This window comes from Chlamydotis macqueenii, chromosome 6 (assembly GCF_036417535.1).
Source record: "Chlamydotis macqueenii isolate bChlMac1 chromosome 6, bChlMac1.mat, whole genome shotgun sequence".
Lineage (NCBI taxonomy): Eukaryota > Metazoa > Chordata > Aves > Otidiformes > Otididae > Chlamydotis > Chlamydotis macqueenii.
In genome coordinates, this window is record NC_141561.1 from 20025543 (window position 1) to 20145343 (window position 119801).

At 36.1% G+C, this 119801-nt stretch overlaps 1 protein-coding gene across 17 annotated transcripts; it reads right to left on the reverse strand.

Moving 5' to 3' along the window:
* Nucleotides 1-41528: 41528 nt before the first annotated feature.
* On the reverse strand, nucleotides 41529-102643 carry LOC104485739 (sodium channel protein type 2 subunit alpha). 17 transcript variants are annotated; one of them, XM_086750284.1, is made up of 27 exons: nucleotides 102377-102643; nucleotides 98638-98756; nucleotides 97651-97740; nucleotides 96135-96263; nucleotides 95352-95443; nucleotides 94223-94495; nucleotides 93846-93909; nucleotides 92804-92945; nucleotides 92445-92651; nucleotides 89297-89596; nucleotides 86974-87172; nucleotides 86468-86469; nucleotides 85184-85316; nucleotides 82322-82560; nucleotides 79207-79380; nucleotides 77551-77907; nucleotides 75905-76390; nucleotides 65681-65801; nucleotides 64947-65101; nucleotides 63762-63935; nucleotides 54096-54218; nucleotides 51857-52138; nucleotides 48638-48695; nucleotides 47258-47391; nucleotides 45435-45539; nucleotides 44051-44321; nucleotides 41529-43143 (listed from the first exon to the last, which is right to left on the reverse strand). In XM_086750284.1, the coding sequence occupies exons 1-27, from the start codon at nucleotides 102641-102643 to the stop codon at nucleotides 41951-41953; spliced, it is 5889 nt and encodes a 1962-aa protein (XP_086606410.1). In that variant the 3' UTR covers nucleotides 41529-41950. The 17 variants fall into 17 exon arrangements, with proteins under 17 accessions (XP_086606410.1, XP_086606411.1, XP_086606409.1 ...); XM_086750285.1 differs by lacking the exon at nucleotides 95352-95443 and adding an exon at nucleotides 95540-95631; XM_086750283.1 differs by lacking the exon at nucleotides 86468-86469 and having other exon boundaries at nucleotides 47258-47395; nucleotides 48642-48695; nucleotides 86825-87172; nucleotides 92430-92651; nucleotides 94283-94495.
* Nucleotides 102644-119801: the final 17158 nt, after the last annotated feature.

Here is a 119801-nt window from a genome sequence, read left to right on the forward strand (position 1 = left end):
ACTTCAGGAGTTACTAGTAAAGTATGCCAACATCTGAAGATGCTTTAATTCAAGGTTTTATCCAACGTTTTAAATATTTCTGTGTCATCCAATGGTTTAGTTCATGATGAACAGTTAATGACACTATAAAATTGGCTAGTATGAAATTAGCTAGTCTCAGAGAGTTGCTGTGGGAAGGTCTGGTACAAACCAAAATTCAAAGCACAATTTGTAGCCAGTAGCTTCAAAAATTAAAGTTCTTATCTTCAAAAAGCATTTCTTCATCAGCATGCAGTAGTCCTCTCCTCAGATCACCACTCTGCTGTCAGAGAACATTTTAGAATAATTCATTAGAAGGCCACTATTTTAAATGAAGTCATGTAATTCAAATTCAAAAGAGGAACATGCATTTAATGAAGAAAATGCCTGCCTGTGTTCTACAAAACCAAAATATTATACTCATCATGAAAATAAAACCACTATTTCATGGATGCAGCAGCCTATTTAACATATACAACAGGTAGTACAAACTCAGATGCTTGTCACTAACTTCTGGAAAAAAAGTTAAATTATTGATAAATCTAAGTCATCTGTACATAGTGGTATAAGCTGACAAGCATAAGAGTGCCTCAAGGAGGGCCACATATTTAAGTGGAACTTTTAATTCTCACACAATACTAACGTAAGTACAGTAATACTGGCTCAGAGCAAAGACCAGTATAGCCTGCTATCCCAATTCTGAAAGTGGCCATGGAAGGCGCCTAGAGAAGAGTATACAAACATGAGAAATAGATAGCTAGCAAATACTTTCCTGTCCCAGCTTTCATGAGTTTACACATCCCAGACTTCCCAAAGCAGATACATTCTTGGTGCATCACATTCTTTAGTGTATACCTCCTTGAATTTGCCTTTTTCAAGCCATGCATATTTTTTTAGCATCTGCAACATCACGTGGCAATGAATACCATATTTAATTACACATCATATGAACATCCAGGTACTCTTCTTTTTTTCCAGCTCTACTATTAAATATTTCCCCTTAGTGTCCCAAAAGTTTTTGTTTCATCACAAACCAACCAACCTCTATCTCCTACTTATCTCCTCCAGGACACATGCAGTTTTATACGTAACATCTCACTCAGCTGTTGTTCCTCATCCAGATTTACAGGTCCTACATTTTATTTCACCACTGATTTCAGCAGCAGAAGCACCACGGTCATTCTCTTCTGAAATTTTAATGCTGTCTGCTACTTATAGCCCAGTATAGATGGAATTGCACTGAACTAGAATGGCCCAGTTCCCTCTTTTTAGTTGTTAGAAGAAAACTAACACAATGTGCATTGTACAGCTCAAGGACTCTGTCATGAACCCTGGTCCCTTCCCTGCTTGGAAGGGACACGTTTGAATTGGCTAAAAGGACAAGAAAGGGCACCAGAAATTGTGACACAGGTGAAATGGCTCCTGTGTGAAGACTCTTGAAGGTGCACTTGGACTGCAGACAAGGGATGAATACCTGTTGGGAGGTGTGCTAGCGAGCTATGCAACGTGGAAGGCTGCGGTAGAGGTGAACAGGATGCGTTTGCCTCTCATAGGGTCCTCTCTCAGGGACCGGCCGCAGGCCATGGGACAGCCAGGGCCACCCACCGTGGTACTGACAGCAGCGGGCCCGCCAGGAGATCCAGTGCTCAAGTTCTGGCTCTCAAGCGTGACTCAGTTTTAGCCGTGCCAAGCAGGTGCAGTTCCCCTACCTCACAAGAACAAGGCCCCTTAGATTGCAATTTTTTCCCTGAAGTGGTACCCAAAAGTCTTTCTTCCTCATACGAATGAGGGGGAAACTGAACAGAGAAGAAAAAGCCACGGCAGCCGTCAACTCGCCAGCACAGCCGGGGAGCTGGGCTGAAGCACCGACCCGCCGAGACACCTCACGCAGCTGGTCGCTATAAACCCCGCCAAAACCTCCCGCTCCCCTTCCAACATCCCGCGACGACGGGCCGAGGAAAGTAAAGAGAAGCCAGGCGAAGCCCGGTGGGCTTGCCGAGCCCCGGAGTGCCTCCCATCCCGGCCGCCGCTCGTCTCAGCCCCGGTACCTGCTGAACGGGGGGCGGCAGCGGCTCCGGGCCGCCGCGCTCCATCGCCGGCTGCCGCGGGTGAGGCGCGGCGCTGCCCTGGCAGCGCCGTTGAGTTGCTCCGGGCTGGCTCTGCTGCCCAGCCCCGCGGGCCCCGGGAGCGGCAGAGGAGGGAGCAGAGAGGCGCGGCGGGCAGGCTCTGCCGCTCCTCCCGGCCGGGCGGGGAGCGGGTGGCGGGCGGCCAGCAACGCGGACTCCGTCCAGGCGGGCTCGGAAGGGTCCTCGCGGCACCTCCACCGGGTTTTGGAAAGGCGTGAGCTTATGGGCCTCCCGCGCCCTGCCCCGCACCGCGTCTGCACAGAGACCGGCTGAACCGCGGTCAGGCGCCCGGAGGAGGGCCGCGGCTTCGCGCGGGCGGGCGGTGAGGCGGCGGCTCGGGGCGCCCCGCGTGAGGGGGCGGTGACCCCCTCGCCTCCCTGGTCGGCCTTGCCTTGAAAGTTTGGAGGAAGTAAGCACCTCTGCCTTGTATTTGTGAGACCTCGAGTTTACCAAATCCTTGTTTATCTTGAATGCACGAGGAAAGCTTTCTCTGTAGGCGGTGTAGTGAAAAGTGACTCCCGTGTCACCGTTCCGTATTTGCTGTTGCTTTTCAGTATCGATGTGATTTACCAGGCTCCGCTCCTTGCAGTCGTGGTTTTGTCCCCTCAGGGAGGGCCAGCCACTTGCAGGGAGTGCAAAGTCAGCAAAAGGAGGGTAAGTCAGATAAAGGACATACTGGGATTACAGTGAGAGCATCGGAAGAGGCCAAACTAATTAAAAGATGCAAAATTACAGTGCTGAACTTTTAGAGTCTGTCGATACTTCAGTCATCCTGAGCTGCGGGCAGGCAGCACAGGCCGTGTAAACATAGAACAAGCCACACAAAGAAATTTACAACTTAAACAAAAACATGCACAAAGTAGTAAGCAATAATTCAAAACTACAGACAGTCATTAATTTTGTGAAGTATTACTGGATGTAAAATTTGGGGCCTACGAGAGTCAAAAAACAACTTTGGGACCTTACTCTAGTTAATGATGGGCCCCATCAACAGAATGTGGACCCAAAATTTTTGATGAAATTAAATCATTACGTGAAAAAAAAATCTGAGATATAGCAACTAAATAGCAGAAGAAAATAGAGCATGCTAATTTCCTTTCTACAGTCTTAAGAACTCTTATATTTGATAATGCTTTGCTAGAGTAAACGGCAGTGGTTAAAGGAGTGCATATGCCGTGCATCAGTAACTTTGTCCCTAAAGATCTATGATGCATATGATTTAATATGTAGAACAAAGTGCACATAAAGAGCATATATGACATTTCTGTCAATAGTTTAAGCACATTAGCTTCAGCTCCTTCAGAAAAATCTCTGATCAACTCCATGACAAGCTACAAGCTGACATGTATTCTTGTGTGACCAGTCAGATGACGTGACTCAGCAGAGAAAATTTTAGAGGCCTAAGGTGCAGAGAAAGTTCTTATGATTTAGTAGCAATGTTTTTTTTTTTTTATACTGTACAAAGAGTTCTGTGTAAAAACAGGGAATTAAGCTGCTTTCAAGAAGAGTCTAATAAAGCATATAGTAGGTTTTCATGACAGCGTTCTACCGAACTCTCTTTAAGTACTGTAGCAACTTCCTCACAAAGCCCTTTTATCTAACACCCACATGCTCTACAATAGTCCCTCTGAGTTCTGCAATTTTGTTTTAATTCCAATTTGGAGTATGCATTTGTTACCTCAGAAAATAATTTCTGTTTTGTGCAAATGCTTTCTCCTGTATGTCCTTGTTATTAATCAGATACATTCTTCAGGCATTTATTTGACACAAATTAAGTCAAGCTCCCACTATGCAGCTCTTAATATGTGAGGGGGCTGGTGCCTGAATGTGGCACCCACTTATATAAGAGTTCTAGAATTTTAGTTGTATCAGTCATTCTGGCATGATTCCAAGCAGTGTTTGTAAACATAAAAGCTTTAATTCAGTATACTAGCAGTGAATTAGGGAAAGGAGTTGGCACTTCCCAAAATATTGCGTAGAGGGTCTTTTTCCTGTACTATGATAGTCGTCTTTTATCACTTGGATTGATCTGTGCTCCATGCTGTGCTTTGGGGTGTGGTGATTGTATTAAAAGCTTAATACTGGTTTTAATCCTAGCAATGAGACTAGTAGTACATTGTGAATGAAATTACAGGGTGCGCTGAAGGTCCACAATCTAGTGTTTGCATTATGTTCTTTGGAAGTTTGCTGCAGGACAGTTTGTACGAGTGTTTACTCCTGTGGTTGTGGTGGAGGGCCAAGTCCTGAAGGATGCCAACACACTTAAACCACCAGGGTAGGGCAATTATTAAAAAAAAAAAAAAAAAAAAAAGGCATGTTCCAAAAAGAAGGACACAATGAAGTTGTGTCCAAAAAAGGAAACAGAAAGGATCATAAATCTTCATGAAATGTGGAAACACATTAAGGCAGGCTAAAATAAGTTACAGCAACAATGAGCAAAAAGGAATCAGTATTAGTAATTTTAGTATTTATGAGCAGAAATCTTGCAAGAGAATCCTGAGGATCCACAGAAAATTAAGATTGGACAGGAAGAGCAATCATGATAAAACCAGAACAGGGAAAATAAGACAAATTTTTTGTTCACTGGCGAGTATCTTGGGAAGATTTCCCCAGCAGAACTCTTCCCATATGGAGGACCAGAGAGAGAATATGCCTAAAACTGAATTATCAATAGAGTAAATAGAAAATGTAAGGAATAATGATTTGGGATGACCAGATGTATTAATCTTGAAATCCTAAATCAATTTGTGGCTGGGGAAAGGGGAGTGCTGAGTTTTTGCATAGTATCAGTGGTACTTAGTGGTATCGGAAAGTGGCAAATGTAACATAAATATGACAGCCTAAAAGTCCTCCAGGACTGATCCAGGAAACTACATACCAATATGCCTGGCATCTCCACTGGGCAAGGGGGTAGAAACTGTAATAAATAATGGGATACGATGGCATCGAGCTGGGTTGGCAGAGCTTTGTGGATAAGACTGCACTGTTACAGCTTTTGCTTTGCTAGTGTTACTACTTGAGAACTACATTTCTAAAAGCCAATAAAACTACTGTAGTCTTTCACAAGCATTAAATATATTAAAGCAAACAAAGTATTAAAAAAACAGACAAAACTTGGTACTATAAGCTCTTTGTGTAGAAGGATGTGGTCTAGATAATCTGAAAACATATGAGAGAAGATGTAAGAAAGATTAGACACAAAGCAGGCCTAGAAAAAGAAAAGCCATATGATGTGAATTGCTAAACATAAAAGAGAGAATACAATTTTCTTTTGTATTTTTCTTTAAATGAATGAAAAATCAGGAAAAAAGAGCTTTTTTTTTTTTTTTTTTTGTAGCAGGTGATTGTTATAAGCACATGCACTTTAATGTCAGACTTGTTAGTCCTTCCTGAAAAGGTCAGTAACCTTTTACTTTTTAATAGTGTCTTTGTCTGTGAGGCAAACATATTAAAAAAGAACTACTGTTTTCAACAGTAAATTAATTTAGCTGTAAGATATCTAATAGTCTGCCATTAATAGTGATTGTGGACCACTTTTAAAAAGCTTTTGCTGAGAAATGAGCCTTTGTGACGGGTCTGAGCAAGATGGAATGAAAACTGTCCAGCCTAATCAGGCACACCTGCAAGGATGGTCAGGACTACAGGAGAATGCAACCTCCTCGTGTTGCAGCTGTAAGCAGTCTGCTTGTGTTGCTCAGTTGACGAGCTTGGTAAACACCAAGCATCTGATCTCCAGGAGGAGTATGCAGAGCATTACAGAAACTACTTAAAGAATTATGGTTTGAGGAAAATGTTTGTTTACACTCTAAAAGTTCTAAGCTGGCCTTCATAAGAACTTGTAGACTTTGTGAAATTTGTGGATAAATGCTAAACTGAGCTAGAAGGTATCAGTACAACTCTTCCCCTCCTATGAGCTACCATAATCTGTTTTGCAGAAGCATAGTCTTTAAACATAGAGGTGATAAATCTTGTGAAGGCATTGTTGGTAATCTTTTGTTGATGGTTCTCATTACGGCTCCTGGGTCTTCAGTCTTTTGTGATAATGACAATTTTCTGCTTCATATATAACATGTCCTGCACAGTTGTGGTCAAAATAAGCATCTGGAGGGGAAGGAAAAAAAAAAAATCTCAAAGTGCAACTGGATCTGTCCTGCTACTTGGTTGTGACAAATAATATACTATTTATTTAATTTAAATCTCAACCAAACCCATCTAAATAGGAGAATTTGAAGTTTACATATTAAATTTCAAACTTGCTGTAAGATAAAAGTAAACTCATCATTTCTCTCCAACTCATTAATTCATGGGATCTGAATCTATGAAAATCAAACCAAAGTTCTGGTTCAAAATAGCCCCAATGAAGCCCAGAGGGCAGACACGCTGGTGTGGGAGAGCTGTACTATGAACTTGTGACTGTGAACTGGGAATGGCCGTGCCATGTTACACTGTGTAACTTCTCAGCTAAACTGTATGAGCCCAAAAAGAACTAGTTATCTGCTTTCCTAGATGTTTCTTTCACATTTCTTGGAACTTGGATTACACTCCTTTGTGTACTTTTGACTCCCAGTAGCTCTACTGTTGGTTATTTACTATAATTGAGAATGTAAATAAGAGAATAAGTGGTTGCTTCATGTTCAGGTGACTGTAAGTGAACAGCATGTGAGTGCAACTAACTGTGCTTGTGCTTAGGTAAGGGCTTAGGATTGAAGTTAATATCACACATTTAGCTGCTGAGCCACCTACTTTGGAGAAAAAGAGAGAAGCTGAACACAAGTCAGTTATGTCTGCTTGATTGCTTACCTGGGTATGAGTTAGAATTTGAGTGACAAGGAAGTTAGGGAGATTGTGATTTGCATGAATTGTTGCTGAGCAAGTCTGGATATCTCCTTTTATGCTGCTTGACCAGATTTGAAAGCATAGGAGAAGGGATGCCAAGTGTGGCTCTTCACCATGTGAAAAAAATCTTTCATCCTCAGTCTGAACAGATCTGACTATCCTGTCTCCCAGAGTAAGTGTTCCAGCTTTCACTGAGCCTTGTGCCAGGAATGTGTAAGAATAAACTATATAGTTGGGTAGCAGTGAGCAAGGCATAAGAGAGAAACAGGGTCTGTCTGCATCCCTGAGGACTTGATAAATTGGGATGAAGTTGGGAAGCATTTGGAAGAGTGTTGGGATTGATGAATTACATTCTGCAAAGACAACTGATGAGGCAAAGAGTTGATCGGTTTGGAATTTTTTTCCCTCTCATTTTACTTTGTGATTTCACACCAAAATTACCAGTTTTATCTGAATCTGGAAGTAAATGGAGACAGGCATTGGTTTCCACAGACCAGCCAGGTTTGTAGAAAAAAAAAAATGTTCTTGAGAAGCTTTATACAGTTTCCTCTGCAATGGTTTTGATCTCTCAAAAGCCAAGGTAGGACTTTTTCAATGTTTTCAGCCAGATCTACCAACAAAAGTATAAACAAGCTATCTCAATATGACTCGTATTCAGTGGATAATTTTTTATTCTGGTAGCTGGTGGAGTTGACTGGTTGTCAGGAAAAAGTATTAAAGCCATTTTAATTCATGAAGACATGTAAGAACTGATTTAGGTAGCTGCCTGAAGCTGTCACCATAATAAAACCAGCTGAGTCAGTTATGTCACTCTGTGCCCCTTCAGTGTTGACTAAGTGGAGACAATGGTATTTGGCTACAGCCTTGGGGTTATTAAGTAGGCTGGCTTACCCGGCTTCTCCTTTAGACGCTTGGCCTTTTACTATCTACTATCTTTTTCCTCTTACCCTGGATCTTACAGTTTTATTTTGTAAGAATCTCTGTTCTTCTTATACGTGTTTATGTTACTGTAAGCCCTTAATGTCAGGTTATTTTTTTTTCCTAGGTGGTAGAGATTGCTGTCCTGGTAATACTTAAAGGAATTATAATGTACAGTGTAGATCACAGGTTGCTTACTGAATGTGCAATAGCAGATAAGTTGGTGTTGTCATGAGGAGTTGAACTGTGGGATCTTCAGGCTTTTTATTTAAATTTATCTTCTGAGTACAGAATTATAGACCTAAAACGTAATACTATAGAATTATTTTACATAAAAGAATACAGACATAATAAAGACAAGTAGGAGACCTGGAGGCAATGGAGTAAGGTGCAAGTGACTGATAACATGCTAGCTAGCAGCCAGCCTGAAGGCATTCAGTGTTCAGAGAGTGAAAGGTAAGGGCACAGAGACATGTTTGGCAGGCATATGTTTTTGTGAAGTTTGCTACATTTATTTGCTACATGCATAGTTTTGATTTATACTGAGTGTAATGGCATTGTGGTTACCAGTTGCTTAGCTTAATTGCTTCGATTCTCTTTCTGAACTGCAGCAGAAGCTGGTGATACTGCAAGTGCTGGTATGCTGCTGGATGTTTGTGATTCACTACTGACGTGAAGCCACGTGCAGTCCTAGAGCTTTTGCTGTAGTATTTCTCCAGTGCCTTAGCAGATCCTACACAGGTTCTCTGAAGTGGATGGTGAACTGAATGTCTGCTTGTAGTAGCTTAAAAAAAATGCTGCCTTTAATATGATAAACTACGGGCTCATTTGGAAAACTAAGGTCAATTTACTCAGTATTTTTCTTCTTGTTAAGAACACAATATACTTTGAGTATAAAAAGTCCCCTTTTCCTCATATTCTGATATGCATATGCCTTGTATCCCCAATAGACAGTATTAATTATTTCCTGAAGTTCTTTGCTAGTGCTTTTAATTCCTCTTTGCAGAACTGGGTCATTCATACTCAGGTATGTACTCATACAGCTCATTTCTGAGCTACATTGTGATGGGCTCACCCAGCAAGGCTTAAGGAGCACAGCTTTTTGCTGGGCCTTGGAATTATGCATTACCTCAATCCTCCATGCTTCCGCTGCAAATTCTCACGGAAAGACTCTGTATGGTTAAGATACGGTGTTATGAAAGTCAGTTGTTCGTAAGCAACGTGCTTTGTCCTTGCAGGCACTAGAGGGCAATATTTGCCTTCTTTTAGTTGTGTACGGCAAAGCAGTGAGGAACCCCGATAGGCTGTCATCTGTAGCTTAATGTAGGTGGTGTGTGATAGGCACTGAGATCAGTGTCAGGGTTCTCACTTATTTCAGTGACTGATTATCCAGGCCTTAGTGGAAAAGTTTTCTACAAACATAATGACAATTGAAAGCAAATAGTGAAAACAGCGCTTGAACTCAGAATCCACTGTGAACGTTTTGAGCTTCTCGCGAAGAATTGCCAGGGATGGAGAATCAAGTGATACTTTTCTAATTATTTTTCTTGAAAGAGAGTGTCATATTATAAAAACGTGACCAAAATTAAGTACAGTAAGTGATAATTGTGTTAGCAATTAGTCAAACTCCTTCTGTCTTTTGTTGGCTTGCTCATAACAATCTTAGTAACTTGGCATTCCTTAAAACTGTTTGTCCATTTCTGAGTCTTGATCATTCTTTGTTTCTATGCAGAAGGTGAGGCGATAAGATGCTGCAAGTCTGATGAAGAAAGCTGGCATTTGAATCAAGCTATGTAAGTATTTAAGATATGTAAAATGTTATAGGCAATAAACAGATTGTAGTTTATTTATGATGCACCAAGTTACTGAACATTTTTGCCATGCTTTTGGAAACTATGAACTCCTTAATTTTTTGCTTGGTTGTTATTTAAAAATCTGGTTTATGGATAGCATATTAATGATGAAAACTTGGACAAAGTTAAGTCAATGGTGTAACTCCTAAATGCTCTATGGTATTGTATGGATCCAGCATAAGAGCTAACCAGTTGCATACACTTGTAGGATGTAATGGATTATTTTGTATTGCTTCTTGTGTGGTTTTGTTACTTGTATATCTGATGATTGTTTGTATGTGCAAAGTTCTGGGGTAGGTTCTGCAGTAATGCAGGTGTGAAGTAGGTTAGTAAGTGGAAGACGTGTTTTGAGAAGAAGTAGAAGAACAAGTAGTTTTTGTTTTGACAAAAGTGCTAGCAAGAGGAAGGAGGAAAGAGGGAGAAAACTAGAAATGTAGGAAGGGATGATTTTAAAATGATAGGAAAAAAATAAGTAGGAGACAATTGGGCTTGTCAAATGCCATTTTGGTAATGACTTCCCTGTCATTTCGTTTCTCTTTTGATTGTGTTTGCAGCCTGTCAGATTTTTCTTTCAGCATTTTCTGATTTACTAGTCGTAACATTTTATCTTAGTTAGGTGATTAAGTGCTTCCCAATCACCATTCAATTTGTAATCTTATCTGATTGCTTATTTTAACCCTAAATGGATACATTTCATTGTGAAAGGCATTGTTTTTGGCAACAGTTCTTGATTTTATTTTAGAGTAATCTTGAAGAGCTACATGCAAATACGGTTCCCTTATTTTTTATTATTATAAATAGAGAAGTGAAGAAAGAGGAATAATCTCAAGAAGAAAGGAAAAAAAAAGTCTAGTAGATTTCCAATGTTGTGTTGTGCATATGTCCATTTCAAGTTCAGTGAAACAGTAAATCTGTTTTAAGGTATCTACTTGATACTATCCAAGTGATTTAGATATAGAGAGTAATGTTTAGTCAAGTGTCCCTCTACTGCTATGTAGGGGCTCCATAGACTTGAATACAGAGATTTTTCTATTAGCGGTAGAATGTGGATGTGCCTTACAAATCTCTCTTCTGTGTGAAAGCATAAATGACAGATGGTATCAGTGACACCTTAGTTCTGTCTCCTGCTTCAAAATAGGCTTGCTGTCAATTAATTCAGACTAGGAGATAACCAATTAAATTTGGTTATCTTTTTTTTGTTGTTGTTATTGTTAGCTAATACTTAGTAATAGCATTTCCAACTTCTTAGTTTGTTAAGATTTGGCAGAATTAATCCTGACCCATGACTGGGGCTCCTACCTGTTAAGGTGGTATGATGAATAAGATCAAGAAAAAAGTTGCATTCAGCATTCCATTTAATTAGCATCATGGAACAGGAGTACAAATATATAGAATGTTTTCCCAAACGCTGAAAGAACTAGGAATGAGAGAGATTGTATTTTCAGAAAGATACTCCTGATTTCAGCATAATCTTCTCTTATGTCGTTGAACATGCAGTACACTTTCTCTGTGTATGAGTTCCCTATTGCTAAAATGAGGATAATGATATTTTTCTATTTTACAGAACCATTGTGAAGAAAATTCTATTAATATTTTTCCTTAGTTATTAATGTGATAGATACTATAGAAAATGCTGCAAGAAAACAACCACCACAAAAAACTATTAGCTGTATTTGAATTTGAAAAAAAAAAAAAGTGTATTTTCAGGAAGAAGTTAAAGAATAAATTCCCTTATAGCAGTAAGCTGAATTTATTTCACTTTTGATCCATTTGGAGAGTGACTTATGTAGGAAGAAATCTGAGAGAAGTTAAAGTTGCTAATGTGGAGCCTGCATGAAGTTGCTAAAAAGGAAAGCTATGTAGGAAGAGCCTATAATTTTCATTCCTATCTTTGGACTTGGATTAATGCCCAGAATAGTGACAAATACAACGTCACTGGGGAAAGACTAAATCATCTCCATTGGCAATAACAGCTAACTAAAGGAATGGATAGCTGCATACAATTATAAAGTAAAGTATTTGCTAATAAAACCAATCTTTTTCTATTTTCAGTACCAATAACTGACAAGAGAGACTTTAACACTCAAAATAGCATTTTTAATGGGGGCAAGAAAAGGAAATGTTAGTAACTGTGTGGATATATGCACAGCATATATAGAACCATAGAATCATAGAATGGTTAGGGTTGGAAGGGACCTTCAAAGGTCATCTAGTCCAACCCCCCTGCAAGGAGCAGGGACATCTCCAACCAGATCTGGTTGCTGAGAGCCCCATCCAACCTGGCCTTGAACGTTTCCAGGGATGGGGCATTTTCAACAGACAAATTTAGCTGAAGTTATTACAAAATATCATCTCCTTCTCAAGGCCAAAAATGTACCTTCTCTAGGTAACGTTTTGAAGAGGCACCTTTTTGAAGATCTTGGCATACAAGGTGCATAATTTACCTGAGAACATCTCTTTGACAGAAGAAGGAGTAGCATGTAATATGATAGTTGCATTTGTTTAATTTGTCCCCTCTGTCATTTAATCTTTTTTTTGTTTACAAAAAAACCCAACAACATACAGACATACTCTGGTTTAAGTGTTAAGTACTTCCCTACACATTTTAGTCCCATATTGCTATTATTACTGTCCCTTCAGAAGCCTGACTTTACCCTCTGCTCCTCAAGAAACACTGCTTTAGTTGCTCACATATTTCTGCCTTCCTTCAGAAGACATACAAAAAACCTCTTTTTGCTCTTTTGAGTTGATAATATCCTTGGAGAAAATGGGTAATGGACTTTTCTGGCTGTCTTTGGAGCCTGAAGGAATAACAGTGGTCCCTGTAGTTCTCACCTCCCTTATTCACATTTCAAATCATTCTTTCTGTCTGGTTTAAGGGTAAAGTATTTGTGACTGTAAGATGCCATTGTTCTGACTGTCTTTTGGAAAGGTTTAGGAAAGTGTGGCTCTGGCAAAGGAATAACAAAAAGAGGGCCAAATGGAGTGAAATGATAGTATTTTGTAATAACTAACTGCATAAATGATTTTTAAAGTTTTGGGGATTTTTTTTTTTTTTTGTATATATGGGAAAGGGAAGCAGGTCTGCGTATGGAACAAGATGTTGCTATAGTACTGCATAAAGAAAAGTTCTCCTTGTGTACTGAGATGTTAGTTGTATTAGGTTTGGGGGTTTTGGCTTCCTTGTAGTGCTTTTGAAGCATGGTTGATCGAAAAGGAACGTAGAATTCTAAGAAGTCTGCTGCTAATATTGGCCAAAATCTTCCAGAAACAAGACATAGGATTTGAACAGTAGACATATTTTCCTTATCAAATGGAGGATTTACTTAGAGATTTCAGCTTTTAAGTATTTCTGCCGATGTAGCATTATCTGACCTTATGATTTTCCTAATTTCTGAACATTGTTACTGTCTTAGGAAAAGGATAAATTATAGATGACAGAGGGTCTATTCAGGCTGAGTTTATGTTGGAAGACCAGCTGACTTCACTGAATCTGCTTCATGCCTAGTATAACAAAAGGTAGTCTTCCAACACCCCTTTCTTCTTTTGTTGTGTGAAAGTATGCTAATACAAACACTTATCTCAAGTTAGATACATTATTTTTTTAAGTCCTTGCATACTTTGCACTTTTTTCCCAAAATAATATAAAATTTGATTGTTACTGTTGAAACAATTTAATTTTCTGTAAAGAATTTCAGTCTTACCTCTTCTATTTGGGGCACTTCCTACTGTGCACATGGAGTAAAACTGAGTAAAATATAGAAAATAATTTGAGTAAAACATAGTAAATATGGACTGTTGAAATGAAAAGCAGCATTTATGTTTATGAGAATAATTTTCACTATGTGATCAAATATTTTAGGCAATTTAAGATATCTGTCCTGCTTTTAAGTATAAAAAGGCAGTATCGTTTAAGGGAAAACCAGAGATATATTTGCATATGTATATTTTTATACTAGAACCAAGGGTTAATAGGTACCTGGCTTAGTATTAGCTGGCAGAGAGATCTGCTTTTGGGCTGAAAGACTGCAGTAAGTGAAACTAGTGACATTGCTGGAGAGGTAAAGACGTTTTAAATATTAACTAGTATGCAATATCTTGTTGAAGCTTGTTGACATACATTCTTCAATAACAAAAAGTCTGTTTGCAAGCAGAAATAGGAACATGTGACAGTGCAGCTGAGCAAAATACAGTTCTCCATATTATGTGCGGTTGCTAAGGATATAAAGCTATCAGTGACATCTCATTTTAGGAGTTCAGAGAATGAATAATAGCTCTATGACTAACTATTAATGATATGGAGTGAAAAAGGAGCACTGCTGGGTAACAGAAGGTAGAATCATTTTACTATATGCGGCGATGAACATTACCTTGCACAAACAGTACAGCCTTGAAGTAGGGTGGGTGGAGGTGCAGCTGGGTGGGAGGCAGAAAAGAGGATCGAGAGAATATGATTTATGGGTGAGAAATACAATCCTGTAAATAAATTTTAACATTAGAAATTTAACACTAGAAATGCTGCAGACTGGGCTTTTAGTTTCCAGATGCTCTCTGCTTTCAATTTAGGTTATTTCCACAGCAACCATTAGTGACATTGCAGAAAGGATTGCAGCTAGAGTTTGCATTGTTAGATATACTTGTGGATTACTGCTATTGTAGTTTTAACTATTTAAGATGATCCTCCATCAATTCTGTTCCTTTATTAACATAACATATGCAAATAATCATGTAATTTGTGTAACTGAAAATTAGCTGAACAGCCTTGCCCAGGCTTTCCAAATGTTGATTTCCTGGCATAGCAGTAGAGGTAGCATGTTATTGAAATGCTTTTAAAGATTATTTTAAGAATATTGGTGCTACTTTAAAAACATAAGCACCACTGACTTTAAAATTGGAAACATCTGTATGATCCAGGTAGTGGCCAGCAGGTTATTGATACAGTTCACTTCAGGTTCAGAAGTGCACTAATGTGGTCACAGTCATTACAGGCAGGATAAGCATAGATCTGCTTAAAGCCAAGAAATGCATAGCTATGGAGGTGCTGAGTATCTTGATTCCTGTTAGAGCCAAGAGATGGAATTGCATGATAAGTTACAGCAGATTGTTTCAACTTAAAATAAAAATACTTTTTTTCATAATTACTCTATGAATAATTATTGTTGAACCACAATATGATATTAAAAGCTTGTATGACTGCTTTATCTTCTGTCAGTTTTCTTTGCAAAGTAAATATTTAGGAGTCCTGATGTACAGTGCCAGTTCAGAAAATAATTCTTCCAGTGTGTTAAATCAGTTTTTCTTGCTGAATCCTCCAGCAGCAGCAAATTAAGGCCATACATACAACTGCTATGTCACGCCTTTCCCATTGTGCATCTCTGTATTGAAGAAACTGCATACTATTAGAACAATTCATCTTGAGCTGTTGCATTACCACACTAACTCACAAGAGTGCAGTGTAGGGGCAGGTTGAAAGGATGTCGCAGCCAAGAATTGAAACAACTGATATAGTAAGTCTAATTTTAGGTGTAAGAGCTTCAGCAGTTTCTTTACAAATAATGAGAAGCAGACTTAAAACTATCTCAGTAGGTATTATACATGAGCAATGTTCTTTTCAGTGTTTTTTTTAAATCTGTCTCTAATTTGTATTTTGTGTATGTATTTGTATACAATTTTTTTTTTTTTAAAAAGTTACTTAATTCTTTTTTTTCTTCTCAAATTGTAAGATATTCCAGTTACAATTTCCATAGATATTTTCCAGCTGTCTGGGTGTTTTAACACATTCCACTGCATTACAGTTTTTTAATTGATGTTTAAAATGTAGGCAAATATTTATTTTATGGAAGATGAACATAACCTACAAAGCAAATATCTAAAACGATACCTTTTAAAAACACTTTCTTGTGGGCTTTGTTTTGAATAGCTCTTTCTGAAAATTTTGTTTCCTTTAAAGTAACAGCAGCTTTTATATGTACAGCTTTTTAAGGTATCATTTTATGAAGTACTGCAACATGTCTAGTACATACATAGATAAAAATACTCTGAATGGGCAGAGAATAATACCCAGCTAGATATATGTGCAAAATGCATGCTACAGTATTGAACAAATCACTTCACATCTATAAATAGCAGGAAGGACCTCCTGAGTAGTACACCCTTGACAGCAGAACTCTGCTTAGTATTGTAGAAGCTGACCTAGCGTAATCCCGTTTGAGTTTGGTCCTTTCTGAGCTGCCTGCCAGCATTTAAGGCGTGGAGAATTTAAAAAAAAATATGTATTTTTACAAGGATATTTCTTGACTTGTTACTTCATTTCTCCCTCATATCCCCAACCTGAAGGACCAGTGAGTGGTGTTGGTGATTGCTTGTGTTTGGTTTTTTTTTTTTTTTTTAATGAGCTTACCTTTAGATCTGTTTGGTCTAAAGGGCACTCAATGGAGTTAAAACTCTACTGACAGAGACCTTGATGGTGTTGGTGCACCTGAACTTACCTACAGAAAATCCTGATACCAGGAATGTGATATCAATAACTTCAAGTATTCCTCTGGATAATGATCTTAAAAAAATACATCAGTGACTGTGCATGAGCTAAATGAACTAAAATGTGGGATTATGAATAGTAAGACTCTTTGGCCTCATGGCAGAGGTCCTGTAGCCTATAGAGTCAGAATTCAGGTGTGTTCCCCACATGCTTTACTAGCAGTTCTAAGTGGAAATAGTGGTTCATGGCAGAATTTAACGGGAGCTTTGCTTTCAGAAGAAGTGTCTTACAATTTTGGCTTCTTGTTGTGATACTAATATCAAAAAGAAAATCCAGTGTAAAATCCGTATATAATACAAGACCAATAATGGTAAAAACAGTGATAATGTTTTAGCTTTTGTATGCTGCCCAACATTTGAGATGTTTGTTTTCAAACATTTTTATTCTGCTTCCAGATCTGTATGTGTTTGTGGAGACCTAATTCTGTCAAAAGGGAAATGGTGATAAAATATGCATAGTATTGTTAATAGTACAAAGATAACACAGTATAAAAACATCTTTAGAAATTAGTGCCACAGATTGAGGACACAGTGGCTTAGACTTGCCTTTAGATAGTCTCTGTTTTAAAGCCATGTGCTCTTAGGCTTTGTAGTGCTCAGGTTTCATTTTGCTGCAGAAAGTTTTTTTTTGGCTGCAGATAGTCAAGTAGAAAAATTGTACTCACAAGTTATTTCAGTGGTAGTATTTGTATTAATATTTATTGAATTTGTGAACCAAGCAAAAATAGAAATAATTAATTTGAAGCAAACAAACCAAAGTTCTTATGTTAGTTGCTGAAAAATAACATTATAGCACAAAGTTCAGTTGGAGGCAAGTCACTAATTGATGTGTACCTCAAGGACTGATACTGAGGCCAGTACTGTCCAAGCTCTTTGTTAACAACCTGGTGATGGGACAGAGTGCACCCTCAGCAAACTTGCGGACAATACAGAATTGGTGATGAGTTACTGCACAATACTCTACACCAAGTGGTTGTGCTGCCGTTCAGATGGAACTGGACATGCTGGACAATTGAGCAGAGAGGCATCTCATGATGTTAAACAAAGGGCAGTACCAAGTCCTGCCAGTACATGCTGGGGGCCAAGTGGCTGGAAAGCAGCTCTGCAGAGTGGGATTTTGGGGTCTTGGTGGACAATAAATTGAACCTGAGCCAGCAATGCACGCTCACAGCAAAGAAGGCCAACAGCATCCAGGGCTGCATTGGGAAGAGCACTGCCAGCAGGTTGAGGCAGGTGATCCTTTTGCTCTGTATTCAGCATTGGTGAGGTCATATCTGGAGTACCATGTCCAATGCTGTGCTCCCCAGTATAAGAAATACGTAGACTTCCTGGAGTGAGTCCATAGAAGGACCACAAAGATCATCAAGGGATTGGAGTATCTGTCATATGAAGAGAGGCTGAGAAAACTGTGACTTCCAGTCTGGAGAAGAGAAGGCTCAGTGAGGATCTTGTTATGTGTCTAAGTTCCTGCTGGAAGAGAATGAAGAAGAAGGAGGTAGACTCTTGTCAGTAGTGCCTGCTGATAGGACAAGAGGCGATGGGCACAAATTAAAGCACTTGAAATTCTCTCTGAACAGAAGAAAAACCTTTTTTACTGTGAAGATGGTAAAATATTGGAACAGACTGCCGGGAGAGATTGTGGAGTCTCCATCTGTGGAGATATTCAGAAGTTGTCTAGACATAGTCCTGCACAATCTGGTCTGGGTGACTTTGCTTGTGCAAGGGGGTTGGACTTGATGATCTCAAGAGGTCCCTTCGAACATAAATGATTCTGTGATTTCTCTTCCCTTCAGATAAGATGGTGAAAAAAAATATCGCAATGGCTTTGTATGTACATAAATCTTGGGTGCTTGTGCTTAATGAGATTGAAATGTAGAAACTGTGATGGAATCCATTGTTGGAGCAGCAGTGCATCCTGTGCTTCCCCATAAGCTTACTGAATTGTGCTTAGACCAGTGGATTTTGGTGTCTTGCCCACCAGCACTTTACTGCTCTGTACAGATCCATGAAAGAAATTTTCCAGTTTCAGCTTTCATGGGACCAGTCTGTCAGCAGTTGATGTTCATCTGGCACTGAGGTATGACAGTAAAAAGAAAGAATGGTCAAATAAAATGTTTGCACCACACAATTTTCACTTAACAGAAACAGGTTTGATGGAAAAATTTACAGACAATCAGAGATTGGGGTATTGAGAAATTAAAAACCGAGAACTATGCTAGTCATAACAGCTAGGTGGCCACTGTAACATGATTTCTTTGGTTTCGAGCCTATAGATCTCAGGTTGTCACTTTTTCAGATTTTAAAGACCCATTCTTAGAGATAGGTAAAAACCTATGGTAAACATAATTTTGTTAAATGTTTTTGTTCATCAGCACCAACTCAGTGAGGTAAGATTTTTATGGTGTATGAATTTTTTTACCTAAAGTCTGATTTTTACCATTATATTTATTAAAAATGCTTTTATCCTTTTTGCTAGGCCTTTCTGCCTAGTTGTGAGCTTGTATAAAGTGTCAGTTTTCTGCTATAGTAGATAGAAATTTTCTGCACTTGTAAGCTACTGCCAGTGGTGCAGCTACTGGCAGTAGATAATGTTTTAAGCATTTGCATCAGTGAGCACATTTTACAGGCACTTTGAGCTATCCTACCCTGCATTTGAAGGAAACATTGTGTCTCTTTCGACCACACACTGAATTTACTTGCAGGTCTCCATTTTATGAAATATAAAAAGATGTTCAGTTTCTGCCAAATCCAGTTTTGTAGTTTAAAGTCTCTCAAGATAAACTGAAAGACATTTTGAATTGAGAAAATCCTTCTTGCTTTCCCTCCCCTTCTCCCCCTTTAAAAAAAAATTAAACTATTTAAAACAAGTCTTTTCTACTGTGCCATTAGGTGCTACCTCATGAATAATGAAGTTCTGGCAGGTCTAGTGCTGAGTGCCATTCATCTTCTCCCATTAAAACTGGTAAGGACCAAATATACTGAGAAAGGAGGAGTTTAAGGATATGCAGCTCATGATGTGCTTCAGCAGAGTAAGTTAATTTTCATTTATTTTCAGAGGCTACCACTAATAACTTATTTTAAACTTCTTTAACTGTGTGCAAGCAGCACTTTTTCGGGTCTCAGAAACAGAAAAAAGGGAATGTTAGCCTGGAGAGGAGGAGTTTGGCACGTTGGAATTCTCTAAATTCCTGGAATATCTTAAAATTTAGGCAGTTATTTTTGTCTTGTATTAGGATGCTGCAGAATGTTTGGAGCTTTTAATTATCCTTCTCAGACAAATCTGTATGCAAAATGGTGCTTTTTGTTTATGATGCTTTATTCTTTGGAAAAAACACAATGTATTGTTTTGAACATTGATTTGCTTTTCACTATAAAAAGACCTAACTTCCATTTCAATAAGTCAGCAGAGCATGCTTCCTGTGGGTACTGACATATATGTAAAATCCTTAAATTGTTGGCTATATATTCATGTAAACCAAATGGAGGGAAAAGGTGCTTACCCTGAAGGAGGTCAAGTATATGAGCAGTCACAAAATTTCATGAAGAAACTGTTCCCCTATTTAGTATTGAGTTCATTTAAATACATGAGGGAATACATCTTGTGAACCTGTTTACAGTGCGTAAGCATCCTTCTTTCAGGAAACAGAATTTAGATATAACAGGAGTGAAACACTGGTGTCAGTGTAGCTTTGTTCTATTTGTGGCACTAGAATAACTAACTAGAAACTTAAGGGCATACCAGGACAATACAAACTGTAAGGACTTTTCAACGTTAACTATATTCATTTCTTTCCTTGTTAGTTCAATTATTTTGCAGATAATGTCATATGAAAACATTTTGGATAGGTTGTTGTTTAATTCAGTCATTTAACTAAATGTTTTCTTGCTATAAATTACTAAATTTGCTGACCTTCTCAAAAGGTTTATCTGTTTCTTAAAGAGGAGTAGCATTTTTCTGATTCATGAATCATGAACATAAAAATGCAGAATAAGAATGTTACAGAATTTTTTATTTTTTATATGTCCCCACAGCAAACTATGATTTAAATATTTTTTGAAAGTACTAAAATTTATTCCCACAAAATTCTGAAAATGCATCCTAAATAGTGGCTCAATAATATAATGCTTTTATAAAATATAAGAAGTACTATAAAGTTGTATTTGATGATAATGTAAACATTGTATGTTACAAAAAGTGCATTGCTTGTGTGGAAGTTGAGAAGGAGACAATTAGATTTCAAATGTCTGTACAACTTCTGTGCTAACGTAATTCAAATTATTTTAAGGCTACAGAGTGTCAACAGAGATTTAGAATTGTGCTTTGTTTTTGGTTTTGTTTTTTTTTTTCCCCTCATCTTCCAATGAAGTAATTTAACCTAACTGTAAAATTGGTGTTTTGTTTTGTTTTTCTCTTGTGTGATTTAGGAATATTGGGAGCAAATATTTAACAGAACTATGAAAACTTTCTTCACTGGTTAATTAACTTCACTTGTATTTTGTCTTTATCATTCAGAGATGCAATAATAATAAGAAACATAGCTTTTTGAAGTCTTGTTGATTTAGAACTTTTTTTCCCCGATACGAAGGTATTCTATAATACTGAGTCAGTCAGACTTCTCACATATTTTCCCTGTAGTGCTAAACCATGGATGATTAGATGAAGAAATCCTTCAAATTTTCTTTGTAGTTCTCAGTTTCAAGATAGAATATTATTTACAGCAGGTCCTTCATGATAGCAAAGGAGAATATACTTCTAATAAGGTTATAATACTGTTACAGCTCACTTAGGGACTCTTACTCAGTTCTTGCAAAACTTGGTTCTTTTTGTAATTTTTTTTCCATGGGTCCATTTTTCCATACACCATATTTACAACAGTCTATGTCTAACTCAACTCAGGTTGAGTCACATATCAATGATGTGACTCAAGGACATACCTTGACAAATGTATTACATTGTGTGTATCTAAAGTGGTTTTCAAGGGAAACTTATGAAAAATACTATTTTCTGCTGAATGAAAATCAATAAGTGATAAGACCGAAAGCCCTGGACAGATAAATGAGTCTTCCTTTCAAGACTTCTCTCTTTTGGGAGCTGTAGAAGTAATTTTTAGCTAAATCCTCCATCTGTTTGTTTAGTTGATAGCTTTTCAGAAATGTTCTATAAATCATTAAAAGTAAGTATATACCTAATGTTTTACAGCTCTGATGCTGGTGTTATATATGTTGTGCACTCTGTTTTACTGTTATTTTTAAATACTTTTAGCAGTGTACCTTGCATGATGCTAATTTCTATGTTTATAAATCTGACACATCCTTCCTATTTTGAAAAATTCCTGTCCTACAGACTTCAGAAAGAAATGCTTAATCACTTTCCCTTTTAAATGTTCTGCATCTAGCGATTTCTACATTATTGTCCAGGAAACTGGGTGAAAGAGGGGCGAATTTTCAGCATTACTGTTATTATCACTGGAAACATGCTGATAAGAATTATTTCTATTCTCTGTTATTATTATGTGAAGATTTATTTTTCTTGTCTCTTAGAAGTTCCAGAAGCTAGTAGGTAATTTAATCATTAATAGTGAATAGGAGAAGGGTATTTGAAATGAGTCATAGTTGAATTGTTTCTTTTACAACTTCAAATTCTTGAATCAGGAAAAAAAGTTTATTTAAAGTATAATTTAAAGACACAAGAAATGTTTGGTCAATGTTGATGCTAAAGAATTATTTATATTGTCTAATTTCTTATTTATATGCTAAAAATAAAATACTTGGAGATTTGGACTCCAGTGAAACAATATTTTGTTTCTGCTTCTTAGGGTATTTTTCTTCTTTATCCAGTTGATTACAGGTACCAGTCAAATCTAATATATATGCGCCTTAGAATTAGTTCATATGTGCTTTGAAATTATTCAGCAAAAATGTTACAGTAGTAAGCACCCTGGAGGCTGGGGAATGTGACCAAATCGTTATTCAGCCTTAGAGGTGTACTTAGTGTTTATTTCTACATGTAAATTTTCCAGCTTAGCATTTTTAAAGCAGCACATCATATCAACATTTTAAAAAAAGTGCAAGCTGCTTCTGAGAAAGAAGCAACAGCAAAAAAAGCAGTGGGCAGATCTCAAAGATAAAAGTATAGCTGGTAGTGATGGAGGGCAAAGAAGGGAGAATCCAAAGTTAACTATTCTTTCAGCTTCTGCCTTTATAATATGTCATCATAATTTAGAAATGATACAGTCATGGTGCAAAACGTAAGGTTTTTTCCTTGAATATTAAAACACGATCACAATTCAGTGAGTTTTTAGTAAACAATGACTAAGCAAATGGCTTTCCATGTTTTTGTGTGCCACGTTATGTAGTCTAGTGGCATCAGAAGTTTATTGCGTCCATGTCTTAGAGAGGTTAGTGTTTGCTTTCCTTCCTTCTTAGAGCACTAATGGTCTATTTTTATTCTGCTAACCCTGTATCTAAGCCTGTCCTCCCTCTCTTCATATCTTGTAGGGCTTGTAAGGTTCCAGTCCTAGGAATATTTATTTGTGTAATGCTATATAAAAGTAAGTTTTCTGTGTGTGTACAGTTGAGTAACCTTAAGATTAACTTGCTTAAAATTTATATTGCTGCCAAGCATCATTAAAATTTATACTTTTGGATGTGACTCTGAAATCACACTCCTGAAGTTACTTAAGTCAGTTGTTTGCTTTAAAAAGGTATATTTCCTTTTCGGAATTCTGAGATAAAAATTCTTTAGCTTAGAGAATTTAACTGCTTGACACTTTAGTTAAAAAAAAAAAGAGATCTGATTTATTTTTTTTTTGTGGAGCAAGATCTGTTCACCTCCTCACAGTGTTTTTTTCAGTACCTTAAGAAATCTTTGCAAAATCTTTTACTTTCCTTCATAAATAACTCTGAAATTAATATGTATCATATGACCTGTGATGCCTTTTTTTTTTCCTCAGGATCTTCTAATTTTTTTTGTTAAATTGAGTTTTGCAATGTAGATACTTAATACATACGATTAACTTTTATACTCTGAAAATGAAACTACTAGTAAAGTTGGTTCCATGTGGTGTCTCCAGACTGTAGCAGAAAGTGAGTGTTCACCTGCTAAAGTTCCCAGCTCTAATGTAAAGGGAATAGGGAGAAAATAAAAGGATCATGTCAACAATCTGTCAGCTAACCCAGTAAACAGAGATGGAAATGTCAGCAGCTTATTGTGCCAGGAGGGATGAATCACTTGTCTCCCTGTCTGGGGAGAATCAGGATGGAGTGAAATGGCTTGCCAGACCATCTGCCCAGAGGTGCTGTCCTAGAAGGGAAACAGCCTGCTGGCTAATATTCCACGATGCTAACCTATAATCTTTTCTCAGATGATACCATAAGCAAATTAATTACTTTAGAGAATGAGAGAATGGTAGAAAGAGCTCCAAACATAAGTCACACTACAGTAGAATTCCTCAATAACAAGATGTATGTGACCTAAAGAAATATCGGCTGTGCTAATAGGGAAAAGGATACTGGAATTGGGCAATTTGAATTCCAATGTATGTGATAATACAGTGAATCAGAGAGGAAGCTTGTATGATTTTTTTTAACTTCTAATTCTTGTTATTTCCTGTTTCTTGAATGGGTTTTGGTTCTAGTATTTTATCTAGTATTCTAGTAGTAATTCCAATAACTCCTCATAAGAGTAAAAGAAGGTATGTAAATCATATTTAAAGAGAAGGTATGATTTTGCGGAGCTGTAGCTCAAACTTCTTGTATGCAAGTATTCTGCAAGAATTGTGAGTTTCTGTATTAGGCTTTACATCTATTACTAGATTATGATAGTGAAGAGAACAGAGTGCAAAACGTTATCTCGTAACACTTTACATCTAAAAAATGTACAAGGAATTTCTTCTGCATGTAAAAATATGCAGGTGATAATGATATTGCTTCAGTATTCTGTTGGATAAAGTATACATAAAATTTTCATTCGTCATTATTTAAAGTCTAAAATTGTTCCTTGACTTTTTTTTTTCTGATAACTTTGTCGACTTCTTTTCTTTCTTTTCTTCTCAAGTGAGTGTGCCAGAATGTGATGCATGACCATGTTCCAGTCTATGATAAAGATGCCTGTGTTACTGTTGGCCAAAACCAGCCACACAGGATCTGCATGGGAATGCTCCCTTGTATTAGTAGCATCTCATTTACATGTACCTTTGGATACCTGTAATTTATACAGATATAATCAATTTCAGACACAATACAGATTGTTTTTTTTAATAGTACTGATTTTTTTTTTTTTTTGTCTCACAATGTCATATAAGCCTGTTAAAAGGCTTCTGCAAGGCATTTGATGTCAACACAGTTACTTTGATCAAATAAACCTATATTCAGAAAACAGCAGTGTTTGGCAAGACTTAATTCTCCTAAAGCTGTTCTGATGCTCATCAGCTATTCTAGCATCTCTAATTTAAACTGCAGTCTTTATTTTCCATTCTCTGATTTTACCCAGAATCAGTGTCAAAGTAACCGGCATTTATTTACATGGCTGTTCTTTCATCCTTTGAAAATACTTTATATTACTAAGAGAAAAAGGTCAAAGAAATCAGGACAATTCAAAGACTGAATTGAAGAGAAATATAGGGATAAGAAAGTACGTAACTGTACAGTGAGGAAATACTAATATTGACATTTTTACACTAATGGCAACCTCAGCCTCTATTCTTCTGTGTTCCTTTAATGCACCTGAGATCAGATATTTATACAAGCAGATACTTTATTTGTATATTGAATAATATTTGAGCTTTTAAATGTAAGTTCACAAGCAATGGCAAGGTATACTTAATTTTAGAGGAGAATTTACTCAGAATAGTTTGTTAGTATAACATACAATAAGTTCCAGCACCTTTGTCTTCCAGAAGATTTTTCAGGACACTGAGTGGTATAGATTACTTGTGTTCTTCAGCTTCCTTGAAAAATAGGTGCTGTAATGCCTGTGGTCCTTTGACAGTTTTTCATGTGTTTCCCTGTGTTTACCTGGTTTACGAGCTCTTTGGAACAGGAGTTGTTTTGGTTTGTGTATCACTTTACAGCTTGTAGCATGTTCAATAAATAACAGTAAATCCAGCCTGAAATGCATAGTTAAATAACAACAGATGCAAAAGCAGTGAAAAAAATTACAAATAGGAGAAAACAAGAATAAGTTTGCCTATGTAAATGCTTACTGATGTTTAAAAGTCACCTTTCATGTGAAGTGTTTGTCTGTTGCAAGTTAAGTGCCTGGATTTTTAATGAATTCTATACAAAAATATACAGGTCACTTTGTTCATCAGCTCTGAGCATATTTCTTACTTGAAGAATGTTCTGTGGAATTACAGTTCCTTTACATGGTTTATGATTTGAAATGAATTACCCAACCAAGTCTCTTGAAATGTTTACCTCTACTGTTCTTCTATATTTCTGCATACGTTTTAATATCTGTCTGTGATTTGTTTTATTCTCAAAGAATATGACTGTTAATTATCCTCTAATATTTTGAATTCTGATATGACTTTGTATTGAATATTAGTTAATGCATAACTATTTTCACATACATTCAAGGAAAATAAAAGTTTGTTCTTTCACACTTGTTTAAATTTTAATTGCCTTTTCAAGTAACAAACAAGCTTCAAGGTAAGACTTGCAGATGTTGAAAACTAGGTCATCTTGTTTATGCACAAACTCTGCTTGCTGTACTGCAGAGTGATGGTCTATAAAAACAAATTAGAAGGATTTTTCTAGGATTAGACAAGTCAATAAGAGTATCCTTATTGCACCCTGCCATGAACTACTGTTATTTTTTCTTAGTTATTCACATATTATAGTTCTAGTTTTTACTTACTTGGATTTACTTTAACTGTCAGACTCTGGATGAGCAGTTTTTAAGGAGATTCTTCACTGAAAATGTAACCCATGGAATCAAAGAAAGACTAGTATTTAAGCAGGATTGATCCAGTGCTTTCCATAATTTGGTCTTCTTTGTAGGGTAGCTTTACACAGGACTGGTCACCATGAAGAGAACAGGATCATGCCAGACTACGTAGTCACACCATCTCTTTAACCATGAGATTACTTTGATATCTGGTGACATAAAGCTGTTTCCTTCCTTCACCTCTTGTTAGTCATCCTACATCCCCAGTAAGTCATTCAGTTTGCTAAAGTGATGCATAAACAGGTAATAGTTCTTGTCTTCACTGCAAAACCTTATTATTTCACCATTAGTCAGAAGTAAGAGGGTAAAATGTTGACATCACAACTGGTTGTATGGAGACTCATAAAAATGATATTTAGTGTCATGGCGGCAGTTTATACTTAGCTTGTACTGGTTTTTTTTAGATTTGAGCTGTCATTTGTTGAGAGAGAGTAAAAATTTTAGGATCACATATGGTATAAACTAGGGTAAACACTCAAAAAGGCATGGTAAGATTTTTTTAAAGTTTTGCTCTGCCTTACCTTCCTGTTCACAGCCAGTATCATCAGTGAATTGGTTCTAGTGAGTTAAAAATGCAACATGGTTTCCTAACGAAGACCTACTTGCAGTTCAGTTTTGTTTTCTCTTTCTGAATCTCTTGCCTTTTTATGGCAGTAGTAAGAAAGATATTAAGAAAATTCAGTGCTTTTTATGTCAACTTGGTAAATCACACATTCATTTACCCCTGCTAGTTTCCAGTCTTGTTCAGAACAAAAATGCAAAGTTTCCTGAGAACTGGAAGGCAGAGAATCATTAATGTTTTATTAGTCTTAAGTTTTCCATATTATTTATCTCAGACTCCGTAAATGAGTAGAGTGCTTATGCTAAAATCCGTATTAATGGCAACCCGAGAGACTGATTGTTTGTCTCAGTAACATACCTTTCTTTTGCTTTTGTCACTTTTTTATTACTCGGAAATAGTATGGGAATAGATAGACTAGAAATCTCACAGCAGTGCATGGTGGGTTGAGCTTATTGTCCACAGGAAAGGCTTATTATCTCTTTCTGTTACCCTGCCTCCTCCTGTTCTGCCTGCTATCTTCCCATCTGCTTCTATTTTAGAAACACATAAATAAATGTAAATAGATAATCTTGTACAATTTGTGGTTTATTTAGTAATTCCTTCACTTTCTGGTAGTGTGTGGGGTTTGCTCAAAGCATTAGCACTTCAAACTCAGTGGGGTGATAGAACAGAAATGGAGGAAGCTCTCTTTCTTATTTAGAATATTCACTTGGAAATTTTTTTTTTATTATTTAAAATTAAATTTGCAAAAATTACTAGGCTAAGTTGATAGTGTTCTGTTTTTCGTGGGATGACTAGGTTTTTAAGAAAACATTTTCTTTATGGCAAATGACCAGCTCCTTTAAAACTAAATAAATAAAAACTGAAGAGTCCTGTTTTGTTCTGAAATTTTCAGTGTTTCAATGTGAGTAATACTGTACTAAGTAAATAATTACATTTTTGATGCCACTGCTTTCAGTTTTATTTGAATGTTGAGTTCTTTGACTTCATTACGTAGTCTGCTATGCGCAGTGGATCATACTCTCCCTTCTTCCACTCACTTCACCATGAGGGAAGAAATAATATTTCCTAGTTATTTTATTCATCATTCCTGTAGAGATCAAGGCATATTACAAAGAAAAGCTTAAGGCTTGAGGCAAAGGGCACATTCAGTAGCAGCCATGTGACTCAGCTGTCCAAAGAGTAAACCAGAATTTAACCCATGCTAGCATGTTATTGAAAATTTAACCTGTGTTGTCTTTTATTCATTTATGCACAAATCTCAGTTGCATCAGTTGAGTAACTATGCAATGCAGTCTGTACAAATGCCATAAAGTAATTGGATAGGATGTGTAAAGTGGGGCGATAATATCTTCATCTCATTGTCTCATTCTGAAGTATTAAAACAATACACAGAAGTTGTAAATAATACTGGCTGTATGTGTCTTACCTACCACATGCTAGATTGGAATTATAGGTACTGGTGATATCTTTTCTTGGAACAATTAGTACAGTTGGCAAAGTGGCATTTGGTCACAGAAGCCCTTTTTTTTTGGATCTGAAATAGAAACAACAAAACTCATTACCATTGAGAATAATTGGCCTCAGATTATATGAGAAAGGATATAGCTCGTTCCTATGGAGTGATTTGGGGAGGAAGGATGTAAGCAGGGAAGAGAAGTGCCACTTCTCTTGGGGAGAGTGATAGGTAAATTATAGTCTGTGGGACAAGAACGTATTTCAATCAGAGTCAGTAGAGGAGCCAGAAATAACTTAACCTGATCTTCAAAGTCTGTTTCTGGAATTTGAATTTGGAAGGGAAACAAACAGAGCAATGCAACTTAGTGAATGATTTACTTAAGCTTACTTGATTTGCAATCCCAGTAAATGTAATATATGTGAGAAGCCCTGAAGGCAACAATACTGTGTTAGTGCAATTTTAAAGACATTTTCTTCAGAGGAGGTTTGCAGTTGTTTAAGTTGAATTGAAACATCTTTTCATGTATTTTGTGGGTTTTTTTTTTTCAGATAAAATAAAAGACTTCTGAATAGGCTGGGATTTTTTGTTATTATTTTTTTTTTTCTTTTTACTCTTCTGGCAGAGATATTCTTGATGGCATTTGTCCTCTTATAATACAATTGACTTGCTTTAGAGACTATGTATCTTGAGTATGTGTATCACACACAGACCCCCTGAAGTCCGTTGAAATCAAAGTAGTTAATTGTTAATGACAGTGTTGTACTGTAATTCCTATTGCTAATTTTATTTGCAGAATATCTGGGTTTGGGGCTAAAACTAGCTAACTGCATGAACTCTTGGTTTTTCCTTTCCAGCTGTAGTGGTATTATTTTATTCCTTTTCTCAGATATTAATGATATACTGTAAAAGGCATTAAATGTGGAAGATATTACAGTGTTCTGTTTTGATACTGCTATTCAGATTTTACTAGTGTTGTTACACTGACTTGTTAATGGATTATTTAGTTTCAGATTTTTTTGGCATTGGTTTCATACCTTTTCTCCTTAAAAAAAAATTAGAAGAATGAGTTTTGTAAGTAGTTTGCCAATTCTATGTGCCAGGTGTTGTCAAGCACGTTGTCTGTAGAATATGTCTGCAATAGTAGACATAAAGTATTTGGGAGAGGGATCTGTTATTTTTGTAGCTCATCAGTATTAGAACTTGCTGAAACTACAGTATCTCTTGATCAAAATGCATCTATGAGGTATAGGATATGACTTGGGGATTTGTATAGCACTGGTTCAATAATATTTGCAGAAGGAAAAAACACATGGTGTACTGAAGATAGTGCCTAGCTATTTTGGAGGTTATTTCTCTTCTTTTGACTCATACAAAACTGAACTCACTACCTGTTTGCCATGGCAACTATCTCTTGATAAACCTGTTGCCTTTTCTGTATGAGTCACTCTTGTTAGGTGTGATCTGATTTGTCCTAAATGGTGCAGAAAGAGCCTTACACTGTCTGGTGGGTAGGCATGCGTCTGCCTAACTAGAATTAGTACTGTATCTTGGGCCGTATGGCTCTGTGGTTACTTCTTTAGGACGTACAACACTCATTGTGTATATCTTACCTACAAGATGGTAAATTGTATTTGTATCTCCCATTTTTTGTTCAGAAATCTTTTACTGTCTACTCTTAGACAGTTAATATACATATACAAGATACTAATTTGTCTGTAATAAATTATAAAGTGCATATTAAAAAAACAGTGTATTGTGGTACATACCCACAAGATGGCAGATTAACTTTAGCATATGTGACCTTCAGCATTTGCTGAATTTGCTGAATTTGTTTTTAGACATGCAACCTTAATGTTTTATTGATGCCAGAAAACCTCTGCCTGCTTGTGAAATAAGTGTATGTTGGAAAGAGAGTGACTACAGGCAGAGCGCATAAGCACCTCCCCTTTATGTAGTGATAAGAATTAGTCAAAATTGAACCAATAGCATATCTGAGAATATTGAACCACTCTTTTACTTCTTCCTAACTTCATTAAAAAACTCTGTCTTCTCTGCTAACCATTTGACAGATAAAATGTTTACTGCTTACAAATGATGTAGTAAAGGATGGAAGAACATCTAACCTGTTCTCTTTCTATGACAAGGTGACCAACTTAGTGGATGAGGGAAAGGCTATGGATGTCTACCTAGACTTTAGTGAAGCCTTTGACACCATTTCCCACAGCATTCTCCTGGAGAAACTGGCTGCTCATGGCTTGGATGGGCATACACTTTGCTGGGTAAAAAATTGGCTGGATCGCTGGGCCCAAGAGTTGTGGTGAATGGAGTTACATCCAGTTGGTGGCCAGTCACAAGTGGTGTTCCTCAGGGCTCAGTATTGGGGCCAGTTCTGTTTAATATCTTTATCAGCTATCTGGACAAGGGAATCAAGTGCACCCTAAGTTTGAAGATGACACCAAGTTGGGTGGGAGTGTTGATCTGCTTGAGGGTAGGAAGGCTCTACAGAGGGATCTGGACAGGCTGGATTGATCGGCCAAGGCCAGCTGTTGAGGTTGAACAAGGCCAAGTGCCAGGTCCTGGACCTGGGTCACATCAATCCCATGAAATTTTTCAGACTTGGGGAAGAGTGACTGGCAATCTGTCCCAGTGGAAAAGGATCTGGGGCTGTTCTTTGACAGCCAGCTGAATATGAGCAAACAGTGTGTCCAGCTGGCCAAGAAGGCCAATAGCATCCTAGCTTGTATCAGAAATAGCGTGGCCAGCAGGAGTAGGGAAGTGATTGTCCCCTTGTACTTAGCACTGGTGAGGCCACACCTTGAACACTGTGTTTAGTTTTGGGCCCCTCACTACAAGAAGGACATTGAGGTGCTGCAGCATGTTCAAAGGAGGGCATTGAAGCTGGTGAAGGCTCTAGAGCACAAGTCCTGTAAGAAGCAGCTGAGGGAACTGGGGTTGTTTAGTCTAGAGAAAAGGAGGCTGAGAGTAGTAGCTTTCTGCAACTACCTGAAAGGAGGTTGTAGTGAAGTGGATGTTGGTCTCTTCTCCCAAGTAACAAGTGATAGGATGAGAGGAAATGGCCTCAAGTTGCACTAGGGGAGGTTCAAACTGGATGGTAGGAAAAATTTCTTCACGGAAGGGGTTGTCAGGCATTGGAACAGGCTGCCCAGGGAAGTGATAGAGTCACTATCCCTGGAGGTATATAAAAGATGTGTGGATGTGGTGCTTAGGGACATGGTTTAGTGGTGGACTTGGCAGTGATAGTTAACAGTTGGACTCGATGACCTTAAGGGTCTTTTCCAGCCTAAATGTTTCTATGATTCTGTGATCTTCCACACTGAAAGAAGTAATCCATAGTATTGGGAAAGCCAGTGCATGTGAATGGATCCATAGGAGATCTAGGTGTCCAGTAGCTACTGCCCATTTAGAGAAATAGAGGTCCAACTCAATTGAGCAGCACAGGCTCTGGAAAATCTACGTATGATCTCTGATGGTAAATCTAAAACACAAGATGGAGAATTCTGCAGTTTGCCTTTTAGTACTTCCTCTCCAGTCATTCATTTCAGGGAACCTATTGAAAATCCCTACTAGCCTGCATTGCTTTCCTGGAGGGAAAGCTTTCCCTGCTGGGAAGAGAAGAAAAAGAAGGTACTCATGTCTTGCCCAGTGTGAGGTCACACTAAACTAAGGGCATGCACCCTCATCCGAGAGCTGTGAGGTGCTGCCCAATTCCACAATGTACGCATAACCTGAGGGATAGACTAGATATATGGGATCAGAAGGAGGAGTTTCTCTGCTCTCATTCTGTTTAGGCTGTCTCCTGTCTGTGCCAGGATGCATTTTGCCTGCTGATTTCATTTTTTTACGCTGTGTACTTCTTCCCTTCACTGAGTGGTACCATGATAGTAGTTAAGCCAGTTTCTCTGTGATTTTTGGTCAGCTGATGTTTGGAGTCTCATGAACTGGCGAAATGCTGCAGGCTGGACACTGTTGACTCCAGGCAGACAGTATATAATAATCTGTGTGCACTTCCCCTGGAATAAAAGCAATGTGTAGTAACAATTGCAGCCCATTGTAAAATCTGTTTCTGTAGTGCCTGCATTTTAGACTTTCAGACATAAAGCATCCCTTTTATGATTTTATGCTCCAAATTGCATTTTGAAGAATGTGAAACACGTCCATTCATGTAAATTTTCAAGTCATGCAGTCTTTATTAATAAATCTGAACCTTTCTTCAGATTTTATACTTGGAAAACTGTTCCTGTTTTCCTTGATTTCTGTTAGGACCAGGTTATTTGGAAATGTGCTGCCTGCATGCAGCAGCAGCAAAACAAAGCTTTGTATTCTGGCTCATCGCCTCCATTGCAGGGGCAGACAGGTGGTGATGTCCTGTCACCATGACTACATACAGCCCTTAGGGAGGGCTCTTGTAAGATGATAGTAATTCCTGAATGGGGGGGAAGGGCAGCGAGATACACTCCTTCTAGCTGTGGGTTCTTTTGTATGGCTTGCACTTGATTACACGCCTACCCTGTCGCGCGTGTGTGTGCTCCCTGAAATGCAGCAATCTGAAAGAATACATCACTGCAGACAGCACAGCTGCTCACATTTACCATTTCAGTCTTTACATGGATTAGAAAGGCAAAGGATTACAGTCTGATTGCAGTCAGACTCCCTGAGCTTCTGCATTGTATTGACCATAGGTTTTCCCAGAGTTAGGCACTTCAGAAGAAAAGATGTAACTATGCTGAGGTGAAAGCAGGTTAGTATGGCAGCGGTTTAGGGCATTGATCTGAATGGGAGGGGAGGGCTCTGGGGCTGTGACCACATCTAATGACAGAAAGTAGACATGCTGTGGGGGGAAATGTTAATGAGAGCAAATGGAAAAGTCCTTCAGCTCTGTCTTCCCCCAGTATGTCCCAGCAATTTAGCTAAGTAGAATTAAGATTGTGCCTGGCACACACAGACCACCAGCTTTTGCTTGAGAAAGAGGTCTAAAAGCATTTACAGTGATTAAATGTGGTTTGACTTTGATGTCATAGCTGAAAAAGGGAATTGCATCATCTTTAGCTTTGCATCTGAGTGGCTCAAAAAGTGCCACCCAGTGAATAGCCAGTATTTTCCCTCTACATGCTTTTCTGTGCCCTGACCTGGGATGGCCTTGTTTAAACTTCTGAGATCTGCCGAGACCGCAGTTGGAGTTGGTGTTGCTGCAGGATACTTGTCGTTTCGATTCCACTTCTTTGCAGCAGCACAGGTGAATGTGTCTGCTGCTGGAGGAAGTCATGTGTTTGAGTAAGGAGAGAGAAACTTGAGATGGATGTGAGGGAGTTAAATAACATAAACTGGAAAATGGTAAACGACTGTCAGTCCTGAAAGGACAGAATGAGCTAAATGAAAGTTGGCCTTGTGGTTCAGAAGGCTTTTTTTTTTTTTTAATTGTTTACATATTTTACTTTAAGGACCATGCAGCTCTCACTCTGTATTTCTACGTGTGAAACCTGGTGAAGCTGAGTTGTGGAAAAGAGTTTGTAATCTTTGATGTTACTGTATTGCTAATATTATTCAGTGTTGGAATTTTCAGCCTAAAATTCAGGCAGGAACACTGTACACAGACAACGGGAAGATCTCTCTGAGTCAAGTTTAATGTGGGCAGACAGAAAGAAGGAGAGTATAGTGCATGAAGAGAGTAAAGATGGGAAGAAGCCCTGACTTTTTAATGGGTAATTAATTAGAGACAGTTGACTAAATGGAAGAAAAGGCTCCGGCTAGTACTTCCTTGAAGTGTATAAGTCTCCGTGGTAAGTGAATGAGAGTTACCACCTGGATCTTACTTTCCCAAGGGAAGAGACTCTGTGTATGTTTTCATTGCTATGGAGGAGTAAGGAAGCAGTGGCGAGCTGCGGAGAATAATTGGTTTCCTTTGTACTCCATCTTCAGATGCAGCAGTTCCTTCAGTCTGCCGTTTGCTCCTAATGATTTGGGAACAGAAAGAAGCAGTGACCTAGAAAACATAGAAATACCATTTTACTGTAAAATATTTACAATATCTAGCTTCAGCTAGACAAATTCTGCCAAAAGATGAATTGGGAGCAGCCGTGCTTGTAAACTGCATTGTCTTCCAAAATTGTCAGTTATATATTTTAATCTGAAGTACAGCAAGGAGCGTTCTTTTATATACATACAATCTGTAAAATAGTAGAATGGTTAGTACCAGAAATACAGGCTTGCAAAATCGCTTTGAAAATTTACTATCAAATTGCCCTACCTGCCTCATGGACAATTAAATAGCGTAAATCACCTAGCCAAAAAACATTACTTGTTCTGGGCAAGTATTCTGAGCCTGATAAAACAGTGGAGAGCTTTGTATTTGAGTTACCTACTAAGTTTTAGGACTTGTTCTTGTTTGTCAATCATGAAGACATAAAGGTGTCAACATCAAAGTTCTGATGAACTGAGATCTCGGTATGCAAAAAAGCTGTAATCATGCTGGGTCTGGGAACTGAGAATCCCCCTATAGGGCCCTCCACTGGAGGCCAAGTACTCCTTAAGGCTCTTTGTACTGAGTAGGTATTTCCTTGTATATGGCCAGCAAGTGGGATGTTGCTTCACGTGCTCATTTGTAAGCCTTGAAATTCTGCTACTGTGTATCAGAAACCTGGAGGGCATGGGCAGAGGACGCAGGTAATTTAAATACCAGTGCTGCTTTTCTGTGTTTCCTGTTGCACAACTGGGATGAACCAGATAATTAGATCTGATTTTTTTTGGTGGGGGGAAAAAAAAAAGGGTAAAAAAAGAAGTATGCTAGATGGAGCAGTTACAGATTTTTATCTCTAAAACATATAATTGAAAATATACATGTAAATTAAACATTTAAAAATGCATACTCTGGATTAAAATGCTGCATTATGAACCAAAGATAACAGTAAAATAAAAATCATTGTCCTCATTTCTGCGCAAACTCTGCAACACATGAATTAAGAATGTGTCTGGTGCAGATGGGAGATGTTAGTAACATCCTTTCTACACAGCGCACACTCATGGAAGTAGCATATGCTCTGCCAGTCTTGTCCCTTGTCACTTTCAGAGTTTGAAAAGAATGTGCTGTTCCCTGGTGCCTGGAGTTGCAGTAGCAAAATCCCATCCAAAGAATAAATGATACGTATGATGTGTCGCACGTGCTAGGATCTGACTATGCCAATTAAAGCTACCATCCCTTTTTTATTCTGTATCTTTTTGTGCTTATGTATTTCATTTAATGTCTCTTAGTTAAGAGAGAGAACATATACAGCTTTCCTGTTGCATACTTTCACATGCTTCTCAGATCTTTCTCTGCTTATTTGCACGAAGAGGTAGGATAAGGCCTTTGGTGTTCAGCAGAGACAAAAAGCTGTTGTTTCTTCTGGGTCAATCAATTTCCTTCCTTAGATCAGAGCTGGGATCTCTGAAGTGTATACCAGAACTGAGCTTTCTGCAGAGACGTAAAATTAGACCCATCACTGTCATCCCCCGTAACAGCAACAAGAGAAAAAATGTGAAGAAGTGTAAATTTTTGTGGCTGTTGAACTCAGTCAATCAGTTCCAGTTTCTCTGGGAAAGAAACTCATAATACAACCACTTACAGTGTTTGTATGACACAATTAAAAAACCTGCATTGAATCTAGCTGCTATTATATGGCATGTTATTAGGCTGCTTCTTTTGGTTTGCTGGATCTGATATCACTGCATTAGACTGAGGGAGAAAACGGCATGACCCACTTTGATTTAGGACGGCCGATTTCACTCATTAAGACTGTGCTTTGCTTGTGCCCTGCTGTGAGCGCATACCTGGGGCTGTGCCTTCTGAAAGCAAACCCACCATTTCTACATTAGGAGACTGGTAGGGCAGAGTGTTTGTGATCCATGTACAAGCTATAAGGGTTTTAGAATAAAGAGTAAATAACCCTCTGATACTGAAATTCTCATGAATGTCTTGCAGTTTTATAAAAAAAAAACAAAAAACAAAAAACAAAAAAAAAAACCCCAAAACCCAGGAATTTCATCTAAGGTCTGGTAAATGCTTTTTGTATTTTTATGTATGTTTCGTATAAGAATGAAGAATAGCTGTTAGAACTGATACCATTTTCCCCCTTACCCTTTAATGTAGGTTATGAGAAAAAAACATTAAATGGCTTTTATTATACAGGAAATGTACTTGAAGTGTAGAATGCTTGGGAACGGATGCCTGCTTTACTGCTATAAATTGTTCATGATACGTCTTTTCTTATATGCATCAAACGTAGCACTTGCTGCAGAGATACATGTGATTTGTCTTCTCCCATGAGAGATGGTAATTGGCTTCAGTTTACTTAGGCTACTGCAGTACAATTTATTTTCTTAGCTTGGCTGGGGCTTATGTTGCAGTGTGTTTTCTTCTATGAGGGTGAAGTATTTAATTTGTAAAGTGGTGGAGAGTATGCATTGCATTACAGAGACAAAGCACGTCGCTGCTCTGTGGTGGTTGGTGGAAACAGATCGCAGCTCTCCACTATCCCCTTTACCTTATCCTGTCTTGTTATTAAATTGTACATGAACTAATCATGATCTTTTAGAAAACATCCATTGTGACTAGCTCAGTAATTTGAACAAATGATTAATGAACTGTGGTTGCTATTTGCTTTCTCTATTTGTAATGAAATATTTCTACAGTTTTCAGCCTCAGTCACATAGTGTTATTTCTCTTTTCTGGATCTTATCTCTGTCTGGAAAACCAAACGTTCTTCAAACAGGCAACAAATAGAAAATAATGAAAACTTATTTATAAGATTTTGTTGTTAGTTCAGTGATCTTTTTCCTGCTCAGATTTTGTTATGTTTTTTTTTTTAAAATGTATCTATTTAGATAAAGAACTAGAGAGATGAACATAAAAATCACAACAAATGGTACTTCAAGAGAGTTAAGCTTTTCAGTGTAAAAATATTCACACAATTGTAAAAATTCATGTAGCAATAATAATGATGTAACATATAAGTCATATACTGGAGATGAGTAATAATTTTACCTTCTAAATGATGTTTTTTCAATAAAGTTCACTATGCAGTTCATAATGGACTAAGTAGTAAGGAGTACTCACAATTTCATTTAACGGATTAATGAATTTCACAGTAAATACGTTTTACTACAGGAGATCCTAACTTGTTATGGTGGCAGTCCCACTTATCATTATTGTGGCCAATCTGCTCCTTCTTGGAGGAAATAGGGTTTTTTTTGCCATCACACACTGAGCTTTCCTCATTTGGTAATATTGCTTCAGTGCTGAATTAGCTTCAGTTAATTCTGCAAGCTCATTACTCTTTTATGACTCTGCACATGTTAGCACTGCTGCATTAGCTCATGTGAGGCACTAGGACTTCTGGGAACACTTGCTTGGGAACAGCATTAAGCTATGCTGCCCTATGAATTAATTTGCAATGTACTGAAAAAGAATATGTCTCCTTTCTGGGCATCCATGTGGAAAATTTTTAATCTGAAAACTCATTAAATAAAAGCAGCAAGTAATGAACTTATACAACGAGAGTGACCTAGCTCTACTGTTAGCATTACTAATACTCTCATTTTAGCAATAGGTGACAGATAAGAGTTTTAATACATAGTGGAAGGCATTTTGTCTGTGGTTGAACACATTGAAAACTCACCTGTTCATGGAACATGGATCAGCGTAATCATACAACAAGGATTTTACTAGCCAATAAGGAATACTTCTTTGCTGACTGGAAACTGTGAAGCGGGACTACAAGCACAATGTGGTAGGAATATAAAGCTATGCTTGACTGGGATAACCATCACCACTGGCTTGCCTAGTAGCACGTAGGGGGTTCTTTCAAGTGACATTTCTGTTTGAATGCTCTGGAAGCATATGAGAGAAATGTGTAATGTGAGATTTAAATTATACAAGCTCTGCTGATTTGTGTGGAAAAAAGTAATAGGTAGAAGGGAAGAGGAAGTTCACAGAAGCAGCAAAGGGTAATTAGGAGAACGTATGTGCCCTCAAAGCAGTGAGCCTATTTCCAGCCCAGGTTAAACCAAGACACTCAGCTATTCCTGCTGGTCCAGAATCAAAGCATTTTCAGTGTTTTTCCACATACAGTGCTTGCTAATGAATTTAGGTACAGTAATCTTACTTTTACAGAGTACTGTAAGTGACTCCAGGTTCCTGAAAATGAATGATGAATTGTCATTCCTTGTAAGAACACTTGCCAACCAGTTCACAGAGCAGAAGTTCTGCAGATTTCAGGTGCTGTTTTGAACAGGTAATATGAATGGGTATGAGTAACACGCAATTGTTTGATGTGAAGGAGTGGTGGAATAAATAATGTACAAAACTTTGACTTCAAGGATTTACATATTGACATTAACACATTGTGATTAGAGGATTCTCTAATTCGAGCCTAGAGTCCAAGTACTTGTAAGGATGCCCACACAACTGTGGAAGGCAATGTCTCGGGCTTTAACCTTGTATTCTAAGAGCGCCAGGGATCAGCTCCAGGAGCTAATGGTATGAGCAGGCTAGACAATTCCATGTGTTCTTGGTAACGTGCTTTTTCTGGTGTAGGTAAAGCCATTTCTGTAAGCAAATACAGCTTCCCTATTGCATGGTAAACCTCCTCAGAGGCTTTGCTGTAGTAATTGCTGATGTTCATCATATTAGAGATTTTAATAATTTTAGTGTTACAATATTCCATCAATTATTTCATGGCTACCCAAGCAGTTTAATATTTGGCCAAGATATGGCTAATAGGGCGTAATATCCACAGATGAAGAAAACACTGAAAACATGCCAGTGAACAAACTCCAGGAATAATCTGTTTACAGCTAATTTTGGAATATAATACTATAAATTCAGTAAGATAATATTGTATTTCAATGTAATATATCTTTCTGCCCTTGAACTTCATGAAGACATCCATTGTAAGTCAAAAGTTACTGTGTAACATCTGGATATTATGACTAGGAACACAACACAGCTGAGTTTCAGTGGGGTCCCTTTCCTGTGAGATCAAGTGAAATGGTATTTATTACGTTTGAGAATTACTGGAATAAAAAGAATCACTGCACGATTAAAAACAACTGTCTGTTTGCAATGAGCCCTTTGGCTGAATATTATACAGGACTAAACAGAGGAACTTTGTTGGACAGTTTGTTTGCGTATTTAAGATTCATAAAGCATGGGCAGCTTTGGTAGCAGCAATGTGGCAAACTAAAACAATACCTTAGATACTGAGCAGTGCCTTTGTGGTTCAGAAGGGCTCTTGACGATTGACAGAAAGGCTGTTGGGGCAGAATATGTAGGTGTCCTGTGTTATCCCCAGGCAGTATACTGGTGACAAATAAGTAGAAATCCACGGGGTGTGGTCAAAGTTCTCAGATTTGTTTTTTTTTTTTAATTGTTTTACACTTAAAAAATTAAAATGTGAATAATAAGGTATTTAACTCTAGTGATAAAGAAAACATTCTTTATTAGTACCAAAGCCAGTTTTTATCTCTTTTTAACCAACAGAAGGACAGAGACAAAGAAAAATAAATACAATAAAAAATGAAATCTTTATTTTTTGGCTCATTTGTAATATTGTTTATGTTGTTTATGATAATAACAATTTCCTGCATGCATTTCACCAACACATTACAAGTTAAAAGCATTTGTAAAAGAAAGATTCTACGTTTAATGTTAGCTTGTGTATGAAACACAGAATGTCCTGATGTCCTTGATCATACAAATGTGCCATTTTGTTCTTGGGAAATATTGTGGGTCCTATTTGTACAAGTCTAGTGCAGCATGATTCAAAAAGAATAAGAATAGGCTATGTAAACAGACACTGCAAGATAGCAAGGATTTCATGAACAATGAGACTATCTTGGAACTTCTGATGCAAACAGTGCTAGAAATTCACACATTCTCCTAATACTTTCCTTGCTATGTCCTGTTACCAGATATAACTATTTGGAAACAAGCTGGGTTCCAGATTTACACAATTTACTTCACATTGAAATATATGCAAATATAATATTAAAACAAGATAGTCTACAAATACTCAATTTTTTTTTTTCCTCATAGTGTGATGATGCCAGTTTGAAATTAACATGGTTAGAAAGTAAGCCAAGTGAATGAGGAAAGAAATATAAGAAACAGTGATCTAAACTTGAAGACACTTTTCTTATATACAAAACTGTTGCCAGATGGTATTTCTTTACATTATTTATATATGCTAACCACATTTTCAACAGGTTAAACAGTTTGCAATATGGCCTGTACAGTCTGATTCTACACCATATAGTAGCCACTTCAAATTTAAAATGCAAAACTAAAGAAGCTCATAAATAGCTGCAAACTATTGCTTAATGATTTGAAAGAATGAGGTCTGGTTGGACAATTTGATTCACTTCACCACTGACACATGGCTTCCTATAGTGGAGACTGTGGACAGTGGAAGGAGCGAGATACAGCAGCAAAACCATTGACATGCATCAGTGACACTCTCCAAACTATCTATAATGACACAAAGTACAACATGTCCTGTTGAGCTTTTGCAAATTACCCATACTGTGGTACATATCCAATGCAATTCAGTGTGGCAAAGCCGTTTAGTTCTATGCTTAAATATGCATGACAGTATACCGTTAATATTTACATGGAAAAGGGTACTTTATTGACTCATTGGATGTTGGCCATAATGAGAGAAGACAGTAATTAAAAAACAATCTAAGAAAAAAAAATTTGAGCTGTTTAAAAAAAAAGAAAGAAAACAAAAGAACTACCAGGTATATTTTGGTGAAGCTATTTTTCCAGTGTAGAAACCACGCAATATTTTTTAAGCTGTGAATATTTTAACAAAAACAAGAACTTGTTCATGTTTAATGATTTATATAAAAATAAATCATTGCAGATTCCTGTAAATTAGAGGAGACTTTCCAGGCACATTAATCTGGCTGCACATAATCTGGATGCAGCCATACAAGTAGTTAGAACACCTCAGATTTAAGAGCAACCCTGAAACATGGAAGTTCTTAAAATCTTTAGCTTTCTGCAATGTCATATTTTTATTTATGCATGACTGGCAAGTGCAGCATGCCTCTGCAAATCACTTCCATCTGTACATTATAGAGAATCCGAGAGTAGAACACCTGGTCCTCATACCTCTTTCCCCAACATAAAACCTATTATAAAAATAGTCACATGTAATAGTAAACAACTTGTGAATTAAAAAATGATAAATAGACTAATACTGATTTTGTAAAAATATGACAAATGTGGCAGTTGCATTACGAACAGTGAAGAGTATTACTGTTCTACATGTTTTGCAGTATGTGAAACAGAAAAAAGTATCGCTTTGCGCTCATTTCAAACTCCGTGTTCTCTGTGGAGCAACTTTTTCCTTCATTCTTAGCAGTGTCAGCTGTAGTGAAAACAGTAACCTCTTGTCAAGTTTGTTACCCTGATTCACAGAGTCACAGTTTGATGATGAAGGTTCACTGTTTTGTTATAGGCACTGACCTTAAATATATATATAATGTATATATATGCACACACACGCGCACACACACACACACATATATGTGTAAAAACTGTCAGTTTGGCATAAATCTCCTGCAGGAGTCCAGTTGATGCTTCATTCCCAAAGACTGTAAACAAGTTGTCCCACAAGCATAATTCTTAGATCTTTATTTTTTATTTTCCCTGACATCTTTACCTTTGCAGTTCTTTTCTGCTTTATCTTTTTCATATTTTTCCTTGTCTGGCTTTGTTACACTATCATAAGAAGGTGGGGAAGTTGTAGAGGAACTCTCATCTGTTTTTTCTGGAGTGGAATTCCCATTTAGTTTATCTATAATTATCTCTTTTATAACTGGTCCATCTCCTTCTTTGTTTTTATTTCTGTTATATATACTAGACACCTTTTTAACCTTTTGCCTTAAAAGGTGACATCTGAAAGCACGCTGAATAATGACAGCAGATACCTCCTCCTGTTTCCGTTTTAACGTGGTTGTAATTGGTTCATAGGAGACTTTAGAAGGATTGGCTGCCATAAACCGATCTTCCATCTGTATTCTGAGGGCATCCATCTCCCCACTTTCCCCCAAAACACGCTTTGTGAAAGCAAACAAGATGTCAAGGCAGTGAATTCTGTCACCGCTTACCATGGGCAGATCCATTGCTATTAGCTGGACTTTGTTTGGTTTTGCTATAAGAAGAGGAGGATCTAATGAAGCTGCAAAATCTGATAGCTTACTGTATTCTATGAATTGTGTTGCGTCGGGATCAAACTTCTCCCAGACTTCATAGAACATCTCAAAATCATCCTCGCTCAAGGGTTCAGCGCTTTCTTCAGTAGCAACACTGAAATTCTCCAAAATCACAGCAATGTACATGTTCACCACTACCAGAAACGATATGATAATGTAGCTGACAAAGAAGAAAATCCCAACGGAAGGGTTGCCGCAGTCACCTTTCACAGAGCTCCCCGGATGATCTTTATGGGGGTCACAGTCTGGCTCCCCACTGTTAAGAATCGGGGCTAGCAAACCATCCCAGCCAGCAGATGTGGTAATTTGAAATAGGCAGATCATGCTGTTGCCAAAGGTTTCAAAGTTGAACATGTCATCAATCCCAACTTCCCTCTTAACATAGGCAAAGTTGGACATGCCAAATATCGCATAGATAAACATGACCAGGAACAGCAGCAGACCAATGTTGAACAAAGCGGGAAGAGACATCATCAAAGCAAAAAGCAGAGTGCGGATTCCCTTAGCGCCTTTAATGAGACGCAGGATGCGACCGATTCTGGCGAGTCGAATGACTCTGAATAGTGTGGGGGACACAAAATATTTCTCTATCATCTCAGCTAAGAACATACCTAGAAAAAAAAGAAAGTGAATATTTAAAATATCATTTTAAATTTATTAATGCATTACCTGTAGAAGGATGTATTTATCTATTGTGTCTTCAAAACAACCACTATAGCGAGTCTATGTTACAGCAAAACATCATACAAGTTAGTTATTACATTTTATTGAAAACTGTTATTAAGGTGAAAGCACCTTCCTTATGTTGAAATGCTGTCTAGGAGAAGGGAAAAATAAGTAAAAGAAAGAAGACTGCTTGTCACAAGGTAGCTAGTGTCTGTCTAAGCTTTCAGTTATACCTAAAACAGCCTGGAAGAAGAAGTTTCTGTCTTAGATATAATTAGTTCTTGAAGCTGAACCTATTACCACTGCCTTTTATGAAGGACTATATTGGCTTAATTTCTGCAAATTAGTGATTTTTTTTTTTACCTGAGGATCTACACTGTATCAGCACGGCCTCTGACGGTGTGTCACTCTTTAAGAGTTAATTTTTTCACACAACTAATTTGCACCTTGGAGAGTCATTAGCTTTTAGTTGACAAAAATCTAAATCTTCACCAAGACTTTAGTTAGCAAAAGCAATTAAAAATTTCACTGCCTTCACATACTTTTCAGTTTTAGTACTGGAAGCAAATTTGTGTTTAGTTTGCATATATCACTAAACATTCCCCTTATATTTCTATGTGATAATCTAATGTGCCAAAGTTCCTTTATGTCTCTTGATGTGGAATCTCATGGGAGAGAGAGGAATCTTATATGCAACATTTCATATATTGTATTCAATAAAGTATGAAGATCTGAATCAACCTGTAAGTCATATAGGAAACAGAAAAATTCCTATTCAGTATGATAGCATTCTTGAAACAAATGTTCCCTTTTCCTTCCACTAGTTCATTCTTGGAAGGGAATTGTTCTTACCTACTATGGAGAGAATCACAACCACAAAATCAAAAATATTCCAGCCTATAGTGAAGTAGTAATGGCGAAGTGAAATCAGTTTCAGGACACATTCTCCAGTGAAAAGGATAATGAACACAAGGTTAATCCTAGATAAAATTGTTTCCATTTCTTTACTCTGGTCATCTGTTTCTACCATCATTGTGACCATGTTAAGACAGATGAGTATCATGATGCTGATGTCAAATACTTGTTTGGTTACAAAATCAAAGACCATGCCTTGGAATTTGTTCTGCAAAAACAAAAATGGAATACAGTTTATACTCTGAAAATATTTATCTTTACAAATGGGAAGGCAAGTCCCCGCAAGATTTAGGAGTGCAGAGCAAGACCCATTCACAATACATGTGTTAATATATAGCAAACCCATGCTGCTTTGTGTCTCATCCTCTTAGAGCGGATCAAGAAGTTTACCACTGTCAGCTGAAGGGATGAGAAGGGAAACAATGCAATAATAGTAATAACATTGTCAGTTGATATTATTGGTGTAAAAAAGGTGGTGTAACTTGATACCCAGCAAGAGTACCAGCCAAACAGAAACTCATTTTCTTGTCTTTATTCTTAGCTGGTTTTAGAATACTAACCCCCGGAGATGTCTCTCTCTTCCTTAAACAAATGGTGCTTGGTGAGGTCATTGGACCGCTGAAGTTACATGTCTCAAACACAGCATGACTGCAATATCCTACTTTTCCTTTAATACTTAACTAAATGTTTATTGCCATGTGTCTCCTTAGAAAGGCTATTTTAAACCACTTGGTGCATAAGGTGTAACAAGTATTTTATTTTTTCCAAACACTGTGGGAGTTCAGTAAATTACCGAGTATTTTCTTATCTTAGAGACAAATTTATCCTAGTTTATACTTTGCCTCATAGGGCATTATTTTATTCTGTAAGATGATTTGCATCTGTCTTTCTCTTTCACATTATGTGATCACTGCCCCCTTCTGTCTTCTGCAAGGGCCAGTGCATCCCCATTTCCTACAAATTGTCTGGCAGGAGAAAAAACAGAAAATGAATTACAGAAAAATTAATTCATGGGTAACAAGAACCAATAAGTGATCTAATCAGCTCTACTTTTCTAGGACTTAGGCAGGGAATTATGAAATTTATCACATTAATCTTATTGAATCCTACAGCTCATAGTTCAGACTGTATGTTTTTAAGTGAAACATGAACAATCTAGTCCCCTGAATTAAAAAAAAAGGGGGGGACAAATTCTACCTTTACAATAAAATAAATGGAATTTTTTTTTTCCAGACATATAACCTTCTTTTTTTTTTTGGCTAAAATCATACTCCTACTTAAGTATTTAATATTAGGGGTATTCAAATGAAATCACTCTTACCACTGGTCTCGGGATAGGTTTCTGTGGCTTTTTGGATCCCAGTTTTTTCATTGCATTGTAATATTTCTTCTGTTCTTCTGTCATAAATATATCCTGACCCCCAAAGTAAAGAAACAATATCAAAACTAATTACTATCATGTCAACACATACAACATTTAACTACAGTATGCCTCTCTGTAATATAATATTACATTTATATTTGATTTATATTACAAAAAGTTATTTTTTTCAGGTATTTAGAGTGTGGATGTCCATATGCATTCCTAACACACACAAAAAAAACCCCTTACTGGTGCCTTGACAGACTGATGGTTGAGTTTTTCCATTGTCTTCATGCTCACTTTTGCTGACATAGCTAAACTGGTTCTTAGGATACTGATGCTGTTAAATAACTTGCTGATTAGGATATGTTTAGTGCATAGGAGCCTGACTGGTGCTTTACATGTCCTAAATTCTAGATAGACTTTTAGGATTACAGCTAGCCAGGTCTAAAAGTGGGGTAACTTTGAGGCACAAGTTGTGTCAAGGGAGAGTATTTGGGTCTAATCTGAGGGTTTTAATGACAGCAAAAAAACCCACCCTTTTATATAAACTTAAGAGAAGTAATCCAAATCTTGCCATAGCAAATTATTAATTAAAACACCAGTGGAACCTTGACTAACTCAATTTAGCCTTTGTTTGCAGATGTGCAACCAACTGGCTGAATTTGGGTATAAAGTAAATTGTGCTTTTTGATGAGTCTGAACTAAGTCAGATGGAAACACAATAGAATGACTTTCAGCTAAACTGAATATCGAAGCCCAAAATGTGATGTAATTGATAGAAACTGAGGAAGTAGCCCCAGATGTATTTATAGCTCTTTTAAGAAGCTAAAGAATATTTTCTCAAGGAAAAATTTATGTAGTTCACAGTTGACTTTTATCATAGATTCTGTTTGGTGATTTTTATTTGGCGATCAGATAAAACTAAATCATATGAAACAGCTTTTTCACAGCAGACAAAGATTTAGGATGAACCTGAGGCTGTAGTTCTTTTTGGCTGTTGAAGGCTAAGAATTATGAAGCTTCAAAATATTTTAAAAGTTATTATTTGTAGTTTTAGTTTTTAAAAGTTATTTTAAATAAAACTATATGCATTATCAATATCATTATTTTAAATATACTTGTATGTCAAATATATACAGAAAAAAAATGCTTCCTTTTACACTGTTGCTTCATTATTGCTAATAAATTATAAATTGTATTTGTGTCTAACAAGTTCATCTCATTTTTCACAAAGTGTTAGAAAAAGAAAACTCTTTTGTACACATTTTTACTTGTATCTTTAAGGCTATTCCTGTGAGGTCTATTGGACTTACTCTTAACCCGCTGTTTAATCAGTTTGCAGAACTATTATCTATTGTATGAACATAATCCCATATTTTATCTTTGTTAAGTGTCAACAGTTTATAATATTAATGAAAATTAAATTATCTTAATTCTTTACAGTTAATTAAAAAATAAACTCTTCCATAATACCAGATAATATTATATCTAAGCAAAAGAATAATACACATTCCTTTTTGTATCTTCATTTTAGCTCTTACACAGTTTGCAAATTGCTATGAACTAACTCATGATTTGTCCCTCTTTGCTTGTCAGAATGCTGAAATGCAAAAGTCAAAATTACATCCACAGATTTAACACAGATTATGTTAAAAAAAAGGTATTTTTATTCAAGGACTTGAAATGACTTTTTAATTTTTAGTAGCTTTACATAAATAAGCTATTAATTCATTATAGTTAATAATTTATACCATTATGGAAATGTTTTAAATACTTATCTTCTTTTTTTGTTGGTTGAAGTTGTCTATAATGACACCAATGAAAAGGTTCAAGGTAAAGAATGATCCAAATATGATAAAGATGACAAAATAAAGATACATATACAAGTTGTCCTCGTACTTAGGTTGATCTTCTACCTACAAAATATAATAAATTTTATTACCCATAAGAATACTAGAGGCAATATAGTGTATATAGTTTATGAATAGCTATATACTAGAAAAGCTATAATCTGCACTCAGTTATCAAAATTACTTAACGTGTCCATTCCAATCAATATTTGAAGAACTGGAAGCTGGCAGAACGATTACTCATATGGAATTTTAAAGTAAACATGCACACAGATATGTTTATGGATGTACGTATACACAAAGTTCCTCATATAGAAGGATGAAGCAATGTGGAACTGAGAGCAGTCATTAGTACTTAAAATTTTAACAGCACAGATCTAAATATTTTATATTGTATTCAGTATATTTTCAAGGAAGAGGATCAATCAGTTTTACTATCACCTAAATCTCCCTGTAAGTCTTTTGATCTTACATGATGTTCTTACATCCAGATAAAAACAGATGCTTTCAGTAAATTTCTACTGAGTATATGTTTTGTGAAATCCATTGAGGCAAATTTCTAAGGAGGATTTTGTTATTGTCTTGATTCTTCTGGATTCCACATCTCAATGCCTGCACCTCTACCACACAATGTGCTAGAGCATAGAAATGCTGAAGTTCATGAAAGAGGATATGTTACTCTGGGAGATGAGTATCACTGTGTGATGATGGATATCCCTAATGTGACTGTAACCTAGGTTGTATAGAACTAGTTCAGGCATCTGTGTTGCACTTTTCTGTACAAGGTAAACATAGTTTTAGTTTTGCAGCTAAGATAAAATTCTAATTCCTAGAAAACTTAACAGATGATCTTCAACCTTAAAATCTAATTGCACTTAAATACCTAGATAACATAAGTGCTCAACCTAAAGAAACAATGAAATGCACAGTTACAAATTATAAAACAAGATTGCTATATTCAGTATGTAATAATTACATTATATAATGTTAAATTAATTCATACTTATGATTACCAAAGGAAGTGGTTAAAACCCCTCTTCTTTGGTTTGTTTTTTCATTAACATTAGCTTTTCCAAAAAAAAGTCCAGTTAAGTTAATTTAACTTATTTGGCTAAACAGAGGGATTAATTATTTTCACTACAAATTCTAAGATTTATGAAGTTACATGAAAGTTCATTTCTAGACTAAATGTATCTGGAAACAATATGTATTGGTGATTATTGTAATTCCTAATGTTATTGTATGTGTAGATGTTTAAATTCTATATATCAAAATATAACCAACAGATGATCTTTGAAAGTCTTACACTTACATCTCGTGAATCAACAGCAGCATACATAATATCCATCCATCCTTTGAAAGTAGCCTAGAAATAAAAAACAGTTCTTTGTATCTTCCCTATTAAAAAATCATAATGTGGAAAATAAATCATAGCATTTGGAATGTAACTTTTAATAAAATCATAGCTAAATTTATAAACTACATTTAATAACACAGGCATAATAAAATATTTTTCATAATAATACTAGGTTTTTTGAGAAATTATTTTTTAGGTATTAAGAAAATATTAAAAATCAGGCTATGAAGGTCTCAGCAAGGTCACAGTGTGTTTAGAGGTGCAGGTGCTTACTTTGAAGATTAAGACTGATAGACTCAGATAGATATAAATACTGGAGATGTTCAGGTAGAATCTACAAGAATCACTCATGGTGACTAGCCATTTTATCAAGTTTACAGCATGAATTGATGGAGTCAGCAATACAACTTCTGGATAGATACCAACATGCATCTGAATGTTTTTGCTATAGCTAAGCTGCCATGGTATTTTTAGAAATGTTTTAATCCCACGTAACTAAAAGGAATAGACTCCATTCATAATCAAAATATACATTGGTTCTTGATGGATAAGATTTACAGAAGACTAAAAAATAAACTGTGAAAGAGCTGTGATTAACTTTTATAAAACTTTGGTCTGCGTTCCTATAGAAACTTTGTCTAGGTAGAATAGAGTAAAAAAGATATGTCATCATTGCTCTTAGGAGGTGATTTTCATGGGCATGGAATGCCCACTTTCTGAGGAACACCAAAGGGTTAGTGTGACATGCTAGCTGAAGATGTGATTGCCTGGTCATTAGCCAGCGTTTCCAAGTTTATTCACAATAAAGGAAAAAAAGAGCTAAAAAGCCTGTGAAGTGAACAGATAAATAGCATCTCTGCTGAGGAGATCTGGGAAAGGAACCACCCCAAGGAGTATATTTGCATCTGTGCTTGCCAGAAGTGTCTCTGGTACTTTGGTGCAGCTGCTAGTACAGCTTGCACTCTGCAAATGTTCATGTCCTCCTGAATCTTGCTGTGCAATACAAATTCACTGAGACAGTATGCTTGAAGCCAGGCTTCATAGATCTTTCTGGCTTAGTTGACAATTGACAGCCATTTGGTGCACTTTACATAGCACCATTAGAAGAGAAGCAGAGCTTGATGAGAGCAATAAATACAGGAGACAAGTGGACAGTCAGCTGAAGAGGTGACATGACACATGCTCAAGGATCCCTTAATCTCTGCAGGAAAAGTAAAGGCCAGAAGGGAATATTTGAAAAGGAACATAATGAAAAATCAGAACAAAAGAAATAAAGAAAGAAAAGAAGAACAAAAGATCCACAGTAGTGATGTAGTAATTAAAGACCAACATTGTCTGGATGGGTGACATGGATGACATTCAGACACAGCTTCAAAAGATGATAAATTATCCTTATACATCTTCACAAGTGAGTATTGATAATAAGATGGTTCACTTTAATCTCTAGTACAAGGGTAGCAATGAGATCTGAAGTCACAGAATCATCATTCAGTACTACTCAGCACGAGAGTCGCATTGCCTTTAGAGGCAAAACATTGTAAGCCAGGTAGTTAGTTTGAGAACCAACGTCAGGTAGGCATACTGACCTGCTCCATGGCAGAAAGGACAAGTGTATCATTCTTAGATAACTTGGAGATATCAGAGCAGAAACAATCCCATGACATTTCTAGCATCATTTCATACGGTGAAGCTGTACGTCAGGTTATAGACGTACAGGTGATTCTACAGCGCTCAATCATCTAAACATAACCACTTGCTTTCTTGCTTGTGTTTTGGGTCAGATATCAGCTATCAGAAGCTCCATTCTAAGCCAAGGAGCCTGTAAAGACCTCAGGTCTTTATTCCTCTGGTGTAAATAAAAGGTATGCTCAGTACCTGGAACAAAGGTATTTCTGTACCACAGTGCATAGGAAAAAGATTTGAAGGGGAAATACAATTTACAGACTTCGTATAAGTAGCAGAAATTAATAGAATGAATATGCCGTGCAATAAAATAACATCTAATACTTCACAAGAATAATACTGTAACTAACATTTATTTAGTATATTATGACTCTTTAACAACCATTCATGGAATATGATAGTTATAAATCATGAGTATTTTTTGTGATAATAGTATTTTACATTTTCTCATTTTATCTACAGTTCAATGTCTTTGTAGTTTCATGTATTTCTTAAGGAAATAAATTTATTTTAGTAGCAAGTACTGTTTATCTGCAAACATCAAGACAAAGTGATATATGATTAATGAGTCTTAATATTCAATTAGGATCTGTCTTTCAGTAACTATCCATGTTCTTCCCATGGGCAGCTCCTACTTCTCTCAGAGGATTTCAAACCTCTTACACAAGTATTATGATAATAGAGGAAGAATTTGCTCTATGCTACATGAAACATTGGGTGCCCCAGTCTCAGAATTTACATTATTTATGATTCCTTTCCCTAAACCCGCTTACAGCTCTGGAAGATCAATCCCCTATTAAATAAATATCTGCACCTGAGACACCAGGTTGATATATTTCCGTTTTTACCATCTAACTTAGAAACTGGTGCCTTACATGAGCACAGACATGAAGAAAAATCCATGCTACTTTGACCAGGCTGTTGACAAAAGAAAAATTATTTCAATGTGCCAAAAGTGCCTAGATTAATGGATTTTGACTGTGAAAGAATGTTGCTGTGGATGTGTAATGATACCTAGGAACAGATTACACGGGAGGCATTGGCAGTAGTTTCTCACTTCAGACCAGACAGTCAGATAGGATGCCTGCCCTTTTCTAAGCTGCTGTCTGCCCTTCTGTCTTACAAGATAACTGAGCTCATAAGGGAGGGGAGAGACCTTTTTAATACTTAGAGGGACCTCTGAGCCTTGTCCACCATGGCAAGACTCATGAAATGCATTCCTGAAGTTTATATTGTGCACCACTAAAAAAATTCTTGTAGGTTTTTCACATTATTATCATCACGATGAGACTGTATTCCCTACCCTTGGAATGGAAAGTTACTCGATTATCATTAAGAGAAAAATTACAGGTAACAATGCTATAGAGTTGCATCAGCTATACATCATTGCTATGAAGAAATTATTTCACTACTTCACAGTATTAAATTGCCCATTTTTCTTAGACTTCTTTAAAAAGAACAAAAAGAAAATACATAAATTTACTTACTACTTGAAGCAGAGCAAGATATCCAGCTCCTACATTATCAAAGTTTACTTTCACATTTTTCCATCGGGCACTTTGATTGTTTTTTATGAGTTCCTCACACTGAGTATAATTGTTGACAGCACTGACATCAAACATCTCACCAGTTGTGGTGTTGACACAGTGATAGAATTTGCCAGCAAACAGATTTACTCCCATGATGCTGAAGATGAGCCAGAATATGAGACAAACCAGCAATACATTCATGATGGATGGAATTGCTCCTACAAGGGCATTTACAACCACCTAGTGTACAAATTAGACAAAATAGCCACTTAGTTTATGAACAGAAAAATAAAAATACTTTTAAAATGTTAAAACATTATTCATATGGTATGGACAGTTAAAATATTACGTTAAAATTTATGGGGGAAGCATTATTTAAGTTTCAATAAAAACACTAATGAGATTGCAAAAAGCAAGAAATAAAATAATATGGAAACCGAGGCAATGCAAAAGTCTGAAAAAAAAACTCAAAAAGCAAAAGAAAACCTGTTAGTAGCAAGATGAATTCTTAGAATTTGTGTGCTCTAGAGAAAAAGAGAGAAATAAATGTTAAATTCTGACAATACAAATAAAAATCTATACATAGAAAATAAACTAGAAAAAGATGAAGAATGATTATGTGGAAGACTGAATAAAAACATCTGCATATGAAACTATCATTACTAATGATTATTCTCAGAAACTTTATGTATATATTGGCACGAGTGTATTTTAGCATCTACATACAACATAACATAATTAAGGATATCTTATTTAGTTTTTATTAACAGAATCTGCTGTAAGTCTTGATTTTGATTTACCTGGCACACTGTAGTTGCTCTTACACTGATCTGTTAGGGGTTTTTTTTGATTGGGTGCATTTAATACAGTTGAGCTATGTGGGCAAGTGGCAGTAAAAGATCAGATGAAGTCCCTTAACAAAAATTTTCTTTTATAATTGTGGTTTAACCAAAAGAAAGCTGCAGATATTCAGGCAATAATCTACCAAATCAGCAGAGACTGAAGTAGTTTTTTGTTTATGCTTTTGAAAATAGTAGTATTTTTCAATTCACTAATTTGGCTGAAAGAAGTCTAAGATCAATAGAGGTTTTGCCTATTTATTAGAGAGGCACTTATGCGTTTGAAATGCAAGTCATGTACAACATAAGTGGTGATGGCTATGTGTCACAGGACACACTCCCCTACGCTGGCTAGTGTAGCCACCTCTAGAATATTAGTAGCTTCAACCCAGACAGAAACCACGCTTTTTATTTGGAAACTTAAGACCTATGACCAAACTGTAAACATGTATTGCAGCATCTTGGTATTCTGAGGTGAAAGATTAAAAGGAGGTTTCTCAGTGACATTACCTTGTTAATGTTTTATGCATCAGTTTTTCCAGGAAATAGCATAGTCTGCCTTTTCAGCGGACAGCTTGTAATAGTTTATTTGGGATTTTTTTTTAATTTTTGGTCAGATTGGCAGAATATGAAAATAAATTCCTTTAACAGGAGGGATTTAGCTGTGTAGGAGGAAAGGTAAGATGGCAGCAGATGCATTCATGTGACGTAAAGGACACTAGCTGAGAAAATGATTTCCCATCTCTCCCCTTCTATACTTCCAACTCCATCCTTATTTCAGGTATCTGTTCAGAGCACCTTTTCCTAATACTACAGCATTTATTGTGGGATTTTTTTTTTATCCAGACAGGTAGATGGGGAGGCACAGGGATGCTTTAGTTTCTAGTGTGTCACTGTTGTCAGCTTCTTCACCTTATTTTTTGTTTTGTTTTGTTTTCCGTCTAATCCTGTTCCATCCTGAACCACTGACAAACTAACAGAGAATAGAAGTTACCTACAGAAATTTATAAAATAAAGTGCCCAGCTAAACTGGAGAAAAATCCCCCAACTCTCTTTTCTAAAATTTCTTATGTCCTTTTACTTTTCTATGTAGGTCCACAAATCAATGGAAATTTTAATGGTTGGGCTGGGATAACACAACTGTGCAGCAGTGAGTAGGTAAATTTAATGAGCTCAAGGTCTAATCTCAAAATGTAAGCTGTACACATCTTGTGTATAAGGACACATTAGAAGGCCTTTTTTCGCGCACTTCTGCATGCATTCCCATTCTGGAGTTCTTTGCAGAAGGCATGAGTGTCACACTTCTACATTAATTTTTGTATGCAAACTTTCATTCAGACTCATTCATTTTATCTCACCCTCATTCCTTCAAATCGTGACAAGGCTCTTAAAGGTCTTAAAGCTCTTAATGTCCGAAGCGATTTAATGGCACCAAGTTCAGAATAGCCCAAAGCATTGGCTATTAAACTAACCAATGAGACCTATAAAAATACAGAAAAAATATTATTATAAAAATTGTTCCACACAATTTATTTAAAAATAATACAGATTCAATCAACAGAAAGATCAACAGTGACAAAAGGAAGAACACCATTGTTGCTTATAGTGACACTGGAGGCCCAATCCCACAATTTTCGTACTTGCTGGAAAGGCAAGAGGACTTACGAACACATGTTTGAAAAAGGAATATATGCTATTAAATATCTATTATAGCTGGACACTATTATAGCTATATTATAGTATATATAGCTATATGCTAACTATAGTATGCTATGGTAACTATAGTTAGCTAGTATGCTATATCAGCATTATAGTTAGCTATATTATAGCCAAACTTGCAGTAACTTCATTAAGGTTCAACATTCCAAGAATTTAAAATTCTGAATGCATTAGCATAGTTTATTAACTACTGACAATATTATTAAAATCTATAATTATAGATTTAAAAATCTTTAGTTATATATGCTAAATAATGTAGTGGTTAATTAGCTTGTGTTATAAATATTACTTCTAAGAGAAACGCTCAGTTCATAGCAGCCAGAGCCAGGGTATTTATGAAATATATGTTGATAGAGGTGGTACTTTCTTATTTGCCTGACAACTCTCTCAGTATTTTTTTCCCTCTTCTAAGTATAGGAAAATATTGTGGGATAGATATTAACAGATGCTAGCGGTATAACAGTAAGTGCTTTACTATCTACAACAGTAGTGAGCTCCTGATTCACGTTACTGGGTTTTTATTATAAGCCAGTCCACTTCAGGAAGGAGCAATTAATTTGTCTGTCAAATGCAACTGAGTTTTAAACAATGTTAATGTGAAATAATTTAATTTACTTTGAGCAGTTTTGGAGACAGGAGTGGGAAAATATCATACCTTACTTATATTTTATTCAGTTCTACCACCAAAAGCATAGTAGACACGTAAATGAACCTAGGCATCTTTCAGTCCTTGAAAAAATCCCTCAAGTGTTCATTTTTGTACCTCACTCTAGAGAGCTCTTCAAGTAATTGGCTGTACAGAAATAGGTGTTCACTGATAACGGTGGTAGGATCTGCCCATTATATAAAAAGGTGGTTTCCTATGTTATTTGTGTCTATAAAGAACAGTTAGATGAATCACAAACACAAGAGTTATAAGATCATGTCTCAAAAAGACAATCTGAGAGCAGACAGAAATAAATTATTCATTGCTATGTTGCTATGTAAATTAATCTAACAGAAAATAGTATTTTAGTGAATTCATATCACTGTACCTCTCAACTGGATTCCATATCAGGATATAATTCTTTTTATCAAAGGAAAGGGTTATTTTACTGCTGTGAGATACGTTTGTAAGGGAACTTGCTGTGATTTATAAGCATATTAAGAAGAAAATCTTACTGATTTTCTGCAGTCTGTGACTGAAGTCTGTTCACTTACAAGATATAACATTATTGTTTCTGCCATTACATTAATCATTATCATTAATAATTGTTATTAATGCCATTTATTTGCCCTATTATTCTACTGTGAGAGAGTTCTTTTTTATCCTTAGCCACCCTTAATATATTCCAGAGATAACAACACCTGAAATTCTCTGTATTTTTAATAGAATATTCATTGATTCACTGTGGTGGTTTAGCCCGGATCACCACACATTTTCTTATTCACCCTCCCCCGACCCAGTGGGACGGGGGAGAGAAATTGGGAAGAAAGGAAAACTCGTGGGTTGAGATAAAAACAGTTTACTAAAAATACTAAAAACTACAAAGCTAACAGGATATAAGGATATTAATATATACAAAATATACAAAATGAACAATGTACAATTTCTCACCACCCGATGTCCGAATGACCGACGCAGCCCGTCCTGAGCAGCAATCACAGGAACGACACCGAGCAGCAAGCAAAGGGGGGAGAGCAAGCTAGCAAGGTAGAGGGAACGATGCCAGCAAGCAAGAGAGAAGAAAAGAATGCCAAGGGTGCCCGAACCGATACCCGACAAGAATGTCCAAAAAGAAAAGGAATACCAGAAAATTATGCCCCTTCCCATGGGCAACCCCCACTTATATACTGAGCATGACGTTTATGGCATGGAATACTCTCTTTGGCCAGTTTGGATCAATTATTCTGTCTGTCTTTCGCCCAGCTTCCCGCATCTGCACGTTAACGAGACCTTAACGAGACTTGGAAAGCCAGACAGGGTCCTTGGTCTCATTAACAACAACTCGTATCATCAGAATGTTTTTATCAACATTCTTCACACACAAAATCCAAAACACACCAGCTACTGAGAAGAAAATTAACTCCATCCCTGCTGAAACCAGGACATTCACGCACATCAGCAATTCACTCACATCAACAAGACACCCAGACGTGACAATAAACTTTAGTGTAAAGATAGTATATTTTATGGATTTAAAATAAACTATGAAATATGTATTTTAAAAATACGTCTCTCACTGGGAGAGCAAGATATCTTTTTAAAAATTGAACTCACATTAATGGTTCCTTCATTTAATACTTTACAAACTAGCACTGTGCCTTGGCTACCTTTTGCAAACAAGACTCCGTACAGGCTAGTTACACGGCTGTGGCTCTGGTAACTTCAGTGGCACTGTGTATATTGGCAGTTTTAAGGTTCTGACTGTAAGTCATCCTCAAGCCTAGTTTGTGCTTTCCATTTCAACTTATTTGAAGCTTTCTTACCATACTGCTAGTGCTCTCACATCATAAATCTGAATGTGTTTCACAGAGAAATACTTCATCTATTGTAAACAACACATTTTCCTCTGAAGGGCGGCTCAAATGAGAGGCAAAGATTTGCTTGTAATTCTTTGATATTAATTGTATTGTATATACAGCGTAAGTATATACAGCTGTTCTGGACTGCTCTAGTTTTCTCAGTCTTCTTAGCTTGGTCTTCTGTCATCAGTTCCACCTGTTTTGTTGCTAGTAGGTGAGAAAATAAATGTCTCTGTACACTGATAAATAGATCAATGTCTTTCTTTCGAGACAGGAATGCATGGAGATGCAGTAATTTTAAGAAATGAAAATTAACTCAAAATGGTGGAATTTTTACATTCATCTCCTAAAACTGGAGGGTTGTATGTCCACATTTTTATGTACAGATCTTCTAATGTAGACTACCTGTTGCAGAATGTGTTTTGAAATTGAGCAGTCACAGTTAGCCCTGTTCAAGATCTTCAGTCAGGGTTGTTATCCGAGCCAGATAATTGGTCATACAGGTTCACATTGATTTGATTTCTATTTAGGCCTAAAATTTTAATTTATATGAATTCTGTACTACTTGGTGAGGTGGCTAATTTATGTAACTTGATTCCAGGTCCTCAGTGGCATATGACCCTCCTCACTTCCGACATTGCTTATCTTTCATGTAGTTTAATTAAGTGTTTAGGTATTACACTGTATTAGAAATAAAAATAAATGACAAGATTTGGAAAAAGAAATACAAATATTGTTATTTCTATTGATAAGTTAAAGATTTTTCTTATTTTTTGAAAGATGGATACAATATTATCTATTTTCCAGGTAGGCATTTTTGACACTCTTGTACAGGACACTGGACCCAGTGTAGCCTTTCTTATATTATGGTCCTATGCTAAGATAATATCATTTTTTCTATATGTGCTTGGTGAACAATTCTTCGTTTATGGTATTTGACTGACAAGTATTCAGAATTCATTTTGTTTATATGCATAATTGCAAGCTATGATTCTATTGCCTAACTCACTGAACAAGAGCCTTAGGTTTCATGCATATCTCATCTGAATTAATTAAGTATCCCTTTGAATTAATTAATTAATTTCATTCATTTCTGGATTATCCAGTGTTTCATAATGTACCATGTTAAGATACACATAAAGACCTATGAGACTGTCTAGGAAGACAAAGTGACATCTCTTTCTGTATCTGGTTTCCCAACACATCAATACACTCATCTTCTTATTTCTTCTTATTTTTGTTATGAAGTTGTCAGAGCAGCAGTTGCCTCTTACACTGTGTATACAGCATTTATTAGTATATTATTATATATATTAGTATAATGTGACCTTGATCTTTTCCAGAATGTTGCTGATGAGTTAATTATTCTGAAAAGCTAATAAAAAGGTTGAGAGCACAGTTTAATTAAATTACTTTAACTATTTTAACAAAAAGTATGAAACATTTTTAGCTATATGAAGAAATACTGTATAAGCCATCAATATGAGCAACCCTTAATGTACTATACAACAAGCACAACTGGAGGGTTGTTTTGCTACATTTAATTGTTCAAAAACTGTACCCATTGGAATTTTATCAGGCATGAGCAATTTCAGGAAGGTCAAAGATTTCATTACAGATTTGTTACTGCCCCACAGTATTTAGCAAATTTGTTTTAAATGTTACTTATTCCCATTTAATTCAAGTACAATTTATTACCACAATAATTTAGAAATAAAGTGTCTATACCAAAGTGTAGGACTACCTTATCAAGTTTAAAAATATACAACATAAAACAATATCCATTTAAGATTATCTAAGATTACATATTGTAGCAGAAAACTACACAAACAAATTTAATAATTGACAAAGTTATTTGGTATTCCCAAATTCCTTATCGCCTTCCCTGATGTCCAATCTCCTAGCTTTGCACATGCCAGAGAGAACTTAAGAGTCATTACAGCTGTACACCAAAACCTAGACATAAATGTATGACAGATGGCTTCTGGAAAAAGGGGTAAGCGCAAAAACCAAGGTACAAGATGACATGCTCTACAGCATCTAGTTATATTGGGTTGAGATCTTGCTGTCTCAGGCCTTTATGGATGCCTCTGCCACAGTTAGTCTCCCACAGAAAAGTGAATATGTCCCTGATTGTCAGCTGTCTGCATCCAAAATTCGGTCTTTTAGCTTAAATAAGTGATAAATGTGAACTAACTGAACTAATTTACCAATGATTTTGGGTAGATAAGGCACTTCACCCAAATATCTGCTCCTTGCTACAGGTATTGTTGCATATAGCAGAAGATCAGGCGAAGAGATGGCATGATAAGGTCTTAAACTGAGGTAGCCAGATGTATCAAGAGTCATCTGTCATGGCTGTAAACTGTCAGAGCTGAAAATTGCCATTTCTTAGTGTAATTAGTAAAATCTAATTTGGTCACAATCACTGAGAGTAACTGTGGCTATTTCTCACAGTGAGAGATTCAGGTATGTAAGGTATTGTGACTGGGGATGATAACATTGAATCTCTATGGGTAAAGATCAGAGGAAGAGCTGACAAGGCACACATCCTGGTGGGCGTCTGTTATAGACCGCCAAACCAGGATGAAGAGACAGATGAGGTATTCTACAAGCAGCTGGCACGAGCTGCACGGTCGTCAGCCCTTGTCCTCATGGGGGACTTCAACTTCCCTGACATATGCTGGGAGTACAGCACAGCACAGAAGAAGCAGTCTAGGAGGTTTCTGGAGTGCATAGAGGATGCCTTCCTAATGCAGTTGGTCAGAGAGCCCACGAGAGGAACTGCCCCGCTAGACCTGCTGTTTGCAAACAGGGAAGGTCTGGTGGGAGATGTGGAGGTTGGGGGCTGCCTTGGACAGAGTGACCATGAAATGATAAATTTCTCGATTCATGGTGGAGCTTGGAGGGGGAATAGTAAAACGGCTACCTTGGACTTCCGGAGGGCGGACTTTGAATTGTTCAAGAGACTAGTAGGGGGAGTCCCCTGGCATTCAGTCTTAGCGAACAAAGGGGTCCAAGAGAGCTGGTTGCTCTTCAAGAAGGGAGTCTTAAGGGCGCAGGAGCAGGCGGTCCCCCTGAGTCGCAAAATGAGCCGGCGGGGAAGAAGACCGGCGTGGATGAATAGGGAGCTATTCTTGAGGCTCCGGGAGAAAAAGAGAATCTACCGCCTGTGGAAGGAGGGACGGGCAACTGAGAATGAATACAAGGAAGTTGTTAGGATGTCTAGAGGTGAAAACAGAAAGGCAAAAGCCCAGCTTGAATTTAACCTGGCCACTGGGGTGAAAAGGAATAAGAAACTCTTTTATAAATACATTAACAGTAAGAGGAGGACAAAGGAGAATATCCACTCTTTGCTGGATGAGGCTGGGAATGTGACCACTGAGGATAAGGAAAAGGCGGAGGTTCTGAATGCCTTCTTTACATCTGTCTTTAAAGGTCAGACCAGTTATCCTCAGGGTACTCCTCTCTCTGGCCTGGTAGTCTCTGCTGGGGAGCACACTAACCCCCCAGTGATTCTGGAAGAAACGGTCAGAGACTTACTACTCCAACTGGACTGCCACAAGTCCATGGGGCCGGATGAGATCCACCCAAGAGTGCTGAGGGAACTGGCGGAGGTGATAGCCGAGCCGCTTTCCATCGTCTATCAGCGCTCCTTGTTGACTGGTGAGGTCCCAGAAGACTGGAGGATTGCCAACGTGACTCCCATTTACAAGAAAGGTTGTAAGGAGGATCCGGGGAACTACAGGCCTGTTAGCCTGACCTCGGTTACAGGGAAGGTTATGGAACAGATAGTCTTGAGGGAGATCATGCGGCATGTGCGGGATGGCCGGGGGATCAGGCCTAGCCAGCATGGGTTCATGAAGGGCAGGTCCTGTTTGACCAACCTGATCTCCTTTTATGATGAAGTGACCCATCTGCTGGATGAGGGAAAGGCTGTTGATGTGGTCTACCTAGACTTCAGCAAAGCCTTTGACACTGTCTCCCACGGTATTCTCCTGCAGAAGCTGGCAGCCCATGGCTTGGATGGGTACACTCTTGGCTGGGTAAGGAGCTGGCTGGAGGGCCGGGCTCAGAGAGTGGTGGTGAATGGAGTTAAATCCAGCTGGCTACCGGTCACAAGTGGTGTTCCGCAGGGGTCGGTGCTGGGGCCTGTCCTCTTCAATATCTTTATTGATGATCTGGATGAGGGCATTGAGTGCACCCTCAGTAAGTTCGCAGATGACACCAAATTGGCTGGGAGTGTGGATCTGCCTGGGGGTAGCGAGGCCCTACAGAGGGATCTGGACAGGCTGGAGAGCTGGGCTGAAGCCAATGGGATGAGGTTCAACAAGACCAAATGCCGAGTCCTGCACTTCGGCCACAACAACCCCAGGCAGCGCTATAGGCTTGGGGCGGAGTGGCTGGAGGACTGTGTGGAGGAAACGGACCTGGGGGTACTGATTGATGCTCGGCTGAGCATGAGCCGACAGTGTGCCCGGGTGGCCAAGAAGGCCAACGGCATCCTGGCTTGCATCAAAAACAGTGTTACTAGCAGGAACAGGGAGGTAATTGTCCCCCTGTACTCGGCACTGGTGAGGCCGCACCTCGAGTACTGTGTTCAGTTTTGGGCCCCTCACTGCAAGAAAGACATTGAGGCCCTGGAACGCGTTCAGAGGAGGGCTACGAAGCTGGTGAGGGGTCTGGAGCACAGGCCTTATGAGGAGCGGCTGAGGGAGCTGGGATTGTTCAGTCTGGAGAAGAGGAGGCTCAGGGGAGACCTTATAGCTCTCTATAACTTCCTGAAGGGAGGTTGTAGTGAGCTAGGGGTCGGCCTTTTCTCTCGTGTAGACAGTGATAGAACTAGGGGCAATGGTTTCAAGCTGCGCCAGGGGAGATTCAGGCTGGACATTAGGAAATATTACTTCTCGGAAAGGGTAGTCAGGCACTGGAATGCACTGCCCAGGAAGGTGGTGGAGTCACCGACCGTGGGGGTGTTCAAGAAACGTTTGGATGTTGTGTTGAGGGATATGATTTAGCTGAGAAGTATTGGTGATGGTTGGACTGGATGATCTTTTAGGTCTTTTCCAATCTTGATAATTCTGTGATTCTATGATTCTGTATTAAAGGTCAAAGCTTTAAAGGACTACCAGTGTTTACTCTTGAATAATTTTAGAGGATAGAGTTAAACAATTTGATTAACTTTAGTCACTTCTAATGAAGAAGGGCTTACTGGTGTTCTCACTGGGAGAATGCCACTGAACCACACCTGTTTAAACTGCCTGCTAAAGCAGTGTAGGTTCTCTGCTTTTCCATAGGAAGACAACATGAGTTCATCTATTTCTTTCAAGTGCTTTCTGGTGGTGCTAAGGAATTGCTGAATTAGCCTTAGGCACAGTAAGACATTTTTTGCCACTTTCTGGAACATTGAATATAATTCTTCAAAAGTAGAAGGTTCCAATCTCATTTAGGCATGCTTTTTTTTTTAAATAAAATTAAAAATTATGGGTAAAAAGTTGGCAAAATAAGCTGCTTTACTTATGATTATGTTCTTTATCATTCTGAGAGCCTGCTCAAATAACAGCATCTCTGATGCTAAACTATTATTAAGAAACCATGGAATATGGCTTAGAATAATCTGTTTAGGATTATGTTACAAAAAGAATAATTAAAACATGAGTTGTAGTTTATCTAAAAAAACCCTCCATTCTTAACATAAGTCTGGAAGGGAGCATCTGTCTTCTGCATTAACATTCTCTTAAGAAAACCATTCACACTGTTCCATTCTAGTGTAGATTTTCAGGAGTGAGCTAGAGATTAACAGTATAACAAAACTAACTTGAGCAGGTTAAAGAAAGGAGAAGGACTTCCATTTTGAGTTATGGACCAATCTAGCTAGGTTTTTTTTTTTCCTCTGTGAGTCACAAATCCAATACATTTCTAGCATATATTCATAAAGAATAAGTATTTATAGGACCAGGATTTATGCAAACTTCTCAAGAAATATAGTAGCTTGGCCAGAAATTACTATAAATGCACACTTGCCCTGAGATGCCATGTCTCTGTTCCACACTGAGGACACGTATAGCCAGTGAACTGGGTCAGATAATGTGTGAAGGCAAGAGACCAAAATATTCTGGGAGTAAAACCAGCTTTGATCCCTTCTGACAACAAAAGCAAGGCCTTTGCACAGAAGTATATCACAGCTGGGAAGGCAGCCAAGAAACCTTGTATTCTCTTCTGTCATAAACTCTGCCAAGTCATAACTGATTTAACTATTGCAGATGGTAAGCCCATTAAAACTAATTAATTTGTAGACCAAATAGCCACTGTCTTTCTGTTTTACTAAAAATGATAACAGTATATTTTGAGGGGACAAAGTTCTGAGACCTCAGGTGAAATCTGGACCAAATGTATTCTTTCACTTGCAAAGCTACAGTGTTTGTAGAAGAAAATGTTTGCACAATGCAGTTGTCTTATTTGCTGAGGAATAAGGTAGTATGATCAGAGTCCATTAAAAATAGCATCTTTCAAAATTAGGTTTTTTTCCTCATAAAATCTCAAGTTTGATACATCCCGGGTATGAAATTATTAACCATGAAGAATGAACAAACTGATGGCCAGCCATCCTTTTTCTTCTGGCATATAAATGTACTTTAAGTAACACATCCAGATGACTGCAGGCTATTATAATGCAGTATAACTATACAATGTGAATTATTTTTGCATGTTTATAAGAAGATTACTTAGTAATAATGAGTTTTACAACATAAAGGACTTTACTATAGTTAATTTTACAATATTAATGACTATGTACTTACATCAACAATCAGGAAGTCCAGCCAGCACCAGGCATTAGTAAAATATATTTGAAAACCATATGCTACCCATTTTAAAAGCATTTCCAAAATGAAAATATATGTAAAAACTTTGTCAGCATATTCCAGCATGGTCTTGATAGTTTTGCGCTGTTCAATATATATATCTTCAAAAGCCTATGAAAAAAAATACATTCAGGTATTACTAATGTTTCACAGAATATACATGATTAAAAACGGGAATTAATCAACAAAAATAAGTAGGTCAGAGCTAATGTTTCCCCTTGTTCTTCTGTATCTTCTTATTGTACATATTGACATCTTTAACCATACTACAAATTGGAGCAAGTTTATGTATTTTGCCCTGTCTGGAGTTAAATATATTTATATATGTATCTCCTATTTTACTAATGAAGAATTTTAATCCACTGTGGTATTAAGGAACTTTCACATGCACACACACAAAAAAACCCTTTCTTATAAAAGTTTGTTCCAGGTATGTATATTCCATTCTAGAAAGCAGTTAGGGAGATTACATTTCTATCCTCCATCAATCGAACTTATGTTTAAAAGTCAAATTAAAGATCAATGTATTTGTTAGAAGGTACACTATGAACATTAATACTGTAGCAAATGTTCAACTTCAGTAAAGCTGGAAAGGTGGGTTATGTAAACCTTGTTGGAAAGTGGTTGTTAGGTTTAATTTGCTGCCACATTCTCTCCTATCTCCTACCTCCAAAAAAGGAACAAGATGAAGTAATTATTCCTTTTTTTGTATGGTCTTTGGGAAGCATAATCCAAGAAGCTGCTGAGGCTAAAAGGACTTAAGGACTTAAAACCGTATATTTAGCTCGATATTCACAGTTAACAAGGGTCCTTTGTACTCAAATCTCTTGACGAACATGCCAAAAATTGGCAGGCAATTTAAATCTTGAGCTGCTATGCTGGCTTAAATAAAATTGCACCACGTTTACTGTGGTAAACCAAAAGTAGCACTAAAAAAGTGCATGTGAAATTTAACAAACTTTTTCAAGTTTGGGCCAAGTTTCATTCCATCCTGAAATGATGGAATGCAGGTAGTGTTATACAGCTCCAAGGAAAACAGATCTTTCTGAAGCAAATTGGAATTTTGCTGTTGCTTCTAAGGAATACCTAAATATTTCAGCATAGCAATTTTTATCTACTTACTAGTGCTCCACTGCTGAGGAGAATCATGAAGACAATGAAAGTCTCAAACCAGTTGTGTTCAACTATGCTGTAACAGGTTTTTCTAAGATTCCACCAAATTTTTCCTTTGCCATCCTCTATACTTACTTGACAACATGGAAATTTCTGTACACAACCTGCATTAGAATAAGAGATATTAGGATCCAAAAGCAAATTATTTCTAAGTCAATATTTACTGCAGTATCAACATTGTTAGAAGCTTTAAGAATGTTTTTAAAAAATAAAAATAAAATTGAACACTGGAATCCTCTTTTATAGGATCCTGAATATCTGAATTTAGGTAAGTAATTTGGAGAGAAACCAGACAATTCTAGGCATAATTATGAGTAAACTCAATTAAAAAAAAATTATATTTTTTACTTTTGGCATGTAACTGTTCCATTTGCTGATGGAGTCTCATAAAAATGTATTTGTTCCAAATTTCAAGGGCCCTTTCAAATAACTGAAAAATATTTAAGAGTAGAAAAATTATTGAAGTTTCTTAGTTACAAGATATATGCAGTGGCCAGGCAGATAAATTTACTCAAAGCCTAGGGAAACCTTATATTGGCATCTGATTTCCAGCATTCTAGGCTAAGAATATTTTCTTTTGAGTGTTGAGGTCATGAAGATTTGAAAGTCTCAAGGACTTAAATATGCCTAGTAATAATGCCATTTTATTAATACATCTCTTAAGTCAACAGTTATTCCACAACCTTCTGTAAAGCAGGCTTCTGGTTCAAGGGCTTCTTCACTTTCAATTTCTGCTTGCTCGCCCTCCCCAGGAGGGGCAATATCAACTGTGCTGCCTTCTGATGAACTGGATGCATTTAGTTTCTGCAAGTAAAGTTCCACAGAACAATTTTTTCTCATTAGATACATATTCTTTATAAAATGGTACTGAATCAATTCATGCCAGTCTCTGACTTTTGAAGAACACTAAATTTATACTGATAAATATGCATCACCATAAATAAAAACATAATAATGAGATGTACATTGTATAGTTCTGTTTCTCAGTTTATCTTTTCATAGGGAAGAATTGAATATAATTTGGCTACTAACTTGATCCACATATAAGACTTCTGAAGTATTCTCAGTTTTATTAAAACTGGAGAGCTTGCATGTACTACACTCTCAAGTTATTTAATTTTCTTTACCATACTGGATTACACTGAAAATCAGTCTTAGTTTTCACAGCAAAATGAACTAACAGAAAGCTCCACATGTATCTTCATGTCCACTACAGATGGTGTTTTCACAAACATACATCATATTCTAATTTAAAAGTTGTAAATTTAATGGAATTTAATGGCAAATTTCTGCACTATTTAATTTTTGCAGAAAGCACAAATTATCAGATCTTCTTTGCTTTCCAGTCTCCTGTGCATATTGAGAGACCTCCTGAGGTCCTTTCCATCCTAAATTTTTCAATCATTCTAGTACTTTGTGTACAGTTAAATGCTATACTCCTTACTACAGTAAAAGCACTTCTAGATATGAAAAGAACTGCAAGAACTGAAGAGTGATGTAAAGCAACTGAAATTAAGCAACTTTTTACGAAGTACTTTGAAATTTGGATCAGGTAAAGCTGTTTATCAGTCATGCAAGACTGTCCATAATTTTATCCTTTTAAGAAATCATATTGTGAAAGGACAAACCTGCTAAAGATGCACACAACTAATGCAATAATTGGACACAGAGTTTGTAACTTGTTTTCAGTTGTCAGTACTGTTTGCATTTTTTATTGCTTTAATCCAAAATACATTCTCTTTTACTATAAAGCAAGGCTTGTAATCAGAAAGGAACATTAAAAAAACCATGATGGTTAAATACGTCTGGTTTATACCATATAGCAGTAATACACAGGAATTTCTAGTGGGATCTATAATGCACCTCTAACTTAAATACTTTAAATTGTACAGGCACTGATATAACAAAAGGGCATTTGGTCACAGGCTAGGTTTGTGGTTTCAGCTAAGCAAATCTGGTCATGCACTTTGACCTATATGAAGAACTTCATGTACACATTTTTTTTGAGAGAATGCTTAATATCAAGCACTTTTCATATTTAGTTTTCAAGACAGTGACATTTTTAGAATATTAAAGAAATACTATTCAGATGTTTTGAATTATTTTGCAATTAATAATAAATAAGTTTTTAAAGAAGCATTGTATTCTCTCCTTCAGAGATACTACTGCAAATTAAAACTAGTAATTTAACTCTTCAGTTAAAACTCAGTCCCTTCAGGAAAATGCATTGGAAGCTACAGGCTTTTTTTCTGCCAGAAATGAAATAAACTGCATATATATCTTTATATAGTTTGATAAGCAATTCTTTCCTCATATTCAACTCTTTCATGAGATGAATGAAGTTAAAAAAATAATCCTGTTGGGTGATGGATAATTTCAGGGTTAAGTTTCAAGAAGCTGCCCTTCACACACACTTGCAACTATACTCAACACAGGGTCACTCAGACCTCAGGTTGCACGGCTGTTACTGCACTGTGACCAAAAATAAAGGACTTGTTGCATAATAGAAAAGATTTCTGACAAGAACACGGGTATGAATTTGAAAACCATTCTTTCTCTTTTTAAATATTATGATCTGTCATACATAGAAAATCACACTGACAAATGTGAAAAGATTTGTATAAATGCACTGAGATTTGGATGTTTCCAATGGATAATTTTTGCTTACTAAACATGTTTCATACTAATATCATGTTTCCTTTTTCATAGTGCACTTCCTTTATGATTTCCAAAATTTATATATGTAAAATAGTTACAGCTGTATTGCCTCTAGGAATAATTTTATTACTGGTCATGTAGATCAGTAAGTCTGAAATAAAATATTGTGTAACTCATATAGTAAGAATATTTAAATCTTTGCTTTCTGTATTACATTTACAGACTAAAATGCACATTAATGTACACTGTATTAAGCATTATTAACACACCAACTTATATTATCCACACATAAGGCTGTCTTTTACAAAGGAAATAAGATCTGTGATTTAACTGTCTTATTATATATCATTGTAGTACAAAGAAATACAAAGAAGTCTGAAACCTGTCACTGAAATTATAGGCAGTTTTTTAATTAAATAAAAAACAAATGTTGTGAAAATAATAATTTGTCACATTCAAGTTAGGAAAATTGAAGCTAATTCGTGGCCTGATCCCTCATCTTTAAATGAAGTACTTAATAGTAGCAAGATAAAGGTTCATAGTAAGCATCAATTATTAATCTATATGAGTGCCAATTAAAAGACAGTGAATTTTTAACTGCTTGTAAACTCTGTTGCAGACTGTCCTGTCAGCATAGTTGCTAAAAACCACGTGAGAGAAGTGCAATTTATAATCAGCACAAACCAAAACTACGATAATTCTCTTCATTTTGACATAAATCATTCCCTTGATTATTTTTCCAATAATCTCAAAAAATTGCATTATAAAAAGAAACTTCATTAAGTTATAAAGCTCCTCTTCTTTGCTTCAAGACCCTAAATTAGGAAAGAACTATTGCATTTTAAATAAGGCAACTTTAATGATCTTTTATTTTCTAGCAACAAAGTAATAAAATTAATAGGCAACTCCAGGTACATGATGGATTAACACAAACTTCTTTTCACCTCATAAATGTGATTATCAGCCTCTAGAACACGCCATGCCCTGTAAGTACTTATTTGCATCTTCAACAGTATCACATTTTTCTTTACAAAGATACATTTGAAAGCAATTGCTTATGATGCAGCATTCTCAAGGCCTGAATCAGCAAAACAACATGCTTGACTAGAGCAGAAGCCTGAGCAATACTGTGAAAAATCACATACAAAAAATAAAATAAAAATTAAGACTACCTCAATGGATTACATTTTTCTGAAAATAGTAATATAAATATTCTTGCATAGAATGTAAATGTAAACAATGCTTCATCACCATACTTGGTTAATATATGTCTCATCAGCCTCCATACTGTCCTTTCAGAGCAGTGCATCTCTTTTCAACAGCTTAGATCATTAAAACAAGCTTTAACCAATAGCATGTTAATGTGCCCATTTACAAGAAAATGCATTCACTTAAGACCCGGTCTTGCTCTCATTTGATTTTATTCTAGATTTCAATAAGAGCAAGAGCAGGCTACTAAAATTTTAAGCTTTACAAACTGCTTCATGATTCAAGTGACAATAAAATAAAGGGATTCAGCCATTACAAATTGCCTTTAGTAATTCAGACCTGGTTTTATCCTTCAAATCTTGAAAGCTGCACTGTAATAGACTGACAAAGTATAAAATGATGGGGATCAATGATTCCAAAGTGATTCTAAACTGACTTTAAATATCAGATCTCATTATATTTGGCATTTATATTACATCAAGAAAAACACTTAAAAAAATCTTTCCTTAGAGTTTTACTTGATGTTTGAAGCATATCTTGGTTTAAAATTTAATCAGTAAAATCTTAGAATTTTCAGAATACACATCAATATGAATTTATTTTGGCATCTCTGGACAATTTATACAACAATATAATATAGGTAGATCATAATACACTATATGGTAGTTTCAATGGTATGAAACAAACCATTTGGTTATCCTTTGAAGCCACTGAGATTCTTCCTGAAGGCAACAGCTTTGAATCCTGCTAAAGGACCGAAATCTCAATCCCAACAAAATTTTGATGCCAAGTTTTACTAGGACCTCCTTAGTTTCATGTAACTTTGGCTCCTGTGCAATATTTGCTGTCCCTATTCCTGAAGGCTCTGCCAATTTTGCATAAATGGACATTATACTTGCCCGTAATGAGAAAAAACCTACGGTAAATATACATGGAATTTTATAAAAAATGACAACTACACCATAGTCTTTCTGACTTTCTGAGTCCCTCAGCTCAGTCACAGACTGCTATCATGAAACATATTCCAAAATACCACTATTTATGATGGAATTTAAAGTTTAAGAAAAAAAAAGTATTTGTAAAATGCTTTGCTTTGAGAGTTTTTTTAAGGGAGGTTATTTGCTAAGTGTAATTTTAGCAATTATGAAAGTATTTGCTCTGCATACAGGTTATAAAACTCAAGATATGCACTGCCCAAATGAACACAGAATGTAGGTTGTAGCATCTTGAAGATTTGCATTACAGTGCATTGTAGATGTAAAAGTAAAATTGTAATTTTTATGTGAGTAGCTACTGCAATAGTTTAAATGTTATTCATTAAAAAGCTGAAGTTGTGGCAGTAATCGTTACATGAATCACTTAACACATTTCATTAAATACTTACATTTATAAGGGCTGAATCAAAAAGGGTTGTTTTTATTTTTTAAAAACGATGCATGCTCCCTTTTTCTTTGCCCTCTTTAACGTATAACATTCCAGTACTTTTATGATCCATACTTCAAAACCTGTTGAGCATGCAGTTATTGCTAAGTACTGTATTAAAATATCCAGAAAAATCATTAGCAGAGTTAAAAAAATGTATGTCAGGGTTGCCAATCCCACCTGACCATGCTGTGATGTGAGTCCCATGACTCAGCAGAGAGCAGCTGTGCATGTTTCTACTGTCTTGCAATGGATAGGGAAGGTACATAGCTGAAGAGCATGCAGGCCAGTCAAAATCCATTAAAAAGTGATTATATATACATATATATATATGTATAACTTGCTTAGGTAACCTGTGTGAAAGTGGTGACACGTTGCTCTACCTGGTTAAAAAGCACCAGAGCTGCATTCTTGATTGCTCCAGCTTGGTTTTACCCCTGTGAGAAGTAAGAATGGTAGGTAGTGAAGTTCAAGACACAGGATCTCTAGCTTTCCTCTTTTTGGAATCTTTAATTCAAACATGGCTTTAACATTTAAAACATAATTATTAAATATTTTATGATCAGTTGGCAAAAAGGGAAATACATACCACCTGAAATGTTCAACAAATTTTTCTACAGAACTTGTTAGTTTATTTTAGAGAAATAAGAAATGCAGAAGTTAGACCTAATAATCCGCACTCTGAAATTGTGATTCATAAATAAAAATACAATGAATTAAATTAGTAAAGACATGGTTAGCAGATTTGGAAAGTATTCCATTATTTATGTAGTGTTTAATGCATATTAATGAAAATTTTAAGGATTTTTTTTTGTTTAATGTTCTTGTCTTCATTTAACTGACTGTGTGATTATGTCTTCTATTTGCAAAAAGGTACATACAGTAAGCAAAATACTTTGAAGATGTATGTCGTCTCATTCCTCCTTCATCCTCTAATAATGGTGCTAGAACTTCTAGATCTCAATGAAAATAAACCTCCTTAATTTCTGTTCAAATCAAATGTGATGAAGTATAATATTGTGTAAGTTTCTAGTTTAGATTCAGTATGCTATCTACTTCGGAATCTATAATCTCTCTCTGCTTGGTTCAAAAGAGGATTGGGTTGGTGTCCAGACAGTGGCCCATCAGTGTAGCCAGAGGTATGGTTTCATTCATTAGCTATCCGCAGCTAGTGCGATACTTAAAGAATCTGTTACTTTTGAAGATACTGTCCCAGAATGGGTCAGTTTTAGAAAAAAGGAAATTTAGATTGTTGGATATTTTAAAAGAAATGTGATAAAAAAATCATCGATCAAATCACTACTGGGTATGTTTTGGCTAAGAAATGTATTGAAGTCCAATGGCAATGCTTAACTTTTGGGAATGCAGTAACATGTTCCTGTCTTTTTACTTCACCTAGTCACAAAGGCACAACTGAAGCCAATCAGGAAACTGAACGTATTTCTTGTTTTGAAAATTCAATGGATTCAATGATGAAGGATATTTTTAATTTTATTAAAATCATCTGTTGTGATTTCAGATGTTAATTGAGCAGCCTCACTTCTCCAATCTGAATTTGTACTTACTGTACATATACTGTAGATATAAAGGCATTTGGAATTCTGAATTATATAGTCCTGTAGGTATATGTATTTCTTTAGTTGTGAAATAAGCTTTCCATAACTGATTAATATATTTGAAATTACTTTTCCACACTGAAATCCAAAACTTTATTCATAAAGTTGTGATTCAGATATAGTGAACAGTTATTATTGGTACAGAAATACAACAGTTAGGAGTCTTATGTTTGGTAGGATTAACATAGTCCATTCATTTCACTGATTAGCAGGTATATTTTATGACAGAAACAGCATCCACAATGCTAACTTTAAAAAGCACCAAATTAATCCCCTTTAGTTAGTTCTAATGTTATTATCTTAAAAGTTAATTATCTTATGTATCTTATTTTCAGAGCAGAAATCTGTTATTTCTGATGGTTATTTCATTGGGTATTGCACCTCTAATTTCTGATAGTAGATATTGAAAAAATTCTCCTTCAAAGTATCAATGAAATGTCCACTTCTTTCAGGTACTTTCAGCCAACTATTACTCTAAAGTAGTGGGTAGCTTTAAAATCTAATAAATGTTATTGGTGTGGTTCATCCAAACAGAGACTTCCCCAAATTTCCAGTGATATAGAGTAGAAAGATCTGTTTAGATCTGGAACTTGCAACCAGGTTCCAGAGTAGATTCTGGTAGATTTGGAAAGTTGTTAACTAGCAAATTAATTAGAAGGTGTTTTTATGAAAGGGGGGAAAAATGGATCCAGCTTTCCAAAAGAAAGTTGGTGGCTAGAGTTATTTTGTACCATAATATACCTGATAATAAAAATAGGAAAAATTACAATTTGTTCCTCACTCCCCCGCAGTTACAATTTCTATAGTAATTACCTATTCTTGGCATATTCCTCAGGGGCACACAGCCACTGCCCCACTTCTAGCATGACCTGTTATTCCTGATAGACTTCAAGTAATCATTCTGCTCTTAACATCAGTGGCAGTCAGTAAGACAGCGGAAAAAAAATGGTTCATTTTACAGTTCCTGAGCAAATCTAGCCTCCCACAGCTCTCTGGTGAAATAAAAAGTTATTAAAGGGGATATCCTGAGGGTATTTTAAGTGCTAAGTACTGCCACAGTTAAGGGAGGGAAAGTTCTGTCCCATCTCTTACCCTTCCTTTTGGAGACCAGGTCTTCTCCTAGAAGGAATGTTGTCTCAGTGGTACCCCTCGAGAGGCAAAATAAAACAACTGATGGTGTACTGTTCTACAGAGGTAACTTAAACACTGCACCAATATACTCTTCCTCAAAAGACAATCGGGAGGCAGCAAAAGATTCAACAGTACTGGGAATCTTCACAAATTCCTGTCACATGTCAGAACATCTCTTCATATATTACCAAAGCAGGTGGATTTTTACACACACAATTAGAAAAAGCACTTTATCCTTTCCCTAAAAATCATCCAGAAGGAATGGAATAAGGAATCCAGAACAGAAACTGCAATTAATACAGAAATCACAGTTTTCAGAGCACTGTCTTATTAGGTACCATTCACAATATACACACGTGCACTGTACAAATAATGTCAAATCGTTAAACGCTAAACAGTTTTGTGTGAGCAGAACTTGAAGGAAGTTCTGTTGCTCCAGCTTAGCAATGGTAGTGATTATTACATACTATGGAAATCTTGAGGCTCCACAGAAGCCCTAAACTTATCCTATCCCCATTGAAAATTTCTCCACAAGTTCGTAATATGTACACTATCCATCATTTACTGGCAGATTTCCCACATTCACCTGAATTTCACTTTCAAATTGCTTGTACAGAGTTTTGGATTTGATTTCTCTTCCTGAAGACATACAGATACATCTAAAGTCCATTAAAAAAGGTAAAATCCATTTTGATTTAGTACAATCCTGAAACTTCAGGATGGTCTTAGAAGAAAAAAAGCGTAATGCCCGAACCAAGTGAAGATGGGAACGAACAGAACAATTGACTTTTGAAAGTCACCTTGAAATTGGTATCATTCAGAACTTCTTAGCATAGCAAGGGCTCTTACTTCATTTTATTGGGTTGTACTTATGTCCTATATCCACTTGGAAAGGATTTTCTGCCTTTGCATTGCATTTTATTTTGTTCTCAGCTGTTCTTATAGAATATATGGCAGTACACTGTAAACTGAACCATTTAATCTATCTTAAAGAACAAATAAAGAAATAACACCTGGGGGTATTATTATTAATGGGATGATGTCATTTAACTTACGTTGCTCCAGTGACATGCCTTATAGTGCAGACCCACAGGCATTGTAGCAGAGAAAGGGGCAAAGACTGCCCGAGGATCAGGAGCCAGGTATGGATGGGAACTTCCCACGCCAGCTCTGCTGCTGAGGCTGGCACGTCAGGTTACCACACGGTTAGCATCTGCACAGCTCACAAGCCTCCCAACTTCCTAATGCATGTTACAAACTTTTTAAAAAGTAACATTCAGGAGATTTTTAGGCATGTAACTTCATAAGGTGGAGTTACTAGGAAGGCACTCACCACTGTATTTATCAAAACTAACCACAAGGAAAGCATAAAATTTATAGTAAAATGTCATTTTAAAGAGCATCAGAATATATGAAAAGACTTAGGAGACTTTGCTAAAGGTTCATTGGAAAAGACAGTTAACTTTTATTAGATCATTTTTACGTGAAAAATACTTAACTCTCAGACCCAAAGTCACTTTGAAAGCTTGGGTTTTGATACTAGTTCATAAATTATATCACTTTACACTTCCTGAATCTCTTACATTCTTAACTCATACATCTTCATTGAAAATGTTTATCTCATAACTGAGCAACTCAGATGACAGAATATCTTGCTCTTAATCTTACAATTGTTATGCAGAGTAACCTTCTTTGCAGTTGCAAATAAACACACACTCTTTATGTTCGTTAGCAAAAACCCCATACTATGATTAACTGGATCATGGCTATCCATTAGTGCTATGTGGTATAGTTTGATATTGCTGAAGAATACAGCATTATTTGCAAATGTGGCAGCTATACAGTCATGAATGCAGGGCTCTTTAAAGAACTTTATGGTAAACAAACTTTTGTATTAATGAGTTATCACACAACAACATAGCTTCTAACTAATTGAAAACATATTTATCCGTGGTTCGTGATCCCATAAACCTCACAGTTCCTACATTTCTGATGGCATTGGATATAATTATATTCTGCTAATGCGTTTATTAACTTGTCATTGATCATTACTGCAAGATACAGAGTTTTCCTTGAATACCATTATCACCTGTCCGTGATCACTTCTGGTATTTGACCCACTTATATTTTGAGGCACATGGCTTCTGGTTTTTAGACCAACTTCTGTCTTTTTTTTTCACAATAACAGTAAGGCTTTCAAGTTTCTACATGCATCTATATTACCAGATTATTCTGCCCTCCAGGATAAATTGATAACTGCTTTACCATTATATTAATTGGTATATGGATTACTTCAATTCAGCCAGCCATAGTCTCTGAACCCAAAATCTGTGCAAATAGTATTCATAAAACTTTTTAGGTAATCCTGAATACATCACTGATTTATGCTGTCTCAGAGTTCATTTTTAGAACTACCCTAAATATAGAAAAAAAATATTATTTTCTCCACTTATATTTGACTAGGTATGCAAAGTTGTATACTCTTGATTGTTCCTTAGCCTTCTACAATACTCTTATTTCATAAATCCTGATCACATTATAGGTACTACAGAAATAATGCTTCATGAAATGTGTGCTAGTCCTAAAACCTCAGAAAATTGTGAAAGAAATAATCATATTTAAAATGATACATCTTCCAAAGGCTATTAAACAGCGTCTTAAAAATGTAAACTCTGAGGATCCCCAGTATACCATCATGTAGGGTATATTGTTGTAGGGTAATTTTTTTCTTGAATTATAATTACATAAAATAATAAAATGTAAAATATATTTACATAGGATAAGTCAGTTTTTAAACAATTCTAAATATGTAATTAAGAAATATGTAAATGCATAACTACAATTTAATTGTCAAGATACAAAAATTCCTACCTGTTTGCTTTCTTCCATATCAGATTCGCTGCTAAATTCTTCTGTATTTAGATTTTCAAAATCTGATTCTCCAACAGCAATTGGCACTGTCACAGTGAGGCCTGGGTTGTTTATGAATGACATGTAATCATTTTCATCGATTACATATTTTTCCACACTGCTGCCTGTGCCTACACCACTGGTGGTTCCATTCCCATCTTTAATATAATTCAGATCTTTGCTTATTTCAACAGCAGTATGATTGGAAATGCAGCTGTCTTTCTTGTTGTTTAGCTCTTCAAGTGCTTTGATTTCCTGTAACGCTTTCTGCTTTCTAATGAAGGCTTTTTGGATGAACTCCTGTATCTTTTTTTTAACATAATCTATGCCTTTCTGAATTCTTGCCACAGCAATCTGTAGATTGTTCATTTCATTATCATCATCGGTAGCAGCAAGGTTGTCTGAACTAAATGAGCTCAGCAGCAAGGCCAGAAACAGATTCAATACCTAAAAAATGAGAGAATACAGCTGTATAGTAAATACATATATATAATAAGTGAGTATTTTTACACGATACTGTCAAATAGCAGACATTGTTTTGAAAAACAGCAGTCACTAATTTTAGACAGCCATATAGCACTTTAAATTACAAAAGATCTCCTTACTTCTTTTCATCAGTATTCACTCAGAAGATGAAAACAAACAAGCTAATGCCTAATTATTTTAAACTTTTTGATCTTTGTTTGAAGCAGCACGGTTGCTTAGACTCTAAAATTTTTTAAAAGTTACAAAAATTCTAGCTATACAAATTCATCAGAGTTTTGAAAGGCTTCTGTCTTAATCTCATAACGTCACTTAGAATTTAAGTAGAATTGAATAAACATAAGTAATAAAACTAGATGGCTTTCTATGTGGCGGATATTTTAGAAATTTTGTATCAGTTAATGCTGTAATAACCTACTTACACTTTCTAACTACTATTTGGAAGATTATACCATGAGACTGATTTTCTGTTAATTCTGGACTTGTCTCTTAATTCTATAAAGCTTGTCATAAAAGGATGGAAGGAATAGTTAAAAATGAATTTTACACTTTAATCTCTTTATTATTTATAATAATACTACATTATTTGTATTTTTCACTTGGTTAAAAAAATGAAAAATATGTTTACTCTTATGTAGGAATTTAAAAACAAAATTGATTTCTTTCATAAGCAGGTAACAATCTTAGCACCAGTATTGCCTGGTCAGAAGTATTAGTGCAGGAATTAGCTGTAATGGGTGTAAGCAAGTCGATTAGATTTTTTTTTTTCTCCAAAGAATCAGGGGCAGAGCTGGGGCAGCATGAGCTTTATTATTTCAAGAGTAGTCAGGAAGACATTTGGATTTAAACAGCACCTCTAAATTAGCTGCAGCAGTCCCATGATAGTGTTTGATTTGACATTTTGCTGTATTCCTAAATTCCTAGACCCATAGTGAGAGTACTTCAGTGTATGGAAATGAGTGAAAAGGGGGGGAGGGAATCATCGTATGTTTTTACGCAAAATATAGCACATTCAGATTTATTTTTTAATGCTAAACAGAAGTATGACAAACATTCTCATTGCCTAGCTGTAACTTATGTACATTTTGCGTCAGAGTTAATGTTAAAAAATGTTCAACACGTACCACTAGGTTTCCAATCACCATGACCAGCATGAAAACGATAAGGCACATGGTCTGGCCTGCAACCTCCATGCAGTCCCACATCGTTTCTATCCATTCTCCACACAGCACTCGAAACACAATCAGGAAAGAGTGGAAAAAGTCATGCATGTGCCAGCGTGGAAGCACGCAGTCACTGGAGATCTTGCAGACACATTCCTTGTAGCTTTTCCCAAACAGCTGCATCCCAACCACAGCGAAAATGAACACAATGATGGCCAGCACCAGGGTCAGATTCCCCAGAGCCCCCACTGAGTTGCCAATAATCTTAATCAGCATATTTAGAGTTGGCCAAGATTTTGCTAACTTAAAAACTCGAAGCTGAAAAACAAAAACACAGAAGAATCATTACTGTTAGTTATGAAATAGAAGCTAGGTCCAAGTTGTTCAGCAGAGCACGCTGTAGATTAATTTGTTCTTCTGTAGGAACATATTTTCATTTTAATGGAAAGCAGTGAGCATGGAGTTTGTTATTTGCCTAAGCCGCAGTGTTCATCATTTCATCTTAGTGATGCACACAGAAAACAAAAACTGACAATTTGTGTTTGTAACACACTTGATATTAATATTTTTAAACATCTACTTACAGATGGTTACAGAACAACTCTTAAAGACATTTTAGATGTTTGTGCTCTTTTCATCACCTTCGCTATACTGTCTTTGTTGGCTTGGTTTCATATTTCCCTCCGCACCACATTAGGTCTTCTAGGCTTAGTTTGGACAATTTTTGAAGCAACAATTTGATGCTGATCATGTAATATCCATGCTAATAATAAACAGTCACTTAAAAATTATATTCAGTAACCAAACTATAGTATGTAAAGTTGGGTACCATTGCAATTGATGCTAATAAATTAAGTCACTACTTCCTGCTCTGTATATTAGGAAATAACCTAGGCTTTCAAATAATGTAATAACTATTAGTAATACAGACTTTTAAGTCATAAATAGTGTGCCTCCAGTAAAAATACCTATAAATTAGTTTGTGTACAATACGGATTGCTATAAAAAAAAGACATTTCTAAAGGAAGCTCACAAATTCATAAGTTGTGAATTTCAATTTAAGTCTTATCCTAAAGTCAGATTGTTATGACTCTTTGTTATATGTAATGGAGTTACTGAATGTTTATTCTTGGTGCCTATTAAAATAATGAATAATGTTGTGAAGAGAGTATCTACTTTGGGGCTTTATGAGTAAAGCAAAGCAATCTTCTCAACATAAAGACTAAAATGTTATGATTCTTTATGCTGGTGGTAATATGTATGTTTTTACAGATATTGAGCTTTCATGAATCTTAGTGAAATCAGTATAATGAAGATTTACAAAATGCTCAAAAGGTACCAGTTAGTCTTATGCTGGCAAAGGACATCAGTAGGGTAGGACAGGATATCAACAGCATAATTTGATACCAAAAGATATCAAAGAATGTAAATTGACAAACACCTTAAACCTGTAGTTATCAAATATGGCTTGTAAATCAGGCATATATGGAAACCAGTGTGAGTCATTTAAGTATATAATACATCTTTGCAATACTGTAATAAATAATTAATAGACATCAGCACATTTTTTTCGAGTGAGACAATTGCATGCAAATATTTAATTATCAAGGTATTTACCAATCTGAATGACCGAAGAACAGATAATCCTTCGACATTTGCAAGACCAAGCTCCATTAAACTGAGGCTAACAATAATACCATCAAAAATATTCCAGCCTTCTTGGAAATAATAATAAGGGTCCATGGCAATTATCTTTAGTACCATTTCTGCTGTGAATATCCCGGTGAATACCTAGAACAAAATATAATTAATTAGTTGAGTTATTATGACACATTTTTATATATATAAGTAAATTTTTCTAATGCAGATTGAGTTCTCATACTGTTACTTGCACCTGTTACTATAAAAAACCAGTTGATTACTGTCTCAAAATGGAATCTAAGTATTTCTAAACACTGAAAACTGATAATTAAAAACAAATTACTAAATTAGGACAGATATAGGAGGGCAGAGGTTTGATAAACCTGTAAAAAGCTATTCACCAGTCAGCAGCTCAGCTCCGGTTCGTATTTGACTGATGTGCACTGGACTATCCGTCCAGCAGATGAAGTGATATGGTCCAGTGTTTCAAGTCCTGTTTCTAGAGGATAGTCCCAGTAAAGCAAAACAGGACTCGACAGCAGCTTTTTTCCTTGCTCACAGTCTAAACAGAAATGTTAGAAGAAACTCTCTGAGGTCAGACTCTTTAAGGACAGACTCTCTAAGGTCTGTCTTTTAGGTCTGAATTGAAGCATATAAGTGGAAGAGATGGGGGAAGCTGGAGTTTCTCACACTGGGCTTTTTGTAAGAATATAGAGGTTTCACACACAGCTGCTGTTCTGTATGATAGCTATTTCCTTTTGGGAAAAAGAACTCATGGTGATAGTGTGCTTTGAAATATCTGGAAGTGTCAAATGTGAAATTATCAATGCTCCTTAGTGTTTTAAAGTCCAGCATTTAACCCAACACTTTATTTCAATGAGTAGCGATCAGTGGCTTGTGCAACATAATAAAGAACTTTCAGAGCATAATGCAAAACTACTAAAAACATATGAATATTCTGCACAAAACTCAAAGGATATCCTAGGTGATCCAAAAGTCTACTGAAGTTCACCAACGTAGTCCACCATTACCTTATGATAGTTCTTTACCCAGCTTGTTCTCAGTCCTCCTATAGCAAGTTTTATGGTAGCAAAGCTGACTTTTTACAGCACTATACAATGCACTCATGATTACTTTTTAATTTGAGAAGATTAGAGGTGGATGTAATGCTGTGGAAACATTCACTGTTGTCATAGTGCAAATATTAACATTTTAAAAAGTGCATACTGTTGATAAACTAGAAATATAGGAAGAAACACTATACTATTAAACTGATATATGAGAGATTTTACCATATAATCAGGAGAATGTAACAGGCATTGCTATGTGTGGTAAAGAGAATGCAATAAAGAAGATTATTCTTGACAAAACTGTCATATTTGTCAAAACAATTAAAAAAAGAAAAACATTTCATTTAAAAACATTTCCATCACAAAATAACCCATTCCATCCACAAACCACTTTTTCTTGAATATAACTGAATCCTCAAATACACAAAGATACATTTTAACAGAAGTAAACACAAGTTTTCTTATAATTACTTAGGACTTTTGAATACTGAATGAATTTTAGTATTATGAAAATTAATCATTGCATTTTAGAACTGTTTCATCCTTCTCATTAAAATGCTACAGAAAAGGCAGAGTCATATTTGTCGTATTTAATTTGTCCTCAAACAGACCGTGATGTCACAAGCAAAGAGTAAATTAACATATTTTGAATTGAAATCACAAAATTAAGGTTAATAGATTAATACAGTGAGGAACAGAGAATTTCATTGAAACCAGCAGGAATAGAATTCACTGCATATATATAGTGGTAATTAAGGATACTGGATTGTTACAAAGGTAGTTAAACATGACTGTTGCTAGCTTAGAGTAAAAAAAAAAAAAAAAAAAAAGAGATGGGGAAAAGGCACAAGACCCTGTAAGTAGAAATGGTTGGAGAGAAATAATTCTAACAATATGACAGACCAATATTTTAAAATACAATATTCTGTAATCTGTGATGAATATAAGAGTATGCCAGCAATTAAATGTTTGTCCAGAAGAAAGGAAACTGTAATATACACAAGGACACGTAGGTAGTAAGTTCAATTTTAGTTCTGTTTTTACAAGAAGTCATAAAAGATGTATTACCAGTATGTGTAAGGAAAATATTTAGATTTTAAAACATATTCTGACTAGAAATCTGTTACTGCTCCATTTAAATATTAGCAGACTTCTCTAAACTAATATTTTTGAGTGATTAGTTCAGAACACCTGGTTGGTTTTGATTTTCAGGACTGCATACTGTGTGAGTCAATCCAGACCTCTCCTGTGTAAACTATTGGTAGTGATGTGAGCTGGCAAAAAATTTAAAATGTATGAATGTTCTTCTGAAGCAAACACTTGTAAGATTTAGTCCTGTGCTTCCTGAGCATTAGAAGCAAATAGAGAGAAACAGACAAAAACATTTAAGTGCTATGCCACATTTAGATATCTGCTCAGAAGAGGAATTATATGTAACTGTAAATCTCTGGATGAGGTTAAAATTGGGAAAGCCATCACTAATAAACTTAGAGATACAAGGTGCTTTTTCTAGAGAATAAATTTATAATCTTCTAGTTTATTAAGTATTTTTTATTTACCTAAAGTGGCAAAGAAATATGCCTTTCTTGGAAACGTACTTTCACTGTAGTGTAACTGAAAAAAAAATCCAAAGATAAATTCTGACATCTGAATATTTCATCAGTTTCTTACCGAAGAAAAATATTTCCTGTGATGCAATATCAGTACCATGGTAAAAATTAGATAATCTACCTTAACATGTTAAAGAAAAAACCCAAGGTAGGCCTCAAGAAATCTGACAATTGAGTGAGGACTGCACTTCCACATATATTCAGTTATTTTATATAGTAGTTACAAAATAGATTCATGAAAGTTAATGGTTCCAGCAAAAATTTCTTTATCTATGAAATAATATATACAGTTTCATAATTTATGATAAAAACGAACCTGGAATAAATTTAAAACTAATACAATTCATCTATGCATTTCTTCCTTTAGAAAAGGGTATTTTTATACTGAGTAGTGCATGACAAACCACTTACCAGGTTCCCCACAGAAAGGACACTGCTAAATTGTTCTGTCATTGGGTAATGTTCCATGGCCATAAACAAGGTGTTTAAAACAATGCAAATAGTTATAGCAAGATCAACAAAGGGATCCATCACAACTAAATTGACGACATGTTTTACTTTTAACCATGGACTCCAGCAATCCCAGATCAAGAAAGTATTTGCAAATCTGTACCAGCATGGTGGGCATTTCTGTCTGGATTCTTCAAGCTCTGAAAAAAATTAGAAAAATAATAACAAATAGTGAATATTCCAATTATATGCTCTGGATGTTCTTGTTTAAAATATGTTGAAAGAGTAAATCATTCAAATAAACATCTCACACTAACATGGCATTTCTCTCTCTCACCTATGTGAGCATCTGATTTATTTAAGCTCCTCTACAACCAGTGGACAGTGAAGTTATCTCTAAAGAATGAATAATCTCAGACATCTATCTAAAGAGAGAAATGTGTTTGTCTCTTTCCCATGACAGTAGAGAGAGTCTAGATGTTTAGTTTAGGTTAGTTGACTTGCTTACAGCAGATGTCTTAATTTCGGATATTAAAAGTTGACATGACTCCATCGCCAGTGAGATAATGTCTATAATTTTACAAGCTTCATAAAATAGAAACATTTTGTGTTAAGTATGTAACATGTGTACATATTTTGATTTGAGCTACTAAAAGTATTATATTTGCAACTACACTGAACCACTACAATATCATAACAGAAAAATGACTTAGTGCGCATACCTATCATTGCTTATTTGAATCAATATTTTTAATATACAGAATGCCTGTTTTCTTATTTTAAAAATTCTCTTTTGACTTTGTTTCAGAATGTCTTGTACAGTTCCAGTGTCTATCAATTGAGAAACAGAACAACAATGGTAGTATTAGCAGAACAACTCTGCTCTCAATTAGAATCTTTGCAAACTGTTTTTTCTTCCATTACACTGTCAATATTGTCAAAGTTACAGAAGAATAGCAACTTCTACTGAGTTACTCATAGCAAGAGCGAGTGTCTAATGGGATGGGATGTTTGAGGACAGCCCAGAAGGAAGATTGATATTTGCTTAAGTGAGAAATACTTAGACTACAAAATATTTAAGAAAAGGCCACAACAGTTTTGAGATAATTTCTGCATAGTGGTATCAATCCAAATCTGAAATTACCAGTTTTCAAACATCCCTTAAAGCACAGGGACATCTCTGTTTTCATGACACTTAGGGTTATTTTGCTAAAATAGCAAACATGCTCATTTATAGTATTTGCTAATAAGGATTTAGTGTTAAACTTTACACTTTCCAGACCAGTGGATTTATTTTTGACTCTAATATTGTCACATATGGGTGGAATTACAGGAAGTTAAAAGGTCAGTTGCCACAGCTCTCAAACTCCTGGAAACTAACAAGCTGTCCCATTACATCAGACTGTAGCCTCCAGGCAGAAATGAGTATCATAAATAGCAAAAGTCTTCTATAATCTTTATTAACCATAACAAAGACAGTGCTTCCGAAGGAATATATGGATTGGGTGGAATAATCACATTTCTGAGGACGTAACTGAGAATGCTGAGAGGTAGGATGGGACTGGCCTTGGACAAAAGTGGCCACTCACACTGGATGCTAAGTCGGCACAGAAGACTCCATTGCTTGGACTTAGACATTTCTGAAGTAATGGAAACCAGATGTGGGTAGGAGGTGATTATCAGGATGATATAGTTTACATTGACATGGGTTTTTTTCTGGCCAGAACAGAAGGACAGACTATTTAGCTGGAGGAAGAGAGCAGCACCCTCTAAAGCAATATCCTCTCTAACTGGGAGGAGAACTAAGAATTGCACACTGTGAATCAAGAGGTACCAACAGTTCATGCTTGCACTGAAGTAGGAGGATATTCTCAGAATGATACATGTTTGTGAGAATGGTTTGTGAATACTTTTAGAAGAAAATAGGCAATATGAGACTTTTACATTTCTGACTAAAATTAATTTGGAATCTATTTGTTTATCTGAGAGCAAAGGGCTCCAGAACTCACTTTAAAAAGTAGATTTCAATTCTGACTTAAAGTCATCTTAAGAACACTGTAAATTTTCTTGGTAATTTCTTATCCTTTTAGAATATATGTTGTAGGACATCTGCAGGGTTTGTCTGACTATAAGAGCTGGCACACTGTGTTGGTCTCTAGTAGACAGATTCTGTAAGATTATAAAAATATTTTAATGACGTATGTATGAAGTGTGAGTGTACTCAGTTTCCATTAAATCAGCAAAACAGTTTCAACAATATATATGCTCTTTCATATGGCAAATAAAATAATTTTTATGTTTGATATACTTTAGTAGTTTAAGAACTGCTTAAGGCAGTTCATGTGCATTGGCATGGGTTGATTACAGTTGGTTGTCTTCTTTAAAACTATCTTCATTCCAAACTATTTTCATTCCTATTTCCTTGGATTTTAAGTCTAAGGGAAATGACTGTTCTTGCACATCACTGCCTTTATCATAGCAAGTCTTGTGTGTCTTAGTGGATTTTTCCTGTTGATGAATTGTAGGAAGAAAATCCCTGTATTCTCTGTTTGGGGCTATGGCAGTCTGCTAGCTATGATTATTTCGTCTCTGTTAGTCCACTCAATAGAGTAATATTTTGGAAGATGTAATAAAAAATAAATTACTAAGCATTTAGAATCTGTAAATTATCTCAGAAATGCTCAAAAGCCTTTTGTATCTGATATTCAGAGATTTCACGTGTTCACATTTACATTTACAAATAAAATTATGTAAATAATTGCTCTGTACATGTAGTTAGCAGAAATTCACTGAACTGCCTGTCAGACAAAATGCATCAAATACCTTCCATTGTATTTGTAAGTATGCTGGCTATGCTCATTGCTCTTTGTCTTGCAGCAGAATCTTCCAACATTTCCATGGAAATTTGATAAGAACTGAGTCTTCTTTTTCGTATTTCTGTTTCTGTAGTGGTGCCCTGTAAAGGAAATACCGAGGAATTAAACCACCCTTTTCAACAGCCGAATAACAATATTTACTGTATAAATATTGAGTGATAATCAAAATCAGCTTTCTGCAGCATACTAGACTTACACATTGCAGGTTTCTGTTCCTGTAGGAATTTCTTTGTTCTTTACTGAGAAATTCAGTGGGAATTTTGTACAGTGTTACGAATACTCAACTGGAGGACACAATACTAAGGCAATGTGGGACCAAAGATGGTTCTAATTTAAATGACTGAGTGAACAAAAATTTTGCTAGGTATCTTTTTGCTAGTGATTATTATTATTCTTTCAAGAAAAAATGATCAAAGTTGAAACTTGCCACCTTGATTTCCAGCAGCTAGTCGTGCTGAATAATTGAAGTGTGAGTACAGAAAGAAGTCAACTATTATTTAAGAAAGTAACTTTGATAAAAGAAACATGAGTATAATTCCAGGAATTCACTATCTCTCTAATACTATGTTCTGCGTTCCTAACCTGATAAGCATGATTGGAAACTTTTATATGATAAAGAAAATCACATCTTATTTAATATTTCCTCTACCTAATTCTTACCCACTGCAATCCTCACACAGAATTTGTGATCTATTCTTGCAATGAATATGCAAGTCCTCTCTGATTTGTATGCCTTCTAATTATCTTTTCAAAGCAATCATATCTCGCTCTGATTTAAATGTGCGTAATGTCACTAATCCTTATAGTTGCTTTGCTTTTTTTTCTGGAATATGGCCTAGGAATCTAAACACAGGAGTGGGATTTAAAAGTTCCTAAATCTTGGTTCCTGATCTACCACTGATTCTGTGATTCATGTAAACCACTCACTCTTTTTCTCATTATTCTGTCAACACCCAGAAAAAGAATAAAAAAGCCTGCAAAACTCATAAGGGACTTCAAGGTTATCTTAGTATGAAGATGAAAAAACATTTTTGAGCATTCACTAGTACTATTTCTTTAGAGAAGAATCTTGAGTTAAGTGGCTAAATCTTTTTTTAAGTGAATGTATTTCTGAAATAGAACTATATACGCATAACCTCTGAGGTAATCTGATTGAATTTCTGGTATGAAGATCTATATCAAGATAGAAGAGAAACAAAAATAAAAAGAAATGTGTAATAGTGGTAATGACATCTCAATACTTATTTATGATAATATTTTTTTCAGGTTAAATACAGTGCTATTATAGCAACCGAAATAGCATATTGAATCCATATTAAAATACTATGTGTATTATCAAATTAAATTTATGGGTTTTTTTTCTTTCTATGTGCAGATCTCTTGCCAAAGGGAAGGAGAATAAAATACTTTGCTGAGGCTCAGACATAGGAGATTGAGAACTTTTTCCCCCTTATGTTCTGTTATTTAGAAACTATTGCAAGTTATTTCTCACAGCTCTAAGAAATTATATGGTATGCAGAGGTGAGCAGTAAGAAAAAATTCCATATCTGAACCAAACTGTAATAATTACTAGTTTACTTATAATTACCTCTGGTATAAGCTGACCGGGAGGTGAAGTTAGAGTTGAAGGTCCTCCAACCAAGGAAACTACTCCATTGCAGTCCACAGTGCTGTGCATCTTCCCATTTACGGGAAGGGCTGGTACCATTCTAGATGACACACTCGCCTGACTAATACTACTGTTGCGCCGTTCTCCATGTCGATTTGGAACAAAGAGAGAATCTCTTCTGCTCTCATTGTCTTCAAGAGTGCTGTGCTCATCATCAGCAAAGTCATTTTCAGATCCTATATCCTTTGCACGACCTCTAAAGCTGAAAATGCTTGTTTTGCTGTTGCGCCTTGGTGAGAACAGGGAACCACGAATGCTTAGCAAAGACTGTAAAAGATATAAAACAAACCAAACCAAAACAACATTAGAACTGAAGTTCTAATTTCTTGGCTTTTCAAAGAGTAGTTACAGTGCTGGAGGGAGGATAGTCACTTTTTTCTTCAACAGTATCATTGTGTCCATTAGAGCGATGTGCTCATTAGGGGACCTGAAGTTGAGCGGAAAAATTCTTTTCAAGGTAATGTAGCAGGACTGAGAAAAATTGTGCAGAAGACATAAGTAAGGTTGGACAATTCTGAGCAAAGCTTGAGTTGGTATGGACCAATGACTGTGCTAGAGACAGTTATCAACATCACTGTCAAGATTTTGCAGGGATTTTTCATTTATTCCTTCATCTATTAGAGGACAGAGCTAAAAATCTTTTACTTTTCTTCTTTTCTTCATCCCCTAGATTCCTCAGGATAACAACTGATAATGCTCACCAATCACTGTTTTCTATTTACTAGAAGTGCTCCTAAGTATTACACTCAGTCTAAATTGGTGTAAAGAACTTATCTGCCCTCTTTACAATAGGCTCAATAGTGTGGGAACAACATATGCAGTACTCTAAAACTAGAAGACAGAGGCAACAGCTTGGGGAAGCTCTGGAGGTAGTGTCAACATGACTAGTAGTATTCTTGGCTGTAGTACTTTGGGGGGTATAGCAGGCTGCACACCTACCAGAAGGTACCACTTGGCCATCAGGCAGCTCAAAGCAAGCATTCAGCAGGGACACAGTTACCTAAATATATCCTCTTACAAATGAGAAAAATAAATCAGCGGGTTTTGGTAATTCATCTTTTAATTACAGTAGAAGCTTGTTAATGGAATATTCTTCTCCCTTGCTACATATTTTATTAACAGCATTCATGAATAAATAAAATGAGTACTAATTGTGGGAAAAAAAAGAAACCTTGCATTAAACTTCTTCAATTCTGCATTTGTACAAATCTTCACATCTTCGTACATCAAAAACCTGATGATTCTTGATTTTTCACTAGTTTTGAGGGTGGAAGGTGCTCATATGTAATAGCAGTGGGTTTTATCCCATGATAATGAAGGTGAAAGTGAAAACTGCACTGCAATATATAAGCCTATATTAATACTGAGAAAACCAAACACTGAATATATACATACATCAGTACATATGTATCTCTATGTATGTGTAGTAAGATTTATATGTACACACCCAATGTGTGTGCTGAACTGGTAGTACTGCCTGTTATAAAGGCTGGCAGGTATTTACCATTATGAGATGTATTTTTTCTGCTCTTACAACAATACCAAATTTTAATTGAAATTTTAACTGAAATTTTCTATGCTGGCTGTCAGCCTCAGGCTGAGTTACTTGAAGAATATCAGCCAAATGGATTTGCTAACCCATTTATGTAAACTTGGCTGGAAAAAAAAAAAGTGCTATTTTGCTTATGCTGAAAGTTAATTTTATCTAAAAAAAAAGGCTCTAGCTGCTATAGAGCATGACACTGAATTCTGACAAAGTGGTAAACTAATTACTGCACCCTTTGTACATTTCTTTATAAATGTATTTGGCTAACCTACAGTCCTTCAAAAAGTCACACGCTCACCAGGTTTCATCTGACTACCACTGCTACCCTTATTTTTTTATAGAATGTTTCCATGGCTGCTATGTTTTGTTTGTTGTCCAGTCTTTCCAATGTGTTATCATGCTCTGAGCCCAGCTAAATGGATCAGACCTCTCATGGGTTTACGAGGAGTAATGCCTGCTCCGAAAGTCCCTGCTGGATTGAGACAAAAGATACAAGCCAAAATGGCTGCAACGCTAACACAGGTAGAGGCAGAAATATATATGTCCACATGCTCCTGCAAAGTAAGGTCTGAATGCAAAGCTTGGTTTTTGTTGCAGGCTGCATCATTCACTTGCACCTGGAATATTATGTCAAAGGAAAAAACCTCTACAGGGGCCGACTGAGCAAATTATCTCCCCTTACCATTCTACCACGTTTTTTCATGCTCTGCCACCCTGTTTCACCAGGGAGCTAACTGCATGGCTAACAAGACAAACCCAATTAACAAATATGTAAAGCTGCTATAATGTCAGTCAAAACCAAATTAGAGTAGATGTACATGATTTAATAGAAAAGAGTGCTGTACCTGATGGGGAGATGTGAACCTTTTTTCGTATGTCAGTTGACTTCCTTCTGTGGAGAAGCGGAAACTTTTCCTTCTGATACTGTCTTCTGACTCCGACTTGGGGAACTGATCAATACCTCCTTTGTCCTCTGCTTCAGACATTTCTTTCTGTCTTCTTTTCTTCCTTCTGTTTCTTCTTTCTTTAGCGCTCTTTGAGCTCAACTTTGATGCTTCTGAAGAACTTTCCAAGAGTTCTCCTAAACCCCCTACACCACTGAAATCTCTTGATGCAACTGATGCTGCTGCTACTGCTGCTGTTGCCTGTCAGATTACAAAGCAAGGTATTCTTAGTAGGCCAAAAATGAACAATTTAATAGTCTTTTATCAACTGTTTTTATTATCACTGTGGTAATACTGCTGGCTGTACACCCTTGAGTGTGCAAATATACACAAACAAATTGAACTGAACATAAACTATTGAGTTGTATAGCTCCTTGTTGTTTAGTAACATGAGCTACTTGAAGCATCAACTTCAGCAGAACAATAGCATCACTATTCCTTAAAGACTTCCTGCACAAGACACTGGTCTAAATTTAAAGTAGCCAAAAAATATAAACATGGAGCTTTTTCATGTATTTCAGACTTGCTTCCCCATTTTCTCTCAAGAAAAGCCCCACGTTATGCTGTCATTCAGCTGATTCCTTCTCTGTCCTTACAGAGAAAACTAATCTCTAACATCCACCATATGCATTAATGTGTCATAGTCCAACTAGCAGCCTGCACATAGTTGAATCCAGCCTTTCCTCACCGTCTTCACAGCAAGGACACTCCCCTCACCTTCCTTCTACCTACATTGACAACAGACACGCTCTCTAGACATGTCTTCCAGCCCTCCCTACCTCCTCCCGCTTCACGTTTCCCCTCCCGCATTTTCCACTGTAACAGCACTCTAGATCTTTGTTACAGATACACAAAGGTACATTTATTGCCTGTTGCTGCTGTGGCCAGAGAGAGGAAAAAGCTTAGGTTTCTTCTCTGATGGAAAGGGATGACATGACTTACTGGAGCGAAGAGCCATCCCAAAACTTAGTACCAGTATCTTCAACTACAGTTGTCAGCCTACCTCATTTGGTTCATTAGGTAAGCTGGTTCATTTAGTCATCAAATAAAGGAAGAATTGAAAGTGCGTCCAGTACTCTTCCTAGAAAGAACTGTCTGGGAGATTGCTATGAAATTCTGCAGTGGAAAATATGCTTGGGAAGCTGATAGGCTGCTGTGAGCTTACAAAAAAGGGTAGTGTGAGAAATGGCAAGAGACTAGGGTTTTATAACAAAGACGACTAGTAATTGTCTGTAAAACATATTATATTCAATGCCAAGTATTTCAGGAATGCTGAGATATCTCTCTACAGCAGAAAAGGATATTTTGAAAGCTCATAGCATGAATTAATGGCTTTCTGCACCACAATATCAAACCCATGCTATACAAGTTGACTTGATACAGACTTCATCTGCTAAATGGAGTATTAAAAGGATTATGACGTGTTTATCGATTTTAAAGTGATACTCAAAATTTTGTCATGCTGGTTTCAGAATATTGTCCTTCAGATGCTCTAACAGAGACAAAGACAGCAGATGCTAAGTCACCACCCATCTACTTCATAATACTAACACCAAAGGTCAAACAAGTGGAGCAATCCAAAGACTCTTGTGATGACTTAAGTTTGCGCATGAGTAGGTTCAGTGTAAAGGGAGTGAAGAGATGGGTCCCACACTTATTTCCACCTCAGCAACCAATTCGGCAGCTCAGTGATCCACCTTGTATTACATACTTTTTGCTAGCATTTTCGTGCACAAAAGGGATCTTGACTGTAGTACTGCTTTTCTTATAATGAATTTTGTGGTCATTCATTTAAAAAAGTAACGATTTTCCAGGGTCTTTATCCAACCTTTGTCGTAGTCTCTGTTTCATATGGTTTTCTTCTTCTTCCTAATTCTGGATCGGCTTCATCTCTGTCTCCACTCTCAAACACACAAATATCTAGATGAGCTTCCTGATATCTTTTGATATTATGTGATTTAGTACCTTTCAACTTAAACAAAGTGATTTAAAAAAAATTACTCTTTGCTGATATTTAGCTTTTTAAAAATTTGAATTTTGCAGGATTCTGCTTTTTCTTTAGTGATTTGGAAGTGATAAGACTTAATGACTAAAATAAAGATAGGCTTAAAGACTGCATAAAGATTTATTTTAAAGAAAAAGATAGTTTCACTTTCTGCTAGCACTTTATAGAATCATTCTAACTTAGTGAAAATAGCTGTAAAATACTATCAAAACTATAGTTTCATAGAAGATTCTAATTTGCCAGCATTGTATAAACACTGTCCTGTGAAAATTACTATGTGTCAGACACAAAACAATAGAAAATCAGTCCATAAATTAGACAGACGTCTGACTCATGGAGCTGAATTCCTGTGTATATTTTACTTTGAGATAAGAAAACCTCACACAAAATTATCTATTAAAATGTCTTTTTCTCATAAAACTTTTAATAATTTTCTTCTCCTTTCAAAGAAAACAAAGATTACTTTAAAAGTATTCTGAATACCTTTGTAATAAATATTGATACTTTGTTCTAAGGATATATAAACTTCTGACTGACTTCACTGTGCTTGAATTAGGGATATGTTTAAATACATTGCTGGATAGAAACCAAAAAGAACACCAATTGCAGTCCTTCTCTCTGTTTTCTGAATATTGGGGAAGAAATATTAAGTACAGAAAGCCTGGCAATTGTCACTCAGACCATAAATCAGAAGTAACGTCACTAGACTTTTTTCCTGTTGTTCATAAGATCTGTAACATAAAAGCATCATGAACTATGACTACTTAAAGTCAGGTTTCTAGGACACTCTTATCACAAATATTTTACTTTTTCAGTCTTTTGGTGAACTTAGTAGCATTATTTTCTGTACTATTAACTTGCTTTTTTGCTATTTGGTTAGTTCCTGATTTTCATTGGCTATTTTCACTTTTATAACTTCTGTGGTAAACAAGACTTCTTTATTTTTGTAATTCATTGCACGATTTATGCATATTTTAATTCATAAAAGACTATTATACTTGCTTAAGAATAAGGCTGTTCAGAAAGTACAATTTCCATCATTACCTGAGCTTCTTCTTGTTGCTTTTTCAGTTGTTCCAGCATCTGTTGAAATTCTGCCTCTTTCTGCTCTGCTTCTTCCATGGTTGCTTGATTCTGTTCTTCATAGGCCATGGCGACCACAGCCAGGATCAAGTTGATCAGGTAGAAAGAGCCCAGAAAAATCACCAGAACAAAAAAAATCATGTATGTCTTCCCAGCAGCACGTAGTGTCTAGGGAGTAGAAGGCATATCTATATATTATTCCACCACTTGTCTTTGTTACTGCAACAGCACTATGCTTTCAGGTCATGTACAAATAAGCCTATTTATATAATTTTGTATGTCACCTACAGTTTACATTTTATGTCATCAAAATGTCTTACCAGCTGATACAGGTTTTCCCAGAAGTCCTGAGTCATTAGCCGAAAGAGTGACAAAAAAGCCCAACTGAAGGTGTCAAAACTTGTGTAACCGTAGTTGGGGTTTCTACCAGCTTTCACACATATATATCCCTCTGGACACTGCCTGTGTGAAAATCAAACAGGAAGTTTGGTCAAACTTAGTGAAAACTTTTATTTCCTTCTTGAATATATTTATTATCTTCTGGAACAAGAGGCACTATTTTTCCACAGGAAATCTATGAATTACAATTTAATTAATTCAAGAAAAACCCTCCTAAGAAACTAACTAATAGGACAATTGAAACTAATGAAAGATAGCCTTTCCATCAATTCACTGGTTGAAGTGATCTAAATATTTAAATTCTTCTCAGTCACATTTTGCAAATAGAATCCTTATTCCAAATGAATAATTTCCTGGCAGACATAATTGCTAAAATGTTGTTAATGTTACAGACAGATTAAACAATTTTGTTAGCTAAATCCAATTGTACTGTTAGGGATCTCCCATATAATGTTGAGGTTTTTTTTAATAAGCTTCTTCACTGTTGCCAGTTCGGTATCAGAGTTCAGCTAACAATTCTAGGCTCATAATGGGACACGTGTATATGGCAGAATTTGCCAGTAATGAAAAAAATTTAGGCTTGGAAAAAAAGATTCAGTCTTGAACTATAAGGTCACTACTGTGCTTTCCTAATATTTTACATATTCTCTTTCTCAGTTCTAACCTTTGCTTTCATCCTACTTTCTTCAATCAATATATCTCCAAAAAAGACTTTACAAGAATTCAGATTTTACCATTAACACCAACATAATTTTCCAATCAAGCAGGAAGAAAGGCTGTTAATGAGTATTTTGTTTAGCCAGACAGTAAAATATTTTGACTTAAGTAAGAAATCATTGTTTAGCAGCGAAACTCTGTAAGTTCTGTAACACTGCAAAATATGGAGTTGCAACTGCTATGGATAGGTTTCCTGTTATTGCTTTTCCTACAGAATATAACAGAGAATTTTTGAAAAGGTCTTACCCTGCATCAGAGCTATTACCACAAAGCAGGGCATCTCTTTGTCCTTCCAAAATGTAAAAATGAGCTGTGTAGAAAGCATTAGAAATATATGTGAATAAATCAAATTAATCTGAAAGTACTATAAAGTAAAATAAAAATAAATGGTAATAAAATCAAAGTGGCTAGCTGCTGATCACTTTGTAGTTTGTTTATCTAGGAACCCTTCTGGTTATTGCACTTGTTTCTTGTATGGATTTGATCTCTGTCAGTCAGTCACTGTAAGCAGTTCTACATAAGGCAGAAATATAAACCGTTCAATATTCTTTGTTTGATCCCAAATAGTTACATACTATAGCCACAAATATTTTAAGAATAGGTATTACATCAGTCATTCTTACTTTCATCCTCAATGTAATCCTTCCAGTTAAATGTGCTCACTGTCATATTAACAAATGTACCATTTTCATCCATTGTGCTATTAAAGTAGGAAATAACATTTATTTCAAAAGTAGAATTGTCTGGAGGCCACTGCAGGCATTTATTCCTCAAGTTGCCCATGAACAGCTGCAGCCCTATTAGTGCAAATACACTCAGACAAAAGACAGTCAGGATCATTACGTCCGAGAGCTTCTTCACAGACTGAATTAGGGCTCCTACAATAGTCTTTAGGCCTGCGAAGAGAAAAGATACGTAATTTATCAATGGGTATCTTTGCCCTTCCCATATAATTAAGATGTCATGCAGACACTTAAAAGAAATTCTTTTTTATTTCTCAAAAAGTAAAGCTTCATGAACAGCCTCAGAGCTTGTGAAGATGAATGAAAGAAAAAGATTGTTTTTTATGAATATGCAATGCACATATATTCCAATACATTGAATATATATTGTCATTCTCAAGCAGGAAATTTTATCAATCATGCTTTCCTGTTATAGATTTGATTTTATTTCTTATTTTTTCTCAGAATTTAATATTCAGCCAATAATTCAGTTTCCAGTTAGTATTAAATATGACTTCACAACAGTATGAGAACAGAATGACATAGAATGGCAAGTAATTTTGAGGAAAAACACTCATTTACTTTTGATAAATTTTCCTGTGCAATACTTATCTCCTTTTTGGTAGTTATTTTGTTGTTCCTTGATTGTCTTTAAAACAATTTTAAATGGTTAAACAAATGAAAAAAAAAAAATCAAAATCAAGAAAGACAGAGCGTTAAAGCTTTTTAAAGTAAAAGAGACAAATTGTCATAATAAAATGCAGAAAAACAAAGCAAAATAACCCATAGGCCTCATATCTTATGTTTCATGCAAGAATCTGTTAAACTCAAAGGCTGAATTTGCAAAATAAAAGAAGCTAGTGCTGAAAAGGCAAAGAATCATAATCCAGGCTTATGATCCATGCCTTTTTCTTTCTTTTTTTTTTTTTTTTGGCAACACGAGCAGCAAACAGCAGTAATTATGCTCAAAAGAAGTGAATTCAACTTCAATGGAACGAAAGTCAGCCTCGGTGTTTAACCTAGCTCTCACCTGGAATGACTGATATTGTTTTCAAAGCTCGGAGAACTCTGAATGTTCTCAACGCTGAGACATTGCCCAGGTCCACAAACTCTGTCACATATCTGTAATAGGGGAGTTCACACACAAACACAATGACAGCACACAAATAACAATCAGAGTTACGAGGGGCCTAACACCTTACACCAACTACTTCTTACCTGGGATTACAGAAATAGTTTTCAAAGCTCTCAATACTCTGAAAGTTCGAAGAGCTGAAACATTGCCTAGGTTTACAAATTCTGTTACATACCTGTAGGATTAAATCACAGTTATTCAGAATTGAGGCAGAGCTTATACTAATTATGCGGGTCTTCAAAACCTCTGTGGCAACATTAGCAATCATGCTCCAAAATTTACCTGTCTCTTCAATACACCTTGCTTTTACATTATTTATTTTCATCAATTTTGTTTAAATTTCATTAAAGTGAAACTCACAGATTTGTATTTGAACAGCTAATTAAACTAATTAGCTTGTAATTAGCTTGAAGTCAAAGGGATGGCTTCCATTCTGGTGAGCAGAAAAATGCAGGACATGAAATTAGTGTCCCTCAGCAGTAGTCACACTAGTGGCTGATGCTCCATGCTGGCTCCTACCCTATTTTACTTTGATTTATGAGTATTAACATGTGTGATATGGTGTATAAACTTCACAGGTTGCAGAAATTAAATAGTTTTAAATCAATATATTTATTATAATAGTCTTTGCCACTAATTTCATGCCCTAAAAGCTTAAAAAGTTCTTGAACCACTTACGCCATTAAAATGACACTGAAGTCAAGCCAGTTCCATGGGTCTCGCAGAAAAGTAAAACCTTCTAAGCAGAAGCCCCTTGCAAGAATTTTAATAAGTGATTCAAAGGTATAAATTCCAGTGAAAGTGTACCTGAAAAGCATCAAAGCAGGAATAATGGAGTTTTGCATACTTAGGCTTATAGACTGTGCAATTCTTTATCAAAGATTGACTTACAAGAAAAGAAAAAGTATTCAGAAGTGAAAGGAGACAATCATTAACTTAACTTGCCCCAAACACTGAAGAATGCAATTGTTGCTCAGTAGATTTGAACCTGACACATATATACTATTCATTTTCTAAAAGGTTGATTTAATCTTAGTTTTTGTGCTTGCAAATAATTTCGGACTCTAGTATCTACAGGTAAATTTCAGACTTTGATATTTATATGTACATTCTCTGGCACTCACAGGGCTGCCTCTTTGCTTGCATTCACAAATCAGGTAGATGTCTAAGTGTTACAAAAAATGAATAATTTTTTAAATGTAAAGATCAGAGAGTTTTGTGAAAATCAGTTCTGGATAATAACTATACTCATGCCTATAATACAAGTTTATTTCATAAATAATAATTAAATATAAGAAAGCATGCCACCCAGATTGTTATTCCTCAAGATGTAGAGCATGATTACCGATTTACCTGGTGTGGGAACAACCATTAATTTAAAAACAGAATAGTGAGTTATAACCAGTGTAATGCAGGGACTTCCTGAGACCCACGTGGGTCTGTGCAGACCTCCAGAATAAAGGAGATCTACCTACAGGCCCTAACTGCTCTTTTTTCAGACTCTCAACAACTCTAACAAGCCATAGTCACTGTTGAGCATATTGGGAACGCGTAGTGCAGTTTCTAAATACAGCATTCAGAGTAAGAGTGCTTAATGCAGTGAAATAAATAAATAGGAATCAATAACGGCTATTGGAGAACAAGAGGGAATTAAAGAAACCGCAAGTGGTTAGAACCATGTTTTTCACGAGTAGTATTATTTCAAAGAAAAACATAGTATTTCAAAGGAAGTTGTGTTCCTTGCGATTTGGGTGTCGTGTGTGCTTGCTGTGGCTGGCACTTGTGAGTTCACATCAGTAGACCACAGTGAATGTCCCACTATGCTAAGGTCATGGATAATCAAGTAATATACTAACCTCACCAATGATATGCACCAATTTTATATGCACATTTGAAGCACTGGAGCTCCTTTTCCAATTTATAGCTCAGAATACCCAAGGACAAGAGTTTGGGTTTGTATTTCACAGCAGAAGTTCAGATATTCCTCAGACATAATTCTAAAGAACAAGACATTACTCTTAAACCATTTAAATGATTCAGGAGGAAACCAGAAAGATCTTGTTGATCTCTTGGAATCTGATTCTTCATGATTGAAAAAACTGATTCTGGCATGCAACTTGCCATAAGTGTTTCTTGTTTAGAGTCACACAAAAACATATATATAAAAACAAAGAAGTAAAAATGTTTAACTTACTCTACATTCTTTGTCCAGTCTGGAGGGTTACTCATGGTCATAAATACACAGTTGGTCAAAATAGTGCACATGATGAGCATGCTGAATAATGTAGATCGTAGTCAAGGCATGTGAGTCAAAAAAGTATGACAGTTTTATAACACTGAAATAATTTAAAATATTAAGTCTATAAAAATATGTACAAATAACGTGACATTCTAAATAAAATCTGAAAATAAAGCTTTGCACACAATTTCATCTATTTTAAATGGTATGCCATCTGGCAAGTTGTGATGCACTTACTGTAAAACAATGCATTACTTTTATAATTATGGCAGGTTTAGGATTGAAATGAAACTTCAACACATCCTTAAGTCTGTAAAAGTATGAAATGAGTACCCAAACATAATTACTTATTGAAGCCAGGAAGATCATTTTAAAAGATCATCAGGCAGTTTGGTTGTTTATGCCCAAGTTGTTCTTAGGACATGATTGAAAGATATTTGAAAATATTCTCCTTTATTCTGACCTGGATCTTTTATAGGACACCTACTCCGATGCTGAAAACACAATGCTGAAAAAGTATGCCTGAAAAAGCAGCTCTTTCCTCGTGCTCTTTTGTCCTTGCTAAGTGAGTCTAGTTCATGAATAGTACTGCTGGTCTTGGTAAAAGTGTGACCTTAGATATGTTCAAGTGCAATGGTTTGTTACTAATTTGGCCTTAGCTGCAGGGCTTAGTATGGGATCAGGTCTCCTTTTGTATATAAAGCCTGGTATTTAAACTCTGACAGCTTTAGGTGGTTCAGTAGAGAATTCTCTTGGTAGGAATGAAGATCATACTGCAATTCACATGTGATTTTGCTGCTTTTCAAGTGTGATCAGCATATGTTTAGTTAGCGTAGTACACCCACATGGACATAATTTGTATATCCATATTAAAAATATTATTTCAGTAATTAAATAGTTTTAAATGGTGACCCTTAAATCAACATTAAGAAAAAAGGATATGAATGTACCAAAATCTTGATAGCAATTTTTCTGATGGGATTAAAAGGAGTTAAAAGGTACAAGGCAGACGTGGCACTGAATCGGAAAATTGCCTTTCCCTTATTCAATACTATGAAAGTCTGCAAAAAAGAAATACAGGATTAAAATACAGTGTTGATTACATAAACGTCTTTATCTCCTTCTAAAGGATTCCATTCTCCACCTGTGAGGTTCAAGTTTCATTCTACTGTCTAGCTGTGGCAGGAAAATAACTGATTCTATGAATACAGTGGATTAAGCCTTCCACAGCCAATTCTCCAAATTTCCCAGCATGTGGACAGAATCCTGATATTTTTTAAATTGCTGGGAATTACCATTACCAATGTCAGTTTATCAGTAACAGCAAAATGCAACATTTTATCACTAAAATACTTTCAATTTTATTTCTAACCAAGTATTTGATTAATCAAACACATTGTACCTTGTGAGCAAACACAAACAAAACCAAAACAGCAAAAGGGCAATTCTGAATGCCAGTTTGTATTTATAACAAATACTTGACAGAATTATATACACATATCTATGGTGACAAGGACAAACACCTGTCACTAAATAATTAACCATAATTTTAAAATAATTTTGCTTTCATTTTAGATTTTTAAATACTATCAGTATCAATTATATGTATCTTCTAAAAACGTATCTGTGAAGAAATAAAAGAGATAAATAAATTGCCAGCTGACATCTTTCTGAGCAGTCTGAGACAAATGTATGCCAGAATTTGGCATCCTATAACAACAAATCTTTTCTTCAAAAAAAATGCTGTGTTCATTTTAACAATATGCTCTTATTTTCCCTGTTTGTGAGCACCAAGTTTCACTTGTTCACTTTCATTCTGTTCCTGTTCTTGGTCATCGCATAAGTTTTCATTTTTATTCCAAGTGTCTTTGTGTGAGGTTTACTTGCATCTTTGGTGCTGTCTGAAATTTCTTCAGGGCATGACTATTCTTCATTCCTTTTGCTCTTTGTCAATGGTAATGGACCTGCTTTGTGTTACCATAATAGAGTCTTTGTTACGCTCTCAGCAGAGCTATATAGTATCACTGTTCTCCATGATCTCCATTCTCTGTAAAAACTTGGCTGTGATCAGAAAAATGCTGCCCTCTCCATGGCCTTTACTGCCTATCTGGTCTGTCCTCTCTGGGAGAGAAAGCAAACTCCTCTACAGTGGGAAAGAAAACAGGTAAAGGAGTGTTGCCGGTGGCTGTTCACAGAATAACAACAAGCGTATCATTGAGGATGACAGAGGATGGACTTGCACTCATTGGCATCTCTCTCTGCCCTACAGTCCTGCACCCCACTAGAAATGGTGCAAAGATGTTGCCTGTCCCAAGGTCACTGCTGCCGCAGAGCCTGTAGACAGACTCCAATTCATGTATAATTTTCTCTGCATTGACAAGTTGATGATTAAAAGTAGTTTCTGCTATAAACTGGAGGAGGGATAACTAATTCTAGTTCATCATTTAAGATGCCCATTTGTTTTCTGTTGAGCACATTAGGTTGGTACGTAACATAACAACAGATGTTACCTGTGACAAAAGATTTTGCAATTTACTAATTTACTCTCATAGACTAACAAGTCCATCAATAGCCTGAGTTTTTACACTTTTGTTCCAAAAAAATCTGACTACTTTTCCTGATCATTGGAGGTTAGAAAGTATACTTCAGTACTTCTCAAGTTTTCTGATACTTCAATTGTAGACTATTTCGAAAACTTAAGTCCTGAACTTATTTATGTTACTTTATTCCTCAATTGTTTTGCAGGTAGTCAAGAAAAGGGCTTCGTGAATACAATTATATTGTAAGAATCTGCATGGAACTGTTGATATAACAAAACCCATATAAAGTAAAATAACCTTTGGCAACACTCCCTCTCTGAGCTTTGATTTCTTTAAATTTCCTTAATAATGTTAATAGTTTTATTATCTACAGCACTGTTTATTTAACTCTGTCAACTGTTAGGTTATGCAATTACATATGGATTCTGCTTTATTTTCCATTCCTATTACTGAAGCTATACTTTCTTAAACAGTTTTGCAAACCAAAGGCAACCACAAATTTAGCCACAAAATTGAAAGCACTATTGGCATGATTTTTTCGTAACAAAAAAAACCCCAAAACTTTCTTTGCAGTTTAAAATATTTTATGTCTTCATTTTTTTGTAGTTGCTCAACATCAAGTTTCTTATCCGGATGGCAGCCTGGAACGCCTCAAGCCATTATCAGAGCAACTGTGTCCATTTCCTTCTCTGTTTTAGAGAGACGAGGAAAGATAATCCCAAGCACTTGCTCATAATACACCTTCTGCATTTTTTAATTTGAGGTTATCAGACACAGTTTCATCTTCCTCACTCTCCTTACCCACAACATTTTGTAGGCCTATTAGGAACTGAGAGAACACCTTGATGCTGCTAAAGAAGCACGCAGAAATAAGCAGATAGAGAGTACAGAGGAGAACCTGCTCTTCCTGTCAGCTGTACCTTTTACTAATCTGTGCAGGACATAAGGTATTTTTAACTATTCCAAGGCCGGACTATTTCAGATCCTGGAGCAGTTTAACACAGTCTACAACTAGTCCCAGCTATGGAGATATACTCGTTTGTTCCTTGTTGTTCTCTTAAGTCATATAACAGTAGTCTGTTTCCAGATTGTATGCATCATTGCTATAAGATCAAAACCCATATACTCTGCTTGAGATCCTGACCTCCTAAAAAGGTCAAGGGGAAAACTTTTTACTTGAATGGATCTGTTTGAACAAGCCTTTCCATCTCCAAGTCCCTGGCTTGTGGATCGTGTGAAATGAAGACTTTGTATGACTGTGCAAATTAGAAGGGGAAGTACATCTCTTGGAGCTTACATTCTTCATGGAGCGCAGCTATGCTACTAATGATCCAGTTATGTTACAGCCTCACACACATAACTCAGGCACATTACTTACCTCTCACAACATGTAACTCTTCACTTTGCTCTTTTTGTATGAAAACTCTAAATTAGTCTTCAGAACAACAAAACTCTCTTTTTTTGATCCCTTCCTCAAAACTCAGCTTTTCTGTGGTGTCTGCCACAGACTTCTAATTGACATCTGTGCAGCAGAGATCTGTCGTAGCAATCCCAAGCACCTCAAGCAACCGTTTCATTGTGGTAGTTTTATGTGACCCAAGATTTACACAGAGTCTCTATATGCTAGAGATATATATATATTTTTTATACACACATATATAGATATATATGAACTAGATGATCTTTAAGGTCCCTTCCAATCCAAACCATTTTATGATTCCGTATACATTTACATATATTATATAACATAAATAAAGAATACAGTTACAGTCCTTTACTTCACTAACTTGGATGGATACTACCTGGTTATCTACAACCATCTCCACTGCAAAACCATGCTGGGAAAGCCTCATTTGTCATATCCAGTCTTACTGCTACATTGAAATCAGGAAAATTCAGTCATGTTCTCAAGTTCTGGGAAGCTCAGGGAAGCTGTATCTTCCTTACAGTGAAGTACATAACAAGTAACTAAATGGGAGTTGAAGGACTCACAACATAGAAGAGCATAAATCAGTTCTGTTAAATGAAAAGATGTTTCTGTATATTTAGTGGCTTGATGGCTCAAACCATCATATTTTGTGATTAAACTTTTCTAGTGTAGAAAATTCTATTATATTTTGTGCAAAAGATTATTCACTTACTTTTTTATTGATATAATATGGGTCAAGGTCTTCCAAAGGTTCAGATACCATTCCTGGAGGTATATCACCATAAATAAATGGCAGCGTCTTTCCTGCCTCCAAGTCACTGTTTGGTTTTGGACCATTTTCGTCATCATCATCTGTATGTTCTTGCTTGGGCTTTTTAGCTTTTTCTTCTGCAGAACGCTTTTCAATAGCTGCGAGAGAATCTCTAGTAAAATAGCGGAAGCTTTCAGGTCCTGGTGGTACCAGCAGTGCCTGTGCCATGTTTTCATCCTGCAAATTTAATTACTTTTAGCCTCTTGCATAAGAATGACCTATAAAAGAAAATTAGATAATTTAAGAAAATGAGGTAGTACTGACAGGAAAAAAACCCCACATTTGCTCAGAAACCCTTTCCAGGCCTGACACAGAAGCAGCATGTTTCAAGGCTGAATGAAAGTTTAAAGCAACTGCTCAGAATTTATTTATTTATTTTGTAAACTATTTTTCAGCTTTTCCCTGCTGGTCTAGAGAAAGACACTACTTCTGCCCACAAACAGTTCTTTGCCTACGTCCTTAGACTGTCACAGTTAGAGCAAAATACTGATACAAGTGTTTTAAAAGTTTATCTTTATTGAACAGTATGTATTTTTTTTAACAGCAAGTATAAATGCGTATTTTACGAAGTACTCTTGAAAATGGTAAACTTACATTTTACTAGTTAATATATTTTGTCTTCTCATATTTTTTCAAGTATCAATAATTCAACTTTACAAACATAAATACTTTCATTAAATTAAAAAGAAGTTTTTGTATGATTAAGTGATAGCAACTGAATTATGAGAGGAACAAGCATAATTCTTTTTTTCCTGAGAGTTTATTGTGTTGAAGGTTAATTTTAGATATCAAAGCAGGTAAGGTTGCATTTTCTGACTGTAAGCGGTGAATCACAGCCACAGGTCTTTTACTTGGTTGGTACATCCTGGAAACAGGATGCACACCATCAAGACTGTGGGAAAAGAATGCTGCTCCTGATTTTTTGCAAGGCAAGTCTCATTATATTATTTCAGACTGAAACTAGATTGAAAAATCTAAGACTCTGGTTGCCTATGAATGTCTTTGGTGCAAGTGCTGGATGATGTAATCCCTGCTGCTTTTTCCTGCTCTCTGCACCAAGATCTCCACTGTACAACACAGGTCTCTTTATGAAGCCCTGCAGTGCATCGGCTGAAAGTAATGTTCTTTTCTTTCTACCAAGTCCTTCTGCAGCAGGACCAGTTGCTTAAACTGATGGGCTGTACAGCTGAGAGGTTTGAATGGCTGGAGGGGGAGAATGGCAGAGGAAGGCTGATCTGGTTAAGGAGCAGTGCCACCAAATTATAGCCTTATTTGATGTCTACTTTGCAAAAGTTTGTGGCATAGTGTAGTAATAATTTTAATTAAGAAAATAAATTTTTAAGAGTGCCTGAAATGAGTTCTAGTTGTGTTTTCTGTACCTGAAGCCATGTAGCCTTCCCTGCGTTACCAGATGAATGTGCAACATCTGTATTCTGGAGTTGCCATGTCTAGATTTGAGACATAATATTGTATTCATTTGCATGTATTCAATAGTCTTTCTTCTGAAGCTTCTTGCCTGTCTGGAGCAGTTTGTAAAAATCACACATACACACACGAAGTGCTACAGTAATGATCTTATGAAGTAATGGATCCTTTTCAAATGACCCCCCAAAAATCAATCTACCTGTATGAAGGTAGTGGGGAAATGTTAAAAAGTGCTTGAAGAATCTACAATAGAAAACTGGAGGAAAGAAAAGAGGCTGCATCTGAATTACCAATCCAATACACGCTGGGTAAACCTGCTCCTGTGCCACCTCAAATCTTTGTCTTTGGAGTGGGTTCACAGCACAGCATCAACGTGTATGATAAGCACTGAGATCACTGAAATAATTTAGCAGTAGATTATAGCACCAAGCATCTAAGTAACACAAGACTAGAACCGAGGTACCTGACCATAAATTCATAATTAAATATAATGTAATGTAGACATGGAGAAAGCTTTTCGCAAGTAAGAGCCTGCAGAACCATGAGTTAATGTAAAGTGTAGAATCACAGAGATCCTGGAGGGGCTAGAGGTACTGATGCAGTATAAATTGAAAATTAAATTGTTAAGCCAGCTGGAGTCTCCAGCAGGCAACCTTATCACACATTGCTATACTGTAGCTTCTGCTACTAATTTTTAGTTTGTAAAAGATGGAAGCCTTTGCTGATACCTGTTTTTTATTAATGTAACTCCCAATTATAATGACACTAAACTCAAAATTGACCATTTTTTGAGAACTAAAAACATATGTATTCTTTGTATACAGTCCACACTCCTTTGATTATTGCTTTTGCCCATTCAGGATTAATAAACTAAGATGATGTTTGAGGTTTCCCTTTGGTCTTTCTGAATAATTGATTCTTTTATTCCATATTTTACAGGTCTATGATTCAAGTTGTTGACCTAAGTGCCTTTTCTATGAAACTAGTCTTAAAAGGTGCACCCTCCTAGAGTCATCAGTGGGTCTGTCTTCTCTTTATAGTTTGGTCCATTAACAGTTACAGTTATGAATTATATAACATTGTCCTCACTAGAAATAGATGTATTTGTATTGCTAGAAGTCCACAAAGGGGCCAGTAAATAACTGGTAAAAGTAATATTGTCAGACTTGGGGTTTCACTGTATTTCTCAGACAGTCATAAAACATGCTTTAAAAAACTTTTCTGGACAAGTTGGAAATATTACTTGAGTCCTGCCTCCACTACTGCCTAGTGTAGTTATAGCTTTATTGGCTGCTGCTATTACACAAGAAGGTTTTTCGTATACTAAATATGCCCCAAGTGTTTTCATTCAGATTACAGAGCTTAATAGAACAACACACAAATACGTATTTGATTACTGTTGCTATACAAGCAGTAGTTTAATAGAACAATGAAACAAAAGCAATTCTGTTCCTTACGCTGAGCCCTGAACAAGCTCTTTAGCAATCCTTGAACTATGAACCACTCATTTGTTAGTGATAGCCTTCCTCTTCTTCCTTCACTGGTTTTAAAATCACTTGTTATCTGGTAACTAAACTGCCAGGACATGAATTATACTGGGCAGAATTTAGAATTCTGTGTATCAAATCATTTCAGAATAGCTTTCGTTAAAAAACTATCTTTAAAGGAATAGTCTCAAAAATACGTGTGGTCCAAGTCCCTCAGTACCTGATACCACTCAGCAAAAGTAATTTCAAGTATTTGAAATACAATTTGGGCCTAGATACTGTATGTATAATGGCCTACAATTCAATAGTTTTCATTAGAAATAATAAGCTCCAATTAATTAAATATATGCTTTTGCCAAATAAAACCATTTAGTTGTATTTGAGCATTACATTCCATAAATGCTTCTCCGGTTTTCCTTCAGTCTCTTCCTTTAGATAATAAGATTGAGCAATAAACAATATCCATATGTTCTTAATTTTATGCACATTTCAGTTAATTATATTATGTTCATGGATAACTTGTTAAATTTTATTTTTGAATATAATTATCTTCTCAGCATTTACACAGAAGATGACCCAGAAAGCAAGTGAAATATCTGTGCTAACGATGTCAAATTAATTCATGTGTATCTCTGAAAAAGCCAGAAGAAGTGGCCTGAAGGTATCTATTTTTATGGTCTCTTAAATCAGGCAAATGTGTAAGAACCAGGTGGATACTATGATTATTTATTAAAATCATCAGGTTATCTAACCGGTTATTTGCATTCTGCATTAAGCGGTCCACAAAATTTTCAAGGTGGAGAAATAGTAAATCTTGCAGTCCTTCTTATGGGATGTGGTTGTTTTTTGGTTTTGGTTTTGGTTTGGTTTGGGGTTTTTTTGCTTTTAGAGCACTAGCATTAGAATTATTTTCCTCTAAAACCTTGAAAAAGCTGACTACCCAGATCTTCATTCCATTAAAACTGAAACACTGGCACACAAACTTGCATTTGATTAAGGTTGCAATAAGTGCAAGGATAGCAAATGGTATCTGTAAAATGACCAACTATCATCATTTTCTTATGCTAATTTTTTCTTCAAGAGGCTGTAATTTAGGAGTAATATCTTTCTCTATGTCAAGCACAGCAATAGCCTCTCAGATGTTAAAACCTGGATTAAAAACTCTGCTCTAAATCAGTAGTGTTAATAAGACTAGCTGTCTCACATTAGGCCAGTAAAGATATTTGTCCAAATCAAAAAGGTGGAGCTCCAATGGTAGGAGAGACATAAACTACAGGGCAGTCCCTCTCTTAGGAAGCTGGGAAGTTGTTTTGCAAAATTCAGGTATTAGTTTTCTGGAAGTGAAGATAAGTTATGTTTAAGTTATTATGCTCTGATCAAATTCCAGATTGAGTAATGCTGCATTCAATTTATCCTAAAAATAAAAGAATGGGTAAATTTTAGCCTGTTGTGAAGACAATCTAAAATGAAATATTTTTACTGAAATTTCTCATGGCATTTGTGCACAGAGGTTAATTTCACAAAGAAAAACCTATCCCCTTATCTAAAGAAATGCTTTGAAGTATTCTTTTACAGTTATAGATTATTGTATTTTCATAATTGACATTTACCTTGTTTTTCCTGGCATCTTTACACTGTTTTTTACTGCTTTAAAAATATTTTAATAAGAAACAGAATTCCAAAAAGAAAAATAGAGCCCCAAAATGTCACTGCTGTAATTCAAAGTGGTAAATGCAATGAAGAGTTAATAGAGATATTTAAAGAGAGTCAAAACTATCCATGGGTCTTAAGCCAAGAAATCCATGAATGTTGGTTCCACAAAAGCAGGTGTTTTCAAGGAAAGGAGTGACTTCCTCAAAGCTGAAAACAGCCTCTGGCATTTAGCATCTGCTCAGAACTTGCCTCTTATTTAAACTGTAATCTACTCATTTAAGATATGATAATTTGTGTTTACAGGTCCTAACTGACTAATATGTAGGATTTGTTTTCCTTTTTTCCATTCCTTCCAACATTTATCATTCATCTATTGTGTCATTTTCCTTAGACTATAATTTATCTGTAGCAATGACTATAATTTTTGTCTGGATTTGTACAGTCAGCTTCAGTAGCCTGTAGGCATTAGTGTTACGCAACTATTCAAAATAAGAATAATAAAATAACCACTAGATATTTATCAATAAAATTAATAAATCATGGAAGACAAAAATACTTACTTGTTATGAGACTATGAAATCAACTAATAAGGGTGTATAACAGAAATAATATTTCCTTAATAAAACCTTACTTTAAAAGGATTTAGAATGGGGTAGTGATATGTGGCTGAAAATGAATCGGTAGTTCACACTGGCTGAAACCTGACTGAAGAACAATAAATACAGGAAGTACTAATGAATTAATACTAATACGGTGCTTCAAGGATGTTACATGCAATTTTATTTAATGATGTCCTCAGTAATGACTTGCAAGGTGTGAAAGCACATTAACTAAACCTTAAGAACCCCAACCTCAATAAAAGAAAGTACTGTAAGAGCTTGGAAATCTCAGCAGATTGTAATGCATGAGGTTCATTCTCACTGGTGAAAGACTAGGCAGATGGGAAAACACTCAAAATAGTTTAGATTAGAGACTGAAAAGCAATCTCAGACCTGTCTGAAAGATCCAGAAGCTGCTTCTTGGGAGTATATCTTTGGATGCTGCTCTCTCTCACCAAGACATTGCTATGGATGGTCTTTCCTCCCACTTATTTGCCTATTTGTGCCCACTGCCATTCCACACTCATCACTTTTCTTCCCTCTCTACCTCACTGCAACATTTGCTTTTGAATTAATTTGGTCCTATTTCTTCTCTCCTCCTACCTAGGAGTGGAAATAGTGGATTAATATTCTTACATCAAGGTTAACGTATGCCATACCAAGTAAACTGGAGTAATCAAAAATAGATAGATTATGTAAAGAAGTGAACCTGGATTCCTCAGATACATACCTGCAAGTTGGAGAACTCCCAAAATAAATCATTTGACCTATTTATTTATAAATATTTACCAAAACCTCTAGGATTTCTTTAAATGCAGGCCTGCCTTATATTTTCTTTAACACCATGAATTGCCTGAGATCAAGTGTGAATACCTGAAGTACTGCAGAAACCTGAGCAAGGCCAAATGAAAACCATACACAATTTAAGAGGAAGAGGAAGGGTCTTTTTCTTCACCCATCAACTTAGCTGGAATACAGTATTTAATATTTTGCATATACCTTACAATGTAAAGATCCTTACATTCTAATGGAAAATAACTACAATACATGCAATACCAATTTCTACAGCTACATTTCATTAAATATATTAATTTCATTTTCCCACTGATATTTTAGTGAAGACATATAATGCTATATCATATGGCCATCTTATGGGCCATCTTATGGAGTGAAACATTATTTCTGTCTGAGAATAAAAGATAGTCTTACCTTTATTTTTCTAAGAAATGCCAAATCTCAGAATTTAGCCACCAGATCTTTTGCTATCATGAAAACAAAAAGGTTGGATTTCTAGTAGAAAACAGAATTGGTAAGAAAAGTTTCTCCTTGGGAGCTGAAGCTTCTTCAAGACTGAAGTTTCTTCAAGACTCTCTCATACTTTGTTCCTGTGTCCAAAGCTCCTCAAAATTAATTGCAGTAGAGAAAGATAAGTCTACATATCCATATAGACACATTTTTCCAACCTAAGAGCAAAGACATGTAGGAAAAGCACAATGTAACATGGGTTAGTCCACAAAACACAGACCAAAAGGACATTTAAGAATATTCTTTAAGTGATATGAGTTTCAAAAATTCCATTTATTCTTTTACCTGCATGCTTTAACTAAAAGTGAAAAATGGGTCTTGTTGAGATTACTGCATGACTAGCGCAGTCTTTAGTAGAGATAGGATAACTGTGCTCAGGCTAATAGGAATGTTCTCATCTGTCACTTAGGGAACTGCACAGTGTATCATTACTCTCCATTGGATTTACTGTCTTTAATCAGGAATAGAAGTTAATTCAGCCTATATTTGCATGAAAATATGGATACTTTTTCATGTTATTTATCTTAAAGAATGTTGGTATAAGTGTTTTTCTTCGTGTGACAAATTTTTTTCTTCCCTCTCAAGCAATGTATAGCAAAAAAAGACAATTTCTTCTCCGAGTTCTTCAATTTAAAGATTGCATCATTACAAGAGCTGACCAAAGGCTGGCTATAGCTTCCTCAGACTTTAAAGCTTTAATAATCTGAGTATCTATTTCATTAAATTTAAATAGTCTACTTACAGCTTGCAAACTTTAGTCTTCAGCCATTGAGATTGAGATGTCTTTGAGACATTTATTCTCATTTAAACTAGATATATTTCTGGCTCTTTTCATACTTTTTATTGTTGTTCTTATTTTGGTTTTATTCCTAGAGAAGAAAAGAAAAAGAAGACATCCCTCTCTTTTAAGTCTCTGCTCCGGCCCAAGCAGCCCTTAATAATACTTTTATCCAAATGCAGTGAGAATGAGCAGCCAATGTAGAAACTTTATAGATAAAATAAAGAAAATCTGTGTAGATACAGATTGGGTCAAAGAGAACATAGGAGGCGGGAAAACAGAAAGTGAAAGCTTTCTACTAGACCACTGCTTCTCCAGTTTGTAAAGATAGAAAATCTCCAAGTACTCCTACAGAAAATAGATTTCAAAAACTAACCTAGAATGTATCTAGTACTAGTTACTAATCTAGAATTACATTTTCCCAAAGATACAGTAAGGGGTACTACAATTAGACCTTCTATTTGTTTAATAACCTAACATAAAGTCATTCCAATGATTGCTAAGAGCAAGCTGTCGTAATATCCTGGTCATTTTGAGTAAGGCACTGATTCAGCACATCTCACTGTGGTGAGTCACTACTGTAGCGGCTCCACTGAAGACATCTGAAAGCTGTGTCTCCAGTACTACCCTCAGGGGATCATGACTCTCATACTGCCACCAGTGATACTTATCCACCAATGCGTATCTTGCACTGAATGCAGCTTTCCCTGGAGGTACTTAGGGGATTTCCCCATCCCTTTGCCTATTGGGTGTATCTGGATTCTGCCTCTGAGGTAGCATTGTAGCTGAAATCTGATCTCATGGTCAGATACAGTGGAAATAAGCAAAATGTGTAAGTGCTGTTGCTTGCAGGCTTTAAAATAAAAAGATAATATAGCTTCCTAATAAAAGAGTAATCGCTAATACTAAGCATTCAAATAGCACTTATTTTCAAAATAGGGAGTGTAACTTCTAGCCAGTTTAAAAATATTTGCCAGTTTGCAAAATGTTGAGGAATTCATCTTTAATATGTCTTGAAGAATTCATCTTTAATATGAAACTGTTAATAAGACTAGCAGTGCAGGTAATTTCAATAAATTTGTATTTTGAATTAGAGCACAAGGCAGTGACAGAGAACCTTTTTTTCACATGTAACCCCATTGCCTAGGGTCCTGGCTCTGCCTAGGATGGAGATAACTTTCACCTGAGCTGGGAGAGGAACTGGAGCTGGTGGCACCTGTGGCTGGGGCACAGAGCTGGGATAGTTTACTAAAGAGCCAACATTTGGGATCAGTTTACCCAAATTAGCCGGAGGCCTATTCCACACTCTGTGACATCATCCTCAGTATATAAGTGAGGAGGGTGGTGAGGAGAATCACTTAGTACTTGGGAGGAAGCTGGGTATTAGGATCTGCTGTGAGCTATTGTACTCTGAATTATGTGCTTCTGTATTTTCTGTTCTTGGGTTTTGTTAGTTTGTTTTCCATCTCTGTTTTGTTTCCCTCTGTTATTCTCTTAAACTTTTTTTTTTTTTTTCATCTTAACCCATGAGTTTTGCCTTCTTTTCCTTACCAGTTCTCCTCCCTGTCCCACTGGAGGGTGGGGTGGGAGTGAGTGAGAGACTGCGTAGCTTGGTCCTGAATGGGGCTAAACTATGACACCTAGTCTCCATCACCCTACTTATTATATCCTATGTATGTTTGTGCTGGCTGTATGCCCAATGGATAAGGGATGCAGCATTTTATCTACCAATGCTATACATCATGGTTGTATAGTAGTATCAATGGTAGTCACAATAAAAGTTGAAGGAAGGAGGTTGGCAGAATTGTGAGCCCTTTGTCTTGAATTTATAATAGGCCTAGGTCATATCAGAGTAATTTCATTACAGAATTTCAATTAACAGCTCATCTCATATAGGTTTTAGCATCTTTTTTCTGTATAATGCAGATATTTGCAATACACTGAAAAAAAGTTTTACCTTTTGGGTTTGTTTTTTTTTTTTAAACTAGTGTCTTTGGTTCTCACCCCAAGATTAGACATTTTCATAAGTATGTCGAGATTATTCCATTTTACTGTAGCTGAAGGTGACAGTAGAGAATTATTCAGGCTGATACCATGTTGACCACAGTAGTTTTTATTTGGGGTAGATTATCCTGATTCAGCTTCCAAGAGTGAATCATAGGTAAAATCTCAGGCCTAGTCAGAGGTGATTCCTGATGGACAGACTATGTCTATTCTCCCCTGTAGGACTCTTTCCTGAACCCTTCTGCTTATGTGGCATCAGCATTTATTTTAAGAGTGGTTGAAATATCCTTCAATTTCTGAGACATAATGTTGCTTCAAAAAAAATTTCTAAGTATATCCTCATGCACTTGAGCTCCCTTTCAATGCAATGATGAGCTGGAAAAGATAGTTGCATATTATTGTCACATTGTCCCATGGCAAAATGTGTGATTCCATCTGAAATATGATATAGAAAATAAATGAGGTCATTCAAGATCAGATACTCTTGTAAAGACCATTATAGGACAATATGCCAGTGATGGCTTCAGCTAAGTGAAATGTCATCTTAGAGACAAATGCCAGACAATGAACGGACATCGGAAATGTTAAGTGATTACAAAAATGTTAATACAGTTTTAGATTAACAAGAAACAGAGTTATCCACAAAATTAATTGTCCAGATTCAGTATTACTTGTTGCATGTTGCCCATAATCTAGACTTAACTGATTCCCAATATTTTTTGTACTCAAAACTTAAATGTGCTGGCAAGTGAAACACTGGAACGCACACCAGTATTCACTGTGGAGGTGTTAAAGAAGTCACAATAAAACATCAGTTAGCTTTATCTAAATACATGGCAGTATTGATATTGCTTTTTAAAAAAAAATTAAAAAAATAAAAAAATAGAAAGCTCTATTTGGAATGTAATACTCTTTTCTAAATTTTTCTAGGGAAACTTATGAAAATGTATTTGCAACAGAAAATTTTGCTTATGAACCTAAAAAGAAACAAGAAACTAAACTCAGAAAATTAACTGAATCATTAAGAACCATGCAGCTGGAACATTTATTTTCCTAGTCTTACTAAGCCCCAGAAACTCATCAATACAAAATATGACAGAATGAACTTTGTCGAGCACAAGATTAATGGATTGTATTTAGACTTTGACAGTTGTCTAGGAAACTGAAAGGGAAAAATTGGAACTTCTGGCTGAGAGGCTTACACACAATTCTCAGCTGAATGTGATTGTTACTACACAAGGAGGAAAAGGCATAGAAAGTCAACATGAAAATAGAGTGTTTTATGAAAAATGTACGTGGATTTCTTCAAGGTGTTCATTCAGGCATTATGGAAGGGCCCAATACAACTTAACCAAGCCCTAGGTTTGGAATGTTTTCCAAATGCATTATGGAACCACAATTTTGATCTAGTCACTTTGTAATAAATCCAAAGGAGTAAAGCCTATGAGGTACAAGTTCTACCACCTCTTTAAAAGGTGTCTCTTGTAATATTGAATTTAAGTGTATTAACTAAATATTGTACTAATTAGAGGCTTATAACTTTAAGTAATATACACTACAGAATCATGGCCAGTTTTACACCAGCTACTAGAATTCTTCCTATTATAACACAAACTAAAGCAACCTGATAAGTAGGAAATACAAGGCAAGTAACTTCAACTGCTGTAAGTAAAACCCATTCAGGGAGACTCCTTTAATACTCAGTTATAGCTTCACTCAGTAGGAAGAAATTCCTTCCTTTTTAAAATTGCTTTTGGTCAGAACTTCCATCTCAGGTCAGACTTTTTCATATGAAGACTTTGGCCTTAAATATTAGTGACAGCCTTTTCTTCAGACATTTCATCTGGATGAAAGTAAACATTAGGATTGCGCTTTCTGTTCTTTCAGTTCAATCTGACCTTGGACTCTTGAGCCCTTTCGAGATTAACTACTCATTTCCGTCACCAAGTTTATTCCACTCAGACCTAAGATAACATCATAAATAGATTGCCTTTCTTACTGTAAATCCTAGAACTTTTGCTTTCATCCATTGTACACAAGTTTTACAGATGTTTGGGCTTTAAGTTAAAATAAACAGAAGTTTTAAAAAAGATTCAAAGCTGTTTGTAATGAGTGGAATCTGCTTTGCTCCTTGATAGGGTGCAAGAGTGCAAGTTAGGTGTATGCCTTCACTCAGCATTTAAAAGTGCTCTCTCTCTCTCTGTAACATAAAAGCCATCACAGGAATCTTGAATTTTTTGACACAGTTTAGATTTAGGGAATTCTTTCCCTCTAGATACTGCTTTTCAATGGAGAACACACTCAAATATCTGTTCAAATAAGAACGTTTTATCTGTGGTGAAAAATGTCTCTCTTTGTCACTGTGGAGTTAGGCTAACTTTTCTAAAATGCATAGGACTTCTTCATTCCTATGAATTAATATTCTAATTTTGTAGTCTACCAGCTCAATCCGTATTACTTAACCACTGCACAATCATGTATATATTCAAAAGCAAATGCTCTTAACACTAGTAACTATAGAGAAATTTCAGTGCTCAAGCAAATCAAGTTGGTATCATATTAACTGCATCTGAGAAGAGTCCTGTGGTTTTAGGTGGGACAGAGGCAAATTCATGTTCAGGTTTCCAAAATCATCACACATCTATTTCAAATATGAATAAAAAGGGATAAAAATATTCTTGTATCAAAGTCTTGGTACAGTTACACAGCTGTACTCTGTGACTGGCTTTTTAGAAGGCCAGTGAGAGTTGTTTGCTAAGAAAGTGCAATCATTTTAACATCTAAAAACTTATTATTTTGCCATATTTAAAATTAGCCCAAGAACTTTGGTTTTTCTGAGAGTATATTTTTAACCAACATAAATTTGGAATTCCTCAGTGTGTCCAAATATTAAAAGTTAGTACAATAGCACATAAGTAAGGACAGACTTTTCAGGATACTCAAATCAACGTAGGCAAGAATTTGGGACATGTGGGCCCACATTCAGGCTACATGGGCTCAGGAAATTTCTACTCCTATGCCAGGACTACCAGACAGTGAAAGGACATGATTTATGAGAAATGATGGCAGTTTTTTCCTCAATGAATACAGTAGCCAGGCCACATGGTGCTATGTTGCCCTATATAAAAGAAATTTTATTTTTCCCGTGAACCATTAATTTACTTTTATTCCTTGCTCATTTTAATTCTTCATCCACATTGCTAGTGATTTTGAATACAAACTTATAACTTCTTAGAAATCTATATATGATCACATCTAATAATATGTTATGGTTAAGCAGAGAACGCAACAATTTGTGCTAGTCCTAGATTTCACACACATAAATGAAGTTTCTTACTTCACATTATTCTTAAAATAAATTACGCTAAAAGACCAGAAACACTGCTCCTCTCTCATATAAAAAAAAAGGGGGGGGGGGGGGGGCGCTAATATTAAATAAGAAATGTCTAATTTAAGCATAAATGATTGATAAATGGAAATTGCATGCTGTGCACCTCTATCCAAAGATCTTCCTGTTAAGTGGTTATACTGGAGTATAGTAAGGGGATCACAGAGCCAATAGTACCAATACTCTTCTCAGCCATTTTCCATACTGGCATCTGTGATATCCTTTCAGATTTACTAGTGCCCCTCACATTTTCATTCAGGAAATCCTGCAAAGAAATATGAGGATATGCCTGATGCAGTGCAAGTATCTGGAGTCAGCTGTATGTGCTGTTCACCTGATCCATACGTACGTAGTAACTTCAATGCACGTGAAAGACGTCAGCTTTGCTGAGCAAGCAGTCCAACAGTACAGCGTGTATGCAATCAATATATCTGGGATCTGCCACACTCACTGGATAAGGACTACACAGCCAACATATACATATTCAAAATATAATCTTTTGATAAGGATATATGACATCCAGCAAGTTGATGGATCAAGTCAGGAGTCCAGAGAAGTAGCAATAGGTTGAAATAGAGACCTGTGCACGTGGTAGCTCTATGGTTACACTTGCCTAAGTAAAACTACTCAGTAAGAAGGCATCAATAACAATAAAGAATGAATGACTAGACAAATAATTAATCTAAGCATAAATAACTTTTTTTTTTCCTTAAAGTTTTACATGTGAAAGAGCATCATAATAGTTTAAACTCTTTAAATTTTAACTTTTTAGCTGCTTTTTTAATGGTAAAACACATTTCATGGTCTGTATTAGTTGGCAGAGTAAGTGAACAGAAATTTTTTTTGTAGGAAGACCTTACCAAGACTGGTGACCACTTTAAAGTTTAGAAATAATTTGATATTACAGTTTTGGGGTGGGTTGGCTGGTGCTTTTGGTTTAGGGTTTTTTTTTTAATAATGGAAAGGAATCATTTTGGGATGGATAACGAACAAATGAGAGACCAGATGTTTTTGTGACCTAGAATTTAACTTGCTTACTCCTGTTTAGGATTACAGTGGTAGTATGCACACATTATGGTTACTCAAGAGCATATGGTGCTTCTACTCTATATTTATATTATGAAGTAATACAGTCCCTTGCCTGAGTTGCTCTTACCCCTAGTCCTTTACCTCATCATAAGATAAGGAAAATCAAGCAATAACATTACCACAATGATATACTAGGGCTTCCCGTTGTCCATGAAGAAATTTTTCATGAAAGCAGATGAACTGCTTATAAGATACCAGCTCCAATATCAAGGTCCTGGGGGAAAGCAATCAATACTAAACTTGGAGAGAGAGGCCATTGGCACTGTGCTTTAGAGCTTTTAATCAGGAGTGGTAGCTGTAATGAGTAATAGGAGCTTTCCAATGAAGAGGATGCAGTTTCCTGTAGATGGATTTTATTGTGGTTGACAGTTGATTTGATGGACTCACTGCAGCCGCAGCTCACGGTGTGTACATTTGTTCTGTAAGCAGTCTGAACTAGTGAGCATCAATTTAATTATGATATTTTAAACCTTTTATTTATTCAAGTGAGGAAGAAAAAACAATATTCTCTGCAAATGGCAACAGTATATATTACTGATTACAGCTATAAGGCAAAAAAATATAGGAGTTAAACTGAGTGGCAAGTAAGAAACTTTTGAAAGTTAAGTTTCTAACTAGAATTTTCTGATAAAAAACAGAGTAAATGTAATTCAGTGAAACTTACTTTCAGTAGTAATTTTTAGAGTTCAACAAACAGATCATCTTAACAAATAAAGTACCAAATATCAGAAACTTGCATTTTTTTTCCTCTTAGGTTTAACTCAAGCAGAGTTCAAGCAATTTTTTTTTCATTTGTCACCTTATGGCAAGAACAGCATATGGATAAAAAGGGCCAGGATTTGCACTTTAGAGTACAAGGTCACAACTTTCTTGCCTTGTACAAAGAACTCTCTTAGTATCTGGTCCACCAAAAGTTGTGGAGCTCCAGCAATGTGATTAATACATAGCATATACATAACAAATTTAGGGCTGAGAATGTGAGCAGCAGAAGGAAATCAATACCATCAATCAGAAAGTTCAATCTTGCATCCCACCATCCTTTTTGCTTCTAAAATTCTTAGTCTTCTGACGGCAAATAAATTAATGCCAAATCCATGCCTAATCTTAATAAGGTACAACTCATCTAATACTATCTGATGAAGAAAAAAAAAGGTGAAAACATAGAATGTGTCATCAGCTTATTGATTAAAAACTCCACACTTTCTCCTTTTCCTTGATCCCTCCCCACTCCAGGTTACCTGATAATAAAAGGAAATGACCAAAGTACCACTCTTGACAGAATCTGAGAGGGCACAGGGGAATGTTTCGTTTTCTCCAATGAAAACATGAAAGTCTACCTCTGCTAGCATCTAGTATTATCTAAACAGAACTTTGCAATACTGAGCTTAATTGGCACAGCTGAGAAAATCAGTATGGGCTCTTAACTTCTGCTCATTAGAGGGAAGAATCATGAGCTAACAACACAAGCATAATTTCTATAAATATCAAGGCCTAATAAACAACATATCTGTTTAACAGGTGCTATGAAGCTTCAAATTACTGCAGCAGCTCACATTCTAGTCTTTAACAATGTTTCCTCCCAAAATGGAGATGTGCAAGAGAGCAAAAATTAAATATTAAACTGTTAAAGCTAAAAAGTCGTCTTCTGAAACGATTTTCTTGACAAATTAACTATGAAAGCACTAACATGATATGCTTCTAAAACAAACATCATCATTATTATCATTTATTTTTAAGTTACACAAGGACACTACAGGCACATTGATTTAGCATCACAAAAAAATACAAATTAAAAACTTCATTCTTTTGTATCACTACTTCAGGTACAGGCCTCGCTTGCTACTCTGAGCACCACCTGAGACCAATCCTGCTTTCTTTTCTTATACGGATTGAGATAGTGATTTGTAAACAGTGGGGTCCCTATTTTGTTGTACGTTTTCTGGCATTTTTTTATTTCTACTGTTTTCTCTTGGAAATGATGCTATGATAACATATATAGTTTTAATGCAAATGTGTGTCTGTAGAACCACTACTGAAAAAAGAATTCATATATCAAGGTGATCTTCAATAGATATTTTCCTTTTACCTTTAATAACTGACAGCTTTAATTATTACTGGTAACAATGAATGAGACAACAGATAAATGGACGGCAACATGAAGAAATATAATAATTCTTGTGCTGATTTCTTCAAACAGCCCTATTAAGAAGCATATATTAAGCTAGACAGTAATGTTACAGACAAAATGTGAACTGTATCATTGGTGTAGACCTCTGGTTAATTAACAGTTGGCGAGCCCATTCTCCCATAACACACAGACACACAACCATGCAAAAAAAATGGCATAGAAAGAAAATATTTCCTTATATATCTTTGACAAAAGCTAGCTAATAAAGGAATTTCTTCAAATACCATATATATATATTGAAAATAGCAGTAACAAACCACATTGATTTTATTCCTGGATCATCAGAATCTGAGATGCTCAGAATCTTATGAGACCTGCTGTTCCTGAGCCTGAATATCACCACATTTTTCTTCTCAGGAAACAAGGTCACTTCTGTAAAATGCTAGGAATTAATTTAGTATACCTTGCTTATAAAATGATCTGATTTTGCAAGTAAGACTGCTGCATCACAACATCACAGTAAGAGGCCAGATACCAGATTTAATAAGCTTAAAATGAAAAAAAAAAATCACACCATCATCACAATCAGTCAGTACAAAATGGCTTTGAATTTCCCATTCCATCTTTGCTTCTACCTTAATAGCAAACCAGACGGTAAAATCTGATTTCAAAATGTGTAAAAGATCATATTGCTAAGATTTATAATGGGTACAATTAAATGTTTTGCCAGCTTACCTGATTGAAAGGGAATGACAAATCACTGCAAAGCCCAGCATCCAAAAATAATGTGATAATATATGTCTTCTCCTGAAATAGTCCAGATTTCCATCCACAAAGCTTTACTAATTAATTATAATTTCTGTATTCTCAGTGGAAAAGAAAACACAGAGACCTTTCCAGAATCCTCTCTGATTCTGCCTCCGCTTCCTGTTCTCAGTCTCACTCTATGGTACCCAACATATATCAGAAAACAGCTTATTAGGAGAAGGGGGGGTGAAGGGTGGGGGAATGGAGGGGGAGAAGTGAAAAAAATGCAGCACCTAACGTGGCAGCTCCACCTACTGGTAATGATAATGAATACGTACAAAGCATCCGCTTATGAGGCGTCTTTATCACAGTTTTTTCTGACCTACACTTCAGACAGCTCCTCTGTAGTAAGTTCCTCCAGGCAAGAAGCAGAACAGACCAACAAAACCACACTGATCATTGAATAACCACAGTGATTATTGGATAACCCTTTTAAAGACTTGTTCTTATAATACTTAACTTTAGAAACAGTTGTCTGTATACATTCAGCAGAGGATTTTGTTTTAAATGTGTTTCCTTTAAAAATCCATGGGAAGAGAGGGATGTGTAAATAAGAGAGCATAGACACTGAATGCATCCTAACTGGTGTATGCTGAACTAGCAGATTATCTTGATACTGTCTTATTCATTAAATATTACCATGCATTTTTGGCATCATGTTAA

Excerpts from the sequence above, each read along its gene's own strand:
- LOC104485739 (XM_086750268.1), bottom strand. The coding sequence starts at position 102,643 with ATGGCACAGGCACTGCTGGTACCACCAGGACCTGAAAGCTTCCGCTAT. Across the intron at positions 63,936-64,946 it reads TCCTCAGCAGTGGAGCACTA|GCTTTTGAAGATATATATAT; the intron begins GTAAGTAGATAA and ends TTTTTTTCATAG. Across the intron at positions 54,219-63,761 it reads TGGACTTCCTGATTGTTGAT|GTCTCATTGGTTAGTTTAAT; the intron begins GTAAGTACATAG and ends GTATTTTTATAG.